The 124,154-nt window shown below is 37.3% G+C and overlaps 1 protein-coding gene across 7 annotated transcripts; it reads left to right on the plus strand.

Annotated features, from left to right (window-relative positions):
• Positions 1–3,300: 3,300 nt before the first annotated feature.
• N4BP2 (NEDD4 binding protein 2) lies at positions 3,301–86,913 on the plus strand. 7 transcript variants are annotated; one of them, XM_032334127.1, is made up of 19 exons: positions 3,301–3,390; positions 17,420–17,516; positions 29,858–29,940; positions 31,633–31,972; positions 35,340–36,483; positions 37,064–37,188; positions 43,173–43,261; positions 47,785–47,861; positions 52,176–52,331; positions 54,101–56,484; positions 57,087–57,172; positions 57,700–57,745; positions 58,998–59,194; positions 62,160–62,278; positions 67,491–67,629; positions 74,231–74,419; positions 75,387–75,555; positions 82,165–82,288; positions 83,518–86,913. In XM_032334127.1, exons 4-19 carry the CDS (start codon positions 31,747–31,749, stop codon positions 83,561–83,563), a joined length of 5,316 nt encoding a protein of 1,771 aa, XP_032190018.1. In that variant the 5' UTR covers positions 3,301–3,390; positions 17,420–17,516; positions 29,858–29,940; positions 31,633–31,746; the 3' UTR covers positions 83,564–86,913. The 7 variants fall into 7 exon arrangements, with proteins under 7 accessions (XP_032190018.1, XP_032190021.1, XP_032190023.1 ...); XM_032334130.1 differs by lacking the exon at positions 29,858–29,940; XM_032334132.1 differs by lacking the exons at positions 29,858–29,940; positions 31,633–31,972 and adding an exon at positions 33,644–33,736.
• The last annotated feature ends 37,241 nt before the right edge of the window (positions 86,914–124,154 follow it).

Genomic DNA, 124,154 nt, shown 5'->3' on the forward strand with positions numbered 1-124,154 from the left:
TTCAAAGGACAGAATGCAATGAGAAGCCTTCCAGTTTAAAGGAAAGGTATAATTTATTTACCCTTCATTTACAGATTTTCTCATACAGTGTTTCTTACAATTTTGAGAAAAGCTAAAATAAATAGTGGGGAGCTGTGAAGTTTCTGAGGCAGTCAGATTTCATTTTTCATGAAGTTTTCACTCAGTCTGCAATGCCCTCATTCCTCCTTATTTTATTCTTGTTTCAGTTTGCTTATTTTTGTTTTTTGCTTGCTTATTTTTTGTTATTGTTCTTTGGTTTCTCAATAGTAGGTTGATTTTTTTCTCCTCCTTCTACCTCCCCACCCAGCTTTACCGACATACAATTGATAAAATTATACATACTTATGTGTGTACAACGTGATTTAACATATATTGTGGAATGATTAACACATCCATCACCTCATATGATTACCTTGTGTGGGGGGGTACATATGCATAGAATACTTAAGATCTATTCTCCTAGCAAATTTCAATTCTCAAAAGTTATCTCCCATTAGTAGATGTGGTTAGTATTCTATTCCTTCGCTCAGGATATTTGTTTCCTCATTTAAAAATCTTTTATTTATTTATTTATAAAGATTTTGTTTATTTGACAGATCACAAGTAGGCAGAGAGGCATGCAGAGAGAGTGGGGGGAAGCAGGCTCCCCGACGAGCAGAGAACCCGATGTGGGGCTCGATCCCAGGACACTGGGATCATGATGGAGAGCTGAAGGCAGAGGCTTTAACCCATTGAGCCACCCAGGTGCCCCTTAAAAATCTTTTAAACACAACTTTATGCCTGCCGTTTATAGATAATTGCACAAAAAGTCATTTTTCTTCATGATTGAGCCCACTAATATTTGCAAGTAATAGTAACTACTTTCTATTGAGTATTTTTACATGGTTTCATTATTTCAATTAATCATAAAGTGAATATAATGAATGCATTTGAGAAATGAGTGAGTTTTAGAAGGCTTAAAGTAATCTTCCTGAAGTCACAGAGCTCGTAGCTCTTGTTAAGCATGGTAAAGCAATCCTTTATAAAGATAAGTCCACTGATACTTATTCACTTTAGATGACAGCAATATTACCCACTATCCAGTTTCCACTAGATTTAAAATTGAAAAATACAGGCGCTCCAGCATATGTTGGTCCTATTCTCTTTCAGTAGCTTTCTTGCAACGATGCTATTCTAGGGGCACCTGGGTGGTTAAATGGTTAAGTGTCTGACTCTTGATCTTAGCTCAGGACTTATCTTGGGGGCTTGACCTTGGGGTTGTAAGTTCGGCCCCACATTGGGCTCCATTCTGGTTGTAGAGCCCACTTAACAACAATGGAACAATGTTATTCTAAGTTTAATTGGAATGAAAACAAGTATTTATCAGTTATTATGTACAGGAGGAAAAAGTCCCGAGACAGATTTTCTTTGATTTGCCATATGCTGTGTTGTAGAGCAACGCTCACTCATTCTTTCATTCAGCAAATATCCCTGAATTGTTTATATTGTACAAGGTTCTGAGGAATAAAAGATTGAATGGGGAATGGAATCTATCTTCAAGGAACTGATGAATTACTGAGGGAAATTATAAATATGTAAATAATTATAATTAAGCAGAATGCTGAGTCAAAATCAAAGAATGTGAAAGCAGAGATTATTTTTGATTGGGAGGAAATCATACTGATGTTCTAAACATAAATATAAACATCAACAAGCAGGTTTAGTATTTAGCCATTAAATAGGCCAAAGATGGCTTTAGACAAATATTAAAGATTTACTTATGATGCATTGGCCATTTTATTTACAAAAATCCAAGACATTTTCTAAAAGAGAAACTATTTAATTTCCTTAAAGGTTATCTCATAGAAAGAAATGGCAGTGTTCATCTTACTTAAAGTATTAGGTTGTAGGCATTTAGTCATTCTTCAGATTCATCTGGCATTTTAGAGAATTAAAATATTTTAGCAAACTGTAATGTAACCCATTGGAAGATTACAGAGAGCAGAGTGTGATCAAGAGTAGCACTTTGGTATTTAAGGTACATCAAGATACTCAACCATTCAAATATTCTTAAATTTCTTCTTTGAAATGAAAAGATACATGATCTTAAATGAGAATGAGCATGAAAAACAATCTATTTATCCAATGTTTTAAGCCAGTGCTAATGTCTCATCCTTTCAAAGATGTGTTGTACTTCTGCTATTGGCTTAGAATTTAAACCAATAAGGAAGGAGAACATTTTTATAAATATTCACAAAGGAAGGCTGGCATTGTGAATATTGAGTAAAGATTGCTTTGTTCTTCGTTTGAGTCTGATTTTCAGAATTTTGTAATATCGATGTTTTTCTCTTATTGGTGTAGGAAGCACTCATTTTTTAAAAAATTCAAGCTGGATGATGTCTTGGCTTCAAATATATTTTCCAATGTTAAGAACACTTTCTTTCTTATTGTTCAGGCAAGAAGTGATGAATCTTTAACAGTGTTCAAAGGAAAATCAAGAATTTAAAATGTGTTATTACCGTGGTGAACATACTTCATACGAACAAAATTGATACTAATTTGCTAGATTTGTTTGAAGTTCATAATTACTAGGGTTCTTTCATTTCTAAAGTGGCATATATCACTGTTATTAGCCTCTTTTAATGGCTGTTCAGAGGCAGAGTTAATGTTAGGTTCTCAGCAATAGCTATTTATATCTTGAGATTCTGGGTTCTTTATTAAAATTTTTGCTGTTTTGAAATTTAATAAAAGCATTAGTAAAGATTTTGTATTGTAGTTTCTTAATTGGGACTCAAGGATCTCTAATAATAGAAAAAAAATCATACAAAAGTAAAATTGTGTATTGGTTTCATTAGAAAATCTACCATCCCGAGGTCTCTGCTTAAATATTTCTGATTCTTAAAAAAACCCCACTAGAATGTTTCCATTGAGTGTGAGTAGGTATTCCAATGAGATCCAGATGAAGATAAAAATTCACTTGAACTTTTCCCAATTTTCCACTCACTTTAAAGCAATTACTACAACATGAACAGTCTGCCTCTTCGACGCAGAGGAGTACTTCGTCAGGAAGCTGTTTTGTTTCTCTATGAAAAACAATGAAAGTGGAATAAAAAGCAATCGCAAAGGGAGTCGAACAGAACGAGAAAAAAAAAAAAAAAAAAGGATCAGCAAAACCACCATCCCCTGCAGAAAGGAAGCGTGAAAAATTCATGCACCTGAAAACACTGACTTCACGTCCCATCCCAGAAGAAACAAACCAAAGAAAGCAGAGTTTAGGGGAAGAAACGGAGCAGGCGTAGGCGACAGGCTCATGGTACAGTGATCGCAAAAGGGAAGAAAACCTCGTTTTTTCTTGGCATCTGGGAACTGAAGCTCTAACTGGAGGGCAAGGTCAGTGCCTGCAGTCCAGCGCCGCAAACAAGCACACGTTTCGGTGCTTCCGCCAGCGCGTTCGGACTCAAGTGGGCAGCGCGGGTCGGGAGCCGGCAGCCTCCGTCCCGGCCGCAGCCGCCGTCTACCCCTTTGTTTCCCCGCGCCGAGGCGGCCGGCGCGGCCCGGAAACCGACGCGGGCAGCGCCGCGCGCGCAAAGGCGGGTTCGCGCGCCCGCCGCCGCCGCCGCCGCGGCCCGGAGCCCCGAGTCAACAGCGCAGTGAGGCAATGCGGAGGCGGTCGGGCTGGCCCCGCTGTCCCTCCCAACTTGCCGCCGGGACCCGCGCGCTGGCGGGCCCGCCCCGGCTGTCATTTCCTCCCCCGCCTCGACCAGCGCCGAGTACGACCTTGGGTTTCTGCCTTGGTTTTCGGGTTGGGAGCGTGCCGAGGGCTAGAAACAGCCGTGGTCTCCCGCGCCGTTTACTTCGGCAAAAATTTGGGGCCCCTGATCGATAACGTTCACGAGCTCAAAACAGCGCCCGTCTTTCCCGAAAACTCGACACTTGGAGAAGGGTTTGCTCCTCCCTGTGGCCGCTCCACCGGGAAAGGGGGAAACACAGGATGTCGGGGGAGCTTTTTGGTGGTGGTGTTGGTGAAGGCGGGGGTCCGATGGCAGAATCGGCCAGGCCCGGACTCGCTCTCCTGAGAGAGCACGAGAGAGAGCGCCCGCCGGCCCGGTCTCCGGAGCCGGCCCCGCGGGGCGGGCCGATGCGCCACGGCGGACTCGGGGACGAACCAGAGGTCGCGGCGCGGAGCCGTAGGGTGTGTGGGGGGAGGCGGAGGGCAGCGAGCCACCTGAACGACGTGGCAGCCATTCCCTACTTCCCGAGACCCCTCCCCACTCGGCCGCCCACCCGCCCTCTCGCGGCTGGCTGCTGCGAGGCTGCTCTTCCCGGGCCGAACAGAGAGCGGCAGTGTCTCCCCGCCCGGCACTCGCCGCGCGTCCCCCCCACCCCGCAGCACCCCCCCCCCCCCCCGCCCCGCGGCCGCCGCTGCTCGCCAGCCCAGCGCCGCGCCGGAGAGCGCAGTGGCGGCGGCGGGAAAGGGCTGCGGACCCGCGGCGCCGCGTCGCACACTCGACGACGCGGCCCCGGCCTCGACGCCCTCCACCCGCTTTCGGAGCAGGTAAAGGCGGCGGGTGGTAGACGCGGCGGAGGGTCCGGGAGGGAAGGGATTCCGGGGCCCCAAGCCGAAGCGAAGGGCCTGAGGCAGCGGCGGGCAGCGCTGCGACCGAAGCCCAAATCCCCGAACGTGGGGGCCGGCGCGGGGCCCGCGGGCCTGGTTGCCTGGACGGAAGGGAAGTGAGGCGTCGGGGAGAGGCGGGTCCTGGCGTGCCGCCGAGGCCGGGCGAAGGCGGGCGCCGCGGCCGCTTCCCCGGCCTCCCAGTCCCGGGCGGGCCTCCAGGCCCCAGACACACCCCTCTCGACCCCCCGGGGTTGCCTCCCTGTGGGTTCCCGCCGGGACTTGACCTCGTGCTTCTCCGAGCACCTTCGGCGTTTCCCAGGCGGAGCCTTCTCGGAACTTCGGGCCACCCTCCCGTAGTCCTAGCAAAGCCGTTTATTTACTCACTTCGTATCCAAACACAACCTCGCACTCCGCACGTTCCGATTTTGGACACCGTGGGGAGACACCCCAGGTCCCTGGTATTTGTGCCTCTTTGACCCTCGTCCGCACCCCCCTCCCCCACCGCAACTTTGATCCTCTGTGGGACCTTGCCTGAACCCTTCTGTCATCCGGACCCTCTCCGAGCTGTCCCTGTGCAAATTCGTCTTCCATAGAGTGAGTCATCCGACCGGGGGCACAGTTTATTCCTTAAGCTCGTTTGATTAAAACAGTAAACAGCCCCCCCCCCCCCCCCCCAAGAGAGCTAGAGTAATAACGTGTAGATGCTAGATCTCGCTTGGTGTCGCTTTAAAGAATGTTCCTTTCCGCAACAGCCTTTAGAACTAGCAATCTGCTATTTGTGGCAGGGACAGGTTTGTACACATTCTCGCCATGCAGTGGTTGTGATGTCTCCATAGCACAGTCCCGACTTGCGGGCAGGATTGGCTGGTTTTTCTACACAACATCTTTAAGCCAATCAAGAAGCGCTGCTTGCCTGGAGACTGGTTAACTCAGAAAAGGTAGGGATTGGCTGAGCGCAGAGAAGAAAATCCTGGTGATCAACCTTGTCTCTGGGAAAACAATGATTGATTTGCAGATGCCTCTCTTCTCTCACTTAAAAAAAAAAATTACCTTTTATTCTAGCATCAGGTTTTCGTTACGTTTTTATTATTTCTATGGCTTTTTCTCTCAAACACCTAGCTCTCTTTTGTAGCTCCTTTTAACCATCCTTCAATTTTCAATGAAAGAATCCTTACATGCTTTAAGAAATGTAAACGTCATGTGTTTGGATGCTCGGCGTGGTTCAGTTTTCTAACATGTACGTTTTTAAAGGTCAGAAATTCAGTCAACAATTTCTAAGTCCTATGCTAGATAGAGCCTTTATCATTTAAGTGGTTGTGTCCGGACAGGGGGGCTGCAGTGGTGGAGATGGTGGGAAGAATAGGGAAGAAATGGCTGCTTTTGTACGAGGAGCCTACAATTTACTTCATGAAAAAAGACTACTATATTAATGTGGTGGGGGTAGGGGGGCCAACAACAAAACCAGTGCAAAATCCCAGTGCAGAAACCCAGCATACAGTACTGATGAAATGTCAGTCTGTGTACCTGTTGATTTTCTTAGCTTTGAAGGGAAGAGTAAAGAGGACCAGGTGTTGGACCGAATAGAAAAAGTGGGCTTAAGTTATTACGGAAGAGTATTTTTTCTTTATTGAAGTAGGTATAATATCTTGTACACAGTAGAGGCCAAATAAATATCAGCGTAGGTGCATGTTTTTTTTAACTATTTGAGGATTTTCCTTCTTTTAAAATCTCCTTGTTTGGCTTCACGATTATCCGTGATTGTGGGTGCCTTTTGATACGCAAAACAGTAACCATTTAGTAGTCACTCTGAGTTTTAGGGAACAGCTATCTCTTTGCCTGCCTTCCTTCAGCTTTTTATATGCAAACTCATGTTGTAAGTCTTGTGAAGAGTAGGTCAGGCCAAATATTGAATCTTAATAGATCCCTATTAAATGCCTTTAGAAGTAGCTTTAGGAATTAAAGAAGAGATTGAATGATTGGAAAAATATTTACCATGCTAGGCAATGAGTAAGCCAAAAGTCATTATCGGCCTAATCACCCTCATCCTTACAGTAATAAAAGTGGCTACCAATAATACCTGTGTGTATTTGTGCATATGTATATAAACGTATACATGCGTATATGTGCGTGTATGCCAGGCACTGTTTTAAGCACTGTACATAGACTACTGTATTTAATTTTCACAGTTCTATGAGATTTTCATTATTACTGGTACAATTTCACAGATGGGGAAACAGACAATATGAGAAATGCGAAGAAAGTTGTCCCAACATCAGCCAATTGGTATTTGGCAGAGCCAGGATTCTATCAGTTCTGGATCTTTCTGACCCCAAACCTTACTCTTATCATATTCTTTTTGTGGCCCTCTTAAACAAAAGCTTTGATATCAAGTAAATCGTGACATTTCCAAATATCTACCATTCCTTGCATCAGTTATAAGATGGATTATTTTATGTACGTTTACAAAAACCCCCCCAAACCAAAAAAACTCCCAAGTAACTGTGATATGCCATTGATTTTAGGGTTGTCCTTACCACATAAAATGTAAAAAGGTCTTAAAATTGGTGAAATAAGTTATATTGGTTTGTCACATAAACATTTTTTCCCTCTACATTACAGTTCAGTTTGCTTATATAAAATCATATACAGATTTTAACATTACTCTGAATTTTGGTTTATTGAAGTTTCTTTTAAGTACCTTCCTACCCCCTGAACTGAAGTTTTAAAATATGTGTAGGTGGGCAGACTGTTGGAAGAATCTCAGCCTTGTTCTCCAGAAATTATTTTAGTAATACATCTAGGTTCAGGTTAATTAATTTGTGCTATCCAAACTCACATAACTTTGAAAATTTAAAAAAAAAATCATTTTGTTAATTTCCACGGAGGAGGAAACTAGCCATGCGAGCTAGGTTTTTATGACTATTAGTGGAATTAGTAGCAGGAAGAACCCATATGTTGCCCTTGACTGAGCACTGGTTCTGGGTATACCAGTCTCAATAAACCCCACTAGACTGATAGTGGACACCATTTTTCTAAACATGGATTGTTCGAATCCTTTGATCATATATTACATCAGTTTCTCTTAAAATGTTGAGAATGGTCCAAATATATGGTTATTAGTGTCTTTTTTTCTTGAAATATTTTTCTCTAGCTTGGGGTTTTATTTTTTGATTATTTTTATTTGTCAGAAGTTTAAAATGTTCATACATGAATCCATCATTCTTTTCCTTTGTCATTGTTTCACATTTTTTTTTTAACATTTTATTTATTTGCCAAAGAGAGAGAGAAAGAACACACAAGCAGGCAGAGAGGCAGGCAGAGGCAGCAAGAGAAGCAGGCTCCCTGCCAAGCAAGGAGCCCAGTGCAGGACTCGATCCCAGGACCCTGGGATCATGATCTGAGCCAAAGGCAGCGGCTTAACCAACTGAGCCACCCAGGCGTCCCATTGTTTCACATTTCTAAATTAAAACATTTCATTGTTCTACAGCTGTGATAATCAGTTTTTTCCTAATATTCCTAAAATTAACTTTATAATCAGAATTTAGAATAAATTCGAAGCATAAATTCATAATTCTAAGGTAATACCACCTTAATTGTTTTACAGATTATTATTAAATCATTTATCACTGTTAAAAACTTGAATCTTCGTGTTTTGGAAAGCCTATCTTATTACATGTAAATTTTGAGATATAGTTAGGACTTTTTCTGGATTCTTGCATTTTTTATAATAGTTCCTCAGTCTTTTATTGGACTTTTGTGATTGTACCATTTAATTTTATTGTTACTGTCATAGCATGCTTGGTTTTTTTTTTAGTGGGCTCCATGCCCAGTGTGGAGCTCAGTGTGGAGCTTGAACTCACAACCCTCAGATTAAGACCTGAGCTGAGATCAAGTGTTGGTTGCTTAACCCCCTGAGCCACCCAGGCACGCCTTCATGATATGCAGTAGTATTTGGTAGAGGGAATTTCCCCATGTTACTTTTTTGACGAAAAACATTTTTGTACATTTTCTATTCATTAAATTTAAGAATTACTGTGAGAACTGACATTAATGATACTTTTTTGTTGTTCTGAAGCAAGGTTTCTTTTTATTTATTTATTTATTTGAAAGTGGGGCCCAACGTATGGCTTGAACTCATAATCCTGAGATTGAGACCTGTGCTGATATCAAGTCAGTTGCCTAACCAATTGAGCCATTCAGGCACCCCAAAACAGGGCATCTTTTTAAAAAAAATTCTGTGTTTGAATTTTATTTCTTCTTCCTAGAGTGTTTTATTGTTTTCTCTGTCCTCCTCCCCCTAACCTTGAACCTTTGATATATTTCTAATATACACTTAATGCTATGCTAAGCTTCTTCCTCCCTTCCTTTAGTAATTGAGCCTCACTGAATCTTCCTTTTTTTTTTTTTCCTGCTAACACTGGTCCCAACCTAATTACTTTAGGTATGTAAGTATTAAATAAATACTGGCATGAATAGAGGAGATATTTTACTTTTGAAAATATTTCTCTCTGTTACCATCTATATTCTGATAATTCTCTGTCTCCAACCCAAAGCTCTTTTCCTGATAAGTGGATTCATGTATCATCTGTCTTCATGACATGTCCATTTGTATGCTATCATCAGGACTAAGCCTATCTCAAACTGTAGTCATTAACAACTTTCCGTCTCTTATCCTCAAACCAAAAATACAGAACAGACTGTTTCTTCTCAGTCTTCTTTCTAGCGGAAGATTAAATGAGATAATGCACGTGTGTTAAAAATTCAGTAAATGCTAGAGATTGATAATAATAACTTGCCAGAAACATGGGCTATCCGTTGTCCTCTCTTTTTACTTTCACATTCTGATTGATCACTGAGCCCTGTTGGATACTTCTTAGTATTTCTTGACTCTGTGTCTGCCTTTTCCCTATCCCCAAGGCTACCATCCTGCTCAAGGTTAGCATCATCTCTCACTAGGATTGCTGCAGTCCTCTCCTAAGGTAGTATCCCTGCTTCCAGTGTTGCCTTTCTCCCCCGCCCCCTCATCGTAGCTACAATAATCTGACACAGCTGCATATTTTACTTCTCTGCTAATAAACCTTTATTGTGGCTTTTCATCATCTTTAGGATAAAGTCAGCTTCTTAATTTGGCTTTCAGGATCCTCATGATCTAATTTCTGTTCACCTCTTCGTCTTCATCCTCTCTCACCTCTTCCCTTTGCCTTCAGTGTGCTGATCATATTCGGTTACAGCATTTCTTCCTTAGGATGCCGGGTTCGTTCAATCTAAGCCTGAGTACAGGAGCTTCCCTCTGCATTGCCTTCTCTGGTTCCCCGCTTCCTTTCCCTTTGGTTTTGTTGTCTTATGCTTGTCTTTTGGGTCTCAGTCAGGATCATACCTCTGTGGGGAAGCTTTTTTTGATATCTCAAGGCCTGGTTTTTCAGGTTTGTCCTATTTCTTCTGTTTGTTTCCCTAGCCAACCTGTATTATCACATTGTTCTACTTTGCTTATCTGTCATCTCACCCTGTAGTGGTTAGGGTTAGTGAAAGAAAGAGGTGTATTGGCTATCTTAAAAAATGAGGTGATTTGCATGGAGGGAATTAAGTAGTTATTTTGGGGTTTACCTAGTAGAGAAGGGAAGAAGACACTATATATAATAGATGAAAGTCCCCCCCCCTTTTTTATTTTTGGAAGATTTTATTTTTGCAAGAGAGGAAGAGGGGGAGAGAGCGTGTGTGCAGAGGGAGAAGTAGATTCCCTGCTGAGCAGAGAGCTTGATGCGGGGCTCCTTTCTAAGATCCTGGAATCATGACCTGAGCTGAAGGAGGATGCTTAACCATCTGAGTCACCCAGGTGCCCCAGATGAAAGTTTTCTCACTTAGGAAAGGGATACTAGGTAGGCCCTTTTATAGTGTCAGTGAAATACATCTTTACGTAAAATTTCCATATATTCAGTTTCTCTGTTAGGACTTTTTAGATTGCAAGGAACAGAGATACAGTTAGAAATAGCCTATTTCAAAGGAGAAGTTACTGGTTAACCATACAACAGAAATGGTATGGCTAGAAGTGGCCATATGGGCTAAGGTAGGAACTTGCCCGTAGGTTGGTCCTTCCTATACCTAAAATCTGTGTATACTGGTGCCATTTCTCCTATTGTGGCTATACTTCATGTGGTAGGACCTGGTTCCTCCCAGCACAGCTCTATTTAGAGCCTTATTTATGAGGTTTTGGGTAGATTTGGTCACATGTCCATACCTTGACCGATGCCTGCAGCTGAAGAGCTGAGGTGCTAAGGTGCTATGCTTTGTTGAGTTTAGATCACGTAATGTGCTTGTTTATGTCTCAGGGGTCTGTTAGCAGAAAACAGACCCCTGGTGGAGTAGGGGAGGAGAAGAAGTTTTGGGGAAAGAAGTGGTTGAGTAGGATATGGATATAGCGTATGTACAATGCTAGTAGATTGTAGAGTATTTTGCATATAGTTTTTGGAGCTATAAAGATCTAGGAGGTCTATTCTTTCCTGGGACTCAAAGCTGATAACTCATTATGTAGTTGTAACCAATGTAGTTCACTTCTCAGGATTTCTATTTGTGATTTTCTTCTCTGTTCTGACTCCAACTCTTCAGTGAACATTTTCTTTCCCTGCTAAAATCACCTTCTCTTTTTTTTTTTCCCTTCGTACTTAAACCCCTTATAATTTTATTTAAAAAGTTGGTAAACATATACCATAAAATTAACTATCTTAATCATCTTTAGATATACAGTAAGCACAGTAGTTTTAACTGTATGTGCATTTTTTTGTGTGAATGTATTTGTTTTTATTATGTATTATTAAACAGCTTTAGCAATCTTACTGGCAAGAAGCAATATTAAAAGAAATACCTTCTTTTAATCACCTTGCTTCTTTTCTTTTCTTTTTTTTAAATTAACTTATACGTACTTATGTATGTGTAAGACTGTGATTCATCAGTCTTACATAATTCACAGCGTAGACCATAGCCTATACCCTCTCCAGTGTCCATCACCCAGCCACCCCATCCTGTCCAGTCCCCTCCACTCCAGCAGCCCTCAGTTTGTTTCCTGACATTAAGAGTCTCTTATAGTTTGTCTCCCTCTCTGGTTTCATCCCATTTCATTTTTTTTCTCTCTTCCGCCATGATCCTCAAATTCCACATATCAGTGATATTATATGATAATTGTCTTTCTCTGATTCACTTATTTCACTTAGCATAATACCCTCTAGTTCCATCCACATTGTTGCAAATGGCAAGATTTCATTTTTTTTTTTAAGATTTTATTTATTTGTCAGAGAGAGAGAGACAGAGAGCACACAAGCAGGCAGAGGCGGAGAGAGAAGCAGGCTCCCTGCTGAGCAAGGAGCCTGATGTGGGACTCGATCCCAGGACCCTGGGATCATGACTTGAGCGGAAGGCAGAGACTTACCTGACTGAGCCACCCAGGCATCCCAAGATTTCATTTTTTGATGGCTGCATACTATTTCATTTTATATATATATATATATATTTTACATCTTTTTTATCCATTCATCTGCTGATGGACATCTGGGCTCGTTCCATAGTTTGGCTATTGTGGATGCTGCTGCTATAAACATTAGGGTGCATTTGCCCCTTTGGAGCTCTACATTTTTATCTTTGGGATAAATACCCAGTAGTGCAGTTGCTGGTTTGTAGGGTATCTCAATTTTCAATTTTTTGAGGAACCTCCATACTGTTTTCCAAAATGGATGCACCAGCTTGCATTCTCACCGACAGTGTAGTAGGGTTCCCACTTCTCTGCATCCTCACCAACATCTGTTGTTTCCCGACTTGTTCATTTTAGCCATTCTGACTGGTTTGAGGGGGTATCTCATTGAAGTTTTGATTTTTATTTCCCTAATGCTATGCGATGTGTTTGTTTTCATGTGTCTGCTTGGCCATTTGGATGTCGTCTTTGCAGAAATGTTTATTCATGTCTTCTGTCCATTTCTTGATTGGATTATTTGTTCTTTGAGTGTTGAGTTTGATAAATTCTTTATAGATTTTAGACACTAGCCCTTTATCTGATATGTCAGTTGCAAATATCTTCTCCCATTCTGTTTTTTGGTTTTGTTGACTATGTCCTTTGCTGTGCAAAAGCTTTTGATCTTGATGAGGTCCCAATAGTTCATTTTTGCCCTTGCTTCCCGTGCCTTTGGTGATGTTTCTAGGAAGAAGTTGCGGTGGCTGAGGCTGAAGACTTTGCTTCCTGTGTTTTCCTCAGGGTTTTTGATGGATTCCTGTCTCACATTGAGGTCTTTCATCCATTTTGAGTCTATTTTTATGTGTGTTGTAAGGAAATGTCCAGTTTCATTCTTCTGCATGTGGCTGTACAATTTTCCCAATACCATTTGTTGAAGAGAGACGGTCTTTTCTCTGTTGGACATTCTTTCTTGCTTTGTCGAAGATTAGTAAGCCATAGAATTGAGAGTCCATTTCTGGGCTCTCTATTCTGTTGCATGGACCTATGTGTCTGTTTTTTTGCTGGTACCATACTGTCTTGATGATTACAGCTTTGTAATAGAGCTTGAAGTCTGGAATTACGATGCCACCAACTTTGGTTTTCTTTTTCAGCATTCCTCTGTCTATTCCGGGTCTTTTCTTGTTCCATACAAATTTTAGGATTATTTGTTCCATTTCTTTGAAAAAAGTTGATGGTGGTATTTTGATAGGGATCGCATTAAATGTGTAGTTTGCTCTAGGTAGCAGGGACATTTTCACAATATTTGTTCTTCCAATCAATGAGCATGGAACATTTTTCCATTTCTTTTTGTCTTCCTTAATTTCTTTCATGTATATTCTATAGTTTTCTGAGTACAAATTCTTCGCCTCTTTGGTTAGATTTATTCCATATCTTATGGTTTTGTGTGCTGTTGTAAATGGGATAATCTCCTTAATTTCTCTTTCTTCTGTCTTGTTGGTGTGCATATGTGCATTGTTAATACAGTAGATCTCTAGAACTTTTTCATCTTGTAGACCTGAAACTCTAGTCCCAAAGAATTCTCCTTTTCTCCCTCTTCTCCAGCTCCTGGCAACCATCATGCTACTTGCTGTTTCTAAAGTTTGACTACTTTAGATACTTCGTATAAGTGGAATCGTATAGTATTTGTATTTTTATGACAGGATTATTTCACTTATCATAATGTCTTCAAGGCTTATCCGTGTTGTAGCATTTGACAGGATTGCCTGCCTTTTTTGAGGCTGCATAATATTGCATATTGTGTGTTGGTGTGTACACCAATTATTCTTTATCCATTTTTCTGTTAAAGAACATTTATGTTGCATGGACATTTTTGGTTGCTTCTACTTCTTGGCTGTTGTGAATAATGCTGCATTGAACATGATTGTGCAAATATTTCTTTGGGGTCTTGTTTTCTTTTTTTTTGGTATATACCCAAAAAGTGGGATTGGTGGATATAATATATTTTTGACTTTGGAGGAACCTCCATATTGTTTTCTGTAGCAGCTGCACATTTTATTTATTTTATTTTTAAAATTTATATTCCCATATAGTTAATATTCAGTGTGAAATTAGTTTCAGGTATGCGACATAGTCATCAGCAATTCTTTATATTACTCAGCAGCTGCACATTTTCCATTCCCACCAGCAGTACACAGGAGTTTCAGTTTCTTCCCATTCTTACCGACGCTTGTCCCAGCTTCCCCCCCCCCCCACCTTTTTTGATAGTGGCCATCCTAACAGTTGTTAAGCGATACCTCATTATGGTTTTGATTAACATTTCCTGATGATTAGTGATGTTGAACATCTTTTCATATACTTGTAGATCATTTGTATATCACTTGTAGAGAAATAACTATTGGAGTCCTTTGCCCATTTTGAAAATTGAGGTTTTGTTTTGTTTTGTTTTTTGACTTGTAAGATGTATGTATTTTGGATATTAACATCTTATCAGAGATTGGTTTGCAGATATTTCTCTTATTCTGTAGATTGGCTTTTTGCTCTGTTGATTGTTTTCCTTTGCTGTGCAGAAGGTTTTTTTTAAGTTAGATGTAGTCCTGTTTGTTCTTGCTTTTGTTTCCTGTGCTTTGGTGCCATATCCAAGAAGTCATGCCAGTCCAGTGTTATGAAACCTTCTCCCCTGTTTTCTTCCAAGTTTTATGGTTTCAGGTCTTATGTTTAGGTGTTTAACCCATTTTGAGTTAATTTTTGTATATGGTGTCCGGTAAGGTTCCAGGTTCATTCTTTTGCATGTGGATATCTGGTTTTCTAGGCACCATTTGTTGAAAAGACTATCCTCTCCCCATTGTGTAGTCTTCACATCCTTGTCAAAAGATTACTTGAAGGTAGGGGTCCCTAGGTGGTGCCTTTGGTTAAGCAACTGACTCTTGGTTTCGGCTTAGGTCATGATCTTAGGGACATGAGATTGAGTTCCACATCAGGCACCAAGTTCAGTGAGGAGTCTGCTTGGGATTCTTTCTGTCTTCCTCTCCCTCTCCTTTTGCCCCTTTCCCCACTCGTGCTCGCTCGCTCTCTCTCTGTCTCTCTCTCTCAAATAAATAAAGATTACTTGACTGTATATGTGAGGATTTATTTCTGGGCTCTGTATTCACAACCTGAGATCAAGAGTCATATGGTCCACTGACTGAGCCAGCCAGGAGCCCGCCAGGAGCCCCTCTTCAGTTTTATCATTTAAGATTTTTTCTTTCAGGGGCACTTGGTTGAGTTCGGTATGTTAAGTGTCTGCCTTTGGCTCAGGTCATGATCCCAGAGTCCCGGGTTGCGGTGGGTGAGGAGTGGAGGTCCTTCTCAGTGGGAAGTCTGCTTCTCCCTCTGCCCCTCACCCTGGTCTAAATAAATTAAATCTTAAAAAAAAATTTTTCTTCTTTCATTTTCTTCCTTCTCATTACTTATGGAGTAGTTGAATTTTTCTTCTCAGAACACGCATGGATAGATAACCAGATATAACCTTTACTCTGCTTTATGAAAACTTGGCATATTTGAATTAGAAGTTTCAAATTAAGTGTTGGTATTTGGATTAAAAATAATTTTTTTCTTTATAGACAGAGTAGTTTACTTGAAGCATGGTACATTTAAAGACTTTTATAAATGGAAAATACTTAAGCATATAGGAAAGTAGAATAGTACATTGAACTTGTGTATACCCACCTTCTAGATCGAATAATTTTTAATAATTTTGCCATATTTACTTTACATATCTGTGTATGTACAGATATTTTCTGCACCATTTAAAAGGATATTAATGGTGGCAAGTGAAAGTTATTATTTTTTTGAAAGATTTTATTTATTTGAGAGAGAGAGAGTGAGCAAGAGAGAGCACAAGCCAAGGGGAGAGACAAAGGGAGAATGGGAGGGAGAAACAGACTCAGTGTTTCAGATTCAGGTTAAAGGTTTTTAGACGAGTACTTTAGCAATGCTTTGTATTCATATTGTTTCATGTTAAGAGCACATAATGTTTACTTGTCCATCATTTTTTTTTTTTAAAGATTTTATTTATTAGAGAGAGAGAAATCACAAGTAGGCAGAGAGGCAGGCAAAGAGAGAGAGGGGAGGAAGCAGGCTCCCTGCAGAGCAGAGAGCCCGACACGGGGCTTGATCCCAGGACCCTGGGATCATGACCTGAGCTGAAGGCAGAGGCTTTAACGCACTGAGCCACCCAGGCACCCCTACTTGTCCATCATTCTGATGCTGTGTTTCATCACCACGCTGAGGTGGTGACAACCAGATCATCTTATTGAAGATTATCTTTTTCTTTTTGCATCTGTAAGTCATCTGTGAATGGCACTTCGGCACTGGGTTAATCTATCAACCTGTTTCACCTAATAATTTTATTTTATTTTATTTTATTTAATTAATTTATTTTTTTTAAACACCTAATAATTTTAAACTTCTTTGGTGATGGCTGATTCTTGTTCAGCTTCTCGTTATAAATATTAAGATTCTTTTGTTCCTTTTACATTCTTTTAGCATAGTCATGTTCTGTGAAGAAGTTTCCCTCATCAGTTAGGGCTATTTTGTTATCTTGAAATGATGTTCTACTTGGAGAATAAATGCTTAGTTTGTTCCTTTAATATAGCCTTTTCTGGAGGGTTACAATTGCCTCCAGTGGTGACAAATGAGGTTGGGTCTTTTTTGTCTTTGTTTTTTAACTTTTGTGGCTTGCTTTCTTTCCTTTTTTTTTGGCTGATGTATACTTTTATTTATTTATTTTTAAAAAATAAATGTAATTTTTTCAGTGTTCCATGATTCATTGTTTATGCACCATACCCAGTGCTCCACGCAATACGTGCCCTCCTTAATACCCACCACCAGGCTCACCCAACCTCCCGCCCCCTCCCCTCCAAAACCCTTAGTTTGTTTCTCAGAGTCCACAGTCTCTCATGCTTCGTCTCCCCTGTGGATTTCCCTACTTCACTTTTCCTTTCCTTTACTTAATGTCCTCCAAGTTATTCCTTATGCTCCATAAGTTAGTGAAACTATATGGTAATTGACTCTCTCTGCTTGACTTATTTCACTCAGCATAATCTCCTCCAGTCCATGTTGATACAAAAGTTGGGTATTCATGCTTTCTGGTGGAGGCATAATATTCCATTGTATATAGGGACCAAATCTTCTTTATCCATTTGTCTGTTGAAGAGCATCTTGGCTCTTTCCACAGTTTGGCAATTACTTTTGTGGCTTTCTCTGTGGAATATCATATGTACTTATAAGTATTACGTATTTTGAACTTCGGTTTCATTTAGGATTATATTTCGATGTAGATTTGCCTTTATTGTATATATAAAATATATTAATATTTTATTTTTTTATAGTGAGAAGACATGTTGAATAACAGGAAGAGCTATAGAGTTCGCAGATATCAACTGTGGCCTTAGTAAGCACATTCTTAGCATCTGTGTCAGACAGATGGTAAGTATTGTTAAAGTCATAGAGTATGAATTTTTTGCACTTAGGTTCTCAAGCTGTTTTAGTGATTTAAAAAAATCTCTCAGAAAGAAAATGTAATCGTGGATTTTGTTACTAGAACTTCTCAAAGAGCTTGTGGTTGTATAAAAAACTGTATTGTAGTTCTGCTTTTCCTCTTTAATAGTTCCCCTTTAATGTATTAGAGTCTCTCTTCTAAAATGTTTCTTCATATTTTATATATTCTCCATCTGCAAATATTTATTTGTGCACCTATTTTATGTGTGGGACTACAGCTAACTGTCAGACTGGAGTATGTATCATTACCTGTGTTACTAAGGAACATGGCTAATGGGGAAATATACACACATAGATGAAAATATGTTGGTAAAACCAACAGTGTGAGGCCCTAAAATAACCAAGCAAGACTAATACTGGCAGTATGTAATGGAGGATTATAGAAAGTGTTGAAGAACTCTAGAGAATTACATCTTCCTGGGTTTTTTGGCCAAAAGCTGTATATTATTTAGCAACTGGATTTTTCACTTAAAAATATGTTTCCGGGGTCATTCTGGTTTCTACACATGTCTGGTTTCTTTATCTTAAACTGTTTAATAGTTGTCTAGTATTCTAAAGGGTGACTTTTACCATTATTTATTTAGCCATACTCTTATCCATTGATATTTAGGATGTCTTCAATGATTAGTTATGGTAGTTTTTATGTCAGATAAATACATTTTAAGATTACTGGTCACCTTAATTTGATTACATTTTGTATAAATGCTGGTGTTTTGTTTGTTTGTTTTTTAGTGACACACCTTTTGGTACCTTCATGATATTTAGTATTTATCTTATCCTTATCATAGTGGTACACTTAAAATCATTTTGTAGGTAACTTAATCCCCAGTAAAGGTGGATTGTTTGGTTTGGGTAGCATTTGTTTCTGAAAGAGATGTTTCTTCATCTTGTTTGGGATGATAGAATGTTTTGGGTTCTGTGACTTCCATATATATTCCTTATAGAGTGATGTTTTTGTTTTTCTTTCTTTTTTGATGGCTTTAAGGAGCTAAAGTATTATTAATAAATTTGATTGTTAGTATCAATTTTCTTAGGCCTCTTCTTTCTAGATGGTTGATATTGCATATATTAAATAGAATATCTTTCTTGTTACAGAAATTTGTTATTTTCTGATATTATTCTATAAACTTAAGTTTTTTAAAATTAGTGGCCTTGGTATAAATATAGCAGATTTATTTGTAAATGACATGGGGAATTTCTTTAGTGTTTTAGTGTTGTGTTGATGATGTAGCTTTTGATAGGAAGGTTTTTTTTTTGAAGTGGTATTTATTGGTATATTCACTTTAATGGCAGTACTGACTATTGCCATACCAGTGTTAGAGTTTCTGTTCACTCTACTACGTTTATAAATTTCATGTTAACCCAGACTTTTTTTTTAATATTTAAAAGAACATGTATCTTTATCTCTTAAAAAAAAACAACAAACGAACAAACAAAAAAAAATTGAGTTGTTAAGGCCACCTGCTGGAATATTCTGATGGTAATCAGTGAGCAAATACATATTGGTTAGGTTCTCTATCAGGTTAAAATTGAATTATAGAGGTAGAAGAGCTTAGAAAGTGTGTATATGAAATTTAAGTTTTCATGGTCTCATTATTAATAAAAATTTATATTACTTGTTTTTAGGTTTTTCATTTGAGCCAGTTTCATATTTCTCCATAATATATCAACCTTACTTACCCATCCTTATTTCCCATATCCTTTTAGAATACACTCTCTAGGTCAGGTATGTATGTGAAGAAGCTATATAACCTTGTTTAAACTAGTGTATTAATAAGGCTCTCTCTCTCTTTTTTTTTAATATTTTATTTATTTATTTGACAGAGAGAGATCACAAGTAGGCAGAGAGGCAGGCAGAGAGAGAGAGGAGGAAGCAGGCTCTCCGCTGAGCAGAGAGCCCGATGCGGGACTCGATCCCAGGACCCTGAGATCATGACCTGAGCTGAAGGCAGCGGCTTAACCCACTGAGCCACCCAGGCGCCCAATAAGGCTCTCTTTATGGAAGAAGAAAGATGCATTGGATCAGTTGATAAAAGAGTTGAAGATCACTCAGGGGGATAAATGGGATTGAAATAATCTGGGTACATAAAGTAAAACTGGTACTTGGTGGTAGTGTATGTTTTCATAGAGGTGCTTCACTATACTAAATATTAGTTGGACACTTAAGCTGCCTACATGTTTAGATCTTTTTCTGTATAAATGGACATGATGGAAAAAGAGGTAGAAGGGATGTATGGCTTGCCAGGTGGAGGAAGTATAGAGGAAATCTAAGATTTAGCTTTATTTATAGTGGTTGTTTTTTCCCTCCTGTTTATTAAAGTATGTATATAGTATAGATTATTTGGAAAATGCAAAAGTAGTATTTAAACGAGTAGTATGCTAAATATAAAGTAACTTATAATCCCATAAACAAGAGATTTCTTTTCTAGTCTAATACTGTAATCTAAACTAGTTCCATTTGGGTGTCTGTATAAATTATATTTAGTTTTGTGTCTTGCTTTCTTTTCTAACATTGTCTTAAAAAAAACCCCTCTCAAATATTATCCAAAATATAGTCTTTAATGACTGTATAAAATTCCATTTTAGGAATCTTAAATGTGCTTAGTGGAATCTAATAAATCTGGGTTCAATCCCAGTTTTGTTCCTTGAGAGCCTTAAGCTTGATACTTATCTTTTCTAGTTCTTATTTTTATTTGCAAAATAGGCATAATATTACTTACCATTTTAAAAGTTAAGTAAAATCATGGCCATAACATTCTAGCTGATGTATGTTAAGTATTTAATAAACAATAATTGCTATCACCAGAAATTATTTTGTCATTTCTTTCTCATTACTTCATTGTTTTTTAGTTTTTCTTTGTAAAAAATTACTGTATTTTGAATATTTCTGTATAAATATCTATTTAAATATGTAAATCTGATTCTTTTCTATCATGAATTTCTGAAAGTGGAATTGTTTGATCAAAGCATGTAAGTTGACCCTTGAACAACACGGGTTTAAACTGCCCGGATCCACTGGCATGCAGATTTTTTACAGTATAGTACTGCAAATATATTTTCTCCTCTTTATATTTTCCTTAATAACATTTTCTTTTCTCTAGCTTACTTTATTGTAACAAAACAATACATATAATATATAATACATATAATACATTTACAAACTTTGTGTTAATTGACTTGTGTTTATATTCTCAGTAAGGCTTCCAGTCAACAATAGGCTGTTAGTAGTTAAGTCAAAAGTTATCAGTGGATTTTTGATTACCTAGTTGGTGTTCTTACCACCTCTCCCAACATTGTTCAAAGGTCAGCTCTAATTTGAGATTTCTTGATACACAGTGCCAGTTTGCTTTCTAGAAAGGTTCTACTAGTTTATTCTCATTACAGTGTATTAGAATTCCTATTTGACTATAGCCTTGCCAACAATGGCTATTATTATTTAAAGATTATTATTATTATTATTATTTTTAAAGATTTTATTTATTTATTTGACAGAGAGAAATTACAAGTACACTGAGAGGCAGGCAGAGAGAGAGAGAAGGAAGCAGGCTCCCTGCTGAGCAGAGACCCGATGCGGGACTCAATCCCACGACCCTGAGATCATGACCTGAGCCGAAGGCAGCGGCTTAACCCACTGAGCCACCCAGGCGCCCTAAAGATTATTTTTTTATCTATTAAGCAACATAACAGTCATATCTGACGTAACAGTAATATTCTTTCTCTTTAAAAAAAAAAAAAAGAAAGAGAGAGGATGGGCGTGGAGCCTAATGTGGAGCTTGAACTCAGGACCCTGACATCAAGACCTGAGCTGAGATCAAGAGTTAGACGTTTAACTGAGTCACCGAGGCACCTCAGTAATATTCTTTTAACGTCACTTTTTTAAAAAAAGGATTTATTTATTTATTTATTTGTCGGGGGGTGGGGTGGGAGAGAGAGAGAGAGAGAGAGAGAGAGAGAGGAGAGAGCACAAGCGGGGGAAGTGGCAGGCAGAAGAAGCAGGTTCCCTGCTGAACAAGGAGGCTGATATGGGACTCCATCCCAGGACCCTGGTATCATGACCTGAGCCAAAAGCAGATGCTTTACCGATGACATCACCCATGCATTCCTCTTTTAACTTCATTTTATTAATGGGGTTAAACTTTTAAATTTTTATTGAGTATTACAATTTCTTTCTAGAATTCTATACCTATTGCTTTCCTGTTCTTATTTCTTTTTGCTTACCTTAATCCTTTATTTATCTAGCAGGAATTTATTGAGTGCTTACTATGTGCTAGACATTGTTTTGGTATTGGTATATAGTTTTGGTACTTATTATTTAGTTTAGTGATGGCAGTGCAGGAGTGAACAGAATTGCCAAAAGCCTTTGGCTTCAAAGAGTTTACTTCCTAGTGTCAGGGTATATACAAGCATTAACCAACATAAACATTGAAATTACAGAGTGGTAATTGATTTGGAGGGAAAAAATAATGAGAGAGAAATGGAGAGAACATTCGTGTGTACAGTTTTGCATAGTATGGTTAGGGGAAGCCTTGCTTCAAAGGTGCCATAAGTTAAATCTTGTAAGGAGTGAGTCAGGTAGGTATCTGGGGGAGTGCATTTCAGGCTATGAATTAAGTATCAGGGCAGTGAAACAGGAGAATACTGGGTGAATTTAAGAAAGAGCAAGAGGGAGAGTACCAAGAAATGATTTGAAAGAGTTCTTAGGGAACCATACTGTTTAGTATCTTAATTAGGCCATTTTAATAATTTGAGCTTTTACTCTATATGAAATGCAGAGGTCTTGGAGGCTTTAAATCAAAACTTTGACTTAGGATCTACAGATTCAACAGAGTCCGTGTCAATATTCCAAAAGACTTTTTGCAGAAATTGGTAAATGAATTCTAAATTTTGCATGTAAATCCAAAGGGCGCAGAATAGTCAGAAGTCTTGGAAAAGAAGAGCAAAGTTCAAAGACTCACTTTTCCTGATTTTATTTTACTTTTTTAAACATTTTATTGTCAGAGAGAGAGAGAGATACAGAGAGACAGAGAGTACAAGCAGGGGGTTTGGCAGGCAGAGGGAGAAGCAGGATTTCTGTTGAGCAAGGAGCCGGATGTTGGACTCTATGCCAGGACCCCGGGATCGTGACCTGAGCTGAAAGGCAGATGCTTAACTGACTGAGCCACCCAGGCATCCTAACTTTTCCTGATTTTAAAACTTAACTACAAGTCAAGATGATGTGATACTGGCATAAGAGTAGATATATAGACCAGCGAAATAGAATTGAGAATTTGTAATAAACCCTTATAGTTATGGTCAGTTGATTTTTGGCATGGGTGCCAAGACCATTCATTGGAGAAAGAATAGTCTTTTTGCTTTTTCAAAGATTTTATTTATTTGTTAGGGAGTGAGCGAGCGAGAGAGCTCACAAGCTGGGGGAGCAGCAAAGGGAGAGGGAGAAGCAGACTCCCTGGTGAACAGGGAGCCTGCCAGTGGCAGAGGTGGGGGGGGCTCGATCCCAGGACCCTGGGATGGACCTGAGCCAAAGGCAGATGCTTAATGGCTGAGCCATCCAGGCGCCCCAGTGTGTAGAGTTTTTATCATGAGTGGATGTTGATGTTTTTCAAATAGTTTTTGTGTGTATATTGAGTTGATTATATGATTTTTCTTCTTTATTTTGGTAATACTGGGTATTGCATTGATTAATTTTCCAAACATTAAAACAACTTTATAATCTAAAAATAAATTCAGGTTAGTTGTGATACATTTTTTTTATAAATAACTAATATTTTTGTGTTTTGTATAATATATCATTCATAATTTATGTCTTGCTACTGTAATATTTTGCTTTGGAATCTTGCATTTATTTTCATGATTGAAATAGGCCTGGAACTTTTTTCTTTTAATATCCTTGTAAGGTTTTGGTATCAAGATTAGGTTGGCCTCATAAAATGAGTTGGGAAGTGTTTTCTCTTTAACTGAGTCTCTAGAAGAGTTTGTGTAAGATTGATATTATAGGTTTTTTTTTTTTTTAAAGATTTTATTTATTTATTTGACAGAGAGAGATCACAAGTAGGCAGAGAGGCAGGCAGAGAGAGAGAGGAGGAAGCAGGCTCCCTGCTGAGCAGAGAGCCCGATGCGGGACTCGATCCCAGGACCCCGAGATCATGACCTGAGCCGAAGGCAGCGGCTTAACCCATTGAGCCACCCAGGCGCCCAATATTATAGGTTATTTAGTGGGATTTACTTATGAAGCCATCTAGACCCTAGAGTTTTCTTTGTGGGAAGGTTTTAACTTAAAGATCCATTTCTTTAATAGATACAGGACTATCAGATCTTGTTATTTCAGATATGGTATGATGTATGTTTTTAAAAAAACACTGTGCAACTTTGCTGTCTCTGGACTTGATAATGATGTCCCTTTTTCATTTCTGATATTGGTAATTTGTACCTCCTCTCTGTTTTGGTCGCTCTTGCCAGAGATTTGTTATTTTTAATAATTTTTAAGACTAGTAGATTTCAGAGAACTGTCTTTTGATGTTGTTGATCCCATTTACTATGTATTTGTTTTCTATTTTGTATTTGCTGTTTGTTATTTCCTTTCTAGTTTTTTGGGGTTTGATTTGCTGCCGCCCCCCTCCAAATGGCCTATTGAATGTTTAGACAGTTGATTTTTCAGCCTTTCTTTTTTTCTAATATATGCATTTATATGCACCTTTTTTTTTTAAATAAAGATTTTAATTATTTATTTGAGAGAAAATATGAATGGGGGGACGGGAAAGAGAGAGGGAGAGTCAGAGTCCCTGCTGAGCAGGGAGCCTGATGCTGGGTGGGACTAGATCCCTGCATTTATTTGTATGCGTCGTTTTCTGTGCATGACTTTAGTTGTATCTCACAAATTTGGATATATTTATTTGGTTAAAATATTTTCTAATATTAATTTATTTTATTTTTTAAATTTTCATTTATTTATTTTTAAAAAGATTTTACTTATTTATTTAGAGAGGGCTTGTGGGGGTTGAGGAAGGCAGAGCGACAGAGAGGGACAAGCAGACTCTGGGCTGAGTGCAGAACCAGACCTGGGGTTCAATCTCACATCCTTGAAATCATGACCTGAGCCAAAATCAAGAGTTGGATGCTTAACCCATTGAGCGACCCAGGTGCCCTTTAACTATTATCTTGAATTGATGTTAGCATTTCACTAACATAGTGGAATTCTTCTTTGACTTAAGTATGGGAGTATATTTTCAAACAACTGTGTTCTAGTTCTGTTTTAGTTAATAATTTTAATATAATCCCATATGTACTAGAAAATAAAGTATATTCTGTGGTTATTTGATTCAGTGTTATATAGATAGTAAGCCAAGTTATTTATTGATCTTCTCTGTCCTTATTGTTCCTCCCTTCTTTTTTTTCTATTTTGTTGGGGGGGGGCTCTTTTTTCTAATAGTTATAGAGGGAGCATTTTTACAAGTTGAATACAAACTTAGAATTGCAGAATTGTTACATCTTCCTGGTGAATTTTATCATTGACATGTACATCAATGGTGATTTAGATAAGAGCAATTTTTATTTTTTTTTGAAAATGATTTAATATTTGATGTAAAAAGAACAACATAAATCACAGGGAAAATCAGAACCTTTCTGGGCTTCTTTTTCACTTATTTTAGTTTAGATTGGCTTGTACTTTGAAATGAATATGGGAGAAAGTACCAAAACCTTTGGTTGTTTAAGATCTCTAAAACTTTTTTTTCCTTTTAAAAAATTTTTATTTTTTTATTCAAGTATAATTAACATATGGTGTTATATTAGTTTCAGGTATACAGTATAATGAGTCAGTAATTCTATGTATTTCTCAGTGCTCATCAATATAAGCATACTCTTATTCCCCTATTTCACCCATCTGCCAACTTACCTCTTCTCTGGCAACCACCATTTTGTTCTCTGTATTTAAGAGTCTGGCTTTCCCCCCGCCTTGGTTCATTTGTTTTGTTTCTTAAATTCCACATATGAGTAAAATCATATGATATTAGTCTTTCCCTGACTGGCTGTTTCACTTAGCATTATATCTTCTAGGTCCATCCCATGTTGTTGCAAGTGGCAAGATTTCATGGCTTTTTATGGCTGAGTAATATTCCACTGTGTTTGTGTGTATGTACACATCCCACATCTTTAATCATCTGTTGATGGATTCTTGGGCATAGAGGCCTGAATTCATGACCCTGAGATCAAGACCTGAGCGGAGATCAAGAGTTGGACATTTAATGGACTAAGACATCCAGGCACCCTTATGTCTTGGCTATTGTAAATTATGCTTCAATAAACATAGGGGTTCATGAATCTTTTTGAATCAGTGTTTTCATTTTGGGTGAATACCCAGTAGTGGAATTACTGGATAATATGGTAATTCTATTTTTAATATTTTGAGGAACCTTCAAATAACTCAATACCTAAAAACCGAATAATCTGATTAAAATGGGCAAAGGACCTGAATAGATATTTTTCTAAAGAAAACATACAGATAGGCAACAGACAAGTGAAAAGATGCTCAACATCACTAATCATTGGGGAAATGCAAATTAAAACCACAATGAGATTCCACTTTACACCTGTCAGAAGTACTAAAGTCAAAAAAATAATAAGTGTTGATGAGGACTTGGAGAAAAAGGAACTTTTGTGCACTGTTGGTAGATAAGAGCAATTTTAGGGTAGTTGTAGAAATGGTGGAGGCAAAAATCTATGAAAGAATGGAAGGAGAAAAATTGAAAACAGTTGCTGTATGTTGTACGTATTTTCCCCTAATTTTGTTTCTGATACATAGGTCTTTTACATTTAAATGTGGCTAGATCTGTTAGTATTTTTTTTCCTTATGATTTCCTCTTTGTACTTTTTTGCTTATATAGTTTATTTTCCCAAGATAGAATATTCAGTTGTTCCATGGATCTTATACTGCTGAACATTGCTGTCCACTAGAACTTTCTGCACTGATGGGAAAAGCTTACTATTTCTGCTCTCCAATATGGTAATCATTAACCACATGTAGTAACTGAGCATTTGAAATAAGAGTAGTATAACTGATGAAATGAATTTTTAATTTAACATGCTTTTTTTCAGAATTAAACTTTTTATTTTGGGATTATACATTCACATCTGGCTCTAATAAATGTACAGAGAAATCTCCTGTATTCTTTACCCAGTTCCCCCGATGGAACATTTTTGCACAACTGTCCTATGGTATCACAACCAGGATATTGTCATTGATATAGAACATTACCATCACTACAAGAATCCCCCAACTTACCCTTAAATGGCCACACCCACTTGCCCTCCTCTCCCCATCCCTTCCTTAACTCTTGGCAGTCATTAATCTGTTCTCTCTTTTTTTTTGTTTTAAAGATTTTATTTATTTATTTGACAGACAGAGATCACAAGTAGGCAGAGAGGCAGGCAGAGAGAGAGAGGAAGAGAAGCAGGCTACCTGCTGAGCAGAAAGCCCAATGCGGGGCTGGATCCCAGGACCCTGAGATCATGACCGGAGCTGAAGGCAGAGGCTTAACCCACTGAGCCACCCAGGCGCCCCTGTTCTCTATCTCTTTAATTTAAAATGTTATATTAATGGGATCATTCAATATATAGCCTTTGGGGATTGGATTTTTTCCGTTCAGCATAACTCTGGAATTTCATCCAGGTTATTTTTGTGTATCATTACTTTATTCCTTTTTATTGCTAACTAGTAATTTGTGGAATGGAATGAAAGTATCATAATTTGTTTAACAGTTCACCCACTGAAGGACATCTGAATTGTTTTCTAGTTTTTGGTTATAATGAATAAAGCTGCTATAAACTTGGTGTACAGGTTTTTGGGTGAACTTAATATTTAATTTATCTTAGATAAATGTCCAGAAATGCAGTTTCTGAATTGTTGTATGATGTTGTGTGTTTAGCTTTTAAAGAAACCTCCAAATTCTTTTCCAAAGTGACTGTACCATTTTACCTTCCCGGCAGAGTATATGAGCCATCCATTTTCTCTGTAACCTTGCCAGGATTTTGTGTTGTCATTAGTTTTTAGGTTAGCCCATTTGATAGCTGTGTAAGTAATATCTCATTGTATGTAGCTTTAATTTTGCATTTACTTAATGCCTAATGATGTTGAACATCTTTTATGTGCCTATTTGCCATTCATATATCCTTTTGGTATTACGCTTTTTGCCCATTTTCTAATTGAATTGTTTGGTTTTTACTCTGGAGTTTTGGTAAGTTTTTTATGTATTTTAGATACCAGTCCTTTGTTGGATATATGGTATGCAGGTATTTCCTCCAATCTGTAACTTATGTTTTCATTTTCTTAATAAGGTCTTTCAGAGAGTGAAAGTTTTTAATTTTAATGAAATACAGTTTATCTGGTTTTCCTTTTATGGATTATGCTTTTGGTGTTTTGTTTAGCTCTGGGTCCCAGAGATCTTCTCCTCTTTTTTTTTTTGGTTTTTGTTTTTGTTTGCTTCTTTTCCTAAGATGTCTATAGTTTTATGGATTTGAGTTTTTGGTCCATTTTGAGATAATTTTTCTATCAAATGTGAAAATGAGGTCAACATTTATTTTTTTATTTTATTTTTTTTAAAGATTTTATTTATTTATTTGACAGACAGAGATCACAAGTAGGCAGAGAGGCAGGCAGAGAGAGAGGAGGAAGCAGGCTCCCTGCTGAGCAGAGAGCCCGATGTGGGACTCGATCCCAGGACCCTGAGATCATGACCTGAGCCGAAGGCAGCGGCTTAACCCACTGAGCCACCCAGGTGCCCCCAACATTTATTTTTTTAATCTGTGGATGCCCACTCGCTATAGTTTTCTTTGTTGAAAAGACTATCTTTTCTCCATTAAATTGCTTTTGCACCTGTCAAAAACATATTAGTATATTTCTGCGTTGGTATATTTCTGGGTTCTCTCTTCTGTTTCCCAAGTGTATAATCTATTTTCAGATCTATGTGTCTGTCCCTCTACTGGTACCATACAGTCTTGGTTAATGTAGTTATACAATAAATCTTGAAATCGAGTTGACTGATTCCTCTCTTTCAAAATTGTTGTAGCATTTAGTTTGAGAGTAATGTTGTCTGTATCCACACAAAAAAATCTGAGAATAATATTGTCCATATTCACAAAAACTCTTGCTGGGGTTTTGAAAGGAATTCTATCAGTTTAGGGAAAATTAACATCTTTACTATTTTCAGTTTTCTAGTCCGTGAACATCCTGTGTCTTCCCATTTATTTAGATCTTTGATGTCTTTTATCAGTGTTCTATAGTTTTCAGCATACAAGGTTCTGTAGTGACATCCTTTTTTTCATTCCTGATATTGGTACTATGTGTCTTTCCTCCTTTTTTCTTTGTTAGTCATGTTAGAGGTTTGTCATTTTTATTTTTAAAGAACTATCAGTTTGTTTCATTGATTTTTCTTTTTTGCTCTTACTTTTTCCGTTTTATTCATTTCTGCTCTTATTTTTATTTATTCCCTTTTGCTAGCTGTGGATTTGTTTTGCTCTTCTTTTTCTAGGTAGTTGCAGTGGGAGCTTCAATTATTGATTTGAGACTTTTCCTCTTTTGTGATTTGTATGCATTTGGTTATAAATTTCCAGCATTGCTTCTTTAGCTGTGTCCTACAAATTTTGATATGGTTTATTTTCATTTTCATTCATTTCAGTGTATTTTTAAATTTTTCTTCAGACTTTCTCTCTGACTCATGGATTATTAGGTATATTGCTTAAGGTCCGGTTATCTCTCTTAATTGATTACTGCTTTGATTTCATTGTGGTCAGAGAATACACTTTGTATGATTTCAGTCCTTTTAATTTTCTGGGTTTGTTTTAAGGCCTCAGATATGGTCTTTCTTGGTACATATTTGGTGGGCACTTGGAAAGAATGTATTCTGCTATTGTTGGGTGGCGTGTTCTATAAAAGTCGATTATTCTTAATTGATGACGTTACTGTGTTCTGTATCCCTGCTCATCTTCTGTCTAGTTATTCTATCAGTTGTTGAGAGAAGAGTTTGAAATTTCTCTAATTGTGGATCTGTCCGTTTCATTTCAGTTCTGTCAGCTTCTGCTTCACTTATTTAGTGGCTCTTTTGTTTGGTGCATACACATTTAGGGTTGCTATGTCTTCTTGGTGCACTGATCGTTTATGATCATATAATGTCCTTCTCTGTCTCTGATAATTTTTTCCCCTCTGCATTCTACTTTATGTATTATTAATATAGAAAAGTGCAATTTAACTTAATTTAACTTAATTTAAATTTAAATAGGCACATGTGGCCAGTGGCTGCCATATTGACAGTGCAGTTCTGGAAGATGGAGAGAGCTATGCCACAATAAATTTAATTAAAAGGTAAATTTTATAGTATGGGTGTTAAGGGCCAATGGTTGGTTCAGAGAAAGGGAGATTGGGGCAGAGGGATTGGGGCGACATGATTTTAAATTGGGTAATCAAGGAAGAAATCATTGATTGTGCCACTTGAATAAAGATTTGAAGGAGTTGCAAATTTTGGGGGAGGAGTTTATCAGAGGCCAGCAGGGAGATGGGCTACTGCAAGAACTTTAGCTTTTACTGAGTGATGTGGAGAACCACTTGAGGATTTAGAGCAGATCTTGATTCATTCTGACTTGTAGGTTGTTGTAAATATGTATGTTGTATTTTGTACAAAGATCATTCTGCCTAGTGTGTTGAAAATAGACTGTAGGAGACAAGGATTGGAAGCAGAGCATTTAGGATCCTGGAATATGAGTGAATGAGGACAGTAGCTAGACCAAATGGTTAGAGCAGATTTTGGGGAAAATATCAGACATTTAGTTTTGGATGTTAAATTTGAAACGTGTATGAGATACATCCAAGTAGAGAAAGCAAGTAGACTATCTGGGGTTCTCTAGATCAATGAGTCCCTGCCCTTGTGGAGCTTACTTTCTTAATTATGGGTAGTAAATACAATAAAAAATGAGTAAAACATACTCATTCTTTGAAGATGATAAGTCTTAACGAGAAAATTCGAATAAGGAAAGTCGGATAAGTGGTGTTGGGGGATTGACTTCTTGAGTGGGTAATGTTTAAGTACTGATAGGAAGGGGTTGAGGAAAGAAACTTTTATAGATACCTGAGAGACTAGTAGTTTAGGTAGAGGGAGCCAAATGTAAAAGTTCCCCGCAGGGAACTTGGCTGGTGTGTTGGAGAAGAACAAGGAGGCGAAGTGTGGCTGGAGCGACACTGAGCAAGGGAAAGAGGTTTAGGGATGACAGTACTGATGTAACACATGTCTGAGTTATGGGCTTTTACTTTTTATGGGTTTTAAGGGTTCGGGCTTTTACTCTGAGTGAAATGGGAAGTCAGTAGATAATTTAGCAGATCTGTATGATCTGACTTATAGTTTAACTGAGTCACTACTGATTGCTCTGCTACATATAAATAGGAGAAGGGACAAGAAGATTGGTTTGAGACTTTTATAGTAACCTGGGCAATAGGCTGTGGCGGCAGTGAGATTGTGAGGAAAGGTTATATTCTGGATACATTTTGAGGGTTGTATTGACAAAGTTGGCTTATGGTTGGATGTGGGATGAGAGGAGTTAGGAATTTTCTAAGATCTGATTTCTGATCTGAGCAGTTGGAAGAATAGAGTTGTATTAATTGAGGATGGAAAGACTGAGAAGAGTGGGTGTGAAGGAAGTGCCCAAGAGCTCAGCTTTGGACATGCTAAGTTTATAATGCCTGTTAGATATCCAGATTTGGTGTTCAATAGGCATTGTCATTGTGAATACTGTTTTACCTTTTTCAAAAAATAAAATAATGACATTAAAACAGTGTATACACTGTTGGGAAAATTGATTACAGTTGTTAATGTCTTGAGTTTTAACGTGTTCAATCCTGGCAAAACTTGAGTATTTTAGAGAGAGAGAAGTTGTCTGACTGCTTTTTGGCTTTGCTACCAGAGTTGGTGGTACTTTCTTAGAGTTAAATAAAGATGTCATTCCAATTTTAGAAATGGAAATGTAACTATATAGTCTGAGTGTTTTTACTTGCTTTCTGTTTTAGGTCCTATTACTGCTGGATTGTGCAAGATATTTAACCATGTTTTCTTTGAGGTATGACTTAAATATCAAACATCTTAAATAAGAAAAGGGAAACATTTTAGTTTTGGAAGTCAGAATGCCAAGGAGAAGGAAAAATCTTGGGGGAAATCCTTTTCGGAAGACTGCAAACTCTAAGGAAGTTGTCGTATCCGGTGTTGCTAGTCATGAGGAGCCAACTACTATTCCTTCCATGTGTGAGACAAAAGTTGATCAGGAGGAACTCTTCACCAGTATCTCAGAGATGTTTTCTGATCTGGATCCCGATGTAGTGTATTTGATGCTTTCTGAATGTGATTTCAAAGGTGAGAAAAAGTTTAGTTTGAACCCTTTGCATCATGTAAGAAGATTCCATGTACTGTACCATGACTAGTAGTAATATAGAAAAATGATTGCCTTATTTCTGTTTTGTTAATTTATTGAGCATCTGCTATGGGCAAGGTACTAAGTTGGTATTGTGAGTAATATGAAGAAGAAAGCATAGTTTTTTCTGCTTTTGAGAAATATACAGTTCTAGATGTAAGATGTATATATAGATGTCGTATTTTATGTTTTATTTTTTTTTAATCTTTCCCCTAGAACAGGTGGGCGCTTTTAACATTTCGGACTAGATAATTCTTTGTTGTGAGTGGCTTTCCTGTAAATCATAGGATGTTTAGCAGCATCCCTGGCCTATTCTCCGTAGATTCCAGTAGCAACCTTCAGCAGCCTGTTGTGACAATTAAAAATGCCTCCATCTATTGTCATATGTCCCTTGGGGACCAGAATTATCCCCAACTGAGAACCACTGTCTTAGGATGTAAGCTCCATAAAGACAGATTTTTATAAACTGCTTTTATGCTGTATCCCCAGCCCCTAAAATAACAAATGATTCAGATAGGACCTCAGTAAATATTTATTGAATGAAAAGATAATTGTAATTGTGGGAATAAGAGCTGATTAGGAGTTGATGCTAATAGGGTAGTGTTTCGCAATATTGGCTTTGGAGTCAAGAAACCTGGGTTAGATTTCTAGTTCTGCCACTTAAGCTCTCTGGGTCTGTTTACTTATCTGTTAATGCGAAAAATAATAATATGTATCTCATATGACTTTTTTGGTGAGAATTGAGATTTTTTTTTGTAAAGTCTTTATCTTTAGTATTATTAATAACTTGTAATAAATTGTTTGGAAGTATTTTGGCAGATGGACAAGCAATCAAAGTTGACTAAATGAGTAAATTAAATGTTAATGCTTAGTGTTGATATGATCAGTATAAGATAAAATTATTCAAGATTGGGGAAGTTTTGCTAATGCATGAGAAACTTCCATTATTACTTATCACATGGACTGTGATGTGAGCATATTTTAACTATCCTGTTATGATATGTATGCAGAAAACCAGTTTTCAGCAGTCCATATGATGCTCAGAAATGATAGTGTACAGAATTTTATGTGACTTCAATATTTATTTCCTGATGTTGCGGTACTTTAAAATTTGTTTCACATACACTAACATAGAAATGAGGAATTATAAGAAAAATATATTACCCTTACATCCTAACAAAAATATTTCTCTCTTCCAGGATCTTCTCTACACCTTGTTCATAAATACTGATATTTTGAGTATTTTGAATAATAGTATTGATGAAAATATGTATTTTGCTTTTTAAACTTAACCTAAGCATTTTTTCCAGTGTTGCTGTGATCTTTATAACTATTTTTAATAGCTTTCTAATATTTCACTGAATTGTTGTGCTCTAATTTTTTTAGTTATATGTAAATTTTTCATGAATAATTAATAATTTTTTTGGTTGACCTTGTGGTTTTTCTATTATGTAGATTTTCTTCGTAGAACTACTTCTGTGTTTGCTTGCGTGCTTTCTTTCTTTTTTTCCCCTCCATGTTTAGGGCTTCTAACCTTTGTACTATTGCTATAATATCCTAACTGATCTCTGCCAGGCCTGCCCCTCCAATTCCTCTTTGTTTTTCTTCTTAAGGGAACATTATTTGGGTGCTTACTAGGTGCCAGTCCTTGTGCACAGCACATTTTCACGGATTATCTCATTTAATCCTCACAACAACCCTATGAGGTAGGTACTTTTATTATCCCCATATTGCAAATGAGAGAATCAAGGCTTAGGAAAGTTAGGTAACTTGTTCAGAGGGTCTTAGGCAGCAAGTGGAGATTTAGGTGTTGGTTTTCTGACTCTAGACCAGAGCTATTACCTCCTGTGCTCTGCTTCCTTTTCATATATATTTTCCATAAAACAAAAGATGACAACACAAAAAATAAGCAAAACCCCAAATTTCAAATGCTTAACAATTCTAATTCTGTATTTGTATTATAATAGAAAGAGCTCAGCATTGGAGTCAGACATGCCAGTCCTGACTCTGTCACTTAATACCTGTGTGACTTGGGCCAACTTAATATACTTTTTGAACTTCATTTTCTTCATCTATTTGCTAGAAATACTATACCTCATAGTATTATTTGATGGTTCATTGAGGTAATAAATATAAACCATGAGAGACTGTGGACCCTGAGGAATTAACTGAGGGTTTTGGAAGGGAGGGGGTTGAGAGGTTGGGTGAGCCTGGTGGTGGGTATTAAGGAGGGCACGTATTGCATGGAGCACTGGGTGTGGTGCATAAACAATGAATTCTGGAACACTGAAAAGAAATTAAAAAAAAAAAAAAAAGCTCCTAGCTCAAATATGGTGACAGGTAGTTTTTGTAGAAAGTAAAATTGATATGTCCTACCATGACATGTAGCACTTTTTCCAATTCTGCTTGATCTTTTCCAGTTTTGTCTCCTTTTATCTTCCATACCTACTGTGTGCTCATACTCCAACCAACTTCTCTTAATACCTTAAACATGCTTTGTGTTTTCAAGACTGTCTTTACTTTTCCCTTTGTGTCTGACGAGTTTCTTTTTAATCTTCAAGTCCCAGTTCACTTATTACCTTATGTGAAATTTTTTTTTATTCTCCTATAAGGCTGCTATGGCATTTGTGTATTACTAAAAGTGTGTATTATTTAATCTACATTATATTATAATGTAATTGTTTTCTAACTTAATTATCTTTACCTCCATTAGGCTTTAAAAATCCCTTAAGTATAGTAAAAACTATGTCTTATTTACTTTGAACAGAGTATGTCTGATACGCTGATGCCTATTTTTTGTATTAAGTGAAATTCATAGCATAAACCATATAAACAGGTTTATAGGAGAGTGCTTAAAAATGCTTAATATTTAAAAAGATAGGCAAGTAGCTAAGTACTTATCGAATGAATTAACTGGTTTTGGGTCTTTATAAATAACCATAATATATGCAATTATAGATATTTTTAGATACCACTTGCAGATAATTTTTAGATACAACTTACAGGTATCTTTAGATATAATTCATAGATATTTACGTTTATTCACAATTGTCAGAGATTATCTTCTTGATGGCAATTTATTGTCCTACTTTAATGCAATTTGTCTGATAGTAACAGCATTACATGACTTCATTCAAACCTTTCACTAATATAGACTGGTATATTTGTAAAATATTAATTAAAAATGACTTGAATATTTATAAATTTCTATATTCCATTCAGTGCAAAAGTATAAATTTACCCAGATTTTAATCAAATTATAATTCACTGTTTTCAATACACATGTATATTGCTCTTGTTGTTGTACAGTTGAAAATGCAATGGATTGTCTATTAGAATTATCTGCCACTGACGCCAAGGTAGAAGAATCATCTTCAAAAAGCTTTGTTGCTTCTGAGAACCAAGTAAGTGTTGTGGGACGTGAAATAATGGAAAAGTATCCTCCTGAAGAAGAGAGTGAAGAATCAAAAATGGATTCATTTTTGGACATGCAGCTAACCGAAGACTTGGATTCTTTGATACAGAATGCTTTTGAGAAATTGAACTCTTCTGATGACCAAGTATACTCATTTTTGCCTTTGCAAGATGTTAATAGTGTTAGTGACCCGAGTGCATTTATAAATTCCGATTCAAATAGTATGACTCCCATTCTTTCTGCACAAAATGTGGATTTGAACAGTGAAAATTTAGAGAATTCTGCCTCTGCATTAAGTTCAAACACCTTAATTTCACATTCTGTTTCTAATGAGTCCAAAAGTTTTATAAAGGATGACACATTGGCATCGGAAGATTCTCTTCTCAGTAGTTCTTTAAATGTAGCAAATGACACTGTGGTGGGTGGTAGCAATCTCAGTCAAAGACAGAAAGAGCTTTTAGAATCTGAGTGTGTCGAGACTCCGTTCTCTCCAGCCCCTGTAGATTTGGATGCCAACGAACCTCAGCCTCCTTTAAGCCTTCCTGTGCAAAATCTGGGGCTTGATTTACTAGGTACAAGTGAGGATCAGAAATCTTCTTCTGTCCCTGATGCATTTGTACCTTCTGAAGAATTTGGTTTCAAGCCACAGAAACATACTGAACTGCCGTCAAAGGGGAAGGATGTGAATTACTGCCCTATACTTCCCCCTCTCCCTCTGCTGCTGCCTCCTCCCCCACCTCCACCAATGTGGAATCCAATGATTCCTGCTTTTGACCTCTTTCAAGGAAATCATGGCTTTGTAGCTCCTGTTGTAACCACCACTACACACTGGAGACCGGTCAACTACACGTTTCCCCCTCCAATTATTTCTCACACTTCCCCAACAAAGGTATGGAGAAATCAAGAGGGAACAAGTGCTTATCAAGTGCAAGAAGCCCCAGTTTCTCAGATTGTAAGAAAGAAGACGTCATCTTATGTTGGACTAGTTCTTGTTCTTCTCAGAGGGCTTCCAGGATCAGGAAAATCCTTTTTGGCAAGGTATGAGGTTTAATTGAGTTTTTAAAACAGTGTAGTGCTTGAACGTGAACATTAACAGAGTATGAATATGTGAAATGCTATTGCTTAATAGAGATGTTTAGTAACCACTAAAATTTTTTCTTTTTACTCATTTTTTTTCTTTGTAGCTAATAGCAGTACTCTTTTCTCCAGAAGTTTTTATTGAAGTCTTCTATCTTAGACTTTCATTTTGGGAGATAGAATAGAAGAAAAATTCAAAGATAATTCCAAGACTGTGAGCTTCTGAAATCAGTAGAAATAGCTTTATGTGAAAGAGAACTACTTTGAATGGGAAAAAAGAGAAGTTCAACTTTGATTACAGAGTTACAAAGCCATAATTGATTTTCAATTCAAGGAATAAAATAGACTTGTTTTAGGTCAATGTTCTTGGGAGTCAAACTTCTGCTAAGAGGATTTCCAATATGAGTTGTCTGGATATTATTGTATTCTCACTTTTAAGTACCAATACTTGAATTCTTTATTTGGATTATGACCTTGTAAAAATTAGGAGAGAGAATTTAGGAGAAAAATTAATGAAAATAATTCCATTTATCTTTCACAGGACTTTGCAAGAGGATAATCCAAGTGGAGTTATTCTGAGTACTGATGATTATTTTTACATTAATGGACAGTACCAGTTTGATGTAAAGTACTTAGGAGAAGCACATGAATGGAACCAGAATCGTGGTAAGAATAGACATTAGATTTTGAGTAATATTAAGAGCACTATGAAATATTTGTCTTTTGAGAGGGAGACAGTTTTTAAAAAGTGTATAATTCCCTTTATTTATTTCTCCTTTTTAAGATTTTATTTACTTGATAGAGAGAACTCATGAGTGTGGGGTGAGAGGTAGAGGGAGAGGGAGAACCAGACACCTTGCTGAGCAGGGAGCCCCATGCTTGGCTTGATCCCAGGACCCCAGGATCATGACCAGCTGAAGGCAGTTGGTTAACTGACTGAACCTCCCAGGTGCCCCCCCAACTTTAATTACTAAAGTGAATTATTTACTTAACTATATATAATATATAAAATTGTAGCAATTGTTACATTACAGAGTAAGAAGTGAAAGAGGTTAGTCTTATGTTACAGAATTGTTAGGATTAAACAAGTTAAATTTTGTAAAATGCTTAGAACATCGCATAGCATGTTTAAGTTTTACTTAATCAGTGGGGATCTTGCTAAAAGTGTATCATATTTTCTATATGGGTCTCAGAATATCTCAAGATGTCTCCAGTTGTCTGGTATGCTTCAGTTTCTATTTCCTAAAATGGATTTTTTTTTTTTTAAAGATTTTGTTTATTTATTTAAGAGAGAGAGAGCACAAGTGGGATGAGGGGCAAAGGGAGAAGCAGACTCCCTGCTGAGCAGGGAGCCTAATTCAGGGCTCAGTTCAGGACTCCAGGATCGTGACCTGAAGTAAAGGTAGATGCTCAACCGACTGGGCCACCCAGGTGCCCCCTAGAATGGAATTTGTATTGTTAACCCCTGCTCTTCCCTAGATTGATTTTATTGTTATGGGGGGACAGTGTGAGAGTAAAAATGGCTCTCTCCTCAAACCGACCTTACTGCTTTTATTAATGCAATGATCTGTTCACTGAAGATGGTTTTATCATGAAATATTTAGTTACAAATAGTTTGAATTTCATATGAGGAATTCTTTTTCTTTTCTTTGTTCTTTCCTATTTTCTTTTCTTTTCTCTTCTTTCTTAGTAGGCTCCATCGCCAATGTGGAGCTCAACATGGGGTTTGAACTCAGGACTCTGAGATCAAGACCTGAGCCAAGATCAAGAGTCAGCAGCTTTACTGACTGAGCCACCCAGGCATCCCATGAGGAATTTTTAATACACATAGACGCTATGTTAGCCTTTATTTTATGATAAAGGCAACATGAAAGTGATTCTTGATTTTGCCATCTTCAGACATTTTTAAATTTTTCTGTATTTTTTTCTTGAACTGAATATTAAATTGTGAACTCAGGAAATGGCTCAGTGGGTTAGGCCTCTGCCTTCAGCTCAGGTCATGATCTCAGGGTCCTGGGATCGAGCCCCGCATCGGGCTCACTGCTCAGTGGGGAGCCTGCTTCCCTCTCTCTCTCTGCCTGCCTCTGCCTACTTCTGATCTCTGTCAAATAAATAAATAAAATCTTAAAAAAAAAAAAAAAGAAATGAAAATACTAACACAACAAAAAATGAAAACAGTAGGATGTGGTGAAGAATAATCTTGGATTTGGCAGTTACTAGCTGTGTTGTCTTGTAGAAGTTATTTATACTCTCTAGAGCTCATTGTCTTCATCTGTAAAAGGGCTTAATATTACCCCCATGATTGTTAAGGTTGAAAAATAAGTGTTTAGCAGTGGTTCAACATGTCCTCACTACTGCAAGAGCCATAACAATAATAATATTAAATTAATAGGCAGAACTCTTTTTAAATAGCTTTATTGAGAGAAGAATCACATGGTTTTAAGCATATTCAGAGCTCTACAACAATCGCTTTTAAGAACATTTTTATCAATTTTAGAACATTTTTATCATCCAAAAAAGATCCTTTACCCATTAACAGTCACTCCTCATTTCTCCCCAACCTCTCCCTGCCCTAGGCAACCACTAAGTTACTTTCTGTCTCTATATAGATTTGCCTGTTCTGGGCATTTCATATAAATGGAATCATATCATACATGGTCTTTTGTGAATGGCTTTCTTTCACTTAGTGTAACATCTTCAAGGCTCATGTTGTAGCATGTATCAGAAATCCATTCTTTTTTTTATGGCTGAATAATACTCCATTGTATGAATATGCCACATTTGATTTATTCTTTCATTGGTTGGTGGGCATTTGGGGTGTTTCCACTTTTTGCCTATTATGAATAATGTTGGTATGAATGTACAAGTCTATGTCTAACCGTTTTTGGAACTACCAGCCTGTTTTTCCAAAGCAACTACACCATTTTACATTCTTGCTAGGGGTTTATCAGGGTTCCATCTTCTCCAAATGGTCACCAATACTAGTTTTTATCTATATATTTGATTATACCTATCCTGGTGGTTGTGAAGTGATATTTCACTGTGATTTTGATTATATTTTTCTGGTGGGTGATGATGTTAAGCTTTCTTTGGTGTATCCTTTTGGCCATTACTTTATCTTCTTTGGAGAGTTACCTAAGTTTTTTTTTTTTAAGATGTGATTTAAAATTTTTAATACATTAGTTATATTCAGGTACAGTCTTTCCCTTAAAAAATATTTAAATGAAAAAATAATATATCCTTGAAAAAAATTGCACTTTTTCTAAAGTATCTTGTGTTCTTTTTTGAAAAAGTATTTTTTTTCCATCATGATGACTGTACTCTTTAATCCAGTCACCTATTTTACCCATCCCTCCACCCATCTTCCCTCTCATAACCATTAGTTTGTTATGAGTGAAGAGTCTGTTTCTTGGTTTGTCTCTCTCTCTTTTTTTCCTTTGCTTGTTTCTTAAATTCCACATATAAGTGAGATCACGTGTTACTTGTCTTTCTCTATTGACTTATTTTGCTCAGCAGTATACTCCCTAGCTCTATCGCTCTATCCATTTTGTTGGAAATGGCAAGATTTCATTTTTTTATGGCTGAATTAATAGTCCATTGCGTGTGTGTGTGTGTGTGTATGTGTGTGTACACCACTTCTTTATCCATTCATCTGTCAATGGACACTTGAACTGTTTCCGTAGATTTGTTGTTGTAAATAATATTGCAATAAACATAGGGGTGCATGTATCCCTTTGAATTAATGTTTTTGTACTTTTTGGGTAAATACCCAATAGTGTGATTCCTGAATCATAGAGCATTTCCATTTTTAGTTTTTTGTTGTTGTTGTTTTTGTTTTTGTTTTTTTTGTGTGTGTGTGTGGAATCTCCATACCGTTTTCCACAGTGGCTGCACCAGTTTGCATTCCCACCAACAGTGCACGAGGGTTTCTTTTTCTCCACATCTTCACCAACACGTGTTTCTTGTGTTTTTGATTTCAGCCATTCTGACAGGTGTGAAGTGGTATGTCATGGTGGTTTTGATCTGTATTTCCCTGATGATGAATGAGCATCTTTTCATGTATCTGTTGGCCCTCTGTATGTCTTCTTTGGAGAAATGTCCCTTTGTGTCTTCTGCCCATTTTTTTAATTGGATTATTTGTTTTTTGGATGTTGAATTGTATAAATTCTTCATATATTTTGGATACTAACTCTTTATTGGTATGTCATTTGCAAATTAAGATTGAGGTATCTTTCCTCTAGACCTACTTTGCAGATGATTTTTCTCATGAATGATATTGTACTTTGTTGAATGCTATTTCTGCATCTGTTGAAATGATCCTGTGGTTTTTATCCTTTCTCTTATTGATGTGATGTATCATGTTGATTGTTTTGCGAATATTGAAGTATCCTAGCAACCCAGGAATAGATCCTGCTTGATTGTGGTGTATGATTTTCTTAATGTATTGTTGGATTTGATTTGCTAATATTTTGTTGAGGGTTTTTTCATGAGAGATACTGGCCTGTAGTTCTCTTTTTTTTGTAGTGTTTATCTTGTTTTGGTATCAGGATAATTCTGGCCTCATAGAATGAATTTGGAAGTTTTCCTTCCTCTTCTGTTTTTTGTAATAGCTTGGTAGAATTCGCTTGTGAAACCATCTGTCCTGAACTTTTGTTTTTGAGAGTTTTTTGGTTAGTGATTCAATTTCATGCTGGTAATTGGTGTGTTAAATATTTCTATTTCTTCCTGCTTTAATTTTGTTGGGTTATATGTTTCAAGGAATTTATTCATTTCCTCTAAGTTGTGCAGTTTTTTGGCACAGAGGTTTTCATAATATTTTGTAAAAATTGTATTTCTGTGGTATTGTTTTTTCTCCTCTTTCTTTAGTAATTTTGTTTATTTGGGTCCTCTCTTTTTTGATGAGTCTGGCTGGGGGTTTATCAATTTTGTTGATCTGTTAGAAGAACCAGCTTCTGGTTTCATTGATTGGTTCTATTATTTTTTTAGTTTCTATATCATTTCTTTCTTTCTTTTTTTTTTTTTAAAGATTTTATTTGTTTATTTGACAGACAGAGATCACAAGTAGGCAGAGAGGCAGGCATGGCAGGAAGCAGGCTCCCCACTGAATAGAGAGCCTGATGCAGGGCTTGATTCCAGAACCCTGGGATCACGGACCAAGCTGAAGGCAGAGGCTTTAACCCACTGAGCCACCCAGGTGCTGTGTATCATTTATTTCCGTTCTAATCTTTATTATTTCCTTCCTTTTCCTGTGTTTGAGTTTTGTCTTCTTTTCTAGTTCCTTAATCATTCCTTATTTTTAAATTGGATTATTTGCCCATTTATTACTGACTTATAAGAGAGTACATGGAATTTTTAAAACTTCCACATAATTTCCTTGTAAAGCTTATTTATTGTGCTTCATTGTTAATTTCCTGAATGGTTCAAGTCCTTGGGAAAAAAACATAGTTTTTAAAGAAAATATCTTGCAGGGATGCCTGGGTGGCTCAGTGGGTTGGGGCCTCTGCCTTCGCCTTGGGTTATGATTCCAGGGTCCTGGGATTGAGCCTGCTTTCCCCCCCTCTCTGCCTGTCTCTCTGCCTGCTTGTAGTCTCTGTCTGTCAAATAAATAAATAAAATCTTTAAGGAAAAAAAAAAAAAAGAAAATCTCTCGCATGACAGTGTATAATAATGTTTTCTTTATTTTACATCATTACACACATTTTGTATGTGTTTGTTTAAAATTTGTACTTGTTTGTTTTAAGACTTTATTTTGGAATTATTTTTGATTTATAGAAAGGTTGCAAAGGCAATGTAGAGTTTCTGTATACCTCTCATTTATTTCCCTCTAATGTTAACATCTTATATTATCGTGGTACATTTATCAAGACTAAGAGATTAGTGCTGGTGTATTGCTATTAACTAAACTCTGACCTTATTTGGATTAGTTTTTCTTTAAAATTTTAATCTATTTAATTATTTTTATTATTTTTTTACAATTTTTGTTTTTAATTAGGCTCCATGCCCAATGTGGAGCTTGAACTCACAACCTTGGGATCAAGAGTTGCACGCTCTACTGGCTGAGTCAGCCAGGCACCCTGATACTAGTTTTCTACTTAAGTTCTTTTCCCTTCTAATATCTAATCCAGGATACCATGTTGCTTTTAGCATGATACTGTTTTTAATGATAGTTTTTTCCCCCATTTATGCCATTTATACATGTAACACACATAAAATTTAGACAGTTTTTATTTTATAATTTTCTCTGATTATAACTTTAGTATTTATTTTTTATTATCTGACATTTACCTGTACTTTAATTTTTCATACACTCAAAAGTGACATTCAGAAGTAGAGTTGTGGGGGGCCTGGGTGCCTCAGTTGGTTAAGCAACCAGTTCTTGATTTTGGCTTGGGTTGTGATCTCAGGGTTGTGGGATCAAGCCCTGTATTGGTGTCCGATTTGGGTGTGGAATCTGCTTGGGATTCTTTCTGTCCCTCTCCTGCTGCCCTTCCCCCTCCTTAAAAAAAAAAAAAATAGTAGAGTTGTGAGTAAAATTACCACATATCTATGATTTTTAAATTATGAAAACAAGATCAGATTTTTAAAATTTCCAGAGAATACTTAATACTGTTATAAAAAGTGATTTGTTGTCTTCTGTTTGTGTTTTTCAGCGAAAGAAGCGTTTGAGAAGAAGGTGTCTCCTGTAATAATAGACAATACAAACCTACAGGCATGGGAAATGAAGCCATATGTTTCTTTGGTTTGTACCATAAATTATCATAAGTCTATGGTAGTAAGTTTGAAATTGTTGGGGGATGTGATTACATAACCGAATCTTAAGCAAACAGTGTTTGGGACTGTCTGTAACTGAACTTTCTCTGGTCTTAAGTGAAATGAGAAAAATAGGAGTAGTATTTGCATAAAGCTAAAATTAATCAGTTTTCAGATTCTGAGATTTAGTTTTTAAATCCTGTGATTATTTTCATTTTTGATGTCTTATGAAAAAATAGTGGTATTAAATTATCATTTTATGTTTGTGTGTATATAGATAATAAATTATAATGTTATGTTTATATGGGTATATGTGTCTGTGTGTTAATGTGTATACACACAAATATTTTTCCTTATTGCTATTACTCGGCAGAAACAAAATTGGCCATCCTTTGTTAGTAACCAAATTTCTTTTGATTCTGCTTTTCTGATAAATTCAGACTTTTATAAATTCAACGCTTTTCAGTTCTTCAAATTTGCCAGATTCTTTTTTTTTTTTTTTTTTGCCCAGCTTTGATGTCACTTTTTTCAGGAACTTACTAAAAAGTGGAGTGGAGTACTCTTTCTGTTTTCATGGTACCCTGACTTAATTCTGTGATACCATTAACATGCTGCTTTTATCATTAAGCCATGGGTTAGCTAGCTTTTGTCTATAAAGTGCTAGGTAGTAAATGTTTTAGGTTTTTGTGGGCCACCTATAGTCTCTGTTGTGGGTTTTTTTTTCCTTTTCTTTTTAAATGATCCTTTAAAGATAACAAAAAACTGTCCTTAGCTCTTAGGCTATACAAATACTGGCTGATGGCCTAAATTTGGCTCTAAGCCATCTATATATTCTTGAAGATAGGTCTGTGTTATTTATCATTGAATCTTCAAGGCCTAGCACTGTGCTTGGCGTATGATAAATACATATTTGTTGGGTTAAAATGGTGAACGAATGAAGCTTTTGTGATTATGGGTATTGTTTATTCCCCCAATATTAGCACACGTGTGTCTGGCATGTTAAAGCTCAATTTATATTTCTTCAGTTAATGAATATTGTACTTCTTTAATGTCCTCAGCATATCCAGCCTTTACCTCCTTTGCTGTGCTTTATGCACTTATACAGTTTTGAGGGTGTGACTCTTCATTTTTCTGAAGAAAATTAATGCCTTTTGAGAACAAATGAGATTTTACTTTTATGAAGGGGCAGTAGAGGGAAGAAAGACTCAATATTAGTACATGGGCAAGTGAAAGTCAGTTTGCTTTCTGGCCTCAGGAGTTGCAAGTTTCTAGCCTAACATATTTATCATGGGGAATGCTTTCTCCCTTAACCTTACTTGCCTTCTCTGTGTGTTTTCCTTAGCTTCCTCTTATCATATGGAGGTTCTTTAACACCCATTTTCCCAATGTAGAAAATAAAAAGCCTCTGCATTACTGTCTTACTGATTTTCATTTAGCCTTCAGGCTTCCATAGTAGTATCTTTCTTTCCTTTTTTTATTATATAATAATTGAAATTATAAAGCCGTTTTTCCAGTATTGATTCTTTGGCTCTTCCCAACTCTGCTTAGAAGTATAAAGGACTGGTGCTTATCATAGAATGATATTTCAAATTCTATGGTCATTCTATGATCATTCTATGATCAAATTCATTTTTTCTTCAAAAAGAAGTAGATATAGCAATTACTGTAGAGAAGAGGATCGCTTTTTGCTCCTTTTGGTAGCAAGATAATGAGAGCTGTGGGGGAGTGAATAGGTTGGAGATAACCGTCTATTACTAACATGACTCTCATTTACAGAAGTAGTTTGGAAGTGAGTTGGGGCTAAGTAGCAAGCAGTCAGGTATGCTCAGTGGCATCTAGCAAAAGCTTATTACTTTAAAAAAATATATATATAGTTTCCCTTGTGAGCTGTCATATAGCTTAACATAAATCAGAATCCTCCCAAGTAATAAAACGTTATTAAGATTTGCCTATTGATATGGGAGTTGAAAAAGTCTTTAAATTCATAGTCTCTTTTTTTTTCCCCCTCTGTATGTATATATTCATTTAAAATTAATTTGATCTAAGAGCTATAGGACACTCCTTGAGGTAATTAGAGACTGGGGCTGTTGCCAGCCCCTGAATAAAGTGTATACGGTTTGGTACTGAGATGAGGAGTTGGAAGTGAGTAGATGCATTACAGGGTGTTCGGTCACTTGTTACCTAGGTTGATTTGGGGGATTTTCTATCAGAATAATGGAAAATAGCAATGAGTACTTTGCATCTTGTCATAAAACTTGAGGGGATCAGTAGTGGGAGATGAGGTCAGAGATGTAATGGTAGTTGGGGAGATAGGGCAGATTATATTAGGGCTCATAGATCACTGTGGAATTTTAGATTCTACCTTGAGTGACACGGAAGGTGTATTAATCTGCTCAGGCTGCCATAAGATACCACAGACTGGGTGCCTTAAACATCAAGTTTATTTTCTGACAGTTGTGGAGGCTTGGAGTCCCAGGTGAAGGTTTGGCAGGGCTGGTTTCTCGGTGAGAGTTGTTTTCCTGGTTTGCAGATGGCTGCCTTCTTGCCGTGTTCTCTGATGGTATATAATGAGTTCTCTGGTGTCTCTTCTTATTTGCTTACTAATTCTGTCACACTGGAGCCTTACCCTTATGTTCTCATTTTAACCTTAATTATCTCCATAAAGGCTTTATCTCTAAACACAGTTACATGGTGGGAGTGGGGTTTCAACATAATGGGGCTTGCAGGGACATAGACATTCAGACCATAACAGGATTTTGAGCAGGGTAAGGACATAATCTACTATTAATAGGATTGCTGTATCCCAGTGTTGAGACTAGAGTTGGGGTAGAGGCAGGGTGGGGTGGCAAGGGTGGAAGCGGGAGATTAATTAGAGGACTGCAGTGATAATTAAAGTCAGAGATCATATGGCTTACACCAACATGGTGGCAGTGAAAGTGACAGTACTGATTAGATTCTGGGTATACTGTGAAAGTAGAGCCAACTGAACTTCGTATTGGATTGAAAATGGATGTGAAAGAGGGAGAAGAGTTCAGTGTGACATCAAGGTTGGTGTTTGGCCTGTGTAATTAGAGGTTGTCAGGAAGTGAGAATGATGGAGAAGGGTTCAGAAAAAATAGTTTTATGATAGGTGTGTGGTAATGGATTTTGAAAGTTTAGGTTTGAATATATTAAGTTTGTTGAATAGGTAATTGGATCTGTGAGTTTGGAGTTTAGGAGTGAAATCTGAGCCAGAGATAAGTATCTGAGAGTTATTATCATATGGATGATACTCAAAGCCAGGGAATGGAATAATATTACCAAAGAAGTGAGTATAGATCAAGAGTAGAGGACCAAGGACTAAGTGAAGGACCAAGTGGGAAGAGGTCTGGGCAAAAAAGGACTTGCAAAAAAGAGTGAGAACACCCTTCCAGAGGGGCAGGATGAAAGGATCAGGAGAGGGAGTGATGACCTGTGACAAACGCTGCTGAAAGTCAAGAGGGGACTGAGAATTAACCGGAGCATTTTTCAGCGTGGAAGTAATCTGTGGTCTTGATGGACAGTTTCAGTGGGGTAGCCAAGCCCAATTGGAGTGGGTTTAAGAGATGTGGGGAGAGGAATTGGAGACAAAGTGTAATAATTATTTTGAGAAATTTCCTGCAAAGAGGAGCAGGAAAATGGGGAGATTGCTGGCAGGGGAAAGGGGATTAAGAGTAACATGGGAGAAATAACTGAATGTGATGAGACTGGTTCAGGGTGGTGAGGAAATTAACACTACCTCAGAGAGAGGGTTGAATTGCTAAACTCAAGTTATCCTTGAGGTGCAGAGGGGAAATGTGTACAAGTGTACTAGTGTACAAGTGTAAGGCATGGCTTTTAGATTATAGCCATGTTAGAGTTTTGAAAAATAGAATGAAGCATTATTTACAATAGTTTTAAAATTAATAAAAGTAATACATGTAAGATAAATAGTGAAATTATAAAAAAGAATGCCAAAATTCCTACTCCCTTGAGGTAGATACTTTTAGTAATATTTTTGAGAATCTTTGTAGAAGAAAGCATATAAAAATGTGTGAATAATTCTTTTTTACCCAAGTGAAAATTCTGTATCTTACTTTCTTGACAGTTTGTATTGGAACCTTTTCCCATTAACACATAAAGCATTTTTTTTTAATTGCTGTATTTTCATTGTATGGTTGTACCTTCATCCAGTTGTGTATTAATAGTCACTGTGCGGTCCTCTTTTATTTTTTTTTTTTTTACCACAAATAATGGTGAACTGGATAGCTTGTGTCTATGTGCATGTTTGTGTGTGTATGTGTGTGTATTTGCACTTACATAATTTATTAGCATAACTTTCTAGAAATTAATTGCTGGGGTCAAAGAGATTGTACCTTTTGCCAGCTTAACAAACTCATCACAATTACATAACCTTTAGGTTCTTTCAGTTTTTACATGCTGTGAATTTGGGAACAATGCATTTAATTTCATGGAAGTAGTATTTTTAAATACATTTGTCTTTTTTGTATGTAGTCTCAAAAACATAAATATAAAGTCCTCTTCCGGGAACCGGATACATGGTGGAAGTTCAAACCAAAGGAACTTGCAAGGTAAAATTTAGAGACTGTTTAACATGTTTTTAATTTTATGGCTGTGATAGAAGGTCCATCTAGACTTTTTTCTCCCTATAAATAATGAATGAAACAAAACAGATTAGATTGCAGCTTTGATAACAAATTTTGTATTTCCTGTAGACCTTTTTTCAGTTTATGAAGTTTGTATCTTTTTGTTCCTAAGATTGAATTAATTAACAAACATTCCAGTTGTCTTATATAGTCAGTACTTTATCACTTATTAGTAGTATAATATCAATATCTGAAATTAGATCCTGAGGTTTGGCATACCTGAGCGACTTGGGCTGGGAGGAACAAATCATTGTGCTGCCTAGTGACAGTTTGCTTTGTGCTCTGTATTCCCTTGGAGAGAACCCTAACTTGATTTTGGTCAGGGTTATTTTTTTCTTGGCCATTTTAACTAATTTCACTTCTAACTAAAGGACAACCTAGTTTTAGTATATTCCTAATGTCGTGCAACCATCACCACTATCTAATTAGCACACATTTCCGTCACCTCCAAAGAAACCCCGTACCTGCTGTTGGTCACTCCCAGTTCTCCCTTTCCTTTGGCAACTGCTAATTTGCTTTTCTGTCTATGAAATTGCCTATTCTAGACATTGCATATAAGTGGAATCATACAGTTTGTGGCCTTTTGTGTCTGACATCTTTCACTTAGCATAATGTTTCAAGGTTCATCTGTATTGTAGCATGTATCAGTACTTCATTCCTTTTTACATGTTTTTAGTACGTTACTAGATTTGGTTTTCTAATATTTTGCTTAGGATTTTTGCATCTGTATGAAAGAGTAAGGTTGATCAATAATTTTTTTCTTCCTTGCCCTTTCTTGCCTGGCTTTGGTATCATGGTTGATAAAATTAATTGGAAAGTATTTCTTCTTTTTCTCTTTTCTGAATTTGTGTAAGTTTGGATGTTTGATAGAATTTACTTTTGAAACTTCTGGACCTGCTGTTTTCTTTGTGAGAAGTTTCGGTCGGAATTTGTCCATTATACCAAAGTTTCCAAATTTATTAAGATTTTATTAAAATAATTATAATATTCTCCTACCATTTATATCTGTTTCATCCATACTTAAGTTCCTCTTTTCAATCTGGATATGTTTATATGTATCTTCCTTCTTTTTTTCTTGATTATTCTCACCAGATACAAGATTTTTTTTATTAGCCTTTTCAAGTAAACATCTCTTTGCTTGTTTGATCTTTCTGTTATAAGTTTGTTTTATGTTCAGTTCATTTCTGCTTCTCTTTTATTCTACCTTCTTTGCTTTTTAAAAAATCCATTTTGCTTTGTTTATTATTTTTATAAGGATTCATCTGAAAGTTTAGGTTATTTTCTTATATGAGCATTTGAGGCTATAAATTTCCCTAGGAAATTAGATGCTCCTAGAATTTTAATATGTAATGTTAATATATAATACTTTCTTTTTATCATTTATCCTCTAATTTGCATTATGATTAACTTCACTTCTTAACCCTTGGGTTATTTAAAATTATGTTTTTAAGTTTGTGAGCAGATAGTTTTTATATTTCTCTTTTAAGAAATCATTTTCAACTTAGTTGTAGTGGGTAAGATTGTGCATTTGTGTGATACTAATTCCCTGATATTTTAAATGATGCATTTTATGACCCACTTCATTGTGTTTTTTTTTTAAAGATTTTATTTATTTATTTGACATAGAGAGAGAGATCACAAGTAGGCAGAGAGGCAGGCAGAGAGAGAGGGGGAAGCAGGCTCCCTGCTGAGCAGAGAGCCTGATGTGGGGCTCTATCCCAGGACCCTGAGATCATGACCTGAGCCAAAGGCAGAGGCTTAACCCACTGAGCCACCCAGGTGCCCTTCATTGTCTGTTTTTTTATTAATGTTTCATGTTTGCTTGATAAAAATGTATACTGGTTATAGTATGTTATATTATTAAATCAATTCTGTTGCTCATATCTTCTTTAGCTTTACTTTTTAAAAAAAATTTGCTTGATGGATTAATGTATAAGAGAGGAATGAGGAAATTGATGTGAGAGGGATGTGTTGAAATCTCCCTTTATTGTATTGAGTATGTTCAAGTTTCTTCTTATAAATCTACCTATTTTCACTTTATGTATTCTGAGGATATTTTTTGATGTGCTTATAAGCTTAAAGTTTTTATATCTGTCTGATTGAACCTTTTATTCTTGTCAAGTGATTTTCTTTTACCCTTAATATTAATTTTTGTTATGAAGTCTAATTTGTCTAATATTAATAGAACTATACCAGCTTCCTTTTAGGATTTGGGTGTTATTTCAATTTTTCCATACTTTTACTTTTGACTTTTCTGTGTCTTTACATTTAGGTGTATCTCTTATAACCATTACTGGGTTTTAAAAAATCTTCTCTGTCCATCTTTGGCTTTTCATTCTTAAGCTTAATTCTTTTGTGGTTATTTTGGTTATTCATATAATTAGTCTTGTTTCTTACTACCTCACTCTGTGTACTTTCTCTTTATTTCACCTTTCCTGTGATTGTTTTTCTCCTATCACAGAAAATTATACATTTGATTTTTTCTCCCTTTTTATAAACATGCCTTATTTTGGATTTTTTTCACTGAATGCAGATTTTCTTATTTTTTCCTTTTAATTTAGAAATTATATACAGTATTTTTATCCTTTTAGTTGTTATATTAAAACTTAGATCATGCAAACTTTAAAGTCAAGCCATTTTCTTAGCCTTCCTTCTCACAAATATAAGGACTTTCAAACATTTTAACTCTGATATTTACCTCCCTTCTGACTTACATACTATGATTGTCCAGAATGTATAGACAGTATGTGTTTTCACTCATATAGTTATTGGTTTGTGCTTAATTTTTCTTTCATCATAGATATTTCATCTGGGATTTCCTTCTGTCTGACATTCATCTTTTAGGATTTTCTTTACAGTATAATTCTGCTTCATGTCAAACTCTTTTTTTTTAATCTGAAAATTCTTTTATTGCCTTCATTCTTATAAGATACTTTGGGTGTGTATATTCTAGATTGACAGTTTCTGTTACTGAAGATAACATTTCATTCTCTTTTGGCCTCTGTTATTCTTGTTAAGTTAGCTATAATTCCAATACTTGGTTTAGATAACTCGTTTTTTTCCCTTTAATTTCTGCTTGCTTTTAATATCATCTCCTTATCTTTGGTGAATGACAATTTTAGTACCATGTTTCTAGTGGATTTCTTAATATGTGTCTTGTTTGGGATTGGTTGGGCTTCTGAGATCAGGGGACATCAGTGATGTCTTTGATCAGTTCTGGAAAATCCTCAGCCATTTTTCTTTAAATTGCTTCTGTCCCATGTACTCTCTTTCTGGGACTTGGATTGGATGTATACTACCTTTTTATTCTGTCCTCTATGTCATAACTCTTAACTTCTCTTTCATATTTTCTATCTCTTTGCTTCTCTGTGATCTGAAACCAGACAAGATTGAGGTAGGTAAATATGAAAGCCAGATTTGCCCAGGTGGCAAATACTAATATTAGCTCTGGGATAGACACTAAGCCTTGGGTCCAACTCAAGATAGGAATTTGTTGCAACTAAGATGTTTTCATTAATACAGGATCCTTGAGGGACTAAAGCATATTCATCCGGCCTCCTGGCAGATGCAAATCCAGATATTGCACGAAGGAAAGCACCCCAGTTTAAGGCCTGAGGATTCTCATATATTAGGTTCAACTAAACATGAGTCCATAAAAACACACAAATAAGCTACCATGAGTGAAAGCACAAATATGACAGATTTCATATTTGGTCATCCAGAGACTTGGTATACTAGGAATTTTTTTCTTTGTTTGGACTTAAAATGTATTAAAATATATGTGTGCTTTAATTGACTTGGGATCCAGTTTTATTGTAATAGGAGAGCCCTTTGGACATCTAACCTGCCGTAGTGGCATAAGTAGAAGACTATAGTGGAATTTTTTTTACCTCCTAGTTAATAATTAGTCTTGAAGTGATGGTCATATTGTTACGAAATGTTTTTTTGCAGAGCTTGAGAATAACTTCTTTGAAAGTTATTAGGATCTGCTGGCTTTTTCTAAATTGATAAATGATGTTTAGAAAAGTTCGTATGCAGTGATTTAAAAAATAGTCATTTCAGACATCCTGAATAAGATGAAATTAGAATTGAACAGTATATATTGTGTCATAATAAACCAGCTTAGATATTTTTACATATTATTAATAATACTGATTTTCTTGACATTTTATGTTCCAATTTTGAAAAAAACTTAATTACCAATATCCTTTCTACCCTTTTCTCCCCTGGAATTTTTAGGCGTAATATTCATGGTATAAGCAAAGAAAAAATATCAAGAATGTTGGAACATTATCAGCGTTTTGTTTCAGTTCCAATAATCATGAGTTCTTCAGTTCCAGAGAAAATTGAACGTATTGAGTTGTGTGCCTATTCTTGTGAGGACAGAAGTACTAGGTAGGTTAAAGTCCCTCTGTACACAAATTCAATTTGAAATACAAAAAGAATAATGTTGGAGCTTGTGAAATCTCTGCCAAACAACTTAAAAATATAAGTAGACTTTTATTATTTGTAGGGTTTTAGATATAGTCTTAAAAAGCAAGATATATATGGTTAGCAAGTTGTGTATGGTCAGCAAGAGAAGTGAAGTTATATATGCAGTGACATGGGAGTTTTTCCATTGTCCTCAGGGTTTTGTGTTTATACTGTGAATACTCCTGCCTTCTTTATGTAACTGCCCACGATTCCACTATGTATCTGCGATTGGCTGTCGTTATTTTGTATATAATTGCATCACTTCTTAATTTCTTTAGGTATTTGTAAAAATACTCTTTCAAGTTAGTATTATAAAAATTAATTATTAATTGTATACTTTGTCTAAGTAATACAGGTCACAGCCTTTTGAAAGTTTGTAGTCCAGCATAGTACTGGTTCTATTAAACATTTAAGGCATATCAACAGTTGAATAGATAGGTGAGTTAAAAAATAACCTTAAATATAGATAGAGCTCTAAATTGCCCACACTTTTTGATCATAAGGAATGGTGAGGCTTTATTAGAAAGGAGCTGGGAAGAGAAAATTCATAAATGTTCTTTTATTGAGGAGTTGTGTTGCAAAGTGGTTTAGGGGATGGGCCCCCTGAACTGTGTTTCCTGGATTTAAATCCCAAGGTTCTGTAATCTTTGACAAATTATAGAATCTCTCTGTCCTTCAGCTCTTCATTTCTAAAATGGCAATAATAACACTTTGCTCAAGCGAATCATATAAGGATTATGAATACTTTAAGAAGACTTAGAATAGCATCTGGCATATAGAAGACTCAGTGTTAGATGTGATTTCATTTAGGAAAGCTTCATGGGAGAGTTGGGACTTTGAGAACTCCAGAATAAAGAAAGAGGGGAAGATGAATTGATATATTGACTAAGGAAAAAACACTGAAGTTGAAAGTGTAATAATTAGGCAAAAGCTCTCTAAGTCTGAAATTAACATTGAGGATGGTTTTAAAAAAAATTAACAGGTGACATTTCAAATGACAGCTCTCTTCCCTTTCTCTCATTTCTTTTAGTTGTGCAAATCCTGTTGACTCTTTGTACCTTTGTAAATGAAGCTTAAGCATTACCCTCTAGCAAATGACAGGTGTTATAGAGGCAGGCTTCTTTTCACATACATTAAGCTAAAATAGTTCTGATAAAAGCCAGGGAGGTGGTGTCCTCTTCTGGGAACAAATTTAGAATCGTAACTTTAAAATATTTTCGTTTATTTATTTGACAGACAGAGATCACAAGTAGGTAGAGAGGAGGAAGCAGGCTCCCAGCTGAGCAGAGAGCCCGATACAGGGCTCGATCCCAGGACCCTGAGATCATGACCCGAGCCAAAGGCAGAGGCTTAACCCACCCAGGTGCCCCTAGAATCAAAACTTTAATATTTAATGCATATGAACACCTTAACTGAAAATCTCATGTTTACTATTTAATTCAAAAAAGTTTGAGTGCTTCCTATATGCCAAGTATTATGTTAGGTGTTAGGGTTACAATAAAGGGATGTATTCATAATGTACAGGGAAGGATCAAGATGAGCTTTTATAATTTTAATGTAGTTTATTTATAGAAGTTTTAAAATGAATGTTAAGTGCCTTATCTTTCAGTTGAATGCTTCTTTGATTTAAATCATAATGTTAACGGCAACATTAAGAGACTTCCTTATAATACTTAAAAAAAATCTTGCAGCCCAAAAGACAATGAAGATGTTACCTCTGAAAAAGAAGAAAATGTTTTATCCTCATCTTTGAAGCATCTAGAATTGACTGAAGAGAAGAAACTTGAAGTGACCAAAGAAACTGTATTACCCGAGAATGTTACAGCTCTCTCTAATGCAGATTTAAAAAAAGGAAGAAAAGAAATAAATACTATGAATCCTAACATTCAGAGTGCTTTCATTCAGGAAGTTTCGGACATGGATATTTCTGATTCTGAAAGCAAACAAGCAACAGAAAAAAGTAAAAAAGAACAGGTTGAACTGACTTCTGAAAAAGAGTGCAGTAAAGTAGATGCAGTTGGTGTTGTAGAGAGAGTGTTGTCAAGTATTTGCTATGGTGAAAATAACCAAGAAGACTATGATCTTTCAAATACTACACCTTTTCATAATGAAAGATCTTCACCTGGTGAAACACTGGAAGAAAGAGCCACAGTAAGGAAAAAAGCCTTCGGAAAACAAAAAAGCAAGTCAACTTTGGAAAAGTTCCCAAGACCTGAACTGTCAAATTTTGTTGGTGACTGGCCAGTTGATAAGACTATTGGTCAGAGGACAAAAAGAAACCGAAAAACTGAAAAAGCTTCATCTATACAAAGTGACAAAAAATATAATCGCCCTCAGTCACGCAGAGGATTGGAGAGTACCCTATCTGTGAATATGGATCATATCCAGCAACGAGAATCTCCACACGAAAGTACAGAGGATGACAGGAAGTCACAGTATGATGATGCTTCAGAATCTTTCAATAACTGTCAATATGATACATATAAAAATACTGAAAAACAGTCATTCACCATGGTGGGTGACTGGCCTTCATCTGATTCCTTAGCTCAGAGAGAGCACAGATCAAGAATGCCAAAGAATAATTTAAAGGAACCCAACCTAGAATTTGGAACTAATGATGGTATGAATGAGACACCCTTCTGCACAGCCCATGAGACCTGTTGTTGGGGCACAAGCCCTGAAGAGCTAAAAACCCTGGGCAGTTCCACTCTAGGAAATTCTGAAACGCTGCCCAATGAAATGACCTGTGAGAGCAAGACTTGTCCAAGTAAAAACAGTCACAGACAGCATACACTGTCTCTTACTTTTACCAATAGTGAGCCAACTATTCCTGGAGTAGTAGGACCACAAACTTTAGCTGAATTTCCAGAAGGAAAACCTAAAAGAGTTCCTGGAATAAAAGAAGGGATGTGTACCCAGACTGAACCACGGGATTTTGCTCTCTTATGGAAAATAGAAAAGAATAAAATTAGTGTTTCGGATTCTGTGAGAGTGTTAACAGGACGATTAGATGGGTTTAAACCAAAAGCTTTCAATAGCAACACAAAATTAGATGTTCAAGAAACAATTCCATACAGGGTCATGTATGACAAAAGCACGTATGTCGAAGAAAGTGAGCTTACTAGTGCTGATGAATCTGAAAATCTTAACATTCTTTGTAAACTCTTTGGATCCTTTTCATTAGAAGCCCTGAAAGACTTATATGAGAGGTGTAACAAAGATATTATTTGGGCCACAAGCCTTTTGTTGGATTCTGAAACTAAACTATGCGAAGATACTGAATTTGAGAATATCCAAAAATCATATGATGAAGCACAAATTGGGCCATTTTCTCTGGGATTAAATTTGAAGGAAATTATTAGCCAAAGAGGAACTTCAGAAGATTCTAATTCTTCTGTGCCAGAATTTAGCCATGGCACTGCTGACAGTAACACTAACATACAGTCCTCCTGTGATTCCGAAGAGGGAAATTCAGAGCAGGCAGAAATAAGAGCTATCACTACTGAAAAACCTGGATTAATAACAGGTTTATTTCCGAATGCCACTCTAGATGTAAAGAATACTAATGAAGTACTTCCCAGTAGCCAGGCAGAACTTCCGGGTCTATATAACATGAAGCAGTCTTTCCCAGGTACTCTCAAAGCTCCTGGTGCTCAAGATGTGAGTGAAATGGAGAAGCACCTAGAAGTCACAGAGACCGGAGACAGTATACATTCTTCTTTGAATTTGTCTGATATTTTAAACTCTGTACCGAGCACTTCAAATCTTGAATTAAATGAAGAAGTTGATTTTATTGACTCTCTTGAAATAAAGAAAAATGAAAACTTCCCAAAGGATTGTGTGAGATTTCCAAACACCGAAGAATTTGTGAATGAAGATGAACAGGAAATGGAAAAAATTCTAATGGCTGAGAGTACTTTGTCAGCTGGAGTTAGTGAAGAAGATAAATCTGAGACGTTGAATCCCATGCCAGTGATGCCCAAATCTCTGACCATAGACTGTCTGGAATTGGCATTACCGCCTGAGTTGGCTTTTCAGCTCAATGAGTTATTTGGCCCTGTTGGTATTGATTCAGGTAAAGAAAAAAGTACGTTACGTGTATGTGTGTCTTTGTGTGACTAGAATACAGATTCAGGGTTCTGTCTTAATTTTAAAATTGTATGTTAATCGAAATATAAAAGTAATTTGTGTTGCCTACCTTATTTTTGATACATCTGTTTGTAGGGGATTTTTAAAAACTGTAATTTAAAGAAATAGTATTTATATGGAGTTTGTGTTCATCCCATTCATATATTTTCTGTGGTATTTACCTCATACTTATTTGCACAGATGAACCTTTTTGAATCTCTGGTGCTACTCTAGAGATACTTAAGGCAAGATTAATTTCTTAGAACACACTTCTTGAAAAGTCTTGAGTAGTGGAAATGAATATATACATTTAAACTAATGGACATGAATAACTTAAATATATGAAGTATTTTATAATTGCACCTGCCAGGAAGTGTGAAAACAGTGACATAGTACATACACAAATATATTTCAAGAGATTTAGAACTAGGAATATAGGTTAGTAATTAATATAAATTAACTTTAATGGTACATAAGGTGATTGAATATGTTATTCTGAAAACATATGAGTAATGATTATGTTTTCTTTTCTTTTCTCCCCCTCACAAGGGTCTCTAACAGTTGAGGATTGTGTGGTTCATATAGATCTGAATCTGGCTAAAGTGATTCATGAGAAATGGAAAGAATCTGTAATGGTTGGTAGGCTTTTTTTTTTTTTTTTTTTATGAAGAGCTCCTTTTGTCTTCACCTTTGCTCTTAATAAAATCTGTTGTATGAAAGAATTCTATTGAATTTTGACTTTGAGAGAGAATGAACTTTTTCCAGTAAAGAGATTAGTGATATTTTTTTGTCTTCCCAATATTTTAGAATATTTCCAGACTGGCCAGATTATGGAACTAATGGTGGAGCTCAATGTGATTGTTGGCTTTTTTTTTTTTTTAAGACAAAAATCATAGTTTTTTATTCTCTAAAGACTTGCAGTGCTAGTTGATTAAATTTCAAAAACAGTCTAAAGAATAAACAGCCTCAGAGCTCTATAAGTGGAAAAAAATATATTGATAGGGTCAATTTCATAATCTTGCTTATTTTATTGTTTCACTTAGATTTAGCAAGGATGATTAATAGTTTTACAAGGAGAAGTGATTTCTAGAGAAAAATAATATAATCTTATTTTCTAATGCACCCTCCCTTTGTAAATCCCCCATCCTGCATTTGTGTTTAGGAGCGACAAAGACAAGAAGAGGTATCCTGTGGCAAGTTGATGAGAGGTAAAGCTCATATTTTTTTTTTACTTCTGATGTTCTTGTCATGATGTCAAAACTTAGTATATGTGTATGAATTTTACCTCATTATTAAATGTACTTCCACAAAATATGTTACCCAATCATTTCGATTTGCAAATAAAAGTTCTTTTAAAACATTTATCATTTAATATTGATGTAAAATAAAGCTAGAAGAACTAAAAAGTGCCTATAATTAGCTTTCATGAGTACAGTGGAACGCCTTAGGTTATGTATCTGGTAGTACATATGGTCAAGGTGTTTCCTGTTTAAGATTTTGCTCTGAATGAAAGAAAACTGTTCTGGTTTGAGAGCGATAGAATGTTCATGTGTCTTATTGAGAGCATTATTCAGCTGTTACTTGGTTACTCAAAATGGGTATTGATGTTAATTTTATTAGAGCACAAAAGTCAGCTTCCTTTTGGAACATCTGCCAAATTGAAATATTTGATTCTAGAAGACTTTTTAGGTAGCATTGTCCTCAGTGATTAGCGCAGGGTGGCAGAGCTGTTAACAGAGGTCTCCTGTTGTGCACGTTGCCTTCAGATCCCCCCATGCCACACCGGGATTCTGGTTGAAGGTTCTTTGGGTGTAATTGCATCTCGAGAACTAGAGCTGTTTGAGAGCTAGAGGTACCAAGTACCGAAAGGGTATCAGAGTTATGTGGATGGCAGTATCTCCAGTCTTCACTCTCTGGAAAAGCACAGGAGTGTATCAGAATGTGCTGATATCCCCTAGAGATGCTGAGATAGTATACACTTAAAGCTTGTTCCTGTGAACTTAGAATGTTCAGTTTCTTCCTTATGTTGAATATCATTTGTTCAGTATGTGTTGTGTGCCTTAATGGGTTTATGGGTTTGCCAAAATACTGGTCCTTTCAGTGTTTGGAGTGGCTGAGCAGAGCTGCGCAGAGCTGTGCAGAGCTGCTCGGCTGGTGGCTTCCACCTGGCCACAGCTGCCTTTGTTCACCAGCGTGTGTGCGTCGGTTTGTCTGTGCTCGTGCGGTGCAGAAAGGAGTGGGGACCATTGCGTTGATTTACAGTGATACCCAGATCCTTGCTCATTTGAAATATTCCTACATTTACACCTATACATTTTGAAACCTCAGAGTTATATTTATAAGCTAGAAATTTAAAAAAAATCATGTTTCTTTGGTCTTTCCGAGGTAGTTGTAACAGAATGAGTAGTGCATTGTGTGTTTATTGTTGAGAGTCTGATTCTATTTATACTGCTTTTGTAGATCCTTCCCTGGTTGGGCATATTGGTCTTGATAATCCTGAACAAAAATCATCTCAGAGAACGGGCAAAAAATTACTGAAGACGTTAGCAGCACCTGAAATGCTACCCTTACTGGATCATTGGAACACTCAAACTAAAAAAGTGTCACTCAGAGAAATAATGTCAGAAGAGATTGCCTTACAGGAAAAACACGATTTGGTATGAGTTATCTCTTATCTCTTTTATCTCTTGATTCTAGGTTGATGATATGTTTACTTTGTGATTTTCATTTGATTCTGTATTTCCTAGTCTGGAATCTGTATTTAACCTGACTGAAGTTAATGTTAAAATTGAAACGGTTTTGAAATTTGAAGCTGAAATTTTTTGCTTCTGGGAGACTAGTTGATATTCTATAACAATAAGTCAGTCTGTGTTAATTTTTTTAGATTTAATTTTGCAGGTGATTGAGCTGCATATATATTTTTTGACTTTTAGCATTTATTTCTATAATTTTTTAATTTTTTAAAATAATTTTTTAATTGAAAAACATGAGAGAAATCTTTCATTTAAAGATAATTTTATTCATAAATTAGTAAAAAGAAATGTCTTCTGTCTTGCTATTAATGATGTTTCCAACCTCAAAACAATATATATATTTTTTTAGGTAGGTTCCATGCACAGCGTGGAACCTGGGGGGTGGGACGGGGGCTTGAACTCATGGCCCTGAGATCAAGACCTGAGCTGAGATCAGGAGTCAGATGCTTAACCAACTGAGCCATACAGGTGCCTTAAAACAAAGTTTTTTAGAGAAAAATCTAGAAACTTAAAAAAACTTAAGTACTCTTCTTTTTCTAACTTTTTAATCAAACAAGTTCAAATAGAAACTTTATTTTTGTTCTTTATTCACCATATCAAGTTTTATGAAGCCATAAGTGAATTTGGTTTCTTTTCTATTTCTTCTTAGCCTTTTTTTAAATTCTGAAAATTAGTATTAGAGAATTTCAGAAACCAAAAAGGGAAAGACCTTAGAAGTTATTTAGTCCAATTCTCAAAGAAAAGAAGTAATTTTTAGATGGTGATCTTAAACATTTTACTTTCTTACTCATTTGACTACTCAAAGGAGCATCTTTACATTTGGCTGAAATACATAGAATTGGGACATTAGAAGAATGGTGGGATTCCTCCACCTTCGTATTTATTTTCCCCAGTTATCTTGTTAATCAGTTGGAAATATGCTGCCATTTTTGCATGTTTACATAACCTAAGGAACAATCTCTTTGATAGGGTCTTATAATGTGGTGTTTCACCTATCCTCTTCATTTATATGTGTAATAAATTGGAGAAATGCATTTACTTAAAGAAATAGGAAATTTTAGAACTTAGGCCCAAATAGTGTGACACCTTTTGTTGAAATGCCGGTTTTTACTACTGAAACTTATCTTTGTGGTTCTAATCTGCCCTTTAATCTCTCAGTATAATAGCGAACAGATGAGTATCTTTGACTTCCCAACTTAATGCATTTTTTTTTCTATCAGTGATTTTTGCTTATCTTTCTGTGGGTTGGGTGATAGAAGCTGTACTTATTTTGTCCCAAGGACTTCTCTGTAGGTAGAACCTCAGTAAAAGAATTTCTTGGTGCTTTCTTTTCACTCTTTGTCTCCAAAGGAGAAATACGCTTTGTATTTTTTTAAGCAAAGAATATAAAATAAAACATTAGGCATGATATATGAGTAGAATAATAATAAGATGATTAAGGTCATGAGTTTCAGTCATGAGACCTTAGAATTTGTAGTTTAGAAACTCTATGACCTGGTAGAGTGCCAGTAAATCTGATAACTGAATTTTTTATTAAGTTCAGATTATAATGTATATCTTAAATAAAACGAGATATTTTTAATTCTTGAGGTGGCTTGTTTCCATTACTCTTGTGATGTGTGATGTGTTCAACTCTACTAGTCTCTCTTTCTGGTCAGATTGTCACCTATTGTGGATCCTCTTTTATTGTTGTTTGGTGTTATAAATGACCTAAATACGTTAGGCTTCAAAAGCAATAACTGTTATAGGGTTGTCCTAGATTATTGTAATTTTCATATTTTTGAGTCACATTTGAAATTTTATAAGAAGTTATTTTTCAAACATTAGCAGCTTCATAGCAAGCAAAAATATTACTACTTACATCAGAGTGTCAACAAATTGTTTTAGAGTTAGAAATCAACTTTAAGAGTGTTTACCATAATCCTAGATTAGAATTTAAAAAGCATGTTTTATTTAGGTAAGTTCTTTAGGTAAGTTTGGCAATTTAAACAGATCCAATTTACGACTTGTGAAAAAAATAACAATCAGCAGCAGTTCTCATACAGTTATTTTGGAGTAAATATGTTTGTGAAAATTTTTTAAATTGTGAATTTTAAGATTTTCTCTCAACCTGAATTTGCAACTTATTTGTACGTTGTAGTTTCTGCCCATTGAGGAGAATATGTTTTTGAGGACGTTGTTCACAGCATCACACAGTGTCCCTTTTATGAGGACCCATGGGAGAAATTTCTCTCAGGTCTCAGTACCAGAAAAAGCTGTACTTCTCCTGAGCAACTGGTTTGTTTTTATTTTATGGACACTGAGAATCTTTGTTTCCCCCTTTGCTTTGGCCACTGAGGAGCTCAGAACTGAATTTGTGGCCCACATTTAGCAATGTACAGGATTTTATGGCATGCATTTATATACTAATTTTACTTGCTAGCTTTATCCTGTATTCTTGCTTTTTTTTCTGTACTCTGACTTCTTCATTTATTTATATCCTGTTTATATATGTGTGTGTGTGTGTATGTATATGAATATGTATATGAATATGTATCTTCATCTTTTTTAATATAATATGACTGTGCTGAGTGTGTATATGTGAGAGTATATATATATTTATATACACTTGCACACATTTGTATATGTGTGATTGTGTATGTATATAAATGAACAACTTCAAATACTTTGCAAAAAATGGGATATAAATAAATAATGCAAGAATACTTACATTACTAATTTCAGTCTTTAATCAGTGAAGAAAGTCTGTGATTGCTTTTAAATGACTAATCTTTTTGCAACAAAATAACCATGCTTTTGGATCAGCATAATTAGTTTTATAAATTCCGTCTGAAGGATGACTTTTGTCTTTCTCGTTTGTTTGTTTTAGAAAAGGGAGGCACTTCTGTTTGAAAAAGATTGTGCCACTAAACTAAAGGAGAAGCAGCTCTTTAAGATCTTTCCAGCCATTAACCAAAATTTTCTGGTGGACATTTTCAAGGACCACAAGTGAGTGATAGGATTATCTGTAGGTTCTATTATGATGTAATTGAAAGCATATCATTTTAATTTTTCTGATAACAAATCATAATAGGCATATTATAAACTACTTAAGTGCAATGTACATAATATAGAAAGTGAGCAGGTTTTGACAGGTGGTTCATGGTCCACGGATGTGTATGTGCTTACATGTGTATTGTTTGCTTTTTTGTCTATGTAAAATATATATATTTCACCAAAAATAGGTTGCTTTATATACTGTTTTGTAGTTTTGTTGGTATTTATTTTTCTAGTCCATACTTAGTAATTTGCTTTAAGTCCATAGAGTATTCCATAGTAATCTTAAAGTTTTTTTTTTAAAGATTTATCTATTTACTTTCCATTCTAATGGCCATCTTTATAAAAAATCCAGATATAAAATGTATTCTTTCAGTCTTTCCAACTTTTCTTTTTTACAAAGACAAAAAAGACATGTAAAATACATTCCCAGTTGTCATTCTTAGGTGGATGTTTTCCCCCCAGAAGTACTATAATTTGAACGTGCTCCTCTTTATGGCCTTTTTAACTGCAAGAAAAATTGGTAACCAGTTCTAGGAAGCCTCCTTGGGCATACGTTTTTGCACACATGGATGAATGCTATTGTATGCTAGTTTAAAGTGAAATTGCTGGTTTATAATGTACGCTTTGAAAAGTTTTAGAGCTAATGTCAATTTTTTTTTTTTTAATAGAGGCTTTCTGTACTGATAGTGTAACCCATCCTGGATATTAAGAATCTTTAAATTTTTCGCCATTCTAGTGGATAAAATAGTTCATTGTTGTTTAAATTTAAATTTTCTTTTTAAAAAATTAATTAATTAATTTTTGAGAGAGAGAGAGAGAGAGTGAGCACAAGCAGGGAGAAGGGCAGAGGGGGAAGCAACTCCCTGCTGAGCAGAGAGCCCAGTGTGGGACTTGATCCCCGGACCCTGGGATCGTGACCTGAGCTGAAGGCAGATACTTAATCCACTGAGCCACTTAGGCGCCCTAAATTTTAATTTTCTTGATTACTAGGAAGGTTGAGCCTTTTTCATTAATTTATTTTTCTCGTCATTAATTTTGGCTGGTTTTCTGTTTGGTTCTTTGTATTTCTTTTGACGTTTGTGAGAACTCACTATATGTTATGTGTAGTTATTTTTATTTCTGTAGATTATAATTATTTTTCTACCCTGATACTTAATCGTTTAACCTAGGATAGTCTCTTTGCATCTATACATATTTTAATTCCTATGTTTTATCAGAAAATCACTTCCTTTTTGGTTTCATGTCATTTTAGGACATCTGTCCTACCACAGTATTATAAAAATATTCCTTAAGTGCTTTTATTTTTTTAATTTTATTTTTTGATTATTTATTTATTTGATACAGATAGAGAGGGGGAGACAGCACCAGTGAGGGTGGGCATAGGGAGAGGGAGAAGCAGACCCACTGATGAGGAGGGAGCCCAGTTTGGGACTCTATCCCAGGACCCTGGGATCATGACCTCAGTTGGAGGCAGACGCTTAACCAATTAGACACGCAGGCACCTCTCTTCAGTATTTTTAATAGCTAAAAAGTTTTAACATATCTAGCATTTCCCATTTACCCAAGGAGTTTTAAATTTTCTAAATTTTATGTGTATGGTATGAGATAGAGATTTAACTTAATTGAGATGAATAGATCATCTTTACCCACTGATATAAAATATAAACACTACTATTTGCTATATTCGAAAATATACGTTTTCTTTTAAAGACTTTCCAATTCTGTTGAGCTCTTTGGTCCTGGGTTTCCACTATGTTGTTTTAATTATCATAGTATTGCAGTGTATTGGATGTTTGGCATGTTAGGGATACTTCTGGTTTGAATAATATGTATTTAAATCTTAGTATTAAATTTGTATTTTAGCAAGAGGTTTTTTTTTTTTTTTTTAAAGATTTTATTTATTTATTAGAGAGTGAGAGAGAGCATGAGCAGGGGGAGAGGCAGATGGAGAGAAGGAAGCAGACTTCCTCACTGAGCAGGGAGCCTGATGCGGGGCTTAATCCTAGGACCCTGGGATTGTGACCTGAGCTGAAGGCAGATGGTTAACCTACTGAGCCACCCACAGGCCCCAAGAGGTTTTTTGAATACATGCCTTTTTATAATCGTTTGAGAATCTAATATAAATTTTTTTCTTTAGTTTTAGTGTATTTCAATCATAATAGTGAGTTTCTAGAATAAAACCTATTTTACCTTCAGATTTTTTTGTTTTTGATTTTTTTCTTTTTCTTTTTTTCTAAGTTTATTCAAGTAATATTTATACTCAATGTGGGCCTCAAACTCATGACCCCAAGATAAGAGTCATATGCCCTTGGTGCATCTGGGTGGCTCAGTAGGTCAAGCGTCTGCATTCAGCTCAGGTCATGATCCCAGACCCTGCATCAGGTTCCCTGTTCATCAGGGACCGTACTTCTCCCTCTCCCTCTGCCTGCTGCTCTGCCTGCTTGTGTTCTCTATCTCTCTGTCAAATAAATAGATAAAATCTTAAAAAAAAAAAAAAGGGTCACAAGCTCTACACACTGTGCCAGCCAGGCACCCCTGATTTTTTTTCCCTCTAAATGCAGTGTAGGAATTGATTTCAAGATTGCACAACAGTAATTAAATGAGATTGGTCTGTGATTTTCTGTTCTTGTGCTGTCCTTGTCAGATTTTGGTTTCAGGGTCTTATTTGGCTTTAGGCTTAATAAAATAATCTGGAAAGACTGCCATTTTTCTCTATGCTCTAGAAAATTTAAAGTTGGTACCTTGAAAGTTCTGGAGTTGTGCCTTTTCAGAGAGAAGGTCTTTAGAATCTTTAGTATCTTTTTAAGGGTATTGCTTTATTCAGATTGCTTTTTTCATGAATCTTTTCTGGTAGTTTGTCTGCTAGAAAATCCGTTTTACCTTAATTTTTGAGTTTATTATTGTTATGTTATATAAATATTCTTTGATAATTGAAAACATTTTGTATTTGGTTGTATCCCTTTTTCCTTTCCTGATGTTTTTTTTCTCTGTGTTGTTTTTGCTCTTTATCAGATTGGCCTTTTTAAAGAACAAGCTCTTGGTTTATTGATCTGTGTTTTCACATCATTTATTTTTGTTTTTAATTTTGGTGATTCCTTTCTGTTTTTGATAGTTCCTTTTTCTTAAAATTTGTTGATATATTTTCCACTCTGGTTAGTTTTTTCCTTTCAGTCTTTAATAAAAAATACATTTAAGGATATGAATTTTTCTTTGTATAGTGTTTTTGATATATATATAATATTTTGATTTTTATATATAATATTTTCATTTTCCTTATTTTTTCCATTAAAAAAATTTATTTATTTGTCAGAGAGAGAGAGAGAGAGCACAGGCAGAGGGAGCAGCAGGCAGAGGGAGAAGCAGACTCTCTGCTGAGCTAGGAGCCCGGTATGAGACTTGATCCCAGGACCCTGGGATCATGATCTGAAGTGAACACAGACATTTAACTGACTGAACCATCCAGGCATCCCTCATTTTCATTATTTTTAAAATAATCTCTAATTCAAGTTGATTTTCTCATTTCCCAAAAAATTTTTAATTTTTTTTTTTAAGAGGGTTTAATTTTCTAAATGGTTTGATGTCTCTAGTGGTAGGTAGAGTGAGGATTATTATTTATTTTGTTTTGTTGTATTGAGGTACAAGAATGTGGCCTGAAGAGTTCTTTTTAGAATTTAAGATTTTCTTTGTGGTTTATGCATGATCAGTTTTTACAGATATTACATGAAAGGTGCTTTTGAAAAAGAATATTCTCTTTTAAGTATGTAGAGTTCTAAACATTCACTTACATCAGGTTTTTAATGGTATTATTCTAATAAACAACTTCCCTATTTATTTTTGCTCCCTAACTGGCTGTTTTCTTAAGAGTTATGTGTTAAAATCTCCCAAGGTTATGGGGATTAGGAGAGTGTGCACTGACATATGGCAACTCTCTTTTATGGGCTGATAAAAGATGGCCTAATGTGAAACAACCCAGAGTTTTGGTTCCCTGGGCAAGGAAGGGGGGCTGAGTGAGTCCTTTCTGGTGATGGCCCAGAGTCATGAGGGTCAGTCAGGCCCTTTAGGGTAGGTGATCAGTTGCTTCCATTTGTTTGCCGGCAGCTGGATAATTTTTTCAGTTAGCAGTAGCTTCACATTTACCCTTCAGAAGGGTAGGTGGGTTCAGTTACTGATTACATGTATCCCTGTGCTGTAATCTTCCAGGGCCATCCTACTCTAACACCACCACTGGTGGATATTGCCTTCTGGTCCCATGAGTAAGCAAGCATGTGATTTTAAGGGCTCTTTAGGGTGGTAATTGCTGGTAGCTTGCAGCCCCTAGGAACCTTTCCTTGGGGAGCATATCTGAGGCCGCAATATCAGAGGGCTAAACGGTAGTCCAAAATGGTTTTCCATCAAGAAGAATAGCAAAATATCACAGTACTTTGGATCACTGTTTAGCACATTTCACAAATACTCCTTTATGGTCAGCTCTTCATTATGTAGTCACTGGGAGCGATCAGAAGCATAAATAGCCTGAAATAATAGCAGTATAGAATCATTTGCTTTGGAGTGAGTTTCTTTAGAGATTGGAACACAAGTATTTCAAGTCTATGTCAATTTGTAAAATTTGGTATTACATAAAATATAGAATCTCCATGGAAATGTGCCTAAATAATTAGGGGTGAGAGGTAAGATAGTATATTTTCCTTTCTGTGTCCCTACTTAGAATTTCTTTGATTAGAACCTTATGGTTTAAGTAAAAAGTGAAATTTCACGCAATAAAAATGTCAATTTGAAGATATATTGTCTGTGTTTGATGTTTGGAGGAAACTGAAACCATGTGAACCCAACAAGGGGCCTGAGAAATATAGGTGATAAAATGAAAGTAAGATTTGTTGTGGATGATCTACCTGGAAAAAAAAAATCAGAAAAATTAATTATCAGTATGTTACCTTTTGGTCTTCATTTACAAAAATTAGTTTTTGAGAGCTTATTATTTAATAGTTTCCTTCTGATCATTCTTGAGTCTCTGAGATACGTAATGAGCATATAGTGTCCATGTTTAAAACTCAGAAGTAAACCAATTTTTCGTATTCTTCTAAAATGTTTGAAGGTTTGCTAGTGTTACTGTTTTCATAATTTTTGCTTTTTAAATTAACATTATGTTTGTAACTCTCTACAGTTATTCATTAGAACACACAGTTCAGTTTCTAAACTGTGTCCTTGAAGGAGACCCTGTAAAAACAGTTGTAGCGCAAGAGTTCGTTCACCAAAATGAGAATGTCCCTTCTCATACTACACAGAAGTCTAAGGAGAAAAAGGTATGGAGTTATTTATTTTTATTATAATGGTAAATGATTGTATATGGAAATGTAATTGTTTGTTGATATAATTTAGTGATTATTTCTCAACATTTTACCTACGTTAGAAATTTAACCACCAGCAGTATATTTGATTTAGGATGTCTGTTTGCTCAGAATAATGAATTTATAGCTGATTATGTTTTTTTCTTCAGTGTTGTTATTTATGTATGGCAAGCACTTGAATGTCTAACTTTTTCTTTATAGATACTTTCTCTGTATACGGTAGAGTATGAGGCTTAATTGAATAGCAGGGCGGGTGATGGTATGGTGGGTTTTAGGTGTAAGTATGTTGAATATGTGGGCAGAGATTTTTAACCATTTGAGAAACTGCTGAACTTTTTTCCAAAGTGGCTGTACCATTTTATGTTCCCACCAGTAATGTATGAGGATTATAATTTATCCGCATTGTCTCTGACACTTGTTAGTATCTGTCATTTTGATTATAGCCATCCTGGTGTGTGTGAAGTTGTCTTAAGGGTACCTGGGATTTGTTTTAACCAGGTATATAAGATACTGAGTCATGGCAATGTCATGAAGGAAGAAGTTTATTATACTCACAGATCTCTAGAAATAGGAGACATGGCTTGCCACCCAGGGCCACACTGAGACACACCAGAGTCAGGAGACCGAGCACAGGGGAAACATGGACAAGAGCCTTTTCTGTGGTTTCTGTGGAGAGGAATGGGTGAGGCAGAGCAAACACGTTTAGGATTGGCCGGTTTGAACAGTTGCGACAGGCTCTGGAGCGTAGGAACCGTCTCTGGTTTTGTCCTCTCTGGTGTAGGTGATTAGGCAATGTGGATGATGGCCCTGAGGGTGAGAACCCCATAAAGGAAGTGGTTGGGAATATGGGCTTGAGATTGGTTTACTTCTGTAAGGTATGCTAGCAGATGAGTTTTTTGCTATCTCTAGGAATTAGCCAGCCCCAGGGCTGGGGATACTTTATCTCCAGGGGTTAGCAAGGGACCCAGATGTCAAAGCATCAGGAAACAGGAAATAAACGGTTAATAAGCGTTTATAAATGGTTGTAAATAAACATTAATAAACGGTTTATTTATTTGAATAATAAAGAAGTGGTTATCTCACTGTCCTTTTGATTTGCACTTCCATGATGACTGGTGATGGTGAGCACTTTCTCATGTGCTTATTGGTCATTTGTATGTCTTCTTTGAGGAAATATCTATTTGTATTCTTTGCCCATTGAGAAATGTTATTTTATTCTTGTTTTTTTAAAAAAGATTTATTTATTTGAAAGAGAGTGTGTATGTGTGTGAACAGGAAAAAGGAGAGGGGCAGAGGGAAAGAATCTCAAGCAGATTCCCCACTGAATGTGGAGCCCTATATGAGTGGGGTCTGTCTCATGACCCTGAGATCATGACCTGAGCCTAAACCGAGAGTTTGATGCTCAGCTGACTGAGCCACCCAGGTGCCCCTTAAAATGTTTATTATTTTTTTGATTTTTAATTTTTATTTTTATAAACATATATTTTTATCCCCAGGGGTACAGGTCTGTGAATCGCCAGGTTTACACACTTCACAGCACTCACTGTAGCACATTCCCTCCCCAGTGTCCATAACCCCACCCCCCCTAAAATGTTTATTCTTGAGTCATAGGATTTCTTTTTATATTCTAGTTACAAGTCCCTTATCAGACATGTGATTTGCAAAATTTTCTCCCGTTCTGAGGGTTGTCTTGTTACTCTTTTGATGTTGTCTTTCATTTGAAGTACAAAGTTTTAATTTTGATGATGTACAGTTTATCTTTTTTGTTGCCCTAGTTAAGAAACCATTACCTAATCCAAGGTCATGAGGTTATTTTTTTGTTTTTTATGTTGTATATTTTGTTTTTTTTTGGGTTTTGTTTTTATGTTTTCTTCTAAAATTTTAAAATTTTAGTACTTACATTTAGATCTTTGATCCATTTTGAGTTAATTGGTGTATAGGGTGTGAGATAGGGGTCCAAGTTCATTTTTTTGCATGTGGATATCCCCTGTCACAGAACTACTTAATTGAAAGACTGTTCTTGCCCCACTGAATTTTCTTAGCACCTTTGTTGAAAATGAATTGACTATTAATTGCTAGACTGTCAGTTCTGTTCCATTGATCTGTATGTCTGTCATCGTACCAGTACCAGTACCACACTGCCTTGATTATTGTAGCTTTGTAGTTAAGTTCTGGAATTGGAAAGTATGAGCTTCCAACATGTTCTTTTTTCAAGATTGTTTTCTTTCTTCGCAGTTCCATGTGAATTTAGGATCAGCTTGTAGAGAAGCCAGCTGGGATTTTTTTTTTCAAGTTTATTTATTTATTTATTTTAATAATCTCTACACCTAACATGGGACTCAAACTCCGAACCACAACCCCAGGATCAAGAGTTGCATGCTCTTCTGACTGAGCCAGCCAGATGCTTCAGAGCCAGCTGGAATTTTTATGTGGTGTGCGTTGACTCTGTAGATCAACTTGAGATGTATTGCCATCTTAACATTATTGCCTCTGGTTCATGAATTTCAGTTTAGTTAGGTCTTAATTTCTTCCACAGTTATGTTGTAGTTTTGAATGTAAGTTTTGCATGTCTTTTGTTAAATTTATTCCTGAGTTACTTTATTCTTTTTGATGCTGTTGTAAATGAAATTGTTTTATTTTTGGATTGAACATTGCAAATGCATAGAAATACAATTGTTTTTATATATCAATTTTGTATTACCTTTAGGCTTTTTTTTTTCCCCACAGACCTTCATTATCCTGCTTTTCTTACTTATTAATTGAGACCACCAGGAATAACTTATGTGCTCCCATTTTTCTTTGAATATTTCACCATTTTGTTTACATATAGGACTCAGTTCATTTTTGTATTTATGTGATCTGTTAGTGCTATACATGCCTCTGTTCATCATGGATAGATAAGTGTATTATAATATTTCATAAGATGCAGAGAGGATACAAGATGATGATGAGACCATCAAGACCAACTGAGGAATGAAGGTTATTTCTTCTCTCTTCTGATAATAGAGCGAGGCACTGTGGGTCATTATGGTGGTAGAGGAGATAATGGGAGGAAGGTGTGCTTGCTCAAAATGGGAGATGATTGGAAGATGTTTGAATAAGAAAAGGGGATTTTATGAGTTATGTAAACATTGGCCAAAATGTAGACCTTTTAAGTTATTCTGGATATTATTCTTAGCTTTTTACACAAAATATAGGCAGGTATCATAACACTGATAAAAAATATTTTCAGATTTTTGAGCAGAATACTCTGTCTTTGATATCCTAGGACTCTAAAGGACCAGATATTAAACAGGGGTATCATGGTACCACTAATATGTTGATTTGTCTCTTTTCAAGAAACTAGCATTTAAAACTGTTGTTTTGTTAATACTACTGTTTTTCCCTTTAGGCTTTAATGAATTTTACAAGCTTGTTACCAGGGGAAATGGTTTTGGTATTATAGTACATTATACTTTCAAGAGAGTAAGTGGCATTAATGAGGAGAATTCTTAGGAAGCATGTTTCTCTTGGCCCTTGTTAATAGGGTTATAGTAATAAACCACATCCCTATGAAATGGTTATAAAAATAAATCTTGGTTTTATTTTGAAAGAGAATAGCTATTTGGGAAAGCATTTCTCATTGCATACTGTTTTTTTTTTTACTTTTCTTTTTTAAGAATAAGAAATGAAGGGTCTCTTCCCAGAGATCCAAATATGATTTGCATTTTTTAAGTATGAACACCAACAGAGACTCTGATGCTATGAAATATTTATGTTCATACTGTTAAGCACTGTGGCTTTTCAGAAGTCATAGAAAGCATTTTTATTATCCTCTCCTTACCAAATCTTTGATTTTTATCAGATGCAAAACCATATACTCATAGAATACTTAACATTAATATGAAACAAGCTTGTGATTAAGTACTGGTGAGAGTGACAGAGGGTCCATGCATATTCTTATGTGAGAGAGAGCTTTGTATTCTTTCATTAAATAAGTTGGCTATTTGTTGCAAAAGTAAATCAACTGTACAGACAGAATTTTTTTTAAAGATTTATGTATTTATTTAAAAATTTTTTTAAAAGATCTTATTTATTTATTTATTTCACAGAGAGAGAGAGAGAGAGAGAGAGCGCTCACAAGTATGCAGGCAGAGAGAGGGAAGCAGGCTCCCTGCCGAGCAGAGAGCCTGATGCGGGGTTCGATCCCAGGACCCCGAGATCATGACCTGAGCTGAAGGCAGAGGCTTAACCCACTGAGCCACCCAGGCGCTCCTCAAGATTTATTTATTTGAGAAAGAGAGAGAGAGCATGAGGGGGTGAGGGTCAGAGGGAGAGAGAAAAGCAAACTCTCCACTGAGTGCAGAGCCTGCCTTGGGGCTCAATTCCAGGACTCTGAGATCATGACCTGAGCTGGAGTCAGCCATTTAACTGACTGAGCCACCAAGGTGACGCTATTTATAAATTTTTTGACTTTAATAATGAGTCAGGAATATGGTAATACCTTTATTTTATTCTTTAACTTGTTTTAAACCTCTAGAATTCTAGGGGTTTAATAAAATGTAATGAGTAAAAAGATAATATAATCAACTATTATATATTAGACCAGTATTTTTAACCAACCGTTTGTGACTTCGGAACTCAATTCACAGGCGGGCAATTTGAAAAAATGATCAATTAGTAATGTAGGTATTATATAATATATACATAAAATTTTAATGTAATATTTAATATATATCAAATGATATTACTTTAAAAAATTAAAGTGGCATTTTATTAAAGATTGTATTGTAGAGTACATTATAATTATAGTTTTTGGTAATATTTCTAATTTAATGACAGTTTTCAGCCTTTAGGAATTTAAGAGCCTACACTATTTAATTTACTTTGAATTAATTGTATCAGAAAAGTATGATTTATTTAAGAAGTTAAAAATTATATTTTTGGAGGAATTTTGGGATTGAGTTTTCATAAAATGTTCATTAAATTACTTGGTATGGCACCTGAATTCTTTTATTTATTTATTTATTTATTTATTTATAGTTATTTAATTTTTAAAAGATTTTATTAGTTTATTTGACAGAGATCACAAATAGGCAGAGAGGCAGGCAGAGAGGGAGGGGGAGGTAGAGGCAAGCTCTCTGCTGAGCAGAGATCCCTATGCAGGGCTTGATCCCAGGACCCTGAGATCATGACCTGAGCTGAAGGCAGAGGCTTACCCCACTGAGCCACTCAGGCGCCCCTTGGAATTATTTTAAGCTTTTAAGAAAATCCACTTAAATCATAATAATTAATACCCACTCCCACCTCCTAGTGACATGCTAAGAAATGTATCAGATTGCCATTTGCAAGCAGTTTTCTGCAAGTAGCTCTTTAGGAATGTGCTAAATCAAAAACCAAATTGGATGTAGAAGTCACTATATTTTGCTGTTTTTTAAACACCAACTTTTGATACTTAGAGACATCTTCAGAAACATGTTTTCTTTTCAGTGGGGAGTATTGGAGCATAATTATTATTTTCATTACTTTGTGTCTTAGAGTTACTTTTGCTTGTTTAAAGTCCATTTTGAATAACAGTTACTTGATTGATGGTGTTTCAGAAAGCTCAGAAGTCAACACTAGCATAGTGGCTAGTTGGTAGTAGTGAGCTGATTGAAAAACTGCAATTGAAAAATTGAAATCTACCTGTAATTTTTACTAATAGTTGTGGGCATTCCATATATCCTTCTGCTTTATTTTTTATTTTTTGAAAGATTTTATTTGTCAGGGGGAGAGAGAGAGACCACAAGCAGGGGGAGTGGCAGGCAGAAGGAGAAGCAGACTCCCTGCTGAGCAAGGAGCCTGATGTGGATTTGATCCTAGGACCCCGGGATCATGACCTGAGCCAGAGGCAGATGCTTAACTGACAGTCATTCAGGAGTCCCTGCAAAAAGAATTTATTTAATGATTTTATTGATTTATTTTTAAATAAAAATTGAAATATGCCATACTACCTTCAATGACTAGACTCTCTGGGTTTACAAACTAAAATTTGGAAAATTTTGCATTAGTTATATGAGTTTTATTCTTTGAATATCTTGTGTTTTCTTTTTTGGTTTGGCTTTGTGACCTAATTATATTTTGATAATTTTAGGGAACTTTGCAACATCTTTTAAGATAAGAGTGGTTAAAGAAGAGGTAACTTATACCATGAAAAAGTTAATGTAGTTGCTAAATACATGACTTACTAAGTCGACTCTGGGGAGAGTCTCCTTTCCTGAGAAGAAGGGTTAAAAAATAGGGATGCCTGGGTCGCTCAGTGGGTTAAGTGTCTGCCTTTGGGTCAGGTCATGATCTCAGGGTCCTGGGATCGAGCCCCACATTGGGCTCCCTGTTCAGTGGGGAGTCTGCTTCTTCCTCTCTTGCTTTCTGGTGCTCTCTTGCTTGTGCTCTCTTGCTTTCTCCCTCTCAAATAAATAAATAAATAAATACAATCTTTTAAAATAAAAGACAAAAAATAGTGCATCTCACTTTCTGAAGAAAAAGCCTATATTTTTCTACTCTTTTTGTGTTTTATTTATTGTCTAACATCTTGTAGGCAAAGAAATCAAAAGAGACTGAAGACATACCAAATGAACCATCTTTCCAGGATTTTGAGTACCCAGAGTATAATGACTACAGAGCAGAGGCTTTCCTGCACCAACAGAAGAGGATTGAATGCTACAGCAAAGCAAAAGAAGCTTATCGGATGGGGAAAAAACACGTTGCCACATTTTATGCCCAACAGGTAAAGAGGAAAACAGATTATTATTTCTTTTATTGTCATTTATGATATCTGATTAATCTTAAAGCAGGTAATACTCTTATTGTGACTACATTAAGTTATTCTGGGGGATGTAGATTATATAAATGATATAAGATAGCCTAATATATAAGAAATGTATGGTTCTGAGAATTTCCTCTCCGTTGAAATGCTCAGTTTCTATGGTTGCTTTTGCATTTATGGCTCACATGAATTACAGTTTATTCTGTCAGTCCATATTTTCTTTTAGGATAAAATCTGTCATTTAGCACTACTTCTAAACAGATACAGGTTTTCTGAAGGAAAGACAACAGAATGTTAATATTGACCATGTCAGAGTGGAATTATGGGGGACTTGTGCTTTCTAGCATGTTTGAATTTTTAGTAATATATCACTTTTAGGTCCAGAAAAAGAAAGTTGCATTAGTATCTTTCAGGGAAGTAAAATTTTGACTCAGGCTTATTGGACATAGTATTATAAGAAACCTATCTGATTTCCTTTTTAGCTTTGTGGTTCCAATATGGATTGCTTTTTGTGATTGAGTGGAGAAAGATATCAAACTGGTATAACCTCATGAGCCCAAATAACGTACCTTGAGGGATGGCTTCAGGAGTAACCACAAGATGTTGAATGAGATCAGGATTATTGAAGGATAACTAATGGAGTCCTTGAGATAGGCGATGTTTATTTAAGTCTTCCTCTTCTATGGTTTTTGGATTAGGAAATCTGTTAGAAATGATGATTTACTATTTTAAGAACTACGTTATTGATTCACCGAAATTCACCTAAACTTTGGTGCCTTCTTGCATAGGCCACTGCATTATTTAAAATTTTAGATTTGTTGTTCCCTCTTTTGTCTTACCTTTTATTTGGGGCACTGTTTATTTCCTCATTTGTCTTCTAAGTAGCAAATAGCAAAAGTGTTTACTGGTGGTCTATTTAAAATAAAAGGGTAGTCTCCATGAGCAGAAGATGAAAGAAGCCAATCACCTTGCTGCTGTGGAGATTTTCGAGAAAGTCAATGCCTCCCTGCTGCCACAGAATGTTTTAGACCTCCATGGGCTGCATGTGGATGAAGCTATAGAACACTTGATGACAGTTTTACAGCAGAAAACTGAAGGTAAAACTTGTGGTAATGACAAATTTAAAATGGAAAATATGGGGCATCTGGGTGGCTTGGTCATTAAGCACCTGCCTTCGGCTCAGGTCATGATCCCAGAGTCCTGGATCGAGCTCTGCATCAGGCTCCCTGCTCAGCAGGAAGCTCTGCATCAGGCTCCCTGCTCAGCAGGAAGCCTTCTCTCTCTCTCCGACTCTCGCTTGTGTTCCCTCTCTTACTGTCTCTCTCTCTCTCTGTCAAATGGATAAATAAAATATTTTAAAAAGAAAGTAAATAGAAAATATGTTTTTGCTTATATTGGTAAACTTGCCAATTCAGGAGATTCTCAGTTCACTGGCTGAGGATATCTGTGTCACATTTATGAATATTTGTATTTAGAATCATGCTTCAAGGGGACTTTCTTGGAAAAGAATGCTCATTGCCATAGTCATTAACATTTTCTTTTTATTTCCATATCTCATATTTTTTTGTTTCAAGTTTTTAATTCTTGTTAGGTGACTCCCTACTTCAGTTTTATTTGTATTCCTTTGCTGTATATTAAAGCGGGGGCATGGTATAATCTGAGAATCCTCTGTGACTTGTAAATGGGACCTTTCAGGAGTATCAGACATCTTTGTTCAGTGGACATTTATTAAAGCTAATAAATGTGTATTAGATGCCAGTTGTTCAATAGGTGTTCAGTAAAATGCGGAAGTAAATAAGGTGATGATTTTTACAGAATTATCACAGAAGGCAGGCTTTCGGAGTGTGTGCATTATGCAGGTGCTCCCTTTCTCCCTTTCTGCTTGTATTTTGTCTTTGCAGGTTCAGGAAAGGCCACTACCTGCCTCTTCTCTAAGTTCTACCTCTTCCAAGGGGTTTGGATGAGGATCTTTTTCCATCCAGTATCATGTACTTCATATGCATTAAATTATCTTGTTTCTTTTTCATTATCATTTGGATAATGGTAGCATTTAGAAAAAGTCAATCTGTTTTAGTTACTCCAGACTCCAATTCCAGAAGTCATCTTCTTTTACCACTACTAAACTATTTTTGAATTCTGAATTTGGCTTTTTCTTTATCTTCCATTTTATTGTGGAGACATGGGAGTCCATGCCCCAGGTATGAACTCATAGCTCCATAACCCTGCCTTGTCTCTGATAGCTATATTATTCTGGTTAACTTATGCATATATGATATTACATATATAATATGTGTAGGGAGGCTTTATACTTTATGCAAGTTTATCAATTCAACATGTATCATTTTAAGTTTATCAATTAAATCCTTGATGAAATATGATTAATATAGAGGTTGGAAATTCATCTGTTTACCATAAAAACCATGTTGAAAAGCTTACAGTAATATAATGAAACACCTGTGTCCCCATGAATCCAAGTAACAAGTGATAACATTTTACTAGGTATGCTTTACATTTTATTTTTACTCTTCCCTTTGTATTCTTTCCAGGTATTTTTAAGATTTTTTTTTTTAAGTAATCTTTACACTAAGTGTGGGGCTTGAACCCACAATCCTGAGGTCAAGAGTCGGTATACACTACCAACTGAGCCAGTCAGGTACCTCTGTTCTTCCCAATCATTTTTTCTTTCTTCCTTCTCTTTCTGGTGGAAATCAACATCTTTCAGTTTGGTTCCTGTCTAGTTTTTAAAATACCTTTACTATATGTACATTCATCAATAATCATTCTGTAGTATTTCTTTTGTGAATTTTAAGAAATAAATGTACATGGTTTCACACTGCCTTCAACAAAACTGTTTATTTTCACTCAGCATAGTTTTCAAGATATACTCATGTTGATAGTATCATTTTTTTATTGTAACCGCTGTATAGTATTCTGAGTACATCATAATGTATCCATTCCTCTACTCACATTTAATTATTATGTCACAGTGAGCTTTACTTTGCATATCAACATGTGTACTCTTATTCCTGTCTTTTTGCCTGGATTTTTTTTTTTAAAGATTTTATTTATTTGACAGAGAGAGATCCAAAGTAGGCAGAGAGGCAGGCAGAGAAGGGGGGGAAGCAGGCTCCCTGCTGATTAGAGAGCCTGATGTGAGGCTCGATCCCAGGATCCCAAGATCCTGAACTGAGCTGAAGGCAGAGGCTTAACCCACTGAGCCACCCAGGAGCCCCTTTTCCTGGCTTTTTATGTTGAAAAATTAAGAACCCATAGAGAAGTTGAAATAATTGTATAATAGACAACCATATATCTTTTACCCAGATCGATCAGTTGTTAACCTTTGGCCACATTTGCTTAATCTGTTTGAAACTGGTTTTTGCTGAACTATTTGAAAATAAGTTGTTAACCACTGTGGTACCTTACCTCCAAATACCTTAGCATGTTTATCTCTTGAGAACAAATGCATCCTCCTACAGAATCACAGTACCATTGTTACTTTTAAGATATTTAACATTGTTTTAACAGTATTGTCTAATATACAGGCCACATCCACATTTCTCCAGCTATATGGAAATGTCTTTTACAGCTGTGCCATTTCTTCCCCCTTAAGCCAGGATCTAGTCAGACATTATATGTTCCAGCTGATTGCCCCGTGTCTGTAGCCTGCAGTAATATAGAAGTAGTTTGGGGCACCTGGCTAGCTCAATCAATGGAGCATGTGACTATTGATCTCAGGGTCATGAGTTCGAGCTCCGTTTTGGGTGTAGAGATTGCTCAAGAAAAAATAGGAATAGTTACGTTGCCTGTTTTTTTGTCTATGTTGACATTTTGAAGACTCCTGGCTTTTGGTAGATTGACCTAAAGTTTTGTCTGATTCTTTCCTCCTGATTAGATTCAGAGTATTTTTTTGGCAAAAAGACTACATAGGTGATATTGAATTATCCTTGATAAATACATCAAAAGCCATAACGTGGTCATTTTGGCCCATTATTGGTGATGTTAAGTTTTATTTCTTAGCTCATGTGGGACTCTGCTAGATTTCTCTGTGTAAATATACCTTTTCTTTCTAATTAACTAGTAGTTTTTGGCAGCAAGGAGCCTGATGTGGGACTCGATCCCAGGACCCTGGAGTCGTGACCTATGCTGAAGGCAGTCTCTTAAGCAACTGAGCTACCGAGGCATCCCTTAACCCTTTATGTTGCTAGTGAGGATGTTAAATGGTGCAGCCACTATGGAAAAGGTTGGCGTTCCTCAAAAAGTTTAACCTAGAGTTACCGTATGAACCAGCAGGTTCTGTTCCTGGTTATGTACACAAGAGAATTGAAAGCACAATTCATTCACACACAAACTTGTACGTGAATGTTCACAATAGCCAAAAAGTAGAAACAACTAAATGTCTATCAGCTGATAAAAGGGAAAACAACATTTGGTGTATCTATTCAATGGAATATTATTCAGCCACAAAAAGAAATCAAGTAGTGATACATCATGCAACATGGATGAGCCTTGTAAACGTTTTGTGAAAGAAGCCAGGTACACAAGGGCCCCTTTTTATATGATTACCATTCATATGAAATGTTCAGAATAGACAAACCAATAGAAACAGAAAGTATATTAGTGGTTGCTGGGGCTAAAAAGTATGGATAGGGAGTGACTGCTCAACAAGTACAGAAAATTTCTTTCTGAGCTGATGGAATGTTCTGGAATTAGTGTTTATGGTTGCACAATATTATACTAAAAGCCACTGAATTGTACGTTTTTAAAATCATGAGCTTTATGTTGTATTAACTGTATCTCAATAAAAAAGATTACAAGAAAAAAAGTTAAATAACTTGTGTAAGGTCAGACCCAAGATACAAACCCTTTCTGAAGCCAGGCCTATCCTTGGGCGTGTTGCCACCTGTGGTAGTCTGTAGTTGCAGCGAGTCACCACCACGTGGTAGTATTGTTGAACAGAAATACATCCAGGGGACAATCTGTGGCTCTGCCCTCCATTGCTTTTAGTAATAAAAGGGGATTGTCAAACTTGGGAGTGAATAACAAAAGAAGTATCTGACCTTTATGTGCCTTCTGGTTGGACTGTGCATCACAGGCACCCATGAAGTTTTTACTACTTTGTAGGGATTTACAGGGAACAGAGGAACAGGTTAAATGGTACCATGAGGATACAATCAATGCTGTGAAAATCTGGGATAAATAAACCAAGTTTTTTTTTTTTTTTTTAAAGATTTTTTTTTTAGTTACTTGTCAGAGAGAGAGAGCGCGCACAAGCAGGCAGAGTGGCATGCAGAGAGAAAAGCAGACTCCCTGCCGAGTAGGGAGCCCAAGGCGGGACTCAGTCCCAGGACCCTGGCATCATGACCTAAGCTGAAGGCAGCCGCTTAACCTGCTGAGCCACCCAGGTGTCCCATAAATAAACCAAGTCTTTCAACAAATTGTAAAGAAAAACCCAGGAGGAGGGAGAACATTTAGATTAAAAGTTACTTCAGAAATATATCAATCAAATGCAATGTGTGGACCTGTTTCAACTGTGACTTAAGCAAACCACTGTAAAAACATTTTCTTGAGGGAAACTTTTAGCCATTTTTAGAAGCATGATATTAAGGAGCTATTTATAAGATATGGTGGTGATATTGTGTGTGTGTGTGTGTGTGTGTGTGTGTGTGTGTGTGTTTAAGAGTCCTTTTTGAAATATACACAGAAATATTTACAAATGAAATGATAAGAAATCTGAGCTAGGCTTAAAAATGAGTTAAATAGATTTTTTTTTTTTCTTAAGGATGTTAAATGTTAGGAATAGCGTGAAATTTGGGGACCTCTAAACATAAACGTTAATTCATTCAGTAGCCATCCTTTGAATGCCTACTTTTATCTGAGGCACGCAATTTAACTGTGGAACATTTTCAGAGCAGTGAATTTAAAAATGAGGTGGTATAAATGACTGCCCTAACTGATAAGGGGAGCAGCAGTGAAGGAGTGATGAGAGGGAATTATTATGGGAGTTGAGGTTTTTTTAAAAATAAACTTTGTAATATCACATCTATGAAGAACAGGGCACAAGTAACAATTGTATAGCATAAAAACTCTTCAAAGTGAATATCCTGTGTATGTAGCACCCAGGAAGAGTTGAATTTTGAACAGAACACTGCTTGAAGTAATGGGTATGGACTAGAGTAGAAATGGAGATCTTGGGGCGCCTGGGTGTCTCAGCTGGTTAAGTGTTTGCCTTTGGCTCAGGTCATGATCTCAAGGCTCTGGGATCAAGCCCTGTGTTGAGCTTCCTGCTCAGCGGGGAGTCTGCTTCTCCCTCTCTCTCTGCCCCTCCCTCCCTGCCCTGCTTATACTCTCTCTCACTCAAATAAATAAATGATGTCTTTTTAAAAAAGGAAAGAAAGAAAGAAAGAAATGGAGATCTTAAGCAAAAAAGGAATTAGAAATGCAAGGGCAACATACCCTCTTAAAATTTTGGGCTAAATATTGCCTTGGAGATAGGAGACTTGAAAAACGGTGGATCTGCTGGAGTCTTAGGGCAACTTAATGAGCAGAATATAGAATATTTATATTATGTATATTTTATGCTAAAGGTAAAATTTGTGCTGTTTATGATTGAGGAACAAATATTTATTAAATTCATTAAGTCAACTCCTACTTAACACTGTTTTTGTTATTTTATTGTAGCTGTTACTTACTTTATGGATTTATACATTTGATTTTCACCTGGTCATATCCAGAGCAGGATCTATATTCTTACAAGAGGCCTAGGCTCATTTAATATTTAAAAACTATCTCTTTAGAAGAGTTTTTTTAAGGTTTTTTTGTTTTTTGTTTTTTGTAATCTCTGTACTCAACATAGGGCTCGAAACTCACAACCCCGAGATCAAGAGTCACATCTTCTTCCAATCTGAGCCAGCCAGGTTGCCCTTAGAAGAGTTTCTTAACAATTATCTTTAACAATTATCTTTAACAGTAAGACTGTATCCCATTTTCCTGATAAGGAAACTGGCACAGATAGGCTAAATAACTTGTCCATGGTCATACCATCCAGCCATTAACAGCAGAACTGTTAAGCAGACCAAAGCTGGCTGGCTTCAGAATATTTAATTAAAACGGTCATTGTGAAGATTTTTTTTTCTTTTTTAAAGATTTTATTTATTTATTTGACAGTCAGAGATCACAAGTAGGCAGAGAGGCAGGCAGAGAGAGAGGAGTAAGCAGGCTCCCTGAGGAGCAGAGAACAGATGTGGGACTCAATCCCAGGACCCTGGAATCACAACCCGAACTGAAGGCAGAGGCTTAACCCACTGAGCCACCCAGGTGCCCCCATTGTGAAGATTCTTAGTTAATAAATTAAGTTGCCTTAAGCAGTGCCTCACTCCAGGTGTGTAACAATTGTAAGATATCATTAATATTGTTATTGTCATTATCATTATTTTAGAAAGACATTCTGGTAAGACACAGAAATCTCCTTCCCCATAGGGGAAGAACTTTCACTTGTGTTTAGGTGGATGAGTTGCTTTGAGGCTTCTGTACTTAAACAGTATAGATGAAACATGGATTTAAAAACCTCAGTTTGGGGGCTTTTTGAATTTATAAATATCTAAATCCCCATGAAAATAATTCCATATGTGTTTGAATAGTTCAGGTTTGTTTTCTATTGAGAATGTAACATAAATGAATTTTAACTGTTCCAATTCCTGTTGTAACAGAATTTAAGCAGAATGGTGGGAAGTCCTATCTGTCTGTGATTACGGGGAGAGGAAACCACAGCCAAGGAGGAGTTGCTCGCATCAAACCAGCCGTCATTAAATACCTCACAAGCCATAGCTTCAGGTGAGTATAGATTTCTGTTATTGATAATGGCAATTGCCCATATACAGATAGTAAACACTAGTCATGTGCTCAGATGGTTTATTAAAATAGTTAACTAAATTTAACCACCTCGTATTAGCCACAAGTTTATGCTTAAATTATGATACAACATTCCCTGATGGATATATGATGTTCAGAAAACCAGAAATGAAAGACAGATGTGTTTCTTGTTGAAGCAATCACTTGACAAAACTATTTCTATCATAAATTCAAAATATAACAGAAAGTAAGTATAATTGTGTTTTTTTGATCATGTATTATCCAAGATAGTGAGATTATATGTATCATAGTTTAAAATTACTATTTATGCGTTCATAGATTTCGGAAGGAGTTGGGGGTTTCTACTAAAATATGATTATAATTTGGATTTTTTTAAAGTTTAGCAGAAGCATCCAGTCACTATGAATCTATACATGTCCGTAAATCAAGTGTTGTAATGATCTTAACTAACAAACATGACATGTCCTTTTTCATTAAGTGATTATTATTCAATAACAGGAAATGACAAGTAAAGTCTTAAGAATAGATCTGTTGATGGATAGATTCCCTGAGGATGTTTATCATTAGGTACCAAACCTCCCCTTACTTCTAGTTTTAGTTACATTTATGCCATGTAATAAAATGTCGTTTGGCTACATTATAGGAAATGGTAACATTAATGCTGAGCATGCGAACAGGTGACATTTCAGAGTGTGTGTTAAAAAAGTAGTTGGACTAGAACATTATCATGTTGGAATTAATGGGCTATTGTAGAGACTAGTGTTTTTTAAATTTCACATTAAGGGCTTGGAAGCATTTCACGGCCTGAGGAATCAGACTTACGATTATGTTAGATATTTCTTTTTAGTACTCACTTAATGCGTAGAAATAATGTAATGCAGACATCAACTTATCCTTCGGACAATATGCTCTTCCTTCATGAAGGTCAAATTCAGGTTTGAGAGTTTTGAAAAATCTTAAATAATTACTAATTTAGGAGTAACCCCTAGCCTTAGGATTCTTTATTTTTACAATGGATTGAAGGATACATAAGCATAGATATTGGTCCTGGATGATTGACTTAATAAAGGAGAATACTTTGATAGTAAATATTGTATTTGGCATAGACACTTGGAATTGATTACATGCATGATATATTCCTTAACCATTCTGAAATTTTTACCTAAAATAAGTCTTTTTCATTTCTTTAGGTTCTCTGAAATTAAACCAGGATGCTTGAAAGTCATGCTAAAGTAAAATAAACGTCCTTGACTTAGACGTGTGAAGGTTTGTAGGTTAAACTTAGTTTTATTTGAGGTAAATTTAGTCATTTTTACTGTAAACATGTGTTTATTAGAAATGTCCAGTTATAGTAAAAACATTATGATGATGTTTTTCAGAACTCAAAAAAAATGGTTTTTTACTGAGTCAAATGCCAAATATGTTGTCTGTTATATTAAAGAGAATTTTTATTGATTATAAAATGTCTAAGAAAAGTATTAGCTGCTGTTTCGAAGTTTGAAGTGCTCTGACTCTTTCTCAGAGAAAAAAAATACCTTTGTATTAATTGTTTAACATTTAGTAATATCCTAAAGGCATCTTTGAAAGGTATTTTAAAGTGCTTTGAGACCTGGTTCATGCCCATCAAAGCCTTGTATTAAAAGGAGTAGAAGTAGTAGTAGTAGTAGTAGTAGTAGTGAAGAAAAGATAATCTAACAAAAACACTTGAATACTTTTTGATTTCAAAACTAAATACAAAAAAAAGTTTCATTTTGCCATATCTTACAGGAAGGAAGGCATGCCGTTTGCACTTTCCTTGGTCTTGTATATGATCTTGATCTCTTACCTTTTGTTCTGTGTGTGTGCATTTTCTAGGAGGAAAGTTGGAGCTTGAGATTATATTACAGTTTTATGCCTTCTGTAGGCAGAAAAGTTTTTAGAGAAGGAGAAATGGTTAGATAATCTACCAAGTTTTGGTGTCTTATAGAACTGCTTCTAGAGCTGTCTGTGTAAATGGTATTTAAGACGGTACTAAAGAGCTATATTTTATATTTGAAGCATATGATTTCTAAAGTGCAGTAGGTTAAAGTCCTCTATTAATTTAAAGCAAATATAGAAGACATTTTTGATATAATCTTAAAAGGAATCTTTACAATTTGAAAGTTTTTTACCCTTGTTTTTAAAATGAGCCAGCTTTTTGAAGGGAAACTTTGATTGACTTCTTGTGTGTGTGAGCTAAAAAGTCCTGTTAGTATGTCAATTATAATTTCATTTACGCAAGTTTAATGTGGTAAAGTATAATTTTCCAACATGAAACAATGGCTTATTGACTTTGGATATGGAGACTGTTTCCAACATATGTAATTTAACAAATGGTTGTGTTGCTTTTTGATAAGCTTAAAAATCATTTGGATCAGGAATTACAGGGTCGAGCTGTTCCTGAAAGAATCCTGAATTATAGAATGGTTTCCCAAAAGAACAGACATTTTAATGAAAATAACTCAAAAACATGTTTTTATATATCATGAAAGCATGCTTTTAAAAGAGCTATATCATTAAATTTACTTCCACAAAAATAAAAATAAATTTATTATTTAGAAGTACTTAGTGAGTGGTATTGAAATATTATTCTTATGTTTGATAATAATTTGTTTAAAAAAGAAAAACCAACAGTTTAACATATTTTTTGTAACGTCTAGAAGAGTTATATAAATTAAAAATAAAGCAATTCATTTTAAGAACTTATTATGAAACTACAGTTGTTAGTGAAATAAAATATTTCTATGTATAAATTAATATGATTTAGGAAATGTGAATAACAGTGCTAAAACCTGGAGTTATTCGAGTGTGTACAGCTGCATACTAGCTTTCCATGTTTTTATAGTTCCTCACCCCGTTTAAAAAAGTGTCGCTTTTGTGCACTTCAGATAAATTTATTTGTGTTATTGTAATTATGATTAACATGGGAGCAATAAAAATGAACAAGGGGTGAAGTATTTTGTGGGCAGAAACCAAATGAAAGAGGTTATGTTTTCTGCTGTACCAACCTCAACTTTAGGCTTTATTTTGGTATATCTCGGGTATTTTTCTTAATCATCATTTATAAGTATTTAGGCAAATTTTGAGCATCTTGTGTTTTTATGAAGTTGTTTAATTCTAAACAGACTCCCACCCCACTGTCTAGCATAGTTTAAACAACATAATTATGAAAGAAAATTTTATAGTTGCTCTTTTCTTGTTTTGTTTGCCTGTTTCTAAATCCTTCATGCCAAAGGTTAAGGGCTTATCAAATTCTTCCCTTGCTTTCCAAATCCTGTGTGTCATAAGTAAAGACAGTGTGGGGATTATCGAAGTTTTCAGGTATTGGTGTATTTGTGCTAATCCAGGACTCATTAAAATGGCTCTTTGCAAGTGTATCGATCTTCTAAAAGTATAACACTTCTGTAGTTTGGAAGGTTTTAGTAACAATTAGTTCTTTTCAGTAGTCTCTCACTTGTATCTACCAGGAAAAAAAAAAGAGAACTAATGTGGAAACCACAGGGGAAGTAGGTTGGACTGAGGAAACTCTTTAACAGTATTTTCAATTCATCCACTTCTTTACTTCAACGTGATACTTGGAAGCATGTTGTCTTAGATTTATTGGCTGTCCATATAGTTCTGTAGTTCTGTATTATTTTCAAGTTGAGGTTTCATCACTTTATTAGTGTTTCTACACTATTTGCAATTCTATGGCCTTTAAATATAGGACATATTATATGGTAGAAAATCTGACTTATACTTTAAAGTATCTTGCATATTATAACACATTTTGAAAAGAAAAGCTAAACAATTCTTCTGTTGGATTGTTTCCAGTCCTTATTTTGGTCTTTCTCTTTTTAAATTAAAATGTTTTGTGTGTGTTCTTAGAAAAAGAAATGTATAATAGCAAGATTGGTTATTTCTGAGCTGGATATTAGAAACTTTGAGACTCAGGAAATTGCTCTGACAATGTTTTAACTGCTCTCAATTTAAGAAAATGACAAAATCTATAAAAAAGACACAAAAATAACGTGTGCTGTTTTTTTTCCAAGTGCTTTTCCATTGTGCAATGAGGTAAAGTTTGGTAGTTTTCTGTGGAGTGGTTAAATATTGCGTATTTTTATTTACATGGCAAAGAGAACAGATTTAAATGTTTGTGTGGCCAAAAAAAGTGTCATTTAAAAGGTAAAGTAAATTTATGTAGAATGTATGTTAATGGTGCTTATTTTTAAAATGTAATTGAAGTTTACATATTACTTAATGCCTCTACAGAATTTAGTAGAGAAACAAGGCTGGCATACATGTATATCCTGGAGAGCCTTTTGTAACTTAACATTATCTAATGAGAAATTTTATTATTTTCCTTAAAGTTGAGCAGTTGACTTTTATGGTCCAAATGATGAACCTGTTACTAGCAAATGATTGAATTAACGGTGAAACTTCTCATTAAAATATAATATTGCAGCTATCAGTTGGAGAATATATTATAAGATTTTCAGACAGTGTATCAGAAATGTAATGTTTTTATTTGTACTATAAAGAAAATGTAATTTTGCTGTTAACTCTGTACTTTTTTATTGAAAATGTTTTATAACTTTGCTTTTAAAATTTCTTATGAAACCATTTGCAAATTACATACTTAATTTAATAAAATACTTTAGCCACAGTCCAGTGTGAGGAAATCCTTCATTTGATGTGGTAGGGTTAGTGGTTTAAATATTAAAGTGTGTCTTTATATGTAACTTTGTAATTTCAAGGAAAAGAAAAGGGTCATAAAAATTTTATTTCTGTACCACAACTTGTGTTCTTAAATTATTTTGCTATAGCAAATTGGGGTCCATTTTTGAACGAGATAAACGGATTAGCTAGGTTTGTTTTTTCATACCTTTGTATCTTTTGACTGATAGCAAAATTAAGAATTGGCTCTAAGAAACTCAAGTAATACTTTAATCAATATTAAAGACTTGTGAACATTTATTCATTCCAAAGCAGAACAATTCACCCATTTACCACGGACTGCAAAATATCTATTCAACAAATATTTATTGAGCACTCGTTACTGGAGATACAACCTGAGACCGTTTCTCCTCACAGGTATCTTATAATTGCAGTCAGCTATCCCTGTGTAGTTACTTATATTGTGAAACACTTCCATATATGTTATATTTTAAGGCTCAAGAGAATCTTATTACATTGTGTCTTACAAAGTCTTAGGGAAGGTGATCCATTGGCTCATTAAGGGCAGAGGTAAGACTTGAACCTGGGTTCTCTAACTCCAACTATAGAGGAGTTACATTTTCATAAGAATAAAAATAATTACTTGGAAAGAAAGAATATCCTATTACCCCCAACTAAGAGAGATGTGGCTACACAGTACATGTGTTTGAAAAACTGCCACTTATAAACCTGCCTTCCTCCCTTATACAAAGGAAGCTGGTATTGTGGGGTTTTCCCAATAACAAACATAAAAGTTCATTTTTCTCCTCCTATAAAATTCCAGAGCTGGGGACTGCAGGACCAATGGGTGTGCTCTTTTCCACGAAGTTTTTGGAGATCTGGGATCCTTTTATTTTAGCTCACCACTCTTATCATACCCTAGGTGTGGTCATCGATTCCTAAACCAGGGTGGTGGGTACCTTGAGCTCTAATAATCACATCTGCATTCTGTTGGAGGAAGGACAAAGAAGAAAGGAGCAGTGGGCAGGGGCTAGCGATCTTTTGTAGAAGATTTTTGGAAGTTGCCATGCAATACTTCCACTTACATCTTATTGGCTGGAACTTAGTCATGTGGTCATATCCATCTGCAAGAGAGGCTGGGAAATTGTCTTTATTTCAGTCTACTATACGTTCAGCTAAAATTTGGGCATTCTTGGGCGCCTGGGTGGCTCAGTGGGTTAAGCTGCTGCCTTCAGCTCAGGTCATGATCTCAGGGTCCTGGGATCGAGTCCCACATCGGGCTCTCTGCTCAGCAGGGAGCCTGCTTCCTCATCTCTCTCTCTCTACCTGCCTCTCTGCCTACTTGTGATCTCTCTCTGTCAAATAAATAAATAAAATCTTTAAAAAAATAAAATAAAATAAAATTTGGGCATTCTCTTGGAGGAACGAGAATGTGTATTAGGGGAATTCATGCCAGTTTCTGCCACATCATTTTTGACCATTGTTTGCAAATAATGTGAAAATCAGTTCTTGTTGCATTCTGTCAACATATCTTTGTTGACGATTACCCTGTGGTAGGAAAAATAAAAAAGGAAATCACAGTCTATTTTAACTTAAATATTCAAATAATATTACTAACCAACATGGATGATTAGGGTGGTGTTTCCTGAAGGTTTAAGCTGGTTGTAGCAATTTCATAAAATAAGACAATAAAGTTTGCTGCATCGATTGACTCTTCTTTTTATGATGGTTTCTTTGTAGCATGTGATGGTGTTGGATGGCACTTTGCCCACAGCTGACCTCTCAGAATTGAGAGTCAGTCCTCTTGAACCCTGTCACTACTTTATCCATGACGTTTTTTTGATAGTCTAAATCCTTTGTTGTCATTTCAACAGTCTTCACAGCATCTTCACCAGGAGTAGATTCCATCTCAAGAAACCACTTTCTTTGCTCATCCAGAAGAAGCAACTTATCATCTGTTAAAGTTTTATGGGATTACAGCAGTTCAGTCACATCCGCAGGCTCCACTTCTCATTCTAGTTCTCTTGCTGTTTGCATTATATCTACAGTTATTTTTTCCACCAAGGTCTTGAATCCCTCCAGGTCATCCATGTGGGTTGGAATCACCTTCTCTCAGACTCCCATTAATGTTGACATTTTGACCTCTTACCATGAATTTGGAATGTTCTTAATGGCATTGAGAATGGTGAACTTTCCAGAAGGCTTTCAGGTCCATTCGAGGAATTACTGTCTATAAGAGGGATAGCCTTATGTAACAGGTTTCTTAAAATAATAAGACTTGGAAGTCAAAGTGACTCCTCCGTCCATGGGCTGCAGAATGGAATTTGTGTTAGCAGGCCTGAAAACAACAGTAATCTCCTCCATTTCCATCAGAGTTCTTGGGTGACCAGGTACGTTGTTGATGAGTAGTCCTATTTTGAAAGGAATCTTTTTTTTTCCTGAGCAGTAGGTTTCAACTGTGGGCTTAAAATATTCAGTAAACTGTGTTATAACAGATGTGCTGTCAGCCAGGCTTTGTTCTGTTTATGGAGCACAGGGAGAGTAGACTTAGCATAATGGTCAAGGGCCCTTGGGTTTTGGAACTGTGAATGGAAGCCTCAACTTAAAGACTCCGGCTGCATTAGCTGTTAGAAGGTGTTTCATCTACATTGGAAGTCTGTGTCATGTGGCCACCTTTGCTCATGACCTGAACTAGATCCTCTGGGGAAGCTGCTGCAGCTTCTCCATCAGCACTTGCTGCTTTACCTGCGTCTCTCCTTTAACCTCATGAACCAGCCTCTGCTGGCCTCAGACTTGTCTTCTGCAGCTTCCTCACCTCTCTGAGCCTTCACAGAATTGGAGAGAGTCTGGATTGGGCTTTGGCTCAAGGGAATTATGTGGCTAGTTTGATCTTCTATCCAGACCCCCAGAACTTCCTCCATACCAGCAGTAAGGCTGTTTTACTCTTACTCATGGAATCACTGAAGTAGCACTCTTAATTTCCTTTCGAGAACTTTCCCTTTGCATTTACTGCTTGTCCAACTGGTACAGGAGGTCTCACTTTTGGCCTGTCTTGGCTTTCAACAGGTCTTCCTCACTAAGCTTAATCATTTTTAGTTTTTGATTTAAAGTGAGGGATGTGTGACTCTTCCTTTCACTTGAACGCATAGAGGCAACTATAGTGTTATTAATTGGCCTAATTTCAGTATTACTGTGTCTCAGGGAATAGGGAGGCCAAGGAGGAAGAGAAATGGTGGCTCAGCCAATGATGGAGGTCATTACACATGCAACATTTACTAATTGAGTTTGCACACGGTTTGTGCTCCCTGCCCCAAGACAATGACAGTGGTAACATAAAGACACTGATCACAGATCATCATAACAAATATAATAATGAAAAAGCTTGAAATATTTTGAGAATGACCAAAAACAACAAAGAGATAAAAATAAGCAAATGCTGTTGGAAAAGTGGCACCAATAGACTTGCGTGATGCAGGGTCACCATAGACCTTCATTTTGTAAAAATGCAGTATCTGTGAACTACAGTACAGCAAAAGCAGTGAAATGAGGTATGTATGCCTTGCGGTTGTCTGTCTGATTGAATGCACAGTATTATGCTTTTTGTTTTGTTTTTTGTTTTGTTTTGTTTTGGGTTTCTTTTGGTAGCTTCTACTCTCCTGGAAAGGTATCTAATATACAACTGGGGACTCAAAAGTCAGTGGAAACCAAGCCTAAATCTGATCAAGCCTGTAGATCTAACAACCAGTTTATATGAATTACAGAGGACAGAGGATTATGTCAACACCATGGGATGTGACCACCAAAATACAGACTGTGGGATGCTCTAACAACAGTTTCTTCAAATAAATTACAAAAGGAAAAAAAAAACACACACAGAGATGGGAAGGGAACCTATACATTAAGATGGAAGAGGCATATCAACCAGTTACAATTTATGGACTTTATTTGTTCAGCAAAAACTATTGAGTTTTTTTAATGACAATAACAAGGACTGGCAATGTGAACATTGACTGGACACTTAATTATATTAAAGATCTATTTATCCATTTATCTATTTATTTTAGGGATGCTGATACTGTAGTCATATTAGGAAAAATACAGTCCCCCCCCATCTCTTTCTCTCTTTTGTAGGGAAAACCTAATCCTTCCCCCTGTGTGTTTCTTTTCTGTGTCTCTTTACTGCTTACACAAAACACCTTCCTCTGGTCACCAAATGTGTGGAGTTTTCCCCCACACCAAGCAATTCTCTTGAGATAAATTGGGTGTCTACAATTCAGCTCAGTTCTTACATGATCTACCTGGAGGTAACATCCACAAGTTAAGGGTTCAGTCCCACAAGACTGTCCCCCCCAACCTCAGATGCTGGTTGCAAGTAATAAGTAGGTCCCCAGGTTACCCACAACTGTCCAACTTGGCTATAAATTGGGGGTTCCCACATCCTCTCCTCATGGTTTGAAAATTTGTTAGAGTGGCTTACAGAACTCGGGGTAACATTTCCTTACATATACTAGATTATTAAAGGATACGATAAAGGGCACAAACGGACAGCCTGATGAAGAGATCCCGGGTGAGGCCTCGGATCTGGGAGGGTCTCGAGTCCAGGGGCTTCTGTCCCTTGGAGTTGGGGTGCATCACCTTTCCTATTTGGATGTATTCATCTATCTGGAAGCTCTCTAAACCCCATTGTACTGGAATTTTATGGAGGCTTCCTCACATAGGCCTACAGTTATTGACTCCCATTTCCAGCCCCTTTCCTGTCTCAGGAGGAGGGCTGGGACTGAAAATTGAGATTCTGATCATGCATGGTCTTTATGGTGACCAGCCTCTAACCAGGAGCCACACCAGAGTCACTTCGATAGAATAAAAGATGCTTCTAGTGCTCTAATCACTTAGAAACGGGTTTTAGGAGCTGTATGTCGGGCAGGAATGGGGTCAAGCACAAATATAGTAAGAGATCACCTAGTGTTTTTATCACTTTGGAAATTACTACAAGGGTTTCAGGAGTTCTGTTCCAAGAACTGGGTTTTTAAGTAAGAGATCACCAAGTGTTTTTATCACTTCAGAAATTACTACAATGGTTTCAGGAGTTCTGTGCCAAGAACTGAGGGCAAGAGACCAAAATGTTCTATTATCTCAGAGATTACATTTTTTAGTCCACTTTTTGAAAAAGAGATACATGCTAAAATATATAAAATTATATGATGTCTGGGGTTTACTTGGAAGTAAGATGAAGTGGGTGGGTGGGTGGGGGTACTTAAAAAATAAAATAAGATTGACCTAAGTTGGTAAATATTGAAGCTGGCGTTTTATTAGTTTTTGGTTCTACTTCTGAATATATTCAAAACTGCAATAAAAAGTGTTTTTTTAAAGTTGGTAGAAGAGCTAGAGAAGTAAATTCTAGACTTGGCTCAGAGAATGACTTTCAAAACTGCAGAATTAACCTACTGTCACCTCTGCCCTAATGAAAAGGCCACCATGGCACCATTGCCACACCTGCTCTCAGTGTACCCAAAGTTGGTAACAGACAACTGTTGCTGAAAACCCTGACCTCTCTATAACTTGACATTTTATTGGAATGAGACATAGCAGTAGACAGAGTGCCTTCAACTTACTTCTACCTCCCACATCTCATAATAGTGTATCTAATGGCTGGACACTATTTTATATCCAGATTTTTACCTGCCAGAGGAGTCTAGGAAATGTAATTTTAAACTTCTCAGTCTCTGTGGTACAAAAAGTCTCATTAGAAGAAGTGGAGCAGAGGCCGAATTATCAAATGTCCATATTTACAATACTGATGGTACTTGTCAAATCAGACACTAAAAATGGATTGATACAGTTATCACAAAAGCTTGTATGTCAACTAGGGTATGTAGATGTATGCCGGGGGCTACCACGAGTCCTGGATAAAGGTAGCAGATCTTTCAGGAATATTAATTTCAGTCAATGGCAAATTATGTGCATTATTATTCAGTGTATCTTATTTGTATAGTAAAACAAAAATGGATAAATTGTGGAGAAGAATGGGCAATTTTGCATTCATTTTTAAGGTAAAACAGTAGGGTTCAAAGAGATTAATCTTTGGGCTATTTACCTGGACTCCTTTCCCCAAGATAATGGTTTTCAAACTTTGGTGGACACAAGAATCATCCACAAAAGGTTCAGTTAAAATCCAGCTTTTTGCCCTCCTTTAGACTTCCTGAATCAATCTCAGGTGGTAGGGCCCCAAGTTTTAAATAAATACCCCAATGGTTCTAATGCAGGTGGGGCAACACCTTAAGAAATGCTACCCTAGTTGGGATAGCCCATCACAAAGACTTTGTTCTTTTTTTTAGCTAGTCAAGGTAATGTTCCTTGGCTTCTACCCCAATTCTGGTTTGCTGGTTCGCAACCATAAGCAACTCTGCCGTGGGATACAGAAAGAAACCCTGGTTTGTTTGTTTATTTATTTATTTATAGTTGATATGCGGCAACTTATATAATCCTCAAAAAAATCCCCTGAGGGAAACTGAGGCATAAGCAACTTGCCTAATATTACATAGATAAGAGGTGATGGAGCCGGGTTTTAAATCAAGACAGACTCCAAAGCCTGTGCATTTATCTGTGATGCATATTACCTCTTAGCAATGGTCAGACTTAAAATTTATGGAGGAGAAAAGCAAGATACATTTTTACCTGGTCTGTCAGAGTAAAACCCATGAACCTTCCCTCCCTCACTGGCAGTCTCTTCAAGGCTCTTTAAGTCTCCACTAAATTTCTCGTCAAAGTTCTCCCAGCTTCTGGCTACTGCCATGTTACAAAGCTACTCTTGGATTTTAAAGTTTTTGTTATAGCAGAAACCTCATTTGGTACCAAAATCCATATTAGTTATCTATTGCTGTGTAAAAAAATCATTTCAAAACTTAATGGCTTAAAACAATGAAAATTATTATTCTCCGTTTCCCAGAATTCTTGGAGTGGCTTAGCTGGGATCATTCTGGGTAGGAGTCTTTCATGAGGTTGCATCCAAGAAGTGGCTTGGTGCATCTGTCCATTGAAGGCTTGACTGGGGCTGAGAAATTCACTTCCAGCCTTTTTGCATGGCTTGTAGATTGGCAGTGGTTCATTTGCATGGCTTGTAGATTGGTGCTGGTTGTTGGTGGTAATCTTTAATTTCTCCCTGTGTGGGCTTCTCCATAGGCTGCTTGAGTGTCCTTACAACATTGCAGCTTTCTCCAGAGTGGGCCACTCAGGAGAGGAAAAACAGAAGCTGCAGTGCCTTTTGTAACCTAGTGTTGGAAATTTCACACCATTATTTTTGCCAAATTCTATTAGAACCCAGTCATTAAGTACAGCCCGCATTCAAGGGTAGGGGAATTAGCTCTACTTTTTGAAAGAATGTTCAAGAATGTGTGGACGTCTTTAAAAACCATGATGTCTGCCATGTGCCGGGCATCCCAGATACTTTGCAAATGTGTCCAGTACCATCTTTACAGCCATCTTGTGGGGCAGGTGTTATTGCCCAAATGGCAGAGGTTGTTGGCATACACAACAGATATTCTTATTATCACAGCCTTCTTTTGTTTAGGTATCTGGTGGCAATGTGCTGAGGAAAGCTCGGCTGCTCTGTAGCCCCAGAAAGTAAGTTACGATTGGTTGAAAAGGCCATCATGGCAATCCCATTTCCTTTTGCCAGTGCTTGGCTCAAGGGTGGATATTTGACCAAGCCAAAGGCACCTAAGGAGAATTCTAGGAAAGGTTTCCTTCACTAATACAGAGAGGCACATGGGAGGAAGTGCACTCTTCTTCAGCAGGACTTGGGGTCTGTATGAGACGCCTGGTAACGCAGTCACCAATGTAGTAACAGGAAGAGATATGCCCAAGTCCCCCAGGCAATCTGCTGAGGATGGTGGAGCATAAAGAGGAAAGAATCTTTTTTCTTGATGACATCACAGAGCCACTGAATTAACCGTGGTACTGATTCCTAACCACTTTATTACGGGAGACAATAAGCTACTTTCGCTTGGATTTTCTGTTACAGCTGCAAGTGTCTTAATGGCTAATATCCCATTTTGCAGATAAGGAGAGAGATGTTCAGGGAGATTATGTTGCTTGTCCAAACTTTACCAGCTAATAAATGGCAGAACCGGGTTTTGGATTGAGAGCTGTCTATCCTCAATACCTGGTACTTGCTTATTGTATCAATTAAGTGATTTTTCTCCAGTTTTCAGAAGGGAGGAGAAACAGACATCAGTTGGGTGAAGTAAGGTTAGTGATTGTCAGAACCTAGAGGGGGCTGGTAGAATCGGGGAATAGAGGTGAAGATGTTGTGGAGGTAAAGGACTGATTCAGAAAGTTCCGGGGGGAGAGAGAGAAGGTAGAAGGAGGTTGTAGGAAGGGAGAGAATATGAGGGTTCAAGATATTGGGACTGTGGATATTTGTTCCCAACATAGTTTCATTTGTGGCTGAGCATGGAGATGATGGTTATCCGAGTGGAGAAGGTCACAGAAGTGATATCAGATTTCTAGATCATCCATTTTAGGTATGTATTCCACAGGACGGTGACAGGCAATGAAGTGGAAGGGGAAGATTGAAAGCCATCTGCCCAAAGTGGGGATGGATTAAAACCTGTTCTCTTTATTTGTGTGGTCCCCATCCTTCACACTGATAGGATCTGACTCAACACAGCTCCATTTTGAGGAAAGATTTATAAGGATTATTCTGCTTTAATCTAATGTTTTGTACGTACTGGAGGGATGAGATGGATGCAGTCACCGAGAGGATTGTGGGAAACGAACAATTTCCTAGATCTTCTGGAACCGTTCTTTGCAGCAGGACCTCGTTGTTCTGTTTGCACACTGAATTACTGATCATTTATCCATCTGGATATATAAAGGCCAATAAAATATACTTAAAAAATGACCCACTAGTTTAGTTTATCTTGGTTTCTCTGCTTGTATAAACAATCGAGAACTGATGGCACTCTCCTGAATTTCTTTGCCACGGTTCTGACATGGATGGAGCTCTCACTGTCTTCTTAAGCTCTGGGCTAAGGTTTTCTTTTCACTGTTTGGTCTTTTCTTAGGTAAAATTAATTTCTTCCCTTCAAAAATAATGTTTGGCATTTGGTTACTTAGGAATCTATTTTTAAAGTACCTTATTAATTTTTTATTACATTCATGAAATGAAACTGTTGGCTAGAATTTCTGAATATAGTTTCTCCCTTGGCCCTTTTACTTTTTGGTCTTTGTCCTTGGAGTCATGTTAAAAATTTGCCTATGATTTTATTGTAAACGAACTCAGATTTTTTTAAATTTTTATTTAAAAAAAGCTTTTTAAAAATATTTTATTTATTTATTTGACAGACAGAGATCACAAGTAGGCAGAGAGGCAGGCAGAGAGAGAGAGAGAAGGAAGCAGGCTCCCCACTGAGCAGAGAGCCCGATGCGGGGCTCGATTTCAGGACCCCGGGATCATGACCTGAGCCGAAGGCAGAGGCTTTAACCCACTGAGCCACCCAGACACCCCTGAACTCAGATTTTTTTAGGAAATAGGCAGGATAGAAATCAATCAATCTATATGTTTAAGGGGAAAAGAAACAAGGTGCAAAAGTGTATTTACACATTTGTGTTTTTTTTTTTTAAGATTTTATTTATTTATTTGACAGAGAGATCACAAGTAGACAGAGAGGCAGGCAGAGAGAGAGGAAGGGAAGCAGGCTCCCTGCTGAGCAGAGAGCCCGATGCGGGACTCGATCCCAGAACCCTGAGATCATGACCTGAGCCAAAGGCAGCGGCTTAACCCACTGAGCCACCCAGGCACCCACATTTGTGTTTTTTTTAAGAAAGGATATCTGTGGGGGCACCTGGCTGGCTCAATGGAGCATGTGACTCTTGATCTCAGAGTTGTGAGTTCAAGGCCCATGTTGGATGTAGAGCTTACTTAAGAAATAATAACAAAAAATTTTAAAAAGGATATGTGTAGATAAATCTATTTACATACTATACATCTCTTTCTAAACATATACACAGACCTACGTATACACACACATACATGAATGCAAACCCACACATAGAAAGAATGGAATAGATCATGGACCTCAAATGACAACCTCAGAGGGTTTTGTGCTTATAAGATAGTGAAAGTAATTCTAATCTTCGTATTCCTCAAAAACTGTATATGAAACATTTGTGTTTTATACAACACAAGTTATATAAAACATAACTTGCATGAACACTTCTTTAACTGCATATCCACATAGTCTTTAGTCTTTCTGTCTCTCACTCTCTCATATCCAATACACACCCCAAAGCCTGTCTTTTTTGCCAAAACCTTCCCTGATATCTCTGCCAGTACTAGTCCTTGTCTGTCACCCCGCTACCTTTCTTTCCTGTTTTGTTTTGTTTTTTAATCCTCTTCCCTGTAGTGAGTAGGCCTGGGCTTTTTGGATATAAATCTCCTCCCTGGACTTCTTTGCTTCTTTATGTTTCAGTCCTCCACTCCTGTTTGTCCCGTCCACAGAACAAGGCAGTGGGAGACAGGAATGTAGCAGGTGGGAAGGGATCAGGGTGCAAATGGCAAAAAGCTTTGTTAGTAGGTAGGAGGATGGAAAGAAGCTATGGATACTTCTATAGTAATAATTTTTGTTATACATGAAGAATTTCTGAAAGGTTTTGTAAGAAACTGTGAAGAACAGGTTACCTTAGGAGTGGGCCTGGGGAGTCAGAGGTAGGAGAGAAAGATTTTACTTTCATTATCTGAACAAATTTTTAAAAAGACTGTGTGTATATTACTTTAAATATATATTTAAAAATAGACATAATGAATAGATGGACATTTTAAAATATAGTGAAAAAAGCCAAACTTAAAGATTTTTATTTATTTATTGATGAGAGAGAGAGAAAGAGAGAGAGGTATCATACACAGCCGGGGGTGCGGGGAGGGGAAGCAGAGAGCTTCCTGCTGAGCAGAGAGCCTGATCTGATGTGGGACTGCATCCCAGGACCCTGAGATCATGACCTGAGCCGAAGGCAGAGGCTTAACCCACTGAGCCACCCAGGCGCCCCAAAAGCCAACCTTGATAGAGTGAGTTATCTAGTATGCAAATGACATGCATTTTATTATATTTCACTTTAGGCTACAGTGTAGTAGCAAAATGTTATAACCAGATAATTTAATTGATGTTGGTGATGATCCAGTATTATCAGGAAAAACATTAATATATCTCTTCAAGTTCTTAAATGGATACTTTCATTGCTAGAAGAAAGAGGACAAATCCAGAGATCTAATGTGTAGGTAATAGGAGTTCCAGAGTGAATTACAAGGGAAGACCAAATGTAATACATGTGAATTTTCCTGAGCTAAATGAAAACTTATATTTGCAATTGAAAGTGCCCTAAGTCTTAGGCAGAGTTGATGAGAAAAGGAACACACTTTAAACATATTCTGACAGCATTCCTGAATACCAACGTCGAAGAGAAAAACCTTTTAAGTTTCTAGACAGAAAGAGTAAATAATTTACAAAAAGAATCAGACTGGCATAAGACAGTGGAATAATGTCTATCCCTATTTGGAGAAAAGGAATGTAACCCAAGAGGTAGGTCTCTTTCCAACCTAACATCATTCACCTGCCAGGAGGAAAGGACTGCAGAAATGTAAGGATTCCAAGAATATATCACTCATACCCCATCCAAGAAAACTGTGAAAAGAGGGCTGTAACTAAACAATGAATGAATAAGAATAGAGATCTCAAGAAAGGAGAAGGTGAAGGAGAAGGGGAAAAGTGATGAGTGTATAGTGAGCCTTGTAATATATGTGGATAATAATGGAATGACAGAGAATATGTACTACATGTGTTAAATGAAGACTCTTAAGATAAATGTGACTCTACTAATGAGAGCCTGGAAGTAAAAGTTGCAAAATTTCTCAGCAAAACCCAAAAGGTGGGGTTGGGAGAAGGGGAGTGGAAGTAAAAACATTCTAGAAGTATTATCTTACTGAGGTGGAGGGAAAGTATCAGGAAATAGACTAATATGTAGGGGAAACACATCTTTTCAGGAAATAAAAAAGAAGATAATCATTAATGGAATGGGAGTATATAATTTAGAAATTAATAAGGGGGAAATGGAATAAATTATAACTTGTTCATACTAGTAAATATAAATGAAAGGAAATAGGGGAATAAAGTCTGTTCAACAGTAAGCAAAAACAAGAGGGAAGGAATAAAATCAAGAGTATCAGAGATTATATTAAATGTAAATGAACTTGGTTTTCCCATCCAAAGACAGAGATGTCACATTAGATTAAAAGCAAGCCCAGCTGTACGTTGTCCATAGAAAACACTTAACATAGTAAAGAAATATTCTAAAATATAGAGATTGGAAAAACAATACCACACAAATGCAAGCAAACAAAACTAGAAGAGGCAGTATTAACACCAGCCAGGTGGCTGATGAGCATGAGGAAGAAGAACATTTGCCATGAAGGGCATAACATAATGAATATATGCATCAAACAACATAATAGCTAAACATATGTAAACCAAAATATTATTAGTAACGTAAAAATAATTTCATAAACATGAAATTAGAGTGGATTTGTACTATACTGTTTTCAGAAATAGATGGACCTAGTAGACCGAAAAAAAAAAAGTAACATGATACCAAGGCATCTAATCAACACATATACTTTAATAAATATATATGGAATCTTACACTGTTTTTTCAGAATCTTACATTCTTTAAATAAAGATTACATATATATTTCCAAGTAGCCATTGACTATCTACAAAACTGATCATAAACTTTTCCACAAAAAAAAAATAAGAAATTTTAAAGCAGAGACTTCTATAGTTCACATTATCTGATGAAATTAGAAGAAAATTTATGAAATTTGAAATAAATTTTTAAAAGTTTAACCAATTATTTGAAACTTAAGACTACCCTCCTAAATAATTTCTTGGATCAAATTAGAAACTAAGATTGAAATTGTAAACTTTTTAAAGTAAAAAAGGAAAACCCACCATAACCAAACCTACAAGACCCAAAGAAAGTTGCATGCAGGGATGCCTGGGTGGCTCAGTTGGTTAAGCATCCAACTCTTGAATTCAGGTCAGGTCATGATCTCAGGGTTGTGACTTCAAGCTCCACACTGTGTGTGGAGTCTACTTAAAAAAAAAAAAAAAAGTTGTATGCAGACAAAGATTAAAAATACAAGAATTCAGTGTTCATCTTAATAAATTAGAAAAAGAACCATAAAGGACATTAGAAAAAAAAGATAAATAAAAGCACCCCCCATAACCCCTTATGAACCAGAGGGTAAGAAAAGAACTAGTAAAAATCAAAATACAGAGCAATTCAACTCTACAATTATCGTGGAAATAAAAACATAGCTCTCAAGATACATATTCAAGGATATTCATTGCAGTAATGTTTGTAGTGGCAAAAACTGGAAATGAAGTGAACACCCTTGCAAATGTAATTATCAAACCAGCCATCTTATAGCCAGCTGTAAAACACCATACAGCCACTAGAATGGACAAGTCAGTTCTTTTCCAGTTATCTGTTGTAACAAAGTCCCCCCCCAAACTTAACTGACTTAAAACAATAATTTTATTATGCTCATGGCTTCTGTGGGTCAGGAATTTGGAAGAGGCACAGTAGAGACTCCAAGCACAAGGGAGATGGTTTGTCTACTCTCCATGGTATCTGAGGTGTTATGTGGAAAGCAGAGGGGAACTTCATGGAAGGTTTCAGGAACTATGCAAAGGCTCATCCACTTCCATCTGGCTGTCTGGCTTATTGGGTGAAACTTAACTAGAGTTGTCTCCTAGAAGTTCTACACTTGGGTTCCCAAATTAACCTGCACTTCTGCACAACATGGTAGCTGAGAGAGTGGGGGGCGGGGGAGGAGGCAGAAGAGGAGGAGAAGGAGGAGGAAAAGAGAAAGAGGAAGAAGAAAGGGGAGGGGGAGTGGCAGAAGTAGGAAGAGATAGAAACAGTTTGAAGTTACATCATCTTTTCTCACCTAGTCTTAGAAGTCACACAACGTCCCTCTGCCACATTCTATGTGTCAAGACAGTCACAGGCCCACCAAGGTTCAAGAGGTGGGAAATAGACTCCACATCTTTATTTTATTTTTATTTTTAATTTTTTGACTCCACATTTTTTATAGGACAGTGACCTGTTACTGGAACAGCATATGGGATAGGTATATATCACTGTGGCTATTTTTGGAAAATAAATTTACCACTGATGTCTACCAGTTAACTTTGAGGGCATTCCATGATGTATTATTATTAAACAGACAATAAAATCAATGTATAAATAAAATTCTGTTTTTGTAACAGTGAATGACAACTCTGATATATGTGTATATTATGATTATATGAATAGAGAGAAGGCCATGGAGAGATGAACCAGTGGGTAGTCAACTTTGGTTAAGAAGATAAAAGTGCACGCATACCTACCTATCTACATACATACAAATATAAGAAAGTGCTAGTAGTGGGGCTAAAAAAAGTAGAGAGTGTGTGTGTGGCAATGTTGCATGTTTATGTAGATTCTGAAGGACAAAATCTGGAACAATGGGAAGGGCCATGATTTGCAGCTGGTGTCAAAAGCTATGGCATCTCTATGGTGCTTTTGTAAGTAATATTGGGATATTTCCAGTTTCAACACCTGGATTAGCAGAAATAGACTTTTTCAAAATCATGACCCTATTATCATTAGGGAAAGTAGTTTTGCTTTTCTTGAAAAAGATGTTTTCCCTCCAAGTTTGATATTTTTCTGCTATTATTTTTTTTTTAAAGATTTTATTTATTTATTTGACAGAGAGAAATCACAAGTAGATGGAGAGGCAGGCAGAGAGAGAGAGAGAGAGAAGCAGGCTTTCTGCTGAGCAGAGAGCCCGATGCGGGACTCGATCCCAGGACCTGAGATCATGACCTGAGCCGAAGGCAGCGGCTTAACCCACTGAGCCACCCAGGCGCCCTTTCTGCTATTATTTTAAAGAGGATATCATGTTGGCCATCTTTCTCTTTAGTGGTGTAATGTCTGGTCAATGTCTGAATGGTTACACTCACTTCAAAATTTTAAGTCTTACTAATTTTAAATGGTAGTGAAAGAATTGTTTCCTATCATCTAAATTTATATTCCTCTTATCTGAATTACTTTTTGTTTCTGAAAACAAAAAATTTTATATATGATTTTATTTATATATATGTATATATGATTATATATGATTAAGTCATGTATCTTCACTTATTAGCTCTCAGTTACCACACACCTTTCTTTTCTCTCCGTGGTTGATTTTTTGGGGTTTTCTCTAGTGAAGAGGCTGGGGAGAGGAAGAGAAAATAATCTGAACGCAAGCTGAAGAACTATTGCTTTATCTGAGGTTCTTGGATAGGCCTGCTTGAAACAAACATTTAAATGGAAATTGGCCAAGGAATTCCCTAATACCCTTGAGCCACCTAGGGGCAGAGAGATCAGTGCCCTCTGAAAGTGTGGTGGACTGTCTTCCTTTTAATCCTCTTGAATGGTAGCAGTAATTCAGGATGGAGAATATATTTGAGGACCTTAGTACAACTTTACCACTAGAGGTCAGAAATTAGCCCGTGAATCCTTCCCAACTTCATCAAGAGAGCTCTGGTAGTTACTGCTTTATGTAGTTTTCATTGGGTTCTTCTGATGAGGTTCAGAATGCTAACCAGATATCTTTGAGGCTTAAAGGAAACTCCTGCATCTTTTTTATGTCAAATTTTAATAACTGGATTACTTGGAGTCTTTAATCCAGCCTCAGTCATTAACCTTAATTTTTTTTTCTGCCTACTTACGCACGGAATGCACCCACCGCACCCAATATAAGTGTTTATAGTGCTAATGTATTCAAAGGTTACAAAACAGAACATGAACTTGGTAGACTTCTAGTAAGCATGCATGAACTCATCTGTTTTTGTGTTCTACTGGAAATTGTTGACTCTGTATTTTTTCAGCTGTATCTTTTTGGCCAGATGCTACCAAATGAGATAATTTCTTGTTCAATAGCTGTATCAAGTAATGCATTAACTTGAATGATTGATTTAATGTGAAACGAGCCATTGAAGACAGTGCAACTGTATTTAAAGTATCCTCATTTTGTTCAATGATGTCTTTTCTACTTTAGTTCCTCTTTGGTGTATTGGAAAGTGATTGAAACGAGGGAGTAAGTGATATGTATTTTTTTACATGTTTACAAGTGACAGCTTTAAATATTTTTTGGAATTTGAGAATTCAGGCTTAATATTTCAGTAAAGCAGATTGGCATGATTTATTTAGTGGTATCTAGCTTAATAACTTTATCATTAGTTGGGTTGGGGTTGGGGAGAGGCATTTAGATATGTTTAGCCTGTCTTTCTGGGTTGCGTATTTAAAGACTGGGCTTCAACTTTTCTCAGCCTGTCTTCTGCCTGGGGCAAAGCCCTCCAAAGTGAAGTGCTAGGACATGCTATCATGAATATTGTTTGCTGTGGGCCTATCCCTGCTGCCAGGAATGAGACAGGAAAACAGGAGCCAAGCACCAGGAGAAGGCTGCCAACCCCCTTGGAAGGATGAGAGTGCCATCTTGTACCTACCTATTGCTACTGTGATTGGTGTCTCTGCTACCTTTGCTCCCAGGGGTAATGCTGGTGGTAGTCCCCATGCAACAGTGGCCAAAGAGGCAGTCAAGGCTGTCTGATGACAGGTTTAGCTTTGGATTATCTGCTAGATGTGGGTGGGTATTATGGGTTGAGTTGCATCCCCTCAAAGTCCGTATGTTGCAAACCTAATCCCCAGTACCTCGTATACGATCTTATTTGGAGATATGGTCTTTACGGAGGTAATTAGGTTAAAATGGGATCATTGGGGTGGGCTCTGACCCAGTACACTGGTGTCCTTATCAAAAAAAGGGAAATTGGGACACAGGGATATATGCATAGAGGGAAGACAATATGAAGAGACATGGGATGAAGATGGCCATCTACAAGCCAAGAAGAAAACGGCCTGGAACAGATCCCTCCCTCACAGCCTGTGGAGGGAACCAATCCCTAGACACCTTGATCTCAAGGCTTTCAGTCTTCAGACTGAGACAATACATTTCCATTGTTTAAACCACCCAGTCTGTGGTCCTTTGTTATGACAGCCCTAGCAAACCAATACAGTGGATTTGAATCAGTGCAACTCAGCTGTGTGTATTTAAGTCTATGACTGTCATTTCATGTACCCTTGCCAACGGCATGTGTCCGTCATCTATTATAGCCTCCCAATATCTAGCACGTGGCCCAACCACAATAGTATTAATGTTTGTTGACTAAATGAGTGAATGATTATATTGAGTCTATGATGTTCCAAAGCTAAGAATGTTTTTCCTTTTGCAAAAATACCACCTAATGTTCCCTATAGGTATCTCTCAGAGTGTGTCCTGATGACACGACTCTGATGCTGCCTATTTGCTCCCCTAATCTTTTCCTATCGAAGAACGAAGGGTGGACTTGACCTATATCTAGTTCTACTTGCACCATCAGTAGAGGCTTCTCTTACAATCAGACCAACTCCCTCATCTCACAAGGGCTGGTTTTGGAAACCTGTTTTCCCACCTCAGTAAATCACTCATTTCCTGGGTTCAGTAAATGGCTGAATAATGAGCAAATCTGCAAGCAAAGTTGCAAAAGGCAATTGACTGCCCTAATCCCATGGACTTTTCTGGAAGGGACCCCACCACGATGACAAGGAGCCTTGGATTTTATATCATTCCATGAGGGCTCAGATATGACTTACTGTGTTCGGTACTGTGGGGAGATAGCCCCTGCCCTCGAGCATTTATGGACCAGCAGGAAAGACAATAGGACACGTGATTGCTCTAACACACATTTATGATAAATACCACATTAGAGGTCTGGGGAGAAGGCTATCAGGAGACAGACAAGGAAGCTTTATTTTGACTGGGACAGCCAGGAAAGGCTTCATGGAAGAAGAAAGACGTATACAAGGTTTTGACAGAGGGAGCTGGAGGGAAACATGTTCTGTGCAAGGAGATAATGTATTTAAAGGCTCAAAGTGGTGGTCAGGATATTCCCAACACCTTCCCTTACAAAGTGAGCCTGAATACTGGCTGACATTCAGTGAGACAACAACGGTGTAGGTTGACCAGTTAGCCATCCTGTGTTACGGTGTGGAGCCTGGGCCAGACTCTCATTAAATATGTTGCATATCAATAGTTTTGGTAAATCAGTACCTCCTTTTCTTGAGTTATAACTTTCTCCTCCTGCCCCATCTTCCTTTTCTTATTTATTTTCTTTCTCCAAGAATGGATTATAAGAAATAGAATGTACAGATTTAAGTTGTTACCTATGAACATTTCTTGATTTATTTCTGAATATAAAAAGCAATAACACTGAGAAAAACACTGAAAACACAAAAAAGTGTAAAGAGAAAAAAATTTTAAAACTCTCCATTAATCCCATTCGAAATAAAAATCTGCGAGCATTTTGGTGGCTTTCCTGTCTAATCTTTTTGCTGCATGTACGTATATATGTGTGTGTGTGAATATACACATATACACATATATACACATACACATATATACACACACACACTATATATATATAACATTTAAATAGTTGAGATCATGTTTTATATATATATTTTTTATCCTGCATTTTGCAATGAAAGTTAAATCATGCACCTTTTCTCGTGTTATTAAAAGTATTAGTTGTAATAGTTACAAACATACTCCATAATGTGAATTACTGTAATATAATTTATTTTCTTGTTCTTGGACATTCAAGCTGATGACTTTTCATCACTAATAATGAATAGCTGTCCTCATTTCTAATTATTTCCAAACTGGATTTTTAGATTCCTTTTCATCTTTTGTTATCTCCCTTCTTCTTCTTTGATTAGATCATTGTTTATGATTCTAGGAGTGGAAAGTGTATAATTTTAACAAAAAAAACCTCCCAAGATGATTCTGATGGACACACCCCTGTCTCCACCAACTTTGGTTAAGAACTGCAGGATTAAGGCAATGAAATCCCAGTGACTGGAAGAAAACACGAGAAGGACAGGAACCACACAATAAACGCCCAAATAATTGTGACATATCTTTTTTACACTGAGTTAACTTTAAATTCAAGCTCTAAGTGCTTTCATCTAAAACACACGGTCAAAGCAGGTCACCAACAGCAAGCCTTATTCTCCTGCCTTCCTGAATCCTCCTCCAGTTTCCAGTCTGGAGGGGAAGAGAAGGCTTGGGGCAGTGCTTGGCTGAAGCTCAGTTTTGAAAACAGCATTTGCACAGTATTTTGGACATGGGTTGATTATGAAAGGAAAGAGTTATCTAGGTTCTTTCTGGGATAAAAGGTGGTCTGGTGTTGTGTACAAAGAAGAAAGAGGTTGCTTTGCTTTGATTTTTAAGACTTCCTGCTCAAGGAGAGCACAGACTCAATGTGAGAATATACAACTTTTAAAATATCAGACAAATGATCTCATCTCCTGTGATCACAGCCCCCATTTGTAGGTCACAGGACTTTGGCTCTTCCAGAGGCTGCTCCCAGTTCTAACATACTAGCATTTTCTCCACACTCACCTGGCACACAGGCCTTTTTTGAGAGAAGGACTCTACTTTTATAAATCAGTTGTAGTCTAGATGTCTGCTGGGGTCACTCTGCTCTTTGAAATTTAAATAAAATTGCCACAACCAAATGCTTTTATTAGGAAATGAGAGTGAGTGAAAAGAAAAAGACCCAACATTTCACATGAGCAACCAGAAAAGAAACAACAGAATGATTATCAAAGAAAATAACAGGGGGGATGTTTGCTTGCTCAGAAATTAGCACAATTCAAAAGCTGTCTTGGGATACCTGGGTGGCTCAGTCGGTTAAGTGACCGACTCTTGATTTAGGCTCAGGTCATGATCTCAGGGTTGTGAGATGGAGCCCTGTAGGGGACTCTGGGCTGGGTATGGAGTCTGCTTGAGATTCTCTCTCTCCCTCTCCCTCTGCCCCATCCCACCGCCCTCGACCCACACATGCACATGCTCTCTCCCTCTCTCTCTCTTAAAAAAAAAAAAAAAAAAAAAAAGCTGTCATTACCTTTCTGTTGCCTGTGTATCAGAAAATGAAGCAGATGGGACGCCTGGGTGGCTCAGTTGGTTGGACGACTGCCTTCGGCTCAGGTCATGATCCCGGAGTCCCGGGATCGAGTCCCGCATCAGGCTCCCAGCTCCATGGGGAGTCTGCTTCTCCCTCTGACCTTCTCCTCGCTCATGCTCTCTCTCACTGTTTCTCTCTCAAATAAATAAATAAAATCTTTAAAAAAAAAAAAAAAAAAAAGAAAATGAAGCAGATAAAATCAGAAATAAATAAATTAGAAAATAAAAATATAACAAGAGTTGGTAAGTAAATCCAAATCTGTTCCTCATGATATATAAGTGTTACAGAGAAGATTCTTGCTTCTCTGTAAGAGAAAAGGAAAAAAACCATTCAGCTTCAGGCACAAAAAAGGAGGAGAGGAGATGAAAGAGATTCAGGAATTAGAAGATGCACTAGCGGTATGTGGGCAAGCCTCTGCCTTTCTGGAGATTCCAGTAATTATTAACAAAACAGGGGCACACTTTGTCATCGTGAAGACAATGAACCATCTTAGTCTTCCAGCCACAATGCTAACCAGGACGACGATCAGGCTCTCTAAATAACAACATAAAGTTGCCCGGGACTAAACAAAGTTTTGGAAAGGACTGAAACAACGTAGTCCCTGAGATGAGCTAAAAAAAGGTATAGGTTCAATGTGTAGGAAATGAGCTTCCCCTGGCTAGGGAGGGTGCATTGGCCCCAGTTAGGATGAGACAAGTATGCACAGCCGCTGTGTGAGAGACCCATCAGGGCAAGACTCACGGTTGAAACGTAATTCCGACCTTACGTCCTTCTGTTTCCCTGGGGCTGGTCGAGTTTTCTCGCTGGTACTTCTGTTTCATTTGCTGTGTGGCACTTAGCCCTTCTTACTTGCTGTCTTCAGTTTTCTAACTGTCTGCAGGTGCCAAGTTTCATTTTTCTGATAGAGGCAGGTGGCAGAAAGTTTAAGACCATTATAAGGATCGGAGGCATTTCTGGAGTGTTTATTTGTGGGCTATTTCAGATATTAAAAACACTTTGGAAAACTCCTGTCATTAAGACACAGCAAAGTAATAGTAAGTAATGTTTCCTGAAACTTTGTGTTGCAAAGAGTGTTCTGAACCCCTAGTAGGTACTGACTCATTTAATCCTCACAAGCGCCTTATGAGGAAACCAAGGTGCTTAGAAGTTAAATAATTTTCCCAAGGTTACACAGAATCACCAAGATTTGAACTTGGGCAGCTTGGGGATAGAGACTGTACTCTTAATTATTACATTAGTGCCATGTCATTTTGATAGAATCATAAATCATAAAATAAAAGAAAAATTTATTTACATTTTGGAGTGGCAAAATCTTTCAAAGTCATTTCTAAAATTAAGGTCTTGAGCATGGCAAAAGACACCATAGACAAAATTAAAAGACCAACAACAGACTAAGAGATATCTTCGTTAAGTATATATAGAACAATTATTGATATCTTTTAGATATAAACATTTTTTCCTAAATCAGTGTGAAAAAAGAATTTATTTATCAGAGAGAGAGAGAGAGATCGAGGGAAGGCACATGCTGGGGCGGGGGGCAGGTAGAGGGAGAAGCAGGCTCCTCGCTGAGCAGGGAGCCCAACGTGGGACTCGATCCCAGGACCCCAGGATCATGACCTGAGCCAAAGGCAAATGCTTAACCAACTGAGCCACATGAGCATCCCCCCAAAAGAAACAATTTAATAGAAAAAAATCAGACACAAGATATAAATATGTATTTCAGAAAAAAATTATAAGTGACCAGTAAATATATGAAGAGATGTTAAATCGCTCTAATTGATCAGCTTAAGACTGCTTTACATCTGACAAAAAGTAAGATTTATAATATCTAGCACAGTAAGAGTGCAGGCAAACAGGCACTCCCGTACATCACTGGTAGACTTCTTTGGAATGTAGTTTGGTAACAGCTGCTATGATAAAAATATATCTACTCTGAAACCTTGGAAAGTCCCTTCCTGTCATTTATTCTAGGAATATTTGTTAATGCACAATTGCATTCAGGTGTTACACTGTTTTGCACAAGTCTAGTACTGTTTGCAAGAGCAAAAAAAGTGAATTTACATCAGTATGGACTAGTTAAATTAATTATGCTGTTTCCATATGATGGAATACTATGCTGTTCTTACCAGCATGAGGTTAATCTATTTGGAAAGATGTCCTGGGCATACTGATTGGTTAAAACAAAGCAAAAGTAAGTTGCAAAAGAATATGTCTGACATGACTCTATTTCTGGTATAAAGAAAAATGATAATGCAAAACATACATAAATAGCATTAAAACATGCTAATATATGTACAATATTGGTTCTAAAAATTGTTGCATTTTGGAAATACAGCATTTCCACCTACTTTCTGGGGATTTGGGGAAGCTTTTGCTTATTATAAGCTCTCTTTTTGGCTTAACCTGAATGTACAGCTTTTGGTGTTTCACTTAACCTGTTGTTTTACTCTGTCTTGACCCTTTCTTCTTGATTTTCCAAAAAACCTGCTCATGCCAAGCTATTGTGTATATTATTAGATTTTTAACCAAGAATTTGCTAACCTCAGGGAATTACACTGTAGCCAAGTACAATAAGTGATGTAATATTTCATACTAGTCATCTTTATTCTTAAAACTTCTTTGGTCAAATCTTAGCTCCCATCTTCTCGCCAAATAGTCATTGGGGGTCCTGACTTCTCACCACATTTCTAGCCCTTTCTCTTCTTCCGCCTTTCTGTTTTCCTTTGGATGCCAGCCCCACACAGCCAACTTTCTTTTCATTTCTTCTGGACAATAATTCAGTGATACTGTGGTCATTCGGCTTCTAAAAGCCATTTTTACTACTAGCTTAGCTCATAAATTAATTCATCAATTAGCATTTGGTTTGTGTATGACAGAAAACCCCAAAACAACACTGGGGTGGGCAAGATAGTTATCCATCTCTCTGTTCCGTGGAGACGAAACCCACAGACAGACGCTCCAGGGCCGGTAGTGTGGCAGCAACATGAGCATCAGGGACCCAGCCTCCTTCTAGCATGTTCCTCACACTCAGCTCATGGCTTTCATCTCATGGTCCACGTGGGCTGTTCAAGCTTGAACATCTAAGAAGGAAAGGGCAAAGAAAATAGAGCGCCTCTTCCTCCTAAGGACATTCTTGGAGGTTGCCTGAAGGTTTGCCCACACTGCAGTAGCCAGAGCAAAGCCATATGACTACATCCAGCCGAAAGGAAGGCTGGACTGTAATGTAGCCTTTATCCGGGGCTGCAGTGTGCTCAGCTGAATATTATTTTTTTTACTGAGGAAAGAGATTTTGGAGAATAACCATCAGTCTTAGCATGACTAGCAATGCTTAGCTTGCACACAAGGAAAGGCTCTTCCGGCAGAGGTGAGAACACATACGCAGGATGCAGGAGTGTTCGCTGTGCTGGAACGGACGTGCGCTGGGAGACAGGGCTAGAGGGCAGGCAGGAACCCAGGCACCGTGTTAGGAACCTTTCGGACAATCAGATTGGGAAGTTGGAGTCTGCCAATAGGGTGCTAACCATAGTCTTATATCTGATATTAATTCTTCCAGGGATTTATATCACCTGACTATACGAGTTCCTTTATTTAATATTTTCTAATGTAAAAATTGTAACCTGTGAAGTCCGATATTTAGGAAATAGAGGAAATGGATAAAAACAATTTATTGTCAATCCAATCTCCCCCAAGACAATTCCTGTTAATGGCTTGGGTATGTCTCCTCACAGTCTTTGAAAACGTTGTAATCATAGGGTATTTATAATCTCAGGTTTTCTTTTTCCTTTTATTTTCACATAATCTTAGACTATGAGCATCTCCTCATGTGGCCACACTGTCCTCCTAAATATTATTTTAAAATGACTGTATACTATCCCAGTAAAGCAACCATTTCTTTTTATTTTTCAGCTTTATTGAGATATAGTTGACATATAATATTGTGTATATCTAACCATTTAAATATGACACTCCATACTGTTGGCCAGTAATACTGGTCACTGGCTAAATTTATTTACATTTTGTGAGGTGTTGATATCTTCAACTTCAAATTTTTGAATGTGTTATTGCATCGTTAGAGAATATTCGGTTCCAAGTATTAGAATAACAAACTATGGCTTAGGTAATGCAGGCAGATCACTTTCTCACATAAGAAAAATTAAGAGGTAGTCAGTGAGTCAACAGTGTTCTGGTTCTGTGTCTCTGTCGTTTTCTTGGCTTTCCCACTTGTCCCAAGATGGCCGCTATAGCTCTCAGAGCAAAGCATTCTCTTATGACAATACCCAAAACAGGAAGGAGGGCAGGTGCTTTCTGAGCATGTCTCCCTGATCTAACTGGTGAGGAACATCTTCCCCAGGAATGCTCAAGAAGACTCTTCCAAATATTTTATTGAGTAGAACTGGGTACATGGCTACCCAGAGCTGCAAGGAAGCCAGGAACCAGAAGATCCTCTTTCACTGTCATGGACTGGACATCATCATTCGTCCCCTGATTTGGAACTCTCTGTCCGTCCTGAAATACGTGTTTTTTTTTCCCCTAAGTTTTATTTATTTATTTGACAGACCGAGATCACAAGTAGGCAGAGAGGCAGGCAGAGAGAGAAGGGGAAGCAGGCTCCCCACTGAGCAGAGAGCCCAATGATATGCGGGGCTTGATCCCAGGACCCTGGGATCATGACCTGAGCCGAAGGCAGAGGCTTTAACCCACTGAGCCACCCAGACGCCCCTGAAATATGGGTTCTTTTAGCAAGGAAGAAGAAATGGCTACAGGGCAGGTAGTCATCCAAATTAACAGTTGACATTGGGACTTACTAGAGACAAAGAAAGTAGAGACAAAGAAAACCATAGAAACAGTTTTTTGGTCATATTTTCAAAACTAGAATTCAAAACTGAATCCTTAAACAAGTTACAATAGAGAGCCAAGTCCTCAAAATACAATGCTGTGATTTCTCATTACTTTTTTTTTTTTTTACACTGAAACCACATCTGCCTTTTTTTTTAATTGAAAATTTGCAGCAAAACCAAGAAACTGAAGTGAAACCAATTACATTATAGTGTCACTAAAGAAAGTAAACTATATTTTTAGTACTTTTTTTTAAACATTTTTTATTTTTACTATTTATTTGGCAGAGAGAGTGTATAAGCACAAGCAGGGGGAGTGGCAGGTAGAGGGAGAAGCAGGCAGAAACAGGCTCCCTGCTGAGCAGAGAGCCCTGATATGGGACTTGATCCCAGGACCCCAGGATGGTGACATGAGTCAAAGGCAGATGCTTAACCGACAGAGCCACCCAGGTGGCCCTTTATAGTACTTTATTAACAACAGCTTGTAATGTTTACTTTTCTGATTATAGAATTAATCCTGTTAAAATTTAGAGTACAAAAGATTAAAGAAAAATAAGTGAAAAGATTATCTTTAATTTCACCAGAGACAATCATTGTTATTATTTGATCTGATTATTTTGATCCTTTTAGACATACAAATACATTTATATATAAAATTAGGATTTTATTGTGCAGATACTTTAGTTTTGTATTTTCTATATTAATAAATCTATGATTCTTTTAAAATAAGTTTTTCTTAATTTTTTTGCTTGTCTCTTTCCAATGTGTACCTTTTTATTTTATTTTTTTTAAGATTTTATTTATTTATTTGTCAGAGAGAGAGAAAGTGTGCACAGGCAGGCAGAGTGGCAGACAGAGGCAGAGGGAGAAGCAGGCTTCTTGCTGAGCAAGGAACCTGATGTGGGACTTGATCCCAGCACACCGGGATCATGACTTGAGCCAAAGGCAGCCGCTTAACCAACTGAGCCACCCAGGCGTCCCTAATGTATACCTTTTACTGTGTTTATGAATCAGTTGGGAAATGTAATTTGTTTCCCTAACTGTTGGGGAAATGCTGCAGAATTTACTTGATCTAGAGAGTTCTCTCACTTACAAGCTGTGAGGCCTTCCATAAGTTACTTAACCTTTCTGAACTTCAGTTTTCTTATTTATAGAGGTTGCTGAGAATAATAATACTGTTTTTTGCTATTTTACAGTGATCTTTTGATGATCAAATACAATATACAAAAAAGTATTTTGTAAATTGTAAATTAATCTGGAGAACAAAAATCCAAAGTTAAAAGAGACCTTAGTAACTTAATGTTTTTCTTCCAAAGCATTAAAAAAAACCTCATTATTTTATATTTAGAAGATTAATTTAGAAGAAAGGAATTACAGAGAATGAAAAAATCTTATTTTATACTTCAAATAATAACACCATAGGAAAAAATAAAAATTACCATAGAGATAGGTTTGCTCACAATTATAAAAACCATTTTTAATCTTTCTTTTTAAAAATATTTTACTTACTTATATGAAAGAGAGAGTGAGTGCACGTACACGAGCAGGAGGAGAGGCAGAAAGAGAGGGAGAAGCAACCTCCCGACTGAGAGCAGAGTCCCCTGAGGGACTCCATCCCAGGACCCTGAGATGACGACTTGAGCTGGAGTCAGGCGCGCAAGTGACTGAGCCACCTAGGTGCCCTGTTTTTTTCACTTTTATAATAATATTTATTTGATTCTTATAATAAAATCAATAAATATTCTTATGATAAAATTAAAAACTATGTAGATAGGTAAAAAAGGAGAAGAAAATCCCTTATGAGCCCATGATTAGAAGAAATTAAGTTAACATTTTAGTGTAAACCATCTTGCTTTGGGGGCACCTGGCTGGCTTAGTCTGTTGGGTGACTGACTTCTGATTCTGGCTCAGGTCGTGATCTCAAGGTCCTAACACTGAGCCCGGAGTTGGGCACCTGGTTTGGTGGGGAGTCTGCTTCTCTTGTTCTCACTCTGCCCGTCCCCACTCCCAGGCCCCCTCCAGGCACATGGGTGCACGCGCGCACTTTCTCTCTCTCAAATAAATCAATAAATCTTAATTTTTTTTTGTTTCTGATAACATATGATCAACATATATATATTTTTTAATTTATTTGAGACAGAGATCCCAAGTAGGCAGAGAGGCAGGCAGAGAGGGGGAAGCAGACTCCCCGCTGAGCAGAGAGCCCAATGTGGGGCTCGATCCCAGGACCCTGGCACTATGACCTGAGCCAAAGGCAGAGGCTTTAACCCACTGAGCCACCCAGGCGCCCCAACATATGTTTTGATAAACATGAAAACTCAACATTTTTACTGGGAAGTGTTTTTAATAGAAGTGTCGCTTTTTAAAAGGTTTATGTGGCTAAAAAAGTAAAAAGAGTAGATATTTATGATTAATCTTGAAATATTATGTGTCCTTTTCAGTGTCATTTAAACAGAGAGTGTTCATTAAGGAGAATTTACAAAAATACTTCCTTTTCTCCTAAATGCTTAAAAAACAGCAAAACTATGATAATTTAGGTAATACTACTACTAATAAGAAGAAAGCGGAGGGTTTAGTTTGAAACCAAATGTTGCAATCGTTGACTGCACTTGTCACAAACATGTTTTCCTCTAATAAAGCATCAAGCATTTCCCACTACCTCTTTCTTTTTGAGCTCAGACAGCCGAAGTTTCCGGAAACCTCCCTCTTTTATTTCTGAGTAGTCCTTTATCTTTCCCATGAGAAGATCAAGCTCTTAGATAGCTTAGGAAGTCTTTCCTAGCCATGATTTGCATTTTAAAGGAAGTTTAAGATGGGACTTCGAAGGGGGTTAGCGCCCAAGTCTCTGGGATCCCTTGTTTTTGGAGGCGGCAGGGGAGCGGAATTTGCATCTGGTTGGAAAGAGACCCTGAAGAGACCGAGTGCTGAGGAAGATGACTTTGCACGGTTCCGCTGCGGTTCAGTAGTTGGCTTGAGAATTACCTGCTCTAAAATCACTGGTTATCTTGCAAAACACGGCTGAAGCAGTGCCAAGGGTTTATGGAGAAAACTTAGGTAGATTTGCCCAAAGCAGATAAAACCAACAATGATTTTTCCTGCCGGTTTACATAAATCGTTAATGCTTATTTTTTTTTTAAAGATTTTATTTATTTATTTGATAGACAGAGATCACAAGTAGGCAGAGAGGCAGACAGAGGAGGAGGAAGCAGGCTCCCTGCTGAGCAGAGAGCCCGATGTGGGGCTCGATCCCAAGACTCTGAGATCATGACCTGAGCTGAAGGCAGAGGCTTAACCCTCTGAGCCACCCAGGTGCCCCATATAAATCATTAATGCTTATTATAGAGAATTTGGGCTATACCGAAAAGGAAAACAGAAAAATCCCTGGTCTCTTGTCCCTCAGAGGTTAGCTCTAATTAACACTTGCATATGTGCGTATAATAAGTTGAGTTCAAATTCAAGGTTTGTATTGTGCTTCTTTCGTTGAACCGAGTACTGTGAGCACCTTCCCATGTCATTAAATATTTTTTGATTTATAATGACCTGAAATTGCCTGCTTCTTCAGACTGAGCCACTAGTAGCAAAGAAATGAAATCAGTCCCTTCTAGAAGAAAGTCATTGCCTCTGCTGCCCACACCTGTCTCTCTGTCATTGTGTCCATGACTACTTTTCCTGATAAGCCAGGCCAACTGGCATCAAGTCTTGGCTGGATGACATGTTTTTGTTTTTTTTTTTTTAAATCTATGGAACTAATTGCACTTATTATAAATGAGTACAAACTTTCACACAGATATTTCAAGCTCGTTCCCTCCATGAATGTTCCATCAGTAATAAAGGGAATGGAATTCATATTTTCACTTATGTTGAGGTGACTCAACATTTATCATTTGAACAGTGGTTATTTCTAAGACAAGAAGTTAATTGGTAAGGAAGAGGGAATATGTTAATCTGAATCTGGCTTCCCAAAGCGAGGGCCAAATTATTCCAGATTTGCTCACAGATCAAATATAAAATTTTTCACTGACGTAAACACCAGCTTGAGGAATGTATTACTTTCTGGTAAGGTTAGAGTTCCCCAGCTGGTTTTTACAACCAGTTTTTTTTTAAGATTTTTTTTTTTTTTTAATTCATTTGAGACAGAGAGAGAGAGAGAGAAGGGGGAGAGGGAGAAGCAGACTCCCCGCTGAGCCAGGAGACCTAGGTCGGGCTCGATCCCAGGATCTGGAGATCATGACCTGAGCCAAAGGCAGCTTCTTAACCATCTGAGCCACCCAGGCAGACTTCAACCTTTCTTTTTTTCTTTTTCTTTCTTTCTTTCTTTCTTTTTTTTTTTTTTTTTTAAGATTCTTTATTCATTTGAGAGAGAGCACAAGCTGGGGGAGGTTCAGAGGCAGAGGAAGAAGTAGACTCCCTGCTGAGTAGGGAGCCCTACATGGGGCTTGATCCTAGGACCCTGGGACATGACCTGAGCCGAAGGTAGATGCTTAACTGACTGAAGCCACCCAACCCTGCCCGTTTTAATGAGAGGATGGAATCTGAAAACAAAAACAAAAACTCATAACTACATTTATCCAAAGCCAAAAATCTACTTACAAACTGGGCATTTGCGCAAAAAATTTTTAAACTGCTGTAGTAATTAAAACACCACTGGTTGTTTTATTTTCAACCCATAATATATCCCAAATTCCTTGTGTTCGTTATTTGTTCCTATAAGATGCATTTTATTCATTTAAGAGAACCACCTGTTCGAATTATGAACTGACAAGCCATATCAGTTCCAGTCTGTGTGATTTTCAGAAGACAGGACCATGCTGCTTCTATAAATCAGTGTGTATCAGCAATGGCTTCCAGAACTTTATTCTGGAGCGTATGTGAAGGCATTTTTACACTCACATTGTCAGCACCACTGTTCAGTAGTGGCTGAAATTCCTCTGGCCTATTTGGATAGTGGCAATAGTTAGTAAAAATAGGATCTAAAAATGCATGTGTCTAAAATTCATGCCTATTCACAGAAGCAAGAAATGAGAGATGTCTTGGAAAAAGACAAAAGGAGCAAAGAACCATTCTTTAAAAGCACCAGGAATAGGGAGAGGGCAGAGGAAAATATTTCTGGTTTTTTGGATGAGAATAATGACAGCTCTTGAAGAATCACTCTTCTTCAATAAGCTGTGTGAAATTCAGCCAAACAGGCCGGATACCAGCCTGGGCCACCCACCTGTTGCGAGAGACCGTCCCGATAACTAACAGTTAAATGATATAACTATATCCTGCGGTTAAGGGTACTGAAGATACCTGCAAAATTTCACCTGCTCCCATTGCAAAAATGGTTTATGGAATCAGGTCCTGCCATCTAGGAATCTTGCCTCTGCAATCTTGAACCAGATACTCAAGTTTTTGTTGCCTCAGTGTCCTCCTCTGTAAATGGAGAGAACAATGGTACCTACCTCACGCTTGTTAGGATGATTAAGTAAAAAAAAAAAAAAAAAAAAAAATGCATATAAAGTGTTTAACCAGAACATGTTAAATGTTCAATAAATGGTAGGCCAGTGTGTGAATAATATTATTTAGTTACTATCATGAACTGGTTAAAACAAACAGGGAAGCAGAGGACAAGGCAGCTTGGTGGCACTGTCTTGAAAAGCTCCTACCCACCACCCTGGAATTTTCCATTAGGTATTTAGCTTCGGTGGTAGTTCTCGCTAGATGTCAGCAGTCTTTCGAGAAATGACTTACAAGGATTTAGCAAAGAGACTCAGAAAGGGCAGAAAGGTGGTGAAAGAAGCAGAGTGGAGGGCTGGGGCCGAGGGGAGCACTTACAAGACCCCCCTCTTCTGGCTGGAGAGCACTGCCTCCCAGAGATGGGCGATCAGCTCCCCTGTTCCATGGGGGACACACTAGGAAGGTGAAATTTCAGCATCAAGCAGAAGGCAAGGGCTCATTAAACCTGGGGTTGCCAATGTGAAGGACCATTGAACATTGAAATAGCTATTGGGTGTTTTAGAAACAGAATTTAGGGGCGCCTGGGTGGCTCAGTGGGTTAAACCCTCTGCCTTCAGCTCAGGTCATGATCCCAGGGTCCTGGGATCAAGCCCCACATCAGGCTCTCTGCTCAGCAGGGAGCCTGCTTCCCTTCCTCTCTCTCTGCCTGCCTCTCTGCCTCCTTGTGATCTCTGTCTGTCGAATAAATAAATAAATAAATAAAATCTTTACGGGGGGAAAAAAAAAAAAAAGAAACATCATTTAACTCCCTCTTCTTCTCAGTGAGGATTTTCTCCAGTTTCATATGTGGATATGCATTTCGCGCGAGCTTTGTATCCCTCTTTTCTGCTTTTTCTTCTTAGCAATTAGCACACTGTGACGTACTTTTATTACTAGATTATCATGTTCATTGCATAGCTCTCCCGCAGACGCAAACTCACAGGAGAGAGCAGGCTGTTTTACTTTTGTGGTTGTGATTGTTCACTGCCATCTCTCCAAGGCCAAGCACAGTGCTTGATGAATATCACAGCAGGAGTTCAATAAATATTTGTTGGATGAGAAGAGAAAGGACAAATTTCACTTATCTTAAGGTGTTCATAGTGTACGAACAGATGACCTCAGGAAGCATGTTGGAAGATTCTGTGATTGTCTGATTATGCAATAAGAAATAAAGTGCCATTAAGAACTCGATTTTAGGGGCGCCTGGGTGGCTCAGTGGGTTAAAGTCTCTGCCTTCGGCTCAGGTCATGATCCCAGGGTCCTGGGATTCAGCCACTGCTCGGCAGGGAGCCTGCTTCCTCCTCTCTCTCTGCCTGCCTTTCTGCCTAGTTGTGATCTCTGTCTGTCAAATAAATAAATAAAATCTTTAAAAAAAACACCAACTCGATTTTGGGGACACCCAGATGGCTCAGCCGGTTAAGTGTCTGTTTTCGGCTCAGGTCATGTTCCCAGGGTCCAGGATCAAATCCTGCATCAGGCTCCCTGTTGAGTCGGAGCCCGCTTCTCGCTCTGCCTTCTGCTTCCCCTGCTCATGCTCTCTCTCTTTCTTTTTCTCTGACAAATAAAGAAATAAAACCTTAAGAAAAAAAAAGGAGGAAATTGATTTTAAAATTTCTATATCTTTCGGATGACTGGCTGGCTCAGTTGGTAGAGCATGTGACTCTCGATCTCAGGGTTGTTGGTTCGAGCCCATGGTGGGGGTAGAGATTACTTTTAAGAAATTTTAGAACCTTTTTAAACTGTTGAGACCATAAACACATGACATTAGAATCCTATGTATGATGTATAAACTTGTATGACTTTATTCAGTCAGAATTTGGGCACTGACAGAGCTTCTCAAATTATGAAATTTAACACTTGTTATTCAAAGAGACAATGGTGGTGGAGGAAAAAAACTCCAGAAGGCAAAAGTCCAAAAGAGGTCTGACTATTAATAGTCGCTATGTAATGAGCCATCTACTATATTTCAAGGACTTTACAGCTTTTTTTCTTTTTTTTTTTAAAACAAAATCCTTCCAAGATAGATATTACTATACCCATCTTCCGGAAAGGAAGATCAGGGCCACATCCTTGGAATTAAATGGAGATGGGATTTCAATCCTTCTTTGTCTTAGTTCAAATTGACACTTTCTCCAAAATTTCAGATTGCTTTTGGGTAGAGGCCTCAACCCATTCCCTCCAGAACTGGGCAGGAGATCTGTTATTTTGAAGAGAGGGCAAGTTAGCACTCTCCGTTTTCTGCTTTGTAACTGAAACGTTTGCACCCCCCGCGCTGGGCAGGTGTGCTGAGCTGCAGTTAGACGCTGTGATGTTTGCGCCCGAACTGAAGATCCCTATCAAGGCAAATATGAATGTGAGAAGAAGCCGTGATGGCCTTCTTCTTCTTCCTCTTTTCTCAACAACCCAGCGTTTCTGCATCAGAGTGAAGGTTGCACCTTTCGCAGGGGTCCCCTGGGAGTTTAATGCACTTGACCCCAAGACGCTGCTCTGACCTCATGTCTCATGCTCTTCTTCTGGCTTTACTTTGAGCCCGAGGCGCATTCTTTGACCTCTCCTTGAGGATAGCCCATCTTTGTCCTTTTCAGGAGGATGTGATTGGAGAGACAGCCCTTCGGAACTTCATCCAGTGACCAAGGTGGGTGACCAAGCCAGCTGATGTTTGGAGTCAAGAACACATTGCAAGCAGAGTAGTGATTCTGGGTTTCTTCTGTGGTGCACTAAACTGGGTCTGAGGGATATTATACAAAGGTTCTCGGAGCGCTGTGGCTAATGCCTGCAGGGGCGGACAAATGGTCCAGCTGCTAAGGGACTGCCTTGAAGGGCAATGGTCATCTGACCAAATGAGCTCTATTCTGATGGTTAAAAAAAGAAAAAACCCATAACTTTCGAGCCACCGCTTGTAGGACGACTTTGGGTGCTCTCATCTTCTGAGGCCCTGCGTTGCTGTGAACAGTGGTTCTGCAATAAAAAGAACCAGGATGTCAATGTTTGCTAGAGACACACAGTTTACACAGAGCACACAAACCCGGATAAAAATGGCAGTTGAGAATTCTGAGCACCTCCCAGTCGCTCAAACAGAAGGCAGCGTGTTGCATTAAAACAGTCGAAGAGAAGATAGATGAGGAGCGGAGCGGCGGGGGAAGTGATTGTTCTGGCAGTAAGCGGGAGGCACGGAGATGTTTGAAATGATATTCTTATCGGCTGAGGGCGGCTGTTGTTTATAATAAGTTAAAACGCGTCAGGAAGAGATTGGGCATGGGATGTCTAGCCCCACGACATTTCTAAGATGGCTTAATATTCAGAATTTTAAATGGCGTTTTACATGAATGTATTTTGCCCCGACGTATCATATAGCAGGATTAAGTTCTTTCTCTTACAAAGGGCTAACATTTTACAATCCCCATCATGAAATCTCTCGCTCAGAAGGAATGTGTGTTTTGGCTTAATACGGTTATCACGCAGTGGGGAGCTGGGTAAGCATAATTACAGTATGACTAATGCCCTGGGTTTCGAAGCATTCAGACAAGGTTTTAGTACATATTTTCCATCTTCAGAACCCACCGCAATATTTTATCTTATTAGGTGGTATATCCCAGAGGGGGGTCTGTGTAAACTTTAAAAGCTACCCACTAAATCTAAATCGTTTCAGTTAATATGTTAATAGTAAGAAGAAGGGGGAGGCATCTTACTAACCCAGGGGAGAAATAATTTAGCAAATGATTGATATTAACCGCAAGGTTCCCAAGACCTTACTGTTGGTTATGATTACCAGTTATTAGGAGTTCTTTTTGGAATAAATGGCAAGATGTTTTTACAATGGACAAGAATACCACTTCTGCACGAGTCCCGGGTGCACAGACCGTTTTCTTATTATTTAAATAAAAATCCTCAGTAAAGAAGGTCCTTGTTCTTAGGAGACTGTTAAAGAGAAAATAAACCGCATTTCTGCCATAGCAAAGGGCATTTCAAACGAAGGTGTTTTTAGACAGCAAATCCTGGCTTTGTGTTTGGATCGTATTTGCCTGGGAATCTCAGAGGAGGGGCACCCCGGACACAGAAAATGGACTGGTGGCCCCCGGGGGGGAGCTCTGGCCGCGCCCTCCCTCCCCACCTTGGCCCAGCTCGCCCCACTGGGAGACAGTGGTGTGAAGAACCAGGACAGCGGATGGGGTAAATCTTAGTTCTGCTTTCCATAGGTCATAGAGTTTCAGTCAACCCGCTGAGGTCTCGTTGGTTATAGAGCATGTTTTAAAATGTTTAGCACGTAGAGCTATGGCCAGACTTAGACAAGAGAACCAATCTGTCGTTCAGCAAATGGTTCTCGTGTGACTGACTAGTCAATGCCTAAGAGACGCCAGTGAGCAGGGCTAGGCCTGGGGCTCATGGGCCTTGGAATTGGGCTTCACGAGGCTATTTGGGGGGTGGTGTGTGTCTGTGGCAGGGTCAACATGGCTAGTGTGGGAGCTCATGGAAGATGAGTTCCCAGAATGTGACTTTTAACAAGGGTCAGTTCCCTATTAGGAACCTCATACCCGTAGCTTCCTTCCCGGCTGTCACTCTGAATTCCCCAGGATTTCCCCCCACCTCAGTCTCAAGGCCGGTTTATGTGGCCCAAGAACGACACCCTGAGAGGTTTGGGGGTGTGTGTGTGTGTGTCTGTGAGTGTGTGATGTGTACGTGTATTTTAAGGCATTTGCTTTCGTCCCTCAACACGACCCCTGTCTATTAACAGAATGAGGGGGCAAAAGCAAGAGAGAGAGAGAGATGGCAACAGAGAGAGAGAGAGAGTGGGAGAGAGAGAGAGATTGGGAGAGAACCAAAAAGAGAGAAAAGGAAGGAAGTTAGGTTGCTGTCCCCAACCGGCTCCCACCCCCCAGCAAGAAAACCCTCTCTGGGATTAAACTGTGTGTGGAAGTTAGATGTGTGGAAGAGGCAATAGGAGAGACATTCTCAAGTCAAGAGCAGGAGGAAGCACGAAGTCTACAGGAGAACACCAGAAACGATACTCATGTACACAGAGTGAGCCAGGCCGCCAGAAGAAGAGGGGTCAGTCAGCAGCCATGAGGCAAAGGGGAATGTTGGGAGGGCTTAGACCTCTGGACACACCCCACCTAGCCTGACCCAAGGAGTACGTGTGCCTTTTTGTGGAGACAAGTCACAAGGCCTGAGGCCTTCTCCTTGTAGCCCCTCTTACTTTGTGTCACAAAGGACAGAGCCTTGCCTCACCTTCTACGGCAGGTGGAGGGGTCTGTCCACATAGGCCGCCGGCCCTGATACCTCCCCTGCTCTCTCAAGGGATGCTGGGACACAGAAAACCCCCAAGTCTTTTGCTGGAAGTATGACCAATTTTGAACCCTTTGCTGCCCCCAATCTTTCAGAAGCATGGATGAGAAAACTCTTCCAGCCCCCATTTTCTGAAGAAAATCTGAACTTGATCTTCATCTCTCCATTAAATTGGTCCCTCACAGCAGCATGAGGGGTAACACTCCTTGTATTAACTACCACCTCCGGCACACCGTCCCCTACTTGTCTCCCGCCCTCCCCCACCCCCCGGGTAGCTTTTAGTCAACTCTTTCGGGAGATGAAATCAGCTTACACTGAGAAACAAGGCAACGGACCACTGCACAAAACTTGTCGCTGGCTGGGTAAGGACAGTGTTTCATTTCAGCCATGATGTCCTCTCTTTGAGAAGCCAGGGGCCAAGTTCCTTTCTAGTCTTGGCATCCGGAGCAATGATACTGAGGGGGCATTCAACTTTTGATGTTTTATATGGTGGCTTAAAGGCTTAGCACCACATGACACATCTTTTTTGTATCAACCTCACCCCTGGTTTTAGAATTTCTGTCTTCATTTCTCTAGATGTCATCTTTTCATTTCACATTTTTAATTGGTTTGCTCTCACTAAGGTGTGTATATTTTTATAAGCCGCCCTAAATCTTTTGATGAACAAAGCCAGAAGTAAATAACTAAAGGATCCACAAGCCCTGTGTTCAGCTTATCTAATAATATCATGATGGTGATCTGGCTTTCCACAGGGAATTTTCTAGAAGGAGATAATGTACTAGTCTGAGAGCTCAAGGATTTCACCTGGCAGTTTGAATTCTTCCTGCCCATTAACAATTTGACACTTGGGTTCCTGTAAGAGTCTCTTGTGGGCTTAGTGAGTGTGTGCCCCTCCTTGAGAAGGCTGTTCTTCCGCCCTTTAGGTCTGCCATAGCTGTACTCTAGATATAGTAATCCTCTTCCAATCCCTTGAGTATGGCAAACTCCTCATACAACTGCCTCTGCTTGGAGGGCCCTTCCTCCTGCTCTCTCCAGGCCTCTCTTCCTCATTATTAGAGCAGTAGCTGTAGGGACACATTAGAATGATTGGGTTGTGGGGTTGGTGGGGAGAAGAGTGTATTAATACCCAGGCTCCAACCCAGACAGATTAAACTAGGGGCAGAGCCTTAGTACTGGTATTTTTTTTTTTTTTTTTAAAGCTTCCCAAATGATTCTAATTTTTAGCCAGGGCTGAGAGTCACAGATCTCAGCTTAAATGTTAGCTTCTTAAGAGGCCTCCTTGGGCCACCTCTAGGACACAGATACCCTCTTGCTGTCCACCTCAGCTTCTTCTCTGGTTCCTTTGTAATAATCACTACCATTTGTAATTAGTGCATTCATTTGAATGGTTCTGTTTGTTCCCCCCTCCCC

This window comes from Mustela erminea, chromosome 2 (assembly GCF_009829155.1).
Source record: "Mustela erminea isolate mMusErm1 chromosome 2, mMusErm1.Pri, whole genome shotgun sequence".
NCBI classification, from domain to species: Eukaryota; Metazoa; Chordata; class Mammalia; order Carnivora; family Mustelidae; genus Mustela; species Mustela erminea.

Excerpts from the sequence above, each read along its gene's own strand:
- N4BP2 (XM_032334127.1), top strand. The coding sequence starts at position 31,747 with ATGCCAAGGAGAAGGAAAAATCTTGGGGGAAATCCTTTTCGGAAGACT. Across the intron at positions 56,485-57,086 it reads CCCTGTTGGTATTGATTCAG|GGTCTCTAACAGTTGAGGAT; the intron begins GTAAAGAAAAAA and ends CCCCCTCACAAG. Across the intron at positions 82,289-83,517 it reads CTCACAAGCCATAGCTTCAG|GTTCTCTGAAATTAAACCAG; the intron begins GTGAGTATAGAT and ends TCATTTCTTTAG.